At 40.8% G+C, this 141,526-nt stretch overlaps 2 protein-coding genes across 5 annotated transcripts in view; one reads left to right on the top strand and one right to left on the bottom strand.

Annotated features, from left to right (window-relative positions):
* Positions 1-68,076, bottom strand: part of exoc4 (exocyst complex component 4) — a 120,736-nt gene extending 52,660 nt beyond the window's left edge. Inside the window, 11 exon segments of the mRNA XM_034218837.1 lie at positions 25,186-25,282; positions 39,091-39,179; positions 39,403-39,548; positions 50,370-50,550; positions 55,362-55,516; positions 55,645-55,739; positions 57,777-57,886; positions 59,331-59,524; positions 65,309-65,503; positions 66,658-66,847; positions 67,957-68,076. Coding sequence (XP_034074728.1) covers positions 25,186-25,282; positions 39,091-39,179; positions 39,403-39,548; positions 50,370-50,550; positions 55,362-55,516; positions 55,645-55,739; positions 57,777-57,886; positions 59,331-59,524; positions 65,309-65,503; positions 66,658-66,847; positions 67,957-68,036 — 1,532 coding nt within the window. The 5' untranslated portion in view covers positions 68,037-68,076.
* A 6,272-nt stretch (positions 68,077-74,348) lies between these two features.
* On the top strand, positions 74,349-137,371 carry chchd3a (coiled-coil-helix-coiled-coil-helix domain containing 3a). Of its 4 annotated transcripts, none has more exons than XM_034218850.1 (10): positions 74,349-74,552; positions 75,480-75,770; positions 76,260-76,350; positions 84,126-84,219; positions 92,635-92,815; positions 112,245-112,259; positions 113,398-113,481; positions 121,147-121,217; positions 133,486-133,621; positions 136,741-137,371. In XM_034218850.1, the coding sequence occupies exons 1-10, from the start codon at positions 74,472-74,474 to the stop codon at positions 136,762-136,764; spliced, it is 1,068 nt and encodes a 355-aa protein (XP_034074741.1). In that variant the 5' UTR covers positions 74,349-74,471; the 3' UTR covers positions 136,765-137,371. The 4 variants fall into 4 exon arrangements, with proteins under 4 accessions (XP_034074741.1, XP_034074740.1, XP_034074738.1 ...); XM_034218849.1 differs by having other exon boundaries at positions 76,185-76,350; XM_034218847.1 differs by having other exon boundaries at positions 75,480-76,350.
* The last annotated feature ends 4,155 nt before the right edge of the window (positions 137,372-141,526 follow it).

The following is a 141,526-nucleotide window of genomic DNA, read 5'->3' as shown; positions in this document are numbered from 1 at the left end:
CTCATTTTGTCAAACATGCTTATGCTCCTGTGTCGAAGTCAACATGTCTGGAAAGGAAAGAGCCTATTACTACCAAGTTACAATCCAAGTTTTATATGGATGTAAGGCTTAAAACTGTAAATCTGATAATCCCATATTCAAGTTAAATCACACATTGTGTTGTTGGAGAGTTTTAGTACACCATCAAAGCGAACAGTTTGTGTCTACTCTGTTCTGATATAACTTAGTATAACTTTTTTAGATAGAAAAGATGGACATTTTGACACAATATGTACATTATTTTGTTGGTAGATTATCTCATTAAAGAACCAGAAGTATTAACATGTACATGAGTCCCTTATTTTTCTTATACAGTACAACCACCTTTTTCACTATACCTTTACCAAGACAGTAATGGAGAACATTTGGTCTGGACGCTGATATCAAGGAGGCTGTAGCCCTCTAGTAACCTAACAAGCAGTCTGCATCTAATCTGTGTGTGTGCTCATTGGTGGCATAGAGGTAAGCAGGAGTATATTTGCAACATATGATAATTTTGTATGGGCATCCTCACATGTATTGCTTGCATGCACATTTTGGTCTCTGAACCTATTTCTGTCAGAGAGTGTGTGTGTGTGTGTGGTGTGTGTGTGTGTGTGTGTGTGTGGGTGTGTGTGTGTGTGTGTGTGTGTGTGTGTGTGTGTATATGTATATATGTGTGTGTGTGTGTGTGTGTGTGTGTGTGTGTGTGTGTGTGTGTGTGTGTGTGTGTGTGTGTGTGTGTGTGTGCTGGCCCGTCCCAGTGTGGGGCAGACCAATTAAAACGGGGGAGATTGATGACCAGGGGCTCTGAGTAGCAGCAGCAGCAGTGCGGCAGCAGACAGCTGCTTCCTGCAGACAACAGGAAATGAGATGGCCTTGTTTAGCTGACGCTGCCGACACCAACACCACAGAGCCTCAAAGACAAATCACCACCTCAACGCCGATAGTGGCCTACTCCTCCATCTTCCTACAGCGTGCTCTCCACCCTCCATTTCTTTATCTCTTTCTTATTCTACCCAAGCCTATCTCTCTCATTAGTCTTCTCTCTAAGAGTAATAAAGGCAAGGTATATTCAGTGAATACGGTACAAATGTGCAAAGACAGATGCTACCGCTATTATTTGATCCTTAACTGCCACATAATAAAGACCCTTGCCATCACTTCGTTGGCCTTTTATTCATAATAGATTTTTAGCGATTTAGAAACATTTAGTCAACTTAAGAAGTAACAGACTTTGAAGTACGGAGAAACTTCATGGGGTTGGCTTTGCAATGCTAAAGCTTTGTATTATTATTAGAGTGCATTTCAGTTTACTTATCTGGCTCAGGGAAATAGCATGCAGGTAAATTATGGTATCCTCCTAAATCATCGCCTGCACATGTTTTAATTATTAGATTCACAGTAGTGCGCATTGAAAGATAATCCAGCACTGCACAAATCTCCCACTCCACTAAAACTAGTTTTCAAAGACACAAACCTTCCCTGGCGCGTTGCCTAAGGCAGAGAAATCATAGCAGCGGGGGTGCAAACCTGTCCACTGCTGGTTCATTTTCATTCACAACAGCCTTCAAAGTTTCAGTGGAACAGATATTTTTATTTCTGAAGGTTTGTCACTGGACTGTGAATTTTATATAATAGGCTGTCTCCGCTGTCGGCTGAATGGTAAGATTTGAGGAGTAAAGACGGACTCACAACTTTACAAATGAGTCTATTATGGGTGGAAAAGATCAGTCATTATGATACAAAAGAATAACAGCATAACAAAATGTAAATAATGACATGCTGATTATAGTATAGTGCTAATTCGTCACACGTTTTGATGATGTTACATTTAGAGTTTTTGATCAAACTGCTGTTGTTCACTAATAGTACAAAAGTACAAAAGGGGCAACATGTTACAACATCACCATCAAGCCGTTGTATAGGCTTGTTATTGTCATTAAAAAATAAAGTTTGTGTGAAATTCCCCAAAGGCACATTCATTTATAATGGCAGCTATTTTACGATCCTGATAATGGAGAGGGGCTGTGGGAGTTTTGACTCTCTAACTTGCTACGTTGAGCCATTAAGACCACCGAGTTGCAAGGATGCCTCAATGTCACAATGGGAGGCTACCGGGACTGAATTACTGCTTTTGTGCACATTGTACAATGTCAAACAATACAGAGAGGCAGGTGACAGCACTGTATGGTGGTTTGTATGTGTGTGTGTGCTCCCTTAAAACGCTCACGTCCTTAATGGCTGTCACCAACTGCGTGGTTCAGACACACAAACACACACACTATCCTCTTGTCAGATAGGCAGGTGCAGAAAGGACTGTGTCTGGTCTGATTGTGGTCGGCTCGATGCTTAAGTATTTAAGTGTTCATCTCCTCCTTACAAAATAAGTCTTATTAATAAGCAGGGCATTAAGTGGCCTCCCACAGGTGACATCTACAGAAACAGGGGAAGGTGACTGCTTTATTAAAGTAAGCCAGGAAATAAACACACAGCTGATAGAGTAGAACAAAAGAACCAACACTTAAAATAAAAGGCTATTATTCTTATCCACACAGAATTAGGGTGCCTTTGCTTTGGCAGATGTGTTGCTTTAATGAGAGGTTTGTCTTTGGAAACCATAACCAAATGCCCATGATTCAGATAGTGTAAAGACTGGACTCTGGTTTTGGCACTATAATGAAAACACAGTCAGAAAACTCTCTGAAAAACCTTAATGTATATCTTCTCTCTAAGTCTGGGCATAGAGAAGTGTATCAAGGTGACCCTCTGTGAGAAACTTACAGTGTATAGCTAAGGTGTTAACGTGGCATTTCTCACTGGCAGTCGTTTCTCAGTTTCAGCAAAAGCTGAAAGACTTCAGGTCAAAGGATAAAGAAGAAGAGGGAGGCTTTGGACCTAATTAAAGGAAGTCTCTACACCATGATTTAGCTGCCTTAACTCAGAGCCAAGGAGAAAGGAAACGAGACAAAAAACTGTTGCCAGTGCAAAGCTCTTAGAAAAGGTTTCAGTGCTGCCCTGGTTTGTATTATCTGCCTTTTGAAAGTCATCAAACAACTTTTTGAAGTATTAAATGAGAAAAGTAGGATGAGAACCGATAAAGCAAGGGAATCAACATGAGTAAATGAGTGACTGGTCCATAATCTTCGTAAACACCGACAAGCCCAAACACATAATGCTATTTTCTAATCAGAGTTGATGGTGATGAGACAGTCTTGTTGAGCTACTGAAGGACACTCATGGTTAGTGAATGACTCAGCAAGACTGAAATGGCAACTATCCCTGGGAGAGTTGAGTGCGAAGGCACTTTTCAATAACGCCTGAAAAATATCGAGAAAAACACTTAACCTGCAAACAACACACAAAGCGCTGGCAGCGAAGATGGACATGAGGAGTTTATTTTGGACCAAAGGGGGGAGTGAATGAAAAGTTGCCCTGAAGAAAGCTGGCAAGGCGAGGTCAAAATTGTTAAGAGGAAATGGCAATGGTTTCCATATTTTCTCAGAGATGCAATGGCCACAGGGGAAAGACCATTCTGCTGACTTATATAAAAAACTATTTTGCACTTACAAAAACTAGCTTCATCTTCCACTCTGGTATGAGTGTGTTAAGTACCCTATTTTCTTCATACCTCCCAGGCTATACATACCGGCACATATGCTCGCACTGCATAGCATCATAGACGTCTAAAGATTGATGCATTGCTCCAAACAGGTTGCTAGGTGAGCCGTTTCACATCACATTCCCCTATGATTAAAAAAACACTTTATATTTATCACCCCTTCTCCTTACTGTTTGTCAATCTCCTCCTTTCTATCTCTCACCTTTCATTTCACCCCCCGCTGCTGTCATCTCTGGTCTGCTATCCACTGTAACACTTCAGACTCTCCCCACTCCGCATCTTTTTCTCTTCCCCTTTTTCCCCTGCCTCACTCAATGTTTACCACTCTATTGCTGTTATCTCTCCGTGGCACCGTTTCAATACACCTCTCCCCTCCATACCATACCTTTCCCTCCATCCCTCTTCTCCTTCTCTCTCTTTCTTAGCCTTCCATTCCATTTAGACCTTTAATGTTCGCGTAGGACTTTCTATCCTGTGGCGTCCAGGTAGTAGATTGAAATGGTTCTGGGGGCTCCATTCAAGCTTGATTGAATTTAAAAAGAGAAAGTGCCATAAAGAGAACTAGTAGTGAGAGGTCTGTAATACACTGAAGGGCTCCCCAAGCTATGACTGTGTTGACAGAGAGAGGGAGAGGGAGAGGGGCATGGGAGGTGAGGATGGGTGGAGAGGAGACTTTTTAAAAAGGATGGAAAGGGTGGGGACAAAGTGAAGGTGGAAGGAAGCACTGACAAGAGGATTTAAGAAACAGAGACAGGGTGGGAGGGTCAAGTGCTTGAAATTGTGTAAACTCCTCATCGCCATGAAAGCTATGCAGAGATACAGAGGGTTGGCACCGATTCCTTCCTGGAGTTCAAAGACCAAACTAAGGCGATACGCAGGGCTGGCAGCATGTCCTTTACCCCCGCTCCTCAACGACGCCCACCAAAATCACCGCAGAGTGTGCACCATCTCCCCCGTCTTCATCACCGTGCCTACGTCAACCACCTACCCCCCTGGCAGCATCTCCTCTACCCCCGCACCATCTCCCACGTCTCCATCACCGTGCCTGCGTCGGCCGCCTCCCCTCCCTTCGAGAGGGCATCTGCAGTCTCCGAAGCCTGATAAGGATGTGTGTGTACTAAACGCTGCAAACTGATATCTGCTGGGTCCAGGCTCAAGGGCGTATGGCACTCTCAACTCTTTCCAGGACATGCCGGGGCCCTGCCTGCCTATAGCTTTGCCGATATCTGTGTTGATAGGTAATAAATTAAGAGCAGTGAATCATCTTAGATACAGGAAGCGCTCAAACGTTTGTGTGAGTTTATCTAATTTAGCAGTGATTCCATGTCACCCACAGCTTGTTACAAAAAACATGACTGATAGTGTGTTTAACAAACTTAAACTAGCTTTATTAAATGTCAGGTCTTTGGCAGGAAAAACATTTTTAGTCAATGATTTTATCACTGAGCACAATCTTGATTTTATGTTTTTAACAGAAACTTGGATTGAACAGAATAACAGTGCAGCTGTTCTTATCGAGCAATCCCTCCCAACTTTAGTTTTATGAGTCAGGAAAGAATGCATAAGAAAGGGGGTGGAGTTGCTATTCTGTTCAATGATTCCATTCAATGCAGGAAGACATCGTATGGAAACTTTGATTCTTTTGAATATGTGGCCCTTCGGCTGAAATGCTCCTCTCGAGCTCTGTTTCTAAATATCTATAGACCACCCAAATACTGTGCAAGCTTTTTTGATGACTTTACTGAACTGCTGTCTATAGTGTGTATTGACTTTGACCGTCTAGTCATTGTTGGTGATTTTAACATCCATGTTGACAACCCCCAGGACAGAGGGGCTAAATAACTGTTTTGTGTTCTTGATAGCTATGGACTGACTCAGCATGTGACGGAGCCCACGCACAATAAGGGGCACACTCTGGACTTAATTATCTCAAAGGGTCTGAATATCTCTAAGGTTGTGGTGACTGATGTTGCACTCTGACCATTCCTGTGTTTTCTTTGAGAGCTCTATTTCTGTTCACAAAAATGTTCAAAAAGAGGTAACCACAAAGCGATATTTAACTGAAAATACTAGGGAAATGTTTACTCAGAATTTTTCTTCCACACTTGCCCCTGCCAACATCTCAGTAAATGAGCTAGTAGATCATTTTAATTCAAAAATTAAAAATGTTATAGATGCCATTGCTCCAACTAAGGTAAAGGAAGTGTCTGGCAAGAAAATATCTCCATGGAGAAAGGCCATGACCGTGAAAACAGAAAAAAGAGAATGTTGAAAAGCTGAACGCAGGTGGCGAAAAACAAATCTCCAGGTTCACTTTGAAATCTATAAAGAGAGACTTGGCCTTTATAATTTGGAATTGAAAAACTCACAACAATCGTTCTTCTCTGACATCATTACCAAAAACAAAAACAACGCACGTGCCTTGTTTGCTACCGTCGACAGACTAACAAACCCCCCAGTGTCAGTAGCCTCTGAATTTCTATCCACCAGGGCCGTGCAATGATTTTGCCTCCTTCTTCACTGACAAAATTCAGAAAATCAGACAAGCAGTCAGTGCCTCTGCATCAGGAACAGCAAATGTGTTGTCTCTGTGTCCACTTAACATCAATTCAAACACCATGACACAATTCCATCAGATGAATGATAAAAACCTAGAGGACATTATTCAACTTCTGAAATCCTCCTCCTGCTGCCTTGATATTATTCCAACAGGATTTTTCAAAGATGTTTTGCCTTGCATGGCCTCAGATCTACTTCATATAGTAAACAAATCTCTTCACTCAGGTATTTTTCCACAGGCCCTGAAAACTGCAGTCATTAAACCGCTCTTAAAAAAGAATAATCTAGATGCTTCAGTAATGAACAATTACAGGCCCATATCAAACCTCCCATTTATAGGTAAAATCATTGAAAAAGTTGTTTTTCAACAGTTGAGTAATTTCTTGCATTTAAATAACTGTTCCGATGTGTTCCAGTCAGGCTTTCGTCCAAACCACAGCACTGAGACTGCTCTTGTAAAGGTCTTTAATGACATCCACTTAAACACAGACAGTGGCAGAACTTCAGTGTTAGTATTATTAGATCTCAGTGCTGCGTTTGACACTCTTGACCACAACATATTACTAGACCGACTGGAAAACTGGGTGGGACTTTCGGAAACAGTTCTAAATTGGTTTGAATCCTACTTAAAGGACAGAAACAACTTTGTTTCTATCGGTAAATACACATCTGAGTTGACAAATATGACATGTGGGGTTCCTCAAGGCTCCATCTTGGGGCCTCTTCTCTTTAACATCTACATGCTCAGATAATGAAAAACAACAAAATAAGTTACCATAGCTATGCAGATAACACACAAATGTACGTAACAATTTCACCAGGAGACTATGCTCCAATTCAAACACTGAGTAAGTGCATTGAACAAATCAATGACTGGATGTGTCAGAACTTTCTCCAATTAAACAAAGATAAAACTGAGGTAATGGTTTTTGGAGCCAAGGCAGAATGTATAAAAGTTAGCGCTGAGCTTCAGCCTGCAATGTTCAAAACAACAGATAAAGCCAGAAATCTAGGTGTAGTCATGGACTCTGACCTGAGTTTCAACAGTCACATTAAAACAGTTACTAAATCAGCCTACTATCACCTAAAGAATATATCTAGGATTAAAAGACTAATGTCACAGCAGGATTTGGAAAAACTTGTCCATGCTTTTATCTTCAGTAGACTTGACTACTGCAATGGTGTCTTCACAGGTCTCACTAAAAAATCTATTAGGAAGCTGCAGCTGATTCAGATCGCTGCTGCTCGAGTCCTCACTAACACTAAGAAAGTGGATCACATCACTCCTGTTCTGAAGTCTTTACACTAGCTTCCTGTGTGTCAAAGAATAGATTTCAAAATACTGCTGCTGGTTTATAAAGCACTGAATGGTTTAGGCCCAAAATACATTTCTGACCTCCTGCTAAATTATGAACCATCCAGATCTCTCAGGTCTTCAGGGACTGGTCAGCTTTCTGTCCCCAGAGTCAGAACTAAACATGGTAAAGCAGCGTTCAGTTATTATGCTCCAAATATCTGGAACAAACTCCCAGAAACCTGCAGGTCCGCTGCAACTCTGACTACTTTTAAATCCAGGCTGAAGACTTTTCTTTTTGTCGCTGCTTTTAATTGAACTATTCATATCTTAGACTGCACTGAAACTTTTATCCATGTATTTTTTCTTTTAATGTTTATTTTATTAGCTTTTCTTTTTAATGACTGATTTTAAATGCCTTTTTCTTAATGTCTTCATTTTTTGTAAAGCACTTTGAATTGCCTTGTGTTGAAAAGTGCTATATAAATAAACTTGCCTTGCCTATTACCCATCGAGCACAAGCACACAGACAGAAACACAAAAAACCTCACAAGCGTACGCCCTTGATAGTGACATCTTGCAGAAATGGCTCAATCACCGTTTGCATGGCCTGGAGGGAGCGAGGTGACAGGTCTTATATTGGAGACGGCCAACAAAATGCAATTCCAGGAAGTCAGCTCTAGGGCGGTGTGTCTGTCATACCTCCAGCAGCTCTGATAATACTCCCACACATCACATTACACTGGTGAAATAGCCACCTCTCAGCATATGGGGCATACACAAAATGAACGGGGACACGCACGGTACACCGCGCACACACAGACAGACATACCTATCACATGCAGGCCTTTCTGTATACATTACTGGTGGGGAAAATATGGTGTTAGGGGTTAAATTATTCATTGATCCTTTCATAGCCTGTCCAAGCCTGCTTGTTGTTGTGTCATTTCTCGGTCTCTGTGTGAACGTGTGTTTCCACTTGAAAAGGCTCTCAGGGGAGAGAGACAACCTTGAGCAGGATCTGACCTTTACCTTTGTGTGGTTAACTTTGAACAGTGACAGGTGTGTGGCGGCGATGCATTTTCATGTACATGGCCATATGGGTAAATAGAGAATCTGTCCATAAAATGTTGCAGCCAGGTATAAGGATGATCAAAGGACGGTCAGGGGAGGAGGGGAGGAGACCGTCAGATCCAAACAAATTCCCGGATGGATTCATTTCTCAGAACAACGGAGTGATTAGCGATTCATATCAGAACAATGTGGGTGGTTGAATTCATTAATAAAACAATTAACTATAATTGTTATACAGTAAATGTGGCATTGAAATGTCAGTACATAATGGTCTTTATTATTTATTAAAGCAAACAATAATTAAACAATTATGGACACCGGGGACAGATGAATTTCAGAGATTGGATATGACTATATTTCATTGTGGGAGCATCAGTTCTATGATAGAAGAACTGGATCTACAGGATCTGAGAGTGCTAACACTGTCCATGCATTATTAGATTGTGATGCTTCACGTGATTAACCTGGTTTGTCGGAGTCTTTGATGCTGCAGGTACTAAACACTAATAAAACTGAAATTAAAACGTTGACTTTAAGCAGCCTTGGGTCCCTTGAAAGGCGCTGTATAAATGCAATCTATTATTATTAATTAAGTTTATTATGTCAACAAATTTCCCATAACTGTATTAGGTTAGATGAAAGTAATAATATTAAGTTGAATCTATTTTTTTATTTAAACTTAATATGATTGCCTTCCACTAACCTATTGCAGTTATGTGATCATTTATATTGACATAATACTGTTCATTACAGTCAACGTGTTCAGTTTTTCAGTGTAATCTGTTCTGTGTCAAACTTAAAGTGTTGGGGATGTTTATCTACACTGCAGTATGTCCAAGTGTTACCCTCACACATACTGACTCATACTGCCACTTTCAAATATTGAAATAACTCTATTTCTGATTAGCATGTGTTTCTTCTCCACACACCACAGAGGGATCCATGCATCCACTGTAGTTGTAATATGACACCAGGGATGGTTTAAGGCTCACTTCCCACACATGTTTCTACAAAAGAGCATGTCAGTGTCATTCTACATGTTAGCCTTTATCTTGATCAGTTCCCATGTTACTCATTGCGTTGCCTGCAGTCTACAGTCTTTCTAGAGAGAGAAAGATAAACTTTTATCTGGCTTCAACATATTGCTAGTTGCTGTCAGTGTTTTCGCCCACACGATGAATACTAATATATCAAAAGATGCAGATGGGTACAAAAAGATGTTATTTTTAATAAAGCCTGGTTTCATATATACTGAAGCTTTAAACCACAGGACTTTTCTTCTGTGTCAGTTGCTTTAAAATGGATACTAGAATGTGAATGGGGAGGGCTTTATTTCCGTTTAACATTTAAATGAAATTGTTATGATTACTTCTTCAGAGTAACATATTTTTAATCTAAGGTGTCAGAAAATTACAGGAACATTTTATCTTTCTGTTTTTCTTACAGAGACCGGGGCCAGCAGTAAATGAGTCAGAGGTATAAGGAGAGACAGAGACAAGAAAAGAGGATTAGGCACTAGGAGTCATGATAATCAGTGCACAGCCTACAGCTATAGACAGAATTGCGCGACTGAGAGATAAAAAAGTGATAAAAAGAGAGAAATAAATTGAGAGAGTGCTCAACAATAGCTGAGCCAAAGTTCTGTGGCAGATGATTAGATGACCTGAAATAACAATGTGCGCATGACTGTGTATAACAAGGGAATCTGAAGGAAAGCATTCCTTTTATGGATGGACAGTGACACTTCCTAAGAACTACAAAATAATAATAATAATAATAATAATAAATTATATTTTTATAGCGCTTTTCTCGGACTCAAAGACGCTTTACAGTGTGAGGGAGGGTAGACAAACCAGGACAGGCAAAAACAAACAAAAACAACAAAACTAAAAATAACTAAAATAAACAGAAAAGGCAGTCAAGAGGAAGTTGATTGAGAGGGGGGGGGGCGGCTTAAGACAGAGTTGAAGAGATGGGTTTTGAGGCGGGACTGGAACAGGGTGAGGGACTCAGAGTCACGGATGTCTTGGGGGAGGGAGTTCCAGAGCTTCGGGGCTGCCACAGAGAAATACTAGGTATACATGTATTCCTGAAACCTGCGCATTGGTGTACTTAGATTAGAAGCATTTATTGTTGGTATACAAGTACAACGAGAAGAGTAAAGAGCAACGAGAAGAATACCTATGTCTATATAATAGAAACAAAATAATGGCTGCTAGTGGAGCCAACAATAAAATGATAATTGATAATCTTTACTTATAAGATATTCTATTACACGTCCTTATAAAGTACAATTTATTATAGCATTAGTATAAATTAGTTAACATTGGTATTCATCATTTTATTGTTTGGTACAGTAAAATAAATTAAGTTATATATATATACACTGTCAATTCATTTATCATATTTGTCAGTCAGATAATGGATGTTAAACATGAGGTTCATGACCCCTGAGTGAAGTCCTCCGAGTTACTGAAGAGGGCCATCAAATTGTTATAAAGGATGAGCTAGAGTTACGACTGCAGATTTAAAAGAAAAATATTAATAAATCAAGCTCTCCATACGTGCAAGATATCAGGTATTATTAATAGCGTCCAATTAAACAAAAATATGAGGTTTCAAAATGAATCTAGAAGTGTTACTATTTTCTCCCTGGCTGCATCTATTCACTATACTCAGCAACAGATAATAACTTTCTAAGACAATCAAGTCAAAAACAACAACCTCCTGAGAAAGTAATGAATTCCCCCATCTTACTTATTCATCCTCCAGGTCTTAATAATGCAGGTGGTAGTGTTATCTAGTCTTTCTTATCAACAAGACCCAATGGACTTCCTCTTACTATTGTCTTACTCTTTTGCACTCTGCTATCTCTCAGTGTAACGAAGGCTTTTGCTAGCCAACGTCCTGGAATGCTCTCATTACCTCGGTGCTGTTGCCAAGGGAGCCGGTGTGATATTCAATACTTCTGTTTTCCATATCTCCAATCTCATTTACACTTGACACCTTACATTTGCATAATGGCCTTGCTCCATCTCCTATCTTCTGAAATACAGGGTGGAGGTGTGGTGGTTATAGTGTGTGTCCCTGTGTGTGTGTGTGTGTGTGTGTGTGTGTGTGTGTGTGTGTGTGTGTGTGTGTGTGTGTGTGTGTGTGTGTGTGTGTCGCATGCAGGGGTTAAATCACTTCTGTCTTAATCTAGCTCATTAAGCCTGCAGAGAGTTCGGAGTGCACCATATTGGCTGATTTGTGACAATTTGCGGAAATGCTAACAGGAACACGTAAATGTGCATGCTAATCAGCGATGCCGTGACCCCAATCAGTCAGACACAGATATTAGGGCAGGGATGGGCAAATGGCGGCCCACGGGCCGCATGCGGCCCCCACCTCCTCTTTTTGCGGCCCTCAGATTAATTTATAAACAACGTAATTGATTAAAAAAATTAAAAACACATTTTTTTTTTTTACTTGTAGTACTGATACCGTCCACTAGACTCCTAGTTACGTCGCGAGCTGCGTAGATGATTTCAAATACCGCGAAATAATCTGTGACGCATTTGTGTGTATTGTGTTTGTTTCCCGGGGAAACCCTCACAAGAAACACCGGCTGTTGTTATGCCTGCTGTGAATTTAAGTTGCCTCTTGTAATTATGCCTTTACAAGCTTAAAAGTTGTTTTTATCATCTGAATTTGGCGAAACAAGTTTAATATTCTTAAAACCAAGATTTTGTTGATTTGAAATCAGATGAAAACAAACTGTCACGGACCCTGCCGTGTTATATATGATTACTACGCTTTTCATTCATAATTTCAGCGGGAGGGAGGGGGAGTGGTGCTGAGGAACAGCAGAGTGCGGGCTGACAGGTGTCTGTGTTGACATTCCCCTTATTGTGGAATAAGGGGAATGCAGAGACAGGCTACAAGTGTTTTAGGTTCAAGTTAGACAACTAATGTCTGGGTTAGTGTTCATGACTTAATGTGTATGTCATCTAATGGTTAATCTCAATACACACACATTTTCCGTGCTTTCCAATAGTTTAAAATAGTTTTATTCCACTGTTTAATAACCTGTTCAATACAAACATGCCACTTGTAAAAATGAAATAATATTTCTGTGAACTGATATTTGTTTAGTGAGCTTATTAGAGGATGTTCCCATTTTTTGGGGATGTTCCCTTTGATTGTAAAATGTCAATGAAGATGTCAGACTTAGTATATTTGTTAATAATTACATACAACACATGGAATTTTTGTGTGTGTGTGTTCCAAGTGAATCTGCGGCCCCCTGGTGGCCAGTACATCAATGATTTGGCCCCCACCACCATCAAAGTTGCCCATCCCTGTATTAGGGTGTCAGGAAAATTGAAGACAAACACAAGTCTTCGTCTCCTTATTTGTTAGAATGTAACCAATGTGACATACTGGTGGAGTGATATGAAAATGGCACTCTGTAAGAGCACTGTAGTCTTGCAAACTGGTCTGATCATTCATCCCAAGTACTGCCTTTTCATTGCACACAAATGTTAAAGAGTGCACCAAGCACCCTGGCCTCTAATCAAAAGAAAGCTGAATTTGTTAATAAGCACTACAGGTAAAGAGAAAAGCTGTATTTTTGATTTTGGGGTGAACTTTCCCTTTAAGTTAAGCAATCTTTCAAAGGCAAAACATGAAGTCAAACTTCTCAGCACCCTCAATGCTTAATGTGTAGACTACTGTACAAAAAAAAATACATGAATAAATGTGTGGTAAATGTCTAGCCTATCAATAGAAGAATAAACTCAAATACAGATGCACACACTCTTACTGAAACTATTCTTCTCTGCATACCCTCGCTCATCTCTCTCTCCTATAATACATCAATTTGTCACAAATGCTGTGCCTCGAATATTTATCATGATATCTTTATGTAGTGCCCCTCCACAAAAAGAGAAATAACAAAATCCTCCCCCACATCCCTTCCAGCCAGAAAGCTAGTAAGCTAGAGCTGAGTGAAACGTCGTACTTAGCAAATTGCATTTGAAACCAGGGGGGAATAAATACTACAGATAAAGACTGCTCTAATGTGCTCAAATCCATTAGAAATCTCATATTCACACATAGCTGAAATCACATTACAAGACGCCCCTAATGTCATTTCACAGGGTTTTTCCTCCAGCATTTGCTGCCAGGGTGAGACAGTAACATCAAACAAAATGGATTTTCGCCTTTTCCTCTTTCTACCCACCTCCTTTCTGTTGTTCATTCCCCTGATACTGCGTGTTATGTCCTATTCTGGTTGAAATCCCCTTCTAGGCGCCATTGTTGTGGGAGTGAGCTCTATTTTGGGTGGATGTAATGAATTTAGCCAAACAGTTTGAGTGAAAAGACCACTCACTGGCACAGGGGGGCTTTGGTGAACGTGCTGCACTCATAAACCCTGGAGGAACGCTCGGCAGTTCAGTGTTGTTACACTTTATTGCAAAAGTGTTTCTAACCCTCCACTTCGCTCGCTTCACTGCTCCACTGAAAACAGGAGAGCAGATGGAGCAATGGGGAAGTAACACGTGTATTCCTGCTGGTTCGGATGAATTTTCAAGTGAAGTGAAGTGATCGACGTCTACATCGATTTTCCTTCTTCTGAGGAAACCTTCACAGGCTTGGAGGGAAAAGGACAATTATCCCGCAGATACTGTATATTTACATCCATAACCTTTACCTCTAAATAATGTAAGAGGAGAGGAGAGGAGACAGAGGAGAGGAGATGTACGGACTCTGTCAGTTTGACTTTTCCACTGGTTGCACATGCAATGGGCGCACCATGATTCCATCATGACTGGTTGAGGATCAAACCATCACTGATAGCAAAGGGAGGACGAAGGCGGAGAAATATCCATCTCTTCAAAATGTTGTTTCCTTATCAGAGTTTTTAGTTTCCTCTTGATCTGGTGGTTTACGTTTGTTATGAGTCATTTTTGGCACGGAGGAGACATATTTGGTTACTAATATATCCAGAATTAAAAACCCCTATCTTCCAGACATCACTACAGTGCCAGGGTGTTCTGGGAAAATGCATTTATTATATTCCCCAAGAAGATCATTTAAAACTAAAGGAGGACAAATAAAGTGAAAGGACAAATTACCCAATATGTACAAATCGAAGACACGACCAGTAAATACACTTTTTGTCCAAGAACTTGTTCATTTTGCTTCCATTCACAAGCAGGTACAACACAAGTCAAATATGCCCATTATGTGAAAGCACTAACCATAAATTAACCCATGCAATTTAATTAGAGAGGGGGAATGCGACAGACAAACACAAATGTAACCTTATATTAGTTAGCTTGTAGAACCTTGATTTTACCCCAAACATGCACACAAAAAGGACAAATATTCTCCAAGCCCAATTATTTAGTCTGAAACACTGTCTCCTAGAAATGCCTGGAGTCTGTTTAGCAACTATTGGATTAGATGCTGCATTGAGCTGAGACCATCTATCTTTGAGAATAATTAACTATCCGAAAGATGGACCAACTTATGTAACCACCAATTAGGAGATCACAAACAAGCCTTTCAGAGGGAGTTGGGGTGTTTTAATGAGGCTTAATGGCTTGTTGATTGGTTGGTTGGGTTTGTTTAGAGAGATACACAGGGCAGATGTGCTGGGAAGAGTTTAAAAAACAAACTCCCTCCACACTTTCTCTAATCTGCCCACCTCCGGTACTCACTGCGTATTATAAAATTACAGAAATGTGTGTGTGCGTGAGGCGAGGCTTGTGTGTACGCGTGAGCTTATCTGGAGTCTCCCCTCTGCAATCAACTGACACACACAGACAGAGACAGAGAGACAGAGAGACAGAGACAGAGACAGAGAGAGAGACAGAGACAGAGACAGAGAGACAGAGAGACAGAGAGACAGAGAGACAGAGAGAGACAGAGAGACAGAGAGAGGAGAGAGAGAGAGAGAGAGAGGAAGAGGAGAGAGGAGAGAGAGAGAGAGAGAGACAGAGAGAGAGAGAGAGAGGAGAGAGACAGAGAGAGAGACAGAGACAGAGAGACAGAGAGAGAGAGAGAGGAGAGAGAGAGAGAGAGAGAGAGACAGAGGAGAGAGACAGAGAGAGAGACAGAGACAGAGAGAGAGAGAGAGAGAGAGAGAGAGAGAGAGAGAGAGAGAGAGAGAGAGAGAGAGAAAGGTTGAGCAGATCAATCAATTACATCTCTGCTCCAGCAATCAAACAAGGTTATTATCAGGCAGCGGCTCGCCGACCTGGAAAGGCCTGGCCAATCAAAGGCTGCTGTGATGTGGGGGCCAGCGCTTGATCATGTGACAGTAACACAGAGTGGCAGCTCATGTTGTCAAGGGAAAGAAGGATGGAAAGAGGAAAGACGGACGACTGAGGCTGAATTCAAAAGGAGAAACTGAAGCATGTGTGTTGGACAGGAACCAGAGAATATCTGAAAATAGCCCATCTCCCGCACCCTGTCTTTACCTTGACATTACTCTCAGAAGGACAGAAACTTAAAAAACACAAGAGAATAAGGTTATTTTTGTATTAATATTGCAAGATTTGAATTTTTAGAAGGTAGTGGAACTGTTCTTTCTGCAGCTTTCTATCCTTAAATACAACACAAACAGAACAGTGAGGGACGTGGCTGAGAGCAACACATGGTGCAGACATCTCTTCATTGTGGATCAGTAATTCTCTTCTTGGCAGCGGCTCCCTCTGGCATTTATTCAATAAGCATTGAGGGCATTCTGTCCTCCCACTTCCATCCTTTCATAGCAACAGGTCTGAAAAACCATATTAGGCGTAATTAAATTATTGTACACCCAATAAATGTGATTAGAAGTTATTGTTGGTAACACAAAACGCAGAAAAACACACACACAATACTACAAATCTCCTGAGAATACAATATCATCTCTTTTGAAAGCAGCCAATCAGAGACAATCAGGCACTGCGGGGGACTTCATGGGTAGGGACGGCATGAATGTGTGAACATCTGTGTGATTATGACCTGGTCATCTGGACAAGCTGCAAAGACCTAACCGAGTATGTGGTTTTGTGTGAATTTAAGGTCCGTATACATGTTTGCCTTTGTTTCCCGGCACAATTTCTGCCTCTTATCTGACCGTGTAACAATTCCCAGAATCCACTATTTCCCCCACACAGTGCCAAAACCTCGGGGACCTTCAAAGCCGACTTCATAAGAAGTCTACTGCTGAGCGTTCAGACAAACCAGACCCCCTTAAGCTCCAAGTGAAGACTGTCTGCTTCACATGAGGCTGTTGGACAGGTTGCCCTGGAGACCGAGTCTGATTCCATTATGGGATGGATAAACACAATCAAAGAGTTTATCCATCTTCTATAGCCAGAGAAAAGACCCCCGTAATGATGGATCTAATCTCCTGCACAATATGTGTGCGCGTGTGCACGTGTGTGTGTCATTCCGGTGGTGTGTATGTCTGTCTCTGTGCATGTGTGTGCTTATAAGACGGGCGGAGATTGAGAACTCTGCACCTCACTAGAAAGTGGCTGAAGTTGCACTTTTGGAAAGCGATAAAAACGGCAGTATTATTTACAACAAGGTTGGTGCTTGTGTGTGTGTGTGTGTGTGTGTATATATATATATAAAATATAATAATAACAGGTGACTTAACATTTAGAATGGTAGTTTCTGAAAACACACACACACACACACACACACACACACACACACACACACACACACACACACACACACACACACACACACACACACACACACACACACACACACACACACACACACACACACACACACACACACACACACACACACACACACACACACACACACACACACACACACACACACACACACACACACACACACACACACACACACACACACACACACACACACACACACACACACACACACACACACACACACACACACACACACACACACACACACACACCCACATTAAAACATTGTTTCCAGAAATGTGCCAAATATATGCAGCTGTATTGACTTTTAAACATTTCACAAAGAATGTAGAACATGACAATGTATTTTCTCAAACTCTGATCAATTTTCCGATACCTTGTGTTTAGTAGTCTAGTCTTTGCCATCTTCCCTTTTCCTTTTCTCCCCAATGTTCAGCATATTGCGGCTGTAAAAGGAGTGTGTATGTGCCCGTAAACAACTTGAATTCAAAGCAGACCTACATACCACCCAGCATTCACCCAAACTAAGAGCCTCTCTATTCCTCTGCATTTCCTTCTTCTTCCTCTGACTTATCTCTCTGTATCCTCATCCCACCTGTCTGTTTGTTTCTCATCTTTTGCTTTGTGTTTTTCTTTCATTCCCTTCCATCTGCTCTCTTCTCTCTGTTGTTGGTTTCTTTCTTCTACCTTCTTTATCTCTCTTTCTCTGACCTTTCCAGTGTAAAATCCTCTCTGCCCCTGATTCCCAACTATGCTCCCAGTTTTTAATGGGTGTGGGTTAGAAAGGGAGAGATAGGGAGGCTGCTATTTACTGAGAGAAATCCTCCTGAACGAGTGAGAAAAGATTAGAAGAGAGAGCAAGGGATGGCAGAGCAAAGCAGTATGTGCATGTATGTGTGAGGAAGACTTAAGACAAGGCGTCCATGCTGCATTTTAAAAGCCCAACACTGACAGCGCTTTGAGGCTGACTACTGATGTTATTGTTGAAGGAAAACTAGTCTTCACCGGTAATTATGGAGCCGCTGCTTGACTAAATGAAGGTTTGACCATAAATTATTTTTGACATTTGCAGTTATACCACTGTGGTTATCTTCATGTTTGAAACACCAGTATTGTCGCAAAACAATGACTTTTGATCAATATAATCTTGATGCAAGAATACATTTTTTTATCCTGTGCCTTAGTTCATTTGCTGTAACAGGGAATTAGGCCGTTCATGCTGCCCAATTAACTACACTGAACAAAAATATAAACGCAACACTTTTGTTTTTGCTCCCATTTTTCATGAGATGAACTCAAAGATCTAAAACATTTTCTATATACACAAAATAACCATTTCTCTCAAATATTGTTCACAAATCTAAAAAAATCTGTGATAGTGAGCACTTCTCCTTTGCCGAGATAATCCATCCCACCTCACAGGTGTGGCATATCAAGATGCTGATTAGACAGCATGATTATTGCACAGGTGTGCCTTAGGCTGGCCACAATAAAAGGCCACTCTGAAACGTGCAGTTTTGCTTTATTGGGGGGGGTCTGGGGGGGTCCGAAAACCAGTCAGTATCTGGTGTGAGGGGTAGGATTAGGATTAGGGTTAGGGTTAGGGTAATGTTGTGAATCGAGTGGCCTGTGTTCGTCGTCCATAACATACGCCTGCCCATACCATAACCCCACCACCACCATGGGCCACTCAATTCACAATTACCCTAACCCTAACCCTACCCCTCACACCAGATACTGACTGATTTTCGGACCCCCCCAATAAAGCAAAACTGCACGTTTCAGAGTGGCCTTTTATTGTGGCCAGCCTAAGGTACACCTGTGCAATAATCATGCTGTCTAATCAGCATCTTGATATGCCACACCTGTGAGGTGGGATGGATTATCTCGGCAAAGGAGAAGTGCTCACTATCACAGATTTTTTCAGATTTGTGAACAATATTTGAGAGAAATGGTTATTTTGTGTATAGAAAATGTTTTAGATCTTTGAGTTCATCTCATGAAAAATGGGAGCAAAAACAAAAGTGTTGCATTTATATTTTTGTTCAGTGTACATAGTGGATCAACGTCATAAAAAACAATGTAATGGCAGAACCTATATGGTTCATAAATACCTGAGTAATGGCTGCCATTTTTATTTTAGCAGTAGGGAGCGAATGGACAACAACTACCGCAGCCCTTCCTTCCCAGAGAACACAATAAACACACTTGCTTTTCTGTCTGTTCATCATCATTAGTTAACGATACATTCAAATGAAAGCATGCTTCTCTGGCTTTACAAATCATGTCGCCATTAGGAATTTGAAATTGATTTAGCTTATGATCTGTGGCAATAACTATTTAAGATCAAAAAGTGAACAGTGGACCATGCTGTAGATCAGATATTGGCTTCACAGTTAATATAAAACAAAATGAACACAATTCCATGGTGTATCATGTCTACAGTGTATGAACAAAAAAAATACTTAATCAGCGACTGAATTAGCAAGCTTTGTGCAATAACAGTCCATTGTTATTGCTTCTTCTTTTCACCTCTAACTTTTGCTCTCCCTCTCTGCCTTGGTGGGTGTGTGTGTGTGTGTGTGTGTGTGTGTGTGTGTGTGTGTGTGTGTGTGTGTGTGTGTGTGTGTGTGTGTGTGTGTGTGTATGCTGCTCAGGAGGGGAGGTAATGAGAGTGTGAAATTAGTGCATAATCATGGTGTGTTTCCTTTCCACCACAGGCTACAGCGGTGGGAGGCAGAGCCCTTCTGTCCATTTCCTGTCATCTAGCTTTGCATCCGCTCCTCGTTCCTTTCATCACTTGTTCCATTGTCCTTCCCCCCCCCCCCCCCCCCCCGAGCGCGCTCTGTCACTCCCTGACCCTCTGACTCTTTCCTCTCCAGTGTGGACACTTAAAGCGGAATCAACTTTGAGGAGACCTTGCATGAGTTCGAGTATCTCTAAATCTCCGTGAGTATGTTTTAATAAGCTAATTCTGTGAGTGCATACGATGAGATCTGAACTCGGTCGGCTGCTACACAGCAGGGAAGCCTTTCATCTAGTACGTCCGTCAGTCTGACATTATCTGAAGACCAGCGGGATGACTAAGCTTTCTTTATGTTTTGGTACACAAATATACAGAGAGCAAAAACAGCACCCACATACACATAAAAATGGGCTTTGAGTTAAATTCTGACGAGACACAGTAAATAATATTGAAAGATGATTCAAACTCTCAAATGACTCATCCCTACAGGTCAGGTTTAAGTCCAAACTCTATTCAGAGTCAGGAATAGCAATTAGGAAGGAGCGAGATTGAAGGCAAAATTAAATGAGAAGGAAATTAGCCGAGCATGAGTATGATACTATTACATAAAGCCCTTCAGCAAGCACGTAAGTTCATGACTGTGAGTCTCTAAAATTACATTCCTAAAATCTCTATTTTTATAGATCTGGCCATCATTCCACCCAGTTATGATAACACTTAACTAACACACAAATTAACTTCCTACATGGCAATACAACAACTCGGCTTTTACTTTTTAGTATTTACTTAAATATGCATTACAAAACTGTTGTATACACTCATCAATCATGCAGATAATCCTAAATATGCATATAGTATATATATTTTCATCTTATTCCATTCCCTCATATTTTATGTTATTCCTATACTTTTGGATGAACATGTCACTTTGATACAAAATCATCTTTTCATTTATCAATCAATGTTTATTTATATAGCCCAATATCACAAATGTTACATTTGTCTCAGTGGACTTCACAGTTTGTACAGAATATCAGTATGACAATACGACACCCTCTGTCCTTAGACCCTCACATCGTACAAGGAAACACTTCCAAATGTAATTTATGTATATAGTGCTGTATACTGTACATATATATACGTTTTGTTCTATGTAATCCCAAAAATGTTTACATATGTATTCTTTATTATACACTAGTTATCTTATTCCAAAAAGTTTTTTTTGTCACTGAGCTGACCCTTTCTTTTGTTCAATACATTTCATTGTACCTTCTACTCTGTGCTGACCTACATAGGACGTACAATATAAAACTGAAACTTTTGGCTTCACCTGCACACACAAATACACACACTGCAACACAGATACAAATATAGCCCACGTCTACCTGCTTGGCCATGCCTGGTCATCCTGTGGTGGATGGTGAACAGAGAGGGATTAGGGGCCTGCTGAAACTTTTCAAAATGCCAACCTTGTCCGGAGCAAGGGCTGTAAATACCACCCAAATGTCAGCAGGAGACCCCACAAGTCAAACTAAATTGGCTGCTACATGCACAAACACTACCTCATGTCTGCCTCATGTTTGTGAGAGCATCTTTAAAGACATACATTCCACGCTTTGACACTTCAGGTTGGTTTGCTTTACTTGTCAGCCAGTAAAAATCGTATTCATTCACTCACTACAAGCCCCAACACGGCTCAGCTTAGAACAGACATGGCGGAAATCACAGGGGGGATTATGTTTGTCAATATGAGAGGTCATACGGTCTTCTTCTCTGGATAAATGTAACCATGAACGCCAAGTCAAATGTACACACAACTCTTTCGCTATATGCTAGCTGCCTATAACCATGTCAGAATGAAATTCAAACATATTTGCTGGTCTGACAAACCGAAGAAAATGTCAAACACACAGAAACACAGAAAGTTTGTAACACAGAAACAACACCAGTGTTTACTTTAAAAAAAGGAAGGACATTGTAGGGAAGGACATTGTAGGGAAAGCCATGTACGTTTTGTTAGCAATGGCTTCAGAAAGGCATATTTACTGGTGCAATATAACCATAGACAGGTTGGATTGCAATGTGTACATTCGAAGAGTCCACTCCACACTAGTTCCCTTCTCATTCAAATCCATCCAAATGTTGGCCTTTAGCCAGAGTAGGTCCTAGGGGCAGCATGCCAGCCAAGGTAAGACAGATGTCCCCCTCCACAGCCACGTGCTCCAGCTCTTCCTGGGGTTCTTCCAACACCAGGTGGGATATATACTCCCTCCAGAATATTCTGGATCACAAATGTAGATATGTAATTCTATTCACTGTTTACTCTCTGGCCGCTTCTGTCCAAAAGCATGGAGGATAGCGAACCACAACCTTGGTTGAGCCAATGACCAATTCCACATGCTTTTTGCTGACAATAAAGTCAGATATGTTGACTTTTCTAGACAACTGGTATCATGAAGTTAATTGTGTTGTTTTTAACTGAGCATGTTCACGTCGTGTTTCCTTTTAAATGACAAGCCAATTGCATGGAGCATCATCTGAACCATGAGTGGGGTACTTAATATATTATGAGCTGAAGTGGTAATACCCACTAGGAAATTGGGTTAATGCTGCAGCTGAATATGATATTCAGCTAGGCAAAAGATAAAACATAATCACACTGTAGAATGAAATAAGGAGCTTAGCCGTACTTTAATATTTAAATGGTTTCCAAATATAAAGGATATGGCTATAAATGATGAGGAATTATAATATAAGCTATTTAAGGGATCTGATAAGGTTGTTAACAGGTTTTGATCTGATTCCCTGAGGTTAAACCTCTCTGGACCAGGTTGGCCGTACATAGCAATATTTCACTCAAAAGTTACATGAATTTAAATATACTATAATGTCACATTTACTCAAATGTTCACAAACGGGAATACATTTCTCAGATTAATCCGACATCACATTAATGAAGCACCCATGGCCCTTTCTCACAGTGTTAACGAAAGGAAAAAAAAATATTGTATTCACCCCTTGTTCAGTCCGATCTGCTTCACGATTAATTGAGTTCTTCCTTTTACCATGCTCCACCCTTCCACCATATTTTATAAACATTAACGCAGTTTTCCGTAATTCAGACAAACCAAGTCAAAAACATCACAAAAACTCTTAATAGACCACCACACGCAATAACTATTTGCAATCAAACACTGAGACCAGTTTTCTCGTATGCCCGCGCATTGCCACACAGTGGCTGACTTCCACTGCCGCAAACCCCCGACTGCTTCTGTGATTAAAGCTGCCATGAGTTGCATGGCTGGCTGCAGGAGGTGTGGTGATCCATCAGTGGAATGCTAGAGCGCCGCCATTAGAAAACCATCTGCAAGAAACAGCGCTTCATTGGCACTACAAGTCTGGAGAGGGCAAGTCAGAGGGAGGGAGAGAAAGAGGAGAGGGCCCTGTGTGCAAGGCAGTTTGGTGTGATTGATATGAGCCATTACAGATAACATGGGCGAGGTGGGCAGAAAGCTACTCACCGTTTTATTTTTGGTCATTTGTTCAGACAAAAGCTTGGCCAGACCCACAGTAAACAGGGGTTGGGCATGTGTGGCAGGGAGAAAATGAAAGTGTTTAAGAGAGGAACTCAGGGCCAACGCATCAGTAAAGGGACATAAACACACAGGCAACCCATAGAGACATGCATGCACGCACACATACAGACAAACAGACAGTCCTATTTTGCTGTCAAAGAACATCAATCAATCACACGAAAGGTAACATGACATTTGACAATACAGTTTAGGTTAGTGGGGATTTGATGAAGAGCAACATGGATTTGATAGATGAAGTGCAATCTAGCTTAACTAAATTAACTGGCATATGTTCTCTGATTTATTTTTAGAAGTCCAACATATCATGGTCAGGGAATACCTCCAATTGATTTTGCCAGTATACTTGAACAAATTCTAAGAAAACATCTGTCTGTATTGGCCAAGTATCGCTGTAATCACTGACTATAAGAGTACAGAACCAACAGTAAGCAAGTTAGTTATCTCATGATAAATGTACTACGCAGTTGGCAATAATATAGCATTCAAGAAACTTTTGCAAAACATCTGTCAACTTCCAAAAAGAACACTTATCCTGCATTAAACCACTGCAACATGATGTTCAAATTGTAGAAAATGTATGCCAGGCGCCATAGTGTGGAAGAAGGAAGCATCTCTGTTTAATGGATCCTAGAAGCTAATGTATCACTGCATGGAGGCCAATTCAATTAAAGTGCTTCAATATTAGATTTACACTACTCGCCTGGGACTACAGCGCCGTATAGAAAACTACCAGACGTACAGAACAGCCCCACAAAGACAACCCTTCACAATACGCAAATGTAATGGGAAATAAAAGCGAGGGTGGTAGTCGATCCCAATTCCTGGATGGTATCAACAAAACATTTGGTCCTGAATGTACAGTATATTACATCATGTTTGATTTACGATATCCGACTAAACATTAAAAAGGTTGAAATCGATAGATGGTCACTAAGAGGCCGTGTAATATAATTACATTTTAGTGGTATTGAGTCATGTCCCAGCCGTCATATGTCTTGAGTGGTTTGACCATCTCTCTCTGACAGAAGAGTATGACTGTAGTGGCACATGTCTCACACATGTATCTTATCCAATTAAATGAATCCTGCCCAAATGTTTCCAGTAAATACAGCCGGTTGGGTCATGTATTTACTTTATTTGAACCTGATATGATTAAGTCGCTTAAGAAGAGTTGTACATCAAATGTCCTGATGTTATGCAGGACCGTAGCAGCTTTCATCTAAAAATATACCAGTATAACACTTAAGTTATAATAAAACGACATCTTGTTTAGTCAAATTGCCATGACTGATTTATTGCCTTGCACAAGCGGCACTCTATTGCCTTTGCGACAGCAAAATTAACAGTAACGGCTTGTTTGAAATTATAATTTGCTTGTCGCTTCATTTACCTCCTCTTAGACCACAGTCATCATACTCGTACACTATATCAGCACTAAGCGGTGTCTTATTGCAGATGAGTGACTGTAGACTTGTTGCTGTTGTGTGTTGCTGATCACATTCCTGATGAACTAGGAGCACATCTTGAAACCAATTGCAAATAATGTTTTGTTTGGATCTAAAGTGTATCACTCAGTGCCTTACCTGAGGAGAGGCTGGAAGATGACAGTGATGTTCCTCGCTCCCGGTTTACACACAAACTTCATTTCTCCCCCTTCAATCAGGTTGTCATCAGCACCACCTAGAACACAGGAGAAAGACTTCGCTTAATTTAACATGATGAAATCAGGCATGGCGATATCGCAGCAGGGGTGCTTGAACTAGTATGTGCCAATCATATGTAAGATCATATTTACATTTTGATGGTTGAATATGTGCTTCCAATCAATCATCACAATTCTGTCTGTTTTTAAGAAACAAAATCCCAACTTATGCCAAGAGTGCTGCTCTGCAGATGACCCTGAACTCTGAACTACATATGATGTACCCTCAAAATCAACATACGTTTTCAAAATCTTATATTATTCAGAAACATTTCAAAATAATTAAATATCTAATCAGTACAGGAGTAGAACTTCAGCCCTAATAAATCATTCAATCGGTGCAGCTCTCCATCACAAATCTAAATGTCTCCCACATGCTCACACTCCTCCATGCCCCTGCGTCACTGTGTGGGTGAACCCCACAGCTAACAGGGTTAATCAGAAAATCATTGCCATGTAACATGCTCAGAGAGGGGGAAGGGGGGAGTTAGAGGGGAGGGGGCAGCAGACAGGGGAAGAGGGGAGATCATAGGGGAGAGAGAGAACACCGAAGCTCATTACCTCCACTCATCCTGAAGTAATCAATATAATTGATGGAGGAGAAATTGCGGCTCATTGTCAATACAGCTAACTGCAAAGGAAAATGATTGTCTGTCTTTGTCCGTGTCTGTCCGTGTCTGTCCGTGTGTGTGTGTGTGTGTGTGTGTGTGTGTGTGTGTGTGTGTGTGTGTGTGTGTGTGTGTGTGTGTGTGTAGGTTTTAAAATAATACTAATCATTACTGGCAGAACTTCAGTGTTAGTATTATTAGATATCAGTGCTGCGTTTGACACTGTTGACCACAACATATTACTAGACCGACTGGAAAACTGGGTGGGACTTTCGGAAACAGTTCTGAATTGGTTTGAATCCTACTTAAAGGACAGAAACAACTTTGTTTCTATAGGTAAATACACATCTGAGTTGACAAATATGACATGTGGGGTTCCTCAAGGCTCCATCTTGGGGCCTCTTCTCTTTAACATCTACATGCTACCACTGGCTCAGATAATGAAAAACAACAAAATAAGTTACCATAGCTATGCAGATGACACACAAATTTACGTAACAATTTCACCAGGAGACTATGCTCCAATTCAAACACTGAGTAAGTGCATTGAACAAATCAATGACTGGATGTGTCAGAACTTTCTCCAATTAAACAAAGATAAAACTGAGGTAATGGTTTTTGGAGCCAAGTCAGAACGTATAAAAGTTAGCGCTGAGCTTCAGTCTGCAATGTTCAAAACAACAGATAGAGCCAGAAATCTAGGTGTAGTCATGGACTCTGACCTGAGTTTCAACAGTCACATTAAAACAGTTACTAAATCAGCCTACTATCACCTAAAGAATATATCTAGGATTAAAAGACTAATGTCACAGCAGGATTTGGAAAAACTTGTCCATGCTTTTATCTTCAGTAGACTCGACTACTGCAATGGTGTCTTCACAGGTCTCACTAAAAAATCTATTAGGAAGCTGCAGCTGATTCAGAACGCCGCTGCTCGAGTCCTCACTAACACTAAGAAAGTGGATCACATCACTCCTGTTCTGAAGTCTTTACACTGGCTTCCTGTGTGTCAAAGAATAGATTTCAAAATACTGCTGCTGGTTTATAAAGCACTGAATGGTTTAGGCCCAAAATACATTTCTGACCTCCTGCTAAATTATGAACCATCCAGATCTCTCAGGTCTTCAGGGACTGGTCAGCTTTCTGTCCCCAGAGTCAGAACTAAACATGGAGAAGCAGCGTTCAGTTATTATGCTCCAAATATCTGGAACAAACTCCCAGAAACCTGCAGGTCCGCTGAAACTCTGACTACTTTTAAATCCAGGCTGAAGACTTTTCTTTTTGTCGCTGCTTTTAATTGAACTATTCATATCTTAGACTGCACTGTAACTTTTATCCATGTATTTTTTTCTTTTAATGTTTATTTTATTAGCTTCTCTTTTTAATGACTGATTTTAAATGCCATTTTCTTAATCTCTTTCATTTTTTGTAAAGCACTTTGAATTGCCTTGTGTTGAAAAGTGCTATATAAATAAACTTGCCTTGCCTTGCCTTGCCTTGCCTTGCCTTGCCTTGCCTTGCCTTGCCTTGCCTTGCCTTGCCTTGCCTTGCCTTGCCTTGCCTTGCCTTGCCTTGCCTTGCCTTGCCTTGCCTTGCCTTGCCTTGCCTTGCCTTGCCTTGCCTTGCCTTGCCTTGCCTTGCCTTGCCTTGCCTTGCCTTGCCTTGCCTTGCCTTGCCTTGCCTTGCCTTGCCTTGCCTTGCCTTGCCTTGCCTTGCCTTGCCTTGCCTTGCCTTGCCTTGCCTTGCCTTGCCTTGCCTTGCCTTGCCTTGCCTTGCCTTGCCTTGCCTTGCCTTGCCTTGCCTTGCCTTGCCTTGCCTTGCCTTGCCTTGCCTTGCCTTACTGGAAGTGCACGTTTATAGTGTTTGAAAGAAAAGTTGTTGAGTAGGAATAGGTGATTGAGGTCAGTGGGTAGAATTTCTGCCTTTATCCAGTAAAGAAAACGTTTTTTATTAGGATTTCTCAATATAAGGTTTATGTTTAAGTCCCACATCAGTAACATACACCCACATTTGGACAGGCAATGCAATAGATAACTTTCTTGCTTCCAAACCAAGGGATTCTGGTACAATGCACAGGCTCTTGTATGGGAAACCTTTAGGAAATAGCCTGTTACTTCGAATAATGCCATCAAAAAGGTTCAAATTGTGTTCTTTTTCAAAGGAGGTGTGATGTGGTGTCAGGTGTACAGAGTTGGAAAAACTGGACAGAAATCAAACAACACACTGATCCACATTGATAGGGTTTCAGGACTGGGTAAGGATGTGTGTGCATGCGCTTTCTGAAACGGTGAGATTTCACTTCGGCACAAAGCCTTGCTCTGTCGTTTCATTTCCATGTCCAATACGACCTTGTGAAGCGTGTGTGATATAACACAAAGACACTACGGCATAGTGCGCAAGCCTGTTCCGCATTACCTGCCCCGCCTGCATAGCCTTGCATTCAAATGCATATCAAGCCATTGTTCCCTGTGCCGGGCTCCGTAATACATTTATAAAGGAACAAGTTTCAATTGGGAGACAACACGCTTCGTATTTTCATTAGAATGACAAGAAAAGGTTTCAATCCATCCAAAACTTTCAAATCAAGGGTTTTTGATTCTGATCTGTTGCCATAAAATTCACCTGCGTGGTAAGCCCACATGCGCGTTGCTAAGTGAAGACAGGGATAAGGTCCAATTCACTCATACTCTCTTTTTCCATCTCTCCATCCTTCCTTTGGTGCCAATTCAATTAAGACTCAATTACAGGCTCCTAAACAAAGCTGCCACCTACTGCTCATCCACCCTCTCTCCCATGTTCTCCATCTTTCTCTCTCTCTCACTGGTTATCAATGTGGAAGGTGCGGGCTAAACTTTTGTTTCCTTGTCATCAACTTGCAAAAACTCAAGTTCTCATGAATAACATCAACATGTCAAAGACTCTGGGGAAGTTAGCGTTACCTGTCTGCTCCAAGAGCCACGTCAAACTTGCAGCAACTACACAAACACACACCAAATTGACTACCAGGCATGTATTCCCAATGACAGTGACCAATTTAATTTCATGCTCTAAACATCTGCATCTGTGTCAGACAAAGGAGCGAGGAAGAGACCCCATTGATCCGTGGGGTCTGCGACCAGCTGCCAACAGGGCATTGCACTGATGAATATTAAATAGGCCAGCATTAATATGCATGGGGTTCTTCAGAGTTGTCTAGACGTGACAGGGTGGCTCCGGCTGCAGGTCAGGTTGCCACCGTACTGCTGCCAGCCGTCTCTCCAAAACAAAAATGTGTAAAAGTGTCATTTTGTTTGTGAGTGTGTGTGTGTGTGTATGTGTATGTGTATGTGTATGTGTGTGTGTGTGTGTGTGTGTGTGTGTGTGTGTGTGTGTGTGTGTGTGTGTGTGTGTGTGTGTGTGTGTGTGCTTGAGTATTCCTTGATGTTCTCTGGACCGGTGTCTGTGCATTTCAGTCCCTCGGTGTGTGGTCTGATCCAGGATTAGTAGGAGGGGTGTGTGGAGGTGTGGTGCTCAGTGGGACGGCAACTGAAAGCTGGAAAGGAAGTAGCGACACATTCTAATGTTGCCAAATCTGCCTGAAATCCCCCTCGAGGACCACTGCTCCGTCAGCAACACACACACCTAAGCAGACATGACACACCACTTCTGTCCATAAAAACATCCATGGATTAGAGGGGTACAAACAGGTAAAGATATGTATACACACCAGCTTCAAAAAAAGCACACATACTTTTGAGTGTTGGACTGACTCAAATGGATCCACCTAAACTACACAGATACCATATGCTGACACACACTCACACAGTGACACTCATCCAACCCCCTATGGTGCCTTAGCATGCGCTCCCCAGCCCACATGTAATCAAGTCGGGCAGTGACTTAGTGAAATTGCATTAGCTACACTTTCCTGGGTTTGATGAGAAAAGGGTTTGATCCTATGATGAATTCCGGCCCTGCCCAGATTTAGGCAGGGAGAGAACAAACGTGTGATGCCTTCTTTAACACACTCCTCGTCTCCCGGGAAAAGAGTGTTTCTGTATGCATGTGCCAGAGAGAGCGAGATGGGGAAATCCAGACAGGCAGGGCTGAGGAACAGTCATAATCCCTAATCTACAAGTGGTTTGAAATCGGTTTTCTGCCCGCCATCTAAATGTCTGTGCCTGTATGAAAAAAAGGACTGAAGTTAGTCCAACAACTCATAATTCCCTACTTGAGGTACATGTTTTACCAAATATGTCACAATTTATGATAATTCAATGATATTTTGGTATATTGTACAAATATATAAAACGTTTCTTGATTGTATAACTATATGTTTTCAGTATGAAGCACTCTTCACTAGTCTTTGTAAAATGATGTATATTTTTGTTCTCGCTATTAATCATCTCTCCATATAATTGTATTTATGATAACGTTTCATGTTGATATACAATCATGTCTATATACATATTTTTCTTCATTGTTTTCCTTTTACATTTTTTTGTGGCGGTTTTGTTTAAAAAAATATGGTAGATACACTAAATTGATATTTGACGGCCGGGTAGGATTCTGCAATATGGAGATTTCTCTACAGTATTCATTGTTAGCCTATCAAATGTCTGTGCAATTCATTTAATTAAAGCCCTTACTCTGTGCCATTAGCCAGCCCTGCACATTCCATGCTAAATTGTGTGAATGGAAAGCAACATGGAGAATAATCCAATTTTCAACCTCAATAGCCTCATTTGTCTGTAGCTGTTATGCTATGAAAATTAGTTTTTGGTGTGATCAATTCAAGTAATGTTCTCTGTGTTAAACTCAGATACATTTAAATTTGTGTATGCTTGTGACAGTATCATACTGGCAGCCGGCTGCATATTCACAGTTTTAACCTGCTGATCTAATAAAAGCGATTTCTATGTCAATAATGTATGACTCTCTGGTCAATTCCAGGCATCCTATTCCACTCAGACTGTCTTCATGTCTGATTGAATCTTAATGAGAGCCTTCTATTATTAAAATTAATTTGATGGGATGGTATTGCTGCTCCACCAACCAGGACACCTAACCCACCTCTTTGATGAGAATAAACGGTATCAATAAATAATAGTATAAATAAATTCAGGTGTAAATTGAGCTGGATTAATAATTAAAAGCCTCACTGTGACACGCAATGAGTCTTCATGGTCTTGAGTTTAATAAATGCACATCTGCCACTGGTTGTATGACAACAATGCACTTCAGTAGCAGAATGAATATTCATTTTGGTGGAATGTCTCTCTGAAGACACTATGAAGACTTGGGGGGGGGGGGATTTGAATAGCTGGAAATGTATGTCGTTTGACATTCAAACTTCAGAAAGGACAGTAACATTTCAATCTGTTAGCAAATGGTGGCAATTGAAACAAACTGTGTGCAGTCTTCCAAAACTTGGTGATATAATCAAGATTCTCCTTTTCACATAAATAACACTAAAGAGTCATTGCAAAAGCTAAAACCTACCTACCGTACTGTAGCTAAGAAGAGATAAAAACGGGGTCTGAAGTCATCAAATTATGTTGAAATTATCTTCTTGGGAGAGTGGATATATGTAGAAAATGTCTTAATAAACCATCACATTTTTTTCAGTCAGGAACGTAGAAGTGGACCAATTAACCTACAATACATTTCTATGCAATTAGCATGGCTAACAAATCAGGTCTTTTTCATTACTACCCTGAAAAATGGCACACCAGTCCTGACTGACAGTAAACAACACCACCAGGAATAATGTGTACCAAACTGACTGCAGACACTGCTGATACAACCATTATAAGACATCAGTAACATGATTAAAGACACAAGTCACAGGCAATAACATATTCACACAAGGTATTTCTTTAACAGCTCCTATCACAGAAACAGTTCCTCCGAGTCTAATTTTGTAAAATGCTAAGGAAAAGCACCAGCACTTCGCTCACTCTGAGCAACAGGGTGATAAAACAGTCTTTACTGCTGTGGTGTCTTGAATCTGTCAACCACAACAAAGAATTATCTCTGAGTGATATAGCACATGCATGTGAGTGTATGTGTGTGTGGATAAAGACCAGGAGAAGTAATCAGCAATACAACTACATTTCATCACATCTCTGATTGGACCCAGCAGGGAATCAGACAGCACATTGAACAACCTCTTCTTTATGGGAAAAACCTGTTGCATGCTGGGTAAGCGAGAGGTGAGTGTTTATCTGTCAGGCTGCCAGTCAAGCTGCTAAGATGCAGGTGCCAAGGTCTCTACAGCCCCGTGTCCCACTTGCCCTTCTCCTTCCCTAACCTCCTCCCTTTTCCATTTGTCCATCTTCTCCAATCAGGAGGTCTGAGATTAAAAGTAAACACAGAGGTGACAGTCAAAGCTGCCAATAATGGCAAGACCAATGCTGATTAAAATTAGCCTCAGGATGTGAAAATACACCAAGCTCTTTCCCTCTGATTAAATGTCTGCACTGTGTAAACTATTACAGCCTTGTTCTATTCTCCTCCTGTTGTCCTCTGCATCCCCACGTCGTTTCTATTCCTCCTGCACGCCACGCTCAAAATCTGTCGTGTCAAAACACTGACTTTAGCAATGTTTATGTTTATCTCAGACGGTCATAGTGAGATAAAACGTTTCTTTATGCAAAGATTACATTTGCACTTCACAGCTTTACTATAATTCGCATTGGTCATATCTGATGTTTGGCAATGAGATTCAAATGTCTTGGATTATTTTATTTGTTGTGGTAGTGTGCCCTTTTTTGACACAATAAAAAGCACAGAGTGAATAATCCTTTGTCCGGATTCCGACAGTGATATTTATGTGAACACTTTTGGACAATGACATCAAACTGTTTTTATCGATATTAAACAAATATATCCACAAAGAAACTCACAGCCAATATCACATGCAACAATAGCAGTGTCAACAAACATACCTAAGTGAAATAAACACATTTCATATTTTAAAATACAAACTTTAGTTTGACCTTCTGGTTCGAATAACGTTAGTAATTTGTCAACTATTTAAGTTGAAATGCTATTATTTCATGGATAGAGTAAGTGTATGAGACATGCATGCAGTGTCTAAGGTGGAAGTGCTTTGGTTAATGGAAGAGTGATTTTGGTTGACATCCAGTTTTGCTCCTGGGTTTGTACCAAGTTTTTCCAACAGGTGTTGCTGGCTTTTGTTTGGATAATTATCTGTGATTCACGTTGCGTCCAAAAGTAAAGAGCCATGATTGCTAAATGAACTGAAAAACAGGATGCAAAGTACAATATCCTGGCATTGATTCTGTAGAGCGCTTTCCCGAGGTTCACAAATGTTTGACATAACAGTGAGTCAAATGCTGGCAACTGTAGTCCATCTTTAAATAACAGTCTGCTATGTATTTTCCATTATTATCATCTTCCTAACCAGGGTCCTGGTGAGGTACAATACAGTCAAATCCTGATATCATTATTTCAAGCCACAGAGCATTTTCCACTGTCTGTATGCTCCACTCTAATTTCAGCACCAGAGCTACTGTAATCCAATCACTGGTCCCACGGCAGATGAGAATCCAACACTGTGTGTGTGTGTGTGTGTGTGTGTGTGTGTGTGTGTGTGTGTGTGTGTGTGTGTGTGTGTGTGTGTGTGTGTGTGTGTGTGTGTGTGTGTGTGTGTGTGTGTCTTAAGAAAGGAGGAGAGGGGAATCGTATCTCTAGTGTTTGAACCAATCAACCTTGCTGAAATCTATGTTGGAGCAAATTGAACATGATGAGCCCAAGCTAACGTACAAATAACTACTGAAAGCAAAGACATCTGCAGCAGTGTGTGTATGTGTGCCTGTGTTTTTTCCCCACAATATGCAGAGCTGCTCCATATTTGCTTTCATGCTGAACACAAATAAAGGCTTTTCACAGTAATAGCCTGTCAGGTAACAGAGGTACCTTGCATTTTTATCTACAAACCCAGTTATGTCGCTGCTGGAACAAAGTGATTTATGAAGGTCTGGCACCTGTGCAAGACGGGAAACATGTCATTTGCTAGTGGCATTCCTGCGGTGTACAGGAGTAAAGACTCGGCTACAACATGTCATTCAATTACAGCATGTCGGACATGTCACTTATGACATGACCTGGCATGCATACTTTACGTAGGGTACACAGACACACACTGTGTGGCCACTATGAAAACCCTCATCAGTCATTGACATGACATTTTCCCTTTCTACATCACTTTGCTTCCAACGTAATGTTACACCACGAGTAACAGCCATATACTGTAAAGGACAAATGTAAAAACTGAAATGGTGAACCTGATATTTTTGTATATATAAAACACTTTTAACACATTTTTCCCATTGAGGTAAGACATGTGAATAATATGTTTTACTATGGTAAAGTTTAAGAGTGTTCTAGCAAATGTCCCATAATTCTTTAACATTTTGAGACCAGGATCATTTTTCTGAAGTTTTGGAGAAACTTACTAAAAGTTTTGAATTATTTCTGAATATAATATAACCTCCTTTATATAATTTATATGACTATTAAATTCAATCTGTTGCGAAAACGTTTTAAGGGGACATAAGGGTTATGAAAACAGTAAATCATCTTCCCTTTACAGCAAACATGATGTAATATAGAGTTTAGAACGGCCTGAGGATTAGAAATGTAGAAATGTAATCAGTTTAAAAGAAATCCAGCTCTGTGGTTAAGTAAAATATGTTTGCTCAGACAAGAACTAATAACTAATCACCCGTGATAAAAAGTGTCTCTAATGAACTTTTAACCATAATTCTTGGTTTTTAATAGAACCATAATATTTAAACGTTACATTTAATTAAATAATTTGCCGGTTTACTTATGGTGAGTCTATATCCTACAACTTACTTATTTCATGTAAGGAGACCTAAGCATACACCCGCACAAGGAACAAAAAATCAACTTTAAACATATTGACAGAGCAAGAAAGCAAGAAGAAGACAAATATATATAATAATGCAAGGCATAGAATACGGCTTACCTGGAGTCTTCGACATTCCAGCGCCATAATCCTTTAATAATTATTGACGTTTTCACCACTTCCATCTCAGGCTCGTTTATGAATAGGATCAAATATAATTGCAAGGTCAGCGGAAGTCAAGTATTGATCACAGCCATTATCCTTGAAGTCCGACAACAAATGCAGGGGATGAGTGATTGGAAAAATAATTATTAAAGAGGCAAGTCAGTGATTATACCATAAAAAAGAGAGTGAGGAACTAAAAGTGGGCGCTGAATGTGTTTAGAAATAAAAATCTTTTTTCTCGAGGGGCCCTCTAAATGAAAAAGTGGGGGTTTGTTATTTTCTGCGGGGATGTGTCTGGTCAAAGCTTCATCTAATGACCCCATCACCATTCTGAAATGTCCAAGCTTTTTTGAAACGGTCTTTCCCCTAAACATAATACCACACCCCCGGCAATCACGTTTCCAGTTTGTGTCACATCGCACATCGTTTTGCAGGAGCATGCCGTTGTGCTATTTCAGTTTTCACGCATATGCACACTTCTATGAACAAGTGGCTATTAACATCTGCTAGCCCCACCCCTGATATCCCACCCACCATCACCTCCAACTGTGTCTCTCACTAGACATTTTCCATTTGCACCTTTTCTCCCTCCCCTCCCCATTAAGGTGTACAACTCCGCTTGACAGGGAACACCACTTCTGGTTTCCCCCGGCAGCGGCTCTCTTCCTCCTCCTCCCCTCCATGTCCCTCCCTCTCTCAGGGGAACATGATTCTTTTATACATAAACAAGAAGCCCCTAACATAGCAAAGGTTTTTTTTTTTCTCTTAAGGTATAAAGGTGTGGGCAGAAAGTGTTTATTTGTAACTAGATTGCTATAGCGTAGGGGCCTCAGCCAGGGACTTCTTTTGTTTGCTGGACGCAGTGTAAACAAGTCAATTTGAATATCAAAAGGAAACAGGGAATGTGGGAAATTGATTTGCAACCGAGTTGATTATGAATACATCTTGGAAGTGGAGGGAGGTCAGATTTGGGAATGGGAAAATATCTATATGCCTGAAGGAAAAAGGGGGAAGTCTTTTGAGTGTGTGTTTGTTTACGTGCATATCCAGGGCAAGCGTGTGGAGATAGGCAGGCTTTGTGTACGGCTGTCACATGGTGGGGGTGTCACTTCAAACGTGCCCCGGGGCAAGGCAATATCGCACAAAACACAATGAAAGGATGCAACACAAAGAGAAATAATATTTTTTTTAAAAGGCTGTAAATGCATTACTGACTCGGCTTGGTGCAACACTGCAGTGGTTATTGAGATATTTTCACACTTCACCTCCCAGATGACCACTGGGGTACTCCGAGTCACACACACAAGACAGAAAGGCGATACAATATTAGGAGATGTAAAAGTCTTGTGGTTGGGAAACATGCAGAGGAAAAGGGGGGCATGGTAACACAGAGCTAGAAAAATTGTTATTTTCATAATTTATTCATAGGGACTGTGATTGAATCTGGATGGGGTTCTGTGATTCTAAAGTAGTGGTTTGCCAAGGATGCAAACACACCCACAAACCCTATATACACATTCAAACAGACAGACAGCTGAGGTTCTGCTGTAAATATGAACACTATGCACATGCTGTAGCTGGGGGTCTCACTGCATACGCTACCAACACACATTCCAGATGTGGCTGCATATGGAGCTGTAATAAAGTCTTTAGATGAAGCATTGGATTAATTGAAGCGTACGAGACGTGCTCCAATGGAGGAAGCAAGCAATTAAGTGCCTGTGTGTTTGCATGTGTATATGAGGCATGTGCCTATGTCCCTATATAGCTGTCAGCATGTGTGTAATGATATATGGAGAATCCTTATAACACTCGGGGGACATAAATTACAGATATTACAGATTAATTTCAAGCCTATTAGAGATATGGGACTCTAGATACAATCATTACACATTCTGTACAACTGCGGCTGCTGTGATTCTTACCACAAAGAGATGGGAAACTGAACAAAGACGCAGCACAAAGAGCGTTGTTGCATCTGTATTTCTGACTTTAACTCTTTTCCGGGCATGGCCATTTTTCTTCTCTTTGAAGCGGTGCATAGGTGGATTTAAAACGAGCAATCAAATTGTTATTTCCGAGGCTGTGTTGGTTTAAATTTGAGTTATTAACTGTATTGACTTGAAGCAGACCGTTGAGGGAAAAAGAGTTTAGGAAACTCCGAGTGGAGAGACTAAGAGACACACATGACTAAGCTTTAAGTGTTGAGTAATCCCACAGCCAGAAGAACTCATCAACTCAATCTCCCCTTCCTAACTATTTTCCTCCCTACAGTAAGTTTAATTTGAAGAGAGAGAAAAAGTCCCTTCCACACAGTCTCAATACATATTTTTCTAATTTCTTCCTTCAGAAATCTCTTAATGGCTTCTTCGCTGGACCCTGATGAAAACAATGACTTTTAACCTGCCTCTCTCTCTCTCTCTCTCTCTCTCTCCCTCTCTCTCCCTCTCTCCCTCTCTCCACCCTTCGTCCCACCTCCCTCCATCACAGTCGACTTATTTCACTTTCTAAATGATTTCTTACTCTTTCAATCTCTTTGCAGCCATTCAGGGCCCGGCCTAGGCTTGTGGCCGGTGCGACGCATTGTGACAGGTGAAATGAAAGCCCACAGAAATCTCATCTTCTTATAAACGCTCGGAGGCATTCAGCCAGTCAAAAAAAAATAGTTTTTTTTCCCTCTTTCTTTCCGAGGCGCCGACAGATGGAGGAAGAAAAAAAGTGCGCTGTTATTTGAAGACCATTTGGGGTTTTCCTTTATCCACAGTTAATCAATGCTGTTCCCTTTGTGCCGGGGGAGCCGAGGCAGAACATTTTGCATACATTTACAGAACAGCTACTGTATGAGTGCCTTCTTTTGTCAAAACTCTAAAATAACTGCATGAAATGCCTTTTAGAATTGATAGTCGAGTCATTTCTTTGCTTATTTTTTTGTCAAATACCAAGAGGAATCTTAATTAAAACTGCATTAATTACCCCTAAATAGTCATAATGAGATATGCAGATTTTGTCACAGGATGATTTTGTTGTTATTGTGTTATGGAGTCGTACTTTAAAAACAAAAAGGATTAAAAGCACTTTGCAGTTATTTTCTCGCTCCATTTCCTACCTTTACTATTTATCCAAACAATGTCAATGAGGAGCTCGGTGTGAAAACAAGAATAGTAGCAGACAGACAGCGCTGTCAGGCACTGCTGATTGAAACCTCAAGGTCATAGGCAGAGAAACAGAGAGCAGAGGAGCAGAAGAAGTACGAGCGTTAGAACTGCTTAGGCTCTCCAGGGTCTGCAGCTCACTCACTCTGCTAGTGTGTGTGTGTGTGTGTGTGTGTGTGTGTGTGTGTGTGTGTGTGTGTGTGTGTGTGTGTGTGTGTGTGTGTGTGTGTGTGTGTGTGTGTGTGTGTGTGTGTGTGTGTGTTGAGTGAGCGGTTTTCAAGGCCTCTCCCTGTAGGCGGATTCTGCAAAGTCACCCTGCTCTCTGCCTCTCGTCAATCTCTATCGCTATCGCCCTTTTCCTCTCCACAATCCTGTTGTCCCCCTTTCTTTTCCTGAGTGGAATACTCGACCTGCAACACGCCGGTGCTATCTCCACCTTTTGTTATACTGCTCTCCCCACTCTCCCCCAAATCCCTCCATCACTCTCTCGCTGGATCCTTCCACACCCCTGTCCCCGTCTCCTTCCTGAAGCGAAAAGACACCTCCTGTTTGCCATCTTTTAACAATCTCTGCATCAATCTGCCTTTATCCATTATTTCTTTCTGTTCAGTTGGCTTAAAGGTCTCTATTTTCTTCTACTCAGGGGTTTTTTCTTACGCCTCTAACCTCGATCCCTACATCCCTTTATTAATTTGTACCCGACTTCAACCTTGGCTGTGTTCTAGCTGCTCTTTTCTCTGCTGCTTTATTCAACACACACATCAAACTCTGCCCAATGTATTCCCCTCTCTGTCAGATTGCTCTTTCCTTTTTTCACTCTTCTGTCAATACTTTTCACACATTCTGCTCCATCATCTCCCCTTCCTTTCCTTCATCTCACCGTCCTCCCACTCGTTTTCACTTCGCCAATCCAGCTGTTTGGGAGTGTTTTGCCCTCCCCACTATCTCTACCCTCAGTTTATCCTTCTTTCCCCCCTCCTCACCTTGTAATTCTCCACTTTTGCTGTAGAGTTCTCGCCTCTGCTCTCTCAAGTAGGTACTCATGCTGATGGCATGGGAAGAAGATTCAAACCTATAAAACACACAAAGAGTTCAACAAGTGGGAACACGGCACAGCAGTACAACATGGAACAGGAAACTGCAAAAAGGAATCTAATGGCCTTGAGACAGACCAAAGTCAAGTCAAAACATTTTATTCATAGAGATTTCAATTTCACTTCTCTAACATGGAAGGTTATATATTATTTTTATTTTTGTAAGATTTCGTGAAGCACAAGGCAGAGAAGGATCCTTACTTGAAGAGCGACTGCTTGGCCCGCTGTGGCTTCTTCTTGGAGAAAAAGGCAGCGAACTCACTGCCAGTGCTGGCGTAGGAGAGCTGAGCCGACGGCTCCGTGGCGCTGCGGCTGTTCTTCACGTCCAGATACTCCATCAGCAGAACCTGAACAACAAACAGAGGGCCGGGTCAAAACAGGAAAATAAGAAGCAGTTCTGTTTTAATGGGATATTGTTCTTTAGCAAGGTCACATAGGAGGGTTCAATCTTCCCATGTTCAGACTAAGTGCTTCCTAAGTGCAATTTTGTAAGATAGACAAAACATTTCTCATGGCTGTTTTGTTTTTTTTCTGCCAACTATTTGAAGCTAACAGGAATAAATATTGTATAGGAGACTCTATGTTGGTGAGACTTTGCTTTAAAGTTAAAGCATGTGTCACCTAAGATGTCCAATCTATTGTAAATTATCTTTTGATTTGGGAAGAGACAAATAAAAGAACCATTGAAACATGATTGGATATTTCAAAAGCAAATCACAACAAACTACAATACATTAATCTCAACTGTCAAAAACGGTGTCAGTCACTGAAGCTTTTTTTAATGGTGGTCCCTAATTCATCACATGGAGTACTCAAGTTCATGAATTGCTTTAAAGCTCCCATTAACACTCATATCCTGTAAACTCAACCTGCCTGCTCTGTTCACCTATCATATATTCATGATCACTTTGATCAACCAAAGGCCTTTGTACAGCATGTCCTCTTCTAGAGTATAGCTAAAAGAACATTTACCATCAGATTATACCCTATTTTTTTGGAACTCAGTACCAAACAAAGTATCTCTCTTCGTCATGTTTAAATATCATTGCTGTATGAAATTGTAAACCTGTTCTTTGTTATTTAAATGATTGGATTATCAGCTTTATAAAAACATTTAACTTGTTCTTTTCTAACAGTTCTTGATGCCACATTACTGATACAAGCGTTAAGTTGCCATTTAATTTTGTCGTTTGTTCCAAGAACATTTTTGCTGAATCATTCTTCCATTCTCATATAACCTTTAATGAACAACTGGGAGAAAGTATTTTTCATCAGAGATAAATATATCTACAGTAGCAGGTTTGGTATGGACATCTCTAGCAACAGGTGTTTTTATTTTGTGGTGTAGCAGCGCAGTATAACAATAAATGCATTCACAAAGCCTTTTCTAAAAAACTAAAGAAACACCAAACTTTGAGATAGAACAAAGCCTTTTGATGATGGGAGTACAAATTCTTGTCTACCATTTCCCTGACCTGTCTGCATGATCCATGGTGAAATCCATCAACGTCCTATGCTTCATGAAAATCTTATCAATTTCTAACAATAGCTGAGGACAAGCACATTGAAACCGTGGCCAGGCAGAGAAAGTTAACTTCCTCTACTCTATCATTCTATCCGAACATTCCCTATGTTGCCTTCATTGGATCTCATTTTTCAAAATCTCTTAGTGCTTCATCTCTCATTTCCCACATTTCTATTTTCTCTCTGTTGCTCCGTCTACCTCAGTTCATCGTCCTCTTTCTCTCCCTTCTCACTTCCTCTCTCTGTGTGAATACATATGCTCTAAAATAGCCTTCCATATCTAATGGCTTCATAATTTAGCAGGGCCATTTAGCCTGTGTGTGTCTAATTCTGAGGCGCGGTGTGGGTCAGCCCAGAATGGAACAGGAGTAATGGCCGAGCAGATGGAGATCCATCCCGACCGTAATGATGTAATTAACGCTGCGGAGAGCTCCCTCGCCGTCATGCATGGGAAAGCCTTCACATGGTAGGATGATGTTAATTAAAGTGCACACACATGAACATACATGCATGTGCCCGGGCATGAAAAAGTAATGCAAAAGCAGGTATCTTGTGGAATGTTTTTGCTTGAAAATTAAATCAAATTGTGCATTTAGAGGCAATTGTTCACTTGTGATATGAAGTTAAAGGAGTCTGGTGTTATAGCAGGGGTCGGCAACCCTGAACGAGACCGCCAGAGTGCGTCTCCCCGTTACCTGCAGAAGGAAGCCGTCCCGCTGTCTTTAACTCCAGTCGACTTTCTGCTGCTTTCTTCCGTGGTGAAACGATCAGGGGTGTAGTGCTGCCGGAGCGCGCCCGCACTTCACAAATTGCAGTAGGCTACCCATAAGGAGCTGGACAAATACCGCAGTTTTTGCGTGGCTGTGTCTTTAGTTGAAAGCCCAGTTGCGATCTGCTCATCTCTCATCGAAAATAATATGCTACACAGGGGCGGACTGGCCATCTGTGTGTTCTGGAGAATCACAGAACGGACCGTCGTCATTATTATAATGCCGTTTAAACCAATTATTTAAATTTGTTTAAACCGCATCATGTAAGTTGCGCTGACAGGTGAAAGAGATCAACACACTGCTTCCCCGCAGCGAGGCTCCCCCCTCCCCCTTCACAGTTCACGATCGTCGGCACACTGATCCAATTCATATCAAAAAGGTTGCCGACCCCTGTGTTATAGCAACTGGTCATAAATGTAAATAAGCAAGTACAACACACAATCTTCCACCAAACATTTAATTACCCTCCGACTACTTCCCACATAGCGCTGGAGGCCATATCACACACACCCTCTCACACTGGCAACACCAGGGCCTCCACTTGTCACTAGCCTCATGCTGCAGCTAATCCTATCAGTGTATTAATTACTAATGATGAGCCGATGGAGCGAAATCCCCACTTGCTTGCAAGCTAACGCCCAAGTAGACTTAATGAAATGCCAGCGCTGGGCTGATGAAGGGGCTCCGACCCTACTTAAATTGCATTAGCCCAGAGACAGAGCGAACTTTGGAGGCAATTAACTGGACTGCTAGGACAGAGAGAAAGATAGCGGAAGAGAAGGATGGGAGGCAGAACGTAACACGGAAGGAGAGATAAAGGTGGAGTTGTGAAGAATGGAAAGAGCAAAGGATTTTAGGAGAATGGACACTGAACAGAATGTTAAAGAGAAAACGGAAAAGCAGGGAAATAAGGTAGACAAAGAGAGGACACAAGTTAAATCGAACTATTCAAATTAACAGACTCTAAGTGAAGTTAAAAGAATGTTGGTTTCCCCTCCTCTACTTAGGAATCTCTAGCTAATTTTGGCAAGGGCAGACGTTTTTCACCTCAAATCAACAAAGCTGCGTCAATAACAAGCACTACCTTGGCTCTTAAAACGTTATTTTATTTAAAAGCCTAACTACTGATAATGTGTGTTTTCCATGGATTACAGTAGATGACAAGGATTAAATATATCTCAATCTCATTGTGTACTATGCAAACTAATTAGCAAGAATAACAGAGCAATTTCAGAAAAAAATAACCTTGGTTGTCAAGAAGGTTTCTCAGGTAAGTTTATTTTTAGAAGTTTTATAATTACAGCAACTTCTTCAATTTAAGTCATTGTTTTCTTGAAGTCAATTATCCTTGAGTAGTTATATGAGCACTCTGGGGGATCACTACTTCCTGTCAACAGCTCTTATCAAGTACCTTTCAATAATAGCAAACTGATATCTACCGACGTTAAAAGTAATCACACACTTCACTCAATGCAAACAAGGCCCAAGCTAGATTAGTTGCCTAGCATTAAATGTTCCAAACATAGCAGTTGAAAATTAGCCTGCTGGCTAATTTTACATTTACAGCAATGTGGATTAATGTGCACTGTCCTTTAAATAAATAAACAAGTAAATCATGCTGCAAAAAGACTATCTCTACTCAACTTCATCTCATTTGGCTAGTAATCCATTAACTCTTTCAGAGTCAAATATCCTATTTCTGTATATTCAGAAAGTAGTAAAAAAGGAATTGGATTACAAAAAAAGTCAAGAGTACAAAGAGAATTCTGTTTCAAAGATATGAAAGTGACCAAAATAAGAAATTAACCAAAGTTTAAGACATTAGACAACTGTATATTGGTGACAATAAGGACACAAAAGGAAATGACAGAGGTACTGTAACATGACATTCTGTCAGTGGCTGAGGCCAGAGCATTCATTAGAGATGGCCCCCAGAGAACAGATCCAAACAGCAGCTATATCTAATTTAGATTGACCATATTTGAGATACCTGGCTCTGCTATTACAGGAATACAAATAGTAGTGCCAAAAAGAAACAGAGTAATGTCTCTTTTCCACATTTTCATCTTTGTTTCAACAGTTCAACTGGTGTTTAGACATCAAGGGATCTTTAAAGCATCTTCTTCAGTATAGATGCATCTTGACAGGGCCGCCCCTGGCCAACTTGGGGCCCCAAGCGACATTGTGAGATGAGGCCCCCCCCCAACGACAGGAGTGAAAACATTTTTTTTGGAAACAAAGTAGGCTACTTTGCAAATATAATTCCTGTTCATTATTATTATCAACACAGTTACTTTTTTATACAGTGAGGTAAATGGTAAATGTGCATGTATGTCGTTCAGTATGCGTTTACAGGTGAATACGTCTGCATTTCCTGCCAAATACTAGCCTAAAAAAGATTCAAATATAATGAATGCAAATAAACTACTTCTACTAATAATAATAATCATAATCAATTCAATAATATAAATACTATATTATTTTATTATAATATAGTTGTAATATAGTCAAGACAAAACATGCTTATGACATGCTCAAAAACTGATATTTCTTAAATCTGTATTCAAATGTAGTTCCCTCTGTCAGCAATGTATCAACAACTACACACACATTTCTATCAGTATTTCTCTGTGTTGTGGTTGACATGATGATGACTGTTAGGAGTTAAGGGGAGAGGCTGAGCATCACCATGAAATGTGCAAATTGACATAAAAATGAATAAGAGGGGAACAAATGCTCCATGTTTTTTTAGCCAGACAGTTTATCACTCTTCCTCCTGTACATTAGCAGATAAAAGGCATCACATACTTGAATGAATGGTAAATAAAGAATGCTGGAAATAACTGCATCTCCATTAGCCTATATGCTATGCAGAGACTGCCTTCTTCATGTCTTGAATTGCAGCTGATGTTTTAATATGGCAATTGGCAATTTGACTTATACAACATTTGCAAGTTGTATATTTGACTCATACAATAACCCACCTTCGAGTGATGCTCTAGTTTCTTTATGTTTTAGTTTGTTTCCCTCTTGCTTGCTCCGGACTGAAACTGTCTTTTCACCGACATCTCTTTACCTGCACTAGTGGCCGTATCAAAGCCGTGATTGGTCAGATGTCGATTCATTGCAACGGTGTCGGGTTACAGACGTGCTCCCCTTGTCACCTCTCACTCTCGCGGGGGGGGGGGGGGGGGGGGGGGGGGGGGGGGGGGGGGGGGGGGGGGGAGAACTGAGCGGAGAGCAGCTGAGGCCCTCTGGGCGGGGCCCCATGCAGCCTGCGTGATTGGCCTGTAGGGAGGGGCGGCCCTGCATCTTGATAATTAGCAAAAACATTATCTCCATGCCACATTAGTTAGGTGAACTTCTACTGTAACTTCCATTAAAAGGTTACAGAGTTGTTAGAGAAAATGGAGAGGAGGAAATGAACTGTCGGAATTTCCTAAAAATCAATATGCATGGGCAAATGAGTGAAATAGTGGATAAATGTGAGACTTGGGGCAAATGGCTCTTCACACCAGATACTAACCAAGCTTAAAAGTTCACAACAACTTGAGTGTCGGTGCATGTTGGTGGTGTACAGTACAGTATGTGTGTAAAGGGCAAAACTCACGTCTCTTTCCTAAGTATTTCCACCATAACTATTTCATGTAATTCGACCAAACAACAAACATATTTTGGCTCTTGAGTGACTTGGGTCTCTTCCAAAACTTAAATCATTCCATCTGGCTGAGCTAAGTTCTTCTCCAAGATAAAAAGGAGTAAAGCTTAAACTTGAATTGTGCGTTTATCATTCATTTCAGCACTCGCACTAATTTCTTCCTAACTGATGTCACCCAGAATCAAATGTATTTCTATTATGTCTATTAGGGCCTTAAACCCAACCGATCGGGCCAATTAAGAGGGCAACACTCAAAGCTGAACAGGTGAGCACTTGCCGCTCGGTGAACTTAGCAGTCAATTGTCTATAATTGAAGAAATAAATATCGCTTTATTTTCTCTTTCCTTTTGCTTTCCTTCTTATTAAGTCTTAAAAGCGTCTTAAAAGCAGCCGAGAGAACAACTCAACACTTTGTTCTGTTCTCAAGGCTTCATTGAAATTGGCTGTTTTCCCATTAAATCCCCTGGCTGGTGTCTTGTCACAAAACATATTGGCTGATATCCCTCGCTGCTAGCTTGAAGTGAGAGCCCAAAGTGTCCTTGGCCATTAAATAAAGTGTTCTTTATACACCCCCTGTATTGATTGTGTTCCAGAAACTTCAATAACCTTCACAAGTTCTGACAGAGCTCCAGCCACAACTACTCCCAAAGTACACCACTACCGCTAACCAGTGGGGGTTCCCACCTGGAGTGCAGTGCATCTAGTCAATCTTTTGAAGGATATCTTGTTGTCGCAGGAAAGGAAGATGCGCCTGCTTGTTCGCACAAACCCATTTCATTTCTCTCTGTGTCCTTGCTGTGTCCCTACCATGCGTGTTTGATGTGAAAACAATTTGAGGTGTATTCATTGTTTAAAACAAAAGGGAATAGAAATAAGACGACTTTGAATAGTGTTTCTATGGATGCACTCCTATAAAATATGTGAAATGCATAGGATGATAGATATATAATATATATATATACATACAGCCCTGGCAATATTACTTTTCACATTTAATTGGTTTACATTATAAGTCAGTCAATTTCTCAGGGATGTTGCAGAGATAGACTGTAGTGAATAGCCTCTAACTACATCATTATTTTAATTGCAACTATAAAGTAATAAGGCATGGTTTTAAGTGAAATATGATCACTTAATATTTCGTATTTGCTATCAAAACAGCACTTAGTGTGAGAGTATGTGACATGACTGCTGGTAACAGATTAGTGAATTATCTGGCAAAACATGTCAAACTAAATAAAAATGCACAGACCAGAAGCATCTTAAGATATATCCTAAGTTTATAATGTTGCACTGAACACGACATTATTGTGTACCCTTTCACAGCACAGAGTCAAAAAGTATATCAACAAGTCAAGAAAATGATGGCAGAAACATGAGCCGTTGATTAAGTCTCCAGTTTCTTAGCGATGTAGTTAGTATATGTTGGATGGGGGGTTGGGCAGAGAGAAAAGAGATGGTAAACTTCAGCGCGCTCCAGCGAAATGTAAATACGACAGCGCTTTGGAGGGCAGAATAAATGTGACACATTGATTAAAATGTTGTGCGAGAACAACATAGCGATGTCACTGCTCATATCTAATTAAAAGAGATCATTGTCTTCTGGCTGCTCTCTGGCAGTTCAATTCACCTCCTTTTCACTCTGTTGATGAGCCGATAGAAGGCAGTGCATATTTAAGACACTCGTATATTTATATACTTTTTAGTGCCCCCATAATACCCCTCCTTTGCTGTGATTAATCTATGGCAATGAAATTACCCATTTATGAAGTCAACATTAGACCTTTTTTCTGAATCAAAAAAACAGAAGGAGGAGAAAGGATCAGCAATACATATATAGGAAATATGAGATGTTTCTGCTCAAAATGGATGAAAGCAATGTTTTAAAGCTCTCACAGAGGCAGGACAAATCACAGTACCATAGAGAGAGGTCTTTCCTGTTAAGAGCCAATCGTACTCAATGACAATCTCATCAAAGTTTGCTTTTTCAAATTGTACTCTTCATTTCGAGCCAAATCATATCACATTTTCTATCTTTTGCTACAGAATAAAAAGTAAATGTTTGATTCCTCAGCTGAAGTTTCTATGATCTAGAAATCTCTTCTTTGTCACAAGGCAGATAGTCAGTGTCTATCCATATTTTTGAATTCAGACACAGTTTCTTGTCTGCAGAGGAAGCCACTCATTAAAAGTGTGATTTGCACTCTGGTCACATGCTCGCAGCAGACAGCGGACATGGCAAGCAGTCACCCGGCCACAAATCCTTGCAGAATGCGCAAATGCCGAGCTAATTAACAAACTCACGCCTCAAACCGAGTGGTCGGCGAGGTCAAAGGGTGACGGACGTCAGTAGTCACACACACTCATATATACATTAAATAACACTCCCACTGGCTGGTCTTAATAAAGATTTCATGGAGAGGTTTATGAACTGTGATCTTTGATGAACTATGTTATCCAATTACCTGAAAAACGCATTGTGACTTCTGGCTTGTTCAAGATTAAAAGGAAACTTGTGGATATTCTTGGCTTGGCACCAAATGTTGTTTTGACTAACATTTACATGAAATTAAACTTGCTATGCTGACAGACTGTCAGGCGCTACAGTACTGAGGAAGGAGAAGCTAATGAATCATTATGGATCAAATCCAGTCACTGGGATTTCTTTGATATAACAAAGCTTTGAGGAAGATGATGGAAAATGCACTCATGGATAGAGGTAGAGAGTTGCAAAAGCATGCAGTGGTGAACACTAAGAACTGTTCATTCAAAATGTGTGGGAATAATCAATAGATATCCACACAATCTATAGAAAGCTGTTTGAAATGTATGAAGTAGCCTTAAAACACTGCTTACAGGATAATGATCCTCAGATCCTTCAGTCATTTATGTTTTCGATCAATAACTCCACACTGAAGCACCCTCAGCATTTGTGAATGAGGATTAGAACCATTACATGATTCTTGACTTTCAAAAGTTTGTTTACCTACTCCCCATACTAAGCCGACTGGGCCTGAGTCACATATTGATGAACGGCGTTTCTCTGCCAAGGCCTTGTAACCGGGTGCACCCTGTGTTTCTGTCAGCTCTTGCATCTGTCTGCTGGTATGTCATGTGGAAAGGTCAACCTGGTATCTCCACCTCTCAAAGTGGGAAAAAAACACCAAGAGGTTTCTGTACATGTCAAAGATGGATATGCAACGAGTTAGAGGTGCAACACAGACTGGAATTCAACTATACAAGGGAAAAAAGATACTTCTTTTACATTTTCTGTATCACTCTTAAATTGCATATTTTCCATGCATTATTAAAGCACTGTTACAGTAGCTATTGAAGAACTAAAGATATGATGAGTGATTTACACAATTCGTAAGACAATTTTGACCAATGTTGTGTAGTTTCCTCGCCCTTTGAGGGTCTTAAGATTTGAGATAAGAAATTAAACAGAGCCACTGTGGGAGCCGTAGGAGTTTAATTTCTCTCATTGCCGATATGTGACTCTCCAGAACAGAGTGGGCAAAACGAAGGGGGTGAAAGGGTGTGTGCAAGAAAAAGAAGGTAAGATAATGAGATGAAGAAGGAAATTACAAGGAGCAAGAAGGGGTATGCACAAGGTATCGGGAGATTGAGAGACTGTAATACAGAGGCAGGAGCATCGATGCTGAAGGAAGGAAGGGAAATGGAACTGGAGAGTGGGAGAGAAAGGCGAAAGAACAAGCAAGAGATGAGAGAAACGGCAAGGGAGGGCGGGATGGACGAGGGGCTTTCATATTGATACAATCGGTCAGGAAATAATAACACGAGTGAGTGAATAAGAAAACCTCATTTCACATAATGAGTATTCTAATCAAGAGATTACATTATCTCACATCGCAGAGACAGGGGAGAGTGAAGCCCCTGGCAACTGGGTGTTGGCAGCGATCGCATGCTGGGGAATGGCCTAATGCCTTCTATACTGTAGCTGTTCCCGTACAGCAGAGCTATTCAAGTATATGCCTATGCATGTTCACACCTTCAGAAACATACATGCATACACCTCAACACTTCTGTATTTATAATCCATGCTCGCCAGATGGAAAAAACTCAAGTTATTTAAATCAGACGAGCCGTTGTGCGCTAGTTAGAAATAGATGGGCGTCTGATTTAACTAGGCAACAGCATTCTGTCATTGAATTCGTTTTGATTAGTAAAAACACTGGTCTGTGCAGAGAAAGAAGCACTAAAAAACACATTTGATTCGTGATCTTGCCCTCGAAAACTATGGTGACATTCAAAACATTTATATCAGCACCTTAAAATAGATTACTAGTTGAAACTATCTTGTTTATTTAAACAATCTCTTAGTCATGGATGGACTAGAAATGCCAGTTCAAATGAAGAAAGAAGCACCTCCTCTGCTTGTTAAAACGTGGTTATACACATGAGAATTGCATAGAAAAATGTGATAAATTAAACATTACACAACTCCCAGGATTAGGGAAAAGGCGTTTGCACAGACAACGATCGCTTTGAGAGCAACAACTGCCACAGATTCTCCTCTGAGATTCAGCATAGGTCAACCGAACAGCTGCTCAACCCCTCAGTCAATCAAATGGGAGCAGGGAGCAAGAACCCGGCATAAATACACGCCAATTAAAGAGCCTCAAATGAATCCAAGCAATCAAGCTTTCCCTGTCTATTGCTGTTGCTGCTTCTTAATGACAGAGTGAATGCCATTCATCACATCAATGCCAGTTCCTACACTGATTCATTTACTATGAGAAAAGGTGAATTAAATCAATGTTTTAGGACAAAGGGCGGATGGAAAATGAATCAAGGATGAACAAATCACCATGGCAGTGGATGAATATAAAACCCTGTTGGTATGCCAGCCAGCGGAGGCCAAACAAACAACCATGTTCAGCGCTACAACCTTCATGTGCTTGAATTGTTATATGAACACTTAAATGGGAACAATAATGCCATACTGTACATTAAAGTAGGCTTGATATATGTATTCTCTTGTTTTACTCTCAAAGAGATCTTTTACAATCTACTGGACTGAAAGACATGGCACACTTATTTTTGTGTTATCCACTTTCCCTTAATACACAACATTTCATTAAGAGATATTATTAAAAGCTGCTGCTGTTAAAAGCATAGTTGTATGCTAATTGCTAAGTACATATACCAATGGTCTTGGTATATATCTTCTGTTACTGATGCACATATCTGACCTGCAGCACGGTCTGGATCTTGGCAGAGACGTCGGCCTGCTCGTAGAGTTTGATGCCCTCTTGGTGGGCCCCGCCCGGGCACTGCACAGCGATCTGCTGCAGGTGGGTCAACACCACGCTGTGAGCCTGGGCCACTGCCTTGAACTTATCAAACAAGAGCTCCAGCAGCTCCAGCAGCAGCCTGTAGAGGGAGCCACAGAGAAACAAGTGGGGAAGAGAGCAGGAGAGACATGAAGAGGAGAGGGGGAAAGGGGCAGAGATGAAGACATTAATAAGTAGTAATGCTAAATAAGAAACATGTGGCACACTTTCTTACTTTTGGAACATCACATGGTCTTGGATTTAAATGCCTCGATGGTTGCTCCAGATGTATCGTATCCGTTAAAACAGTTGAGAGATATTGAGTGTCAAAATAAACGGCATCCAAGAGATGACACTTGTCAAATGTGAGGAGATTATTGCTCCACTTACATTTAGTAAAACCTCTTCACTCCCATCACCAGAGGGATGTATGTGCTAAGACGCATGGTGAAAGGAGGATCCCTGTTTCACTATACATACCCTCACAAAATAGGTAAATAAAATGTCATTGTAAAACTGCTATGTAAAAATCCAAAGTATTTCTTGATGTGGAAAAAAACGAGCGATTCACATTTCGGCTCCTTGTTTTCGTTCACATTTCATATTCAGCTGATACTCACCGCTATTTATTCTGCAGTAATAACCTAGCACCTGGCGAGGCTATGAGAAAAGCTGCCCAACCTCAACTCAGATGAACAGCTACTCATTAACTCTAAATGGCTCTGGCTGGAGAAGAGAGCACAGCCAAAACCAAAAAGACCTTCCACTTGATCTGAGTGCTGCGCTCTGGATTGAAAACTCACACTTGCCTCATCTACACTAATGCTTTCATGCACACTGTGCTGTACCTGCTTTATGCACAAGGACAAAGCTTTCAAAGTAAAGAGGGAACACAGGCTACATGAGTTTAGTCTGAATGAGTGCACCCATGCCAGTGAGTGCCCACTTTATTTTAGTGGAGTTATTAGAGTTAATACAAATATAATCCTACTGTTTGTGCAAGACTGTTCGATTAGTACTATCCTTTTAATTGGGTTTGATTTAATCAGTGGTGTGTGAAACTGGTTTTTTCTTATTCTAGGCAACTAAAATACTTTTAAAGACCAATTTAAAGTCCCAGATAGAAATAAATAAATATAAATATTTGTCTTCTGGTAGCTAAACCACTCCAAAACCAAACCAGCTGTGTCATAGAAGATGCATGTCTAATCTTACACTATGAAATATACTGTATAACTACTACTACTTCTATACATAATAATTATAATGTTCCGAATCTTGTACTCAAGCTGGCAGGACACACAGGGTCAAAGCTCCCTGCTCTGGGTCAAATACTTACATAGAAAACAAACCATCTTTTATGAAGTTAACTCAAAAGCACCTGAGCCTTCACCTCATAAATGCCAAGTTGAAACAAATTACAAGCTATTTAAAATGCTGTACAAAAAAAAAACCGCATGCTAAAAGTTTTGTGAAGTGGCCAAGGTTTCCTGGGGAGGTGCCGGATAATGTAACGGCAAGATGGATGTTTCACTGAGGGGCATTTTGGTTGGCTGCCTGTCACGACACTGGCAGAAGCAGTGAATACATGTTATTAATGGTAAGGAAAGCAGGCACCAATCACTATGAGCTATAACTCAGTGAATGGGAGATGTTCGTAAGACGAAGAAAGAGAGGAGCTGCGAAACGCCAACCAGTCGATTAATTCTCTCCCCCTTTCATGCATAAACATGAATGACTGACAAGAAAAAAAGAATACAACGTGACACCAACTTAAAGAAAGGGACAAACAATTCATGGTCATGTTTGCATACATGGAGCTGGACATGGGTAAAATGGATGGCTCTGACCTTGTCACCGCTGGGTGGTCCACACACACACACACACACACACACACACACACACACACACACACACACACACACACACACACACACACACACACACACACACACACACACACACACACACACACACACACACACACACACACACACACACACACACAACACACACACACACACCACACACACACACACACACACACACACACACACACACACACACACACACACACACACACACACACACACACACACACACACACACACACACACACACCACACACACACACACACACACACACACACACACACACACACACACCACACACACACACACACACACACACACACACACACACACACACACACACACACACACACACACACACTATCTCCCAGTGGAGGCCATCCTAATCCATATAGTCTGTTCTTTGAGGCCTGTTCTCATTTCCCCTCAGGATCGAAGCTGACACTCACATGGCTGATGAACAGTCGGGAGAGACAGCAGGGGGCATACACGTGGACCTGCACGTCCCTTACTAACTGACCAACACCACCTCTGTGTGTGTTTCAGTTGGGGACGACAACGATGGTGTCTACATTAGGTTATCATAAGGAAGGTTGTCAGCCACAGATGAACAAAATTACAGTAAAAAGGGGCTTGTGGTTGCGACGGATGCCGTCAAACCTTCCATTGTAGAAGATATACAGCATGTTTTTGAGTATGTAAGGAGGCCCGTCCTTGATTATGTAATTTATCTAATGTTTAAGATGATTAATAGATGCAGTGCCGGTGCAGTTCAGTGTCTTTTCTTTTCTGCATAGTGTTTATAGAACCATTTTTTGAAGTATGCAATGTGCCATGTCATCCTTCTGTCAAACACAAATCAAGTAGAAACACATTCACCCAAACATCTCCAATGCCCACTCTACTGAACACGGGGTACAAGAGGGACAAGCAATCAATCTCATGATCAACATCCTTTTCTTGTTTTTAAATTGGATTTAAAATACTCTGCCCTTATCTTAATGTTCTTTGGTCATTCAAGCATTTCTTTATTTTTAAATCAGCTCTTTTTCTAAGGGATTCAGAATCACTTCAAAAAGCAAAGCAAAAAGTCTCTGTTTTTGCAAAACAAAATAAAAAAAGGGAGTTAAAAAAGTCTGCTTTTGATGGAAATTAAACTGGACTAATCACAGATCAGTGGTGCATGCCAATAGCTTTGGCGCATGGAGTGGGAACCTGTGTGGAGTATCTTATTAAAAGTAAAAATCTTAGTTGGAAATAAAATTGCACTTCAACGTAGCTGATCACAGAGGACACGAATGAGAACGTAAACCTCCCAGAGTTAAGCCGCACACGGCTTTATTTGCTCTAAAGTGCTTGAGTGTTGCCTGCTAGTCCGCAGTGCTATACAATATAGTGTGCAATACGCAAGACCATTGTTCCCTGCAAGCGGTACACTGGGTGGAGTTTCCATAGCAACAAGCCTCGACTTTAAATTGTAGTGAACATAGGCAAAACTAGGTGTGGATGCATCCGAGTACAAACACACACACAAACCTTTAAGGGTTCACCCGGATGCAAGCGGTCTGACACGAATACAGTGTTAAGCGCACACACGTACGCTCACGCAGGCAATTTTAAAACAATCTGTAAGGAGTAGAGCTGGCAATGAGCTACACGGTGGCCTGTTACATTGAGGTCAGATGAGATTCGCCAGGCAACCAGAGAGGGAAAGCAGACGAGGCCAGAGAGAACATCCCTGACAGAAAACAAGACGTTCCTCTTAAATGGTTCAGGATCAGTGGACTGAGACCTGTGTTTCCCAAGTCTGCTCACTGCATGTGTGTGTCTGCAGCAGCTGATGTGACTGCTCTTAAAATGGAGCAGTCCTCTACGGCAGGTGGAAAGTTGTTTGTGTGTATACGGGTGTGTTTAACCATGACTTGTCTGGGTTTAAAGCAGCCGAGGATCTGTTTTCATGGTCTGAGGCAGGTGTTCTTCCACTCATAGCCTTTACTATGTTTCATACCTGGTTGACTGTCTGACTATGAACACCGAGGGACTGCATTCAAAACTACTGCCTTCACTGCCAGCACTAAACAAACCTCAAATACTTTTTGTGTGTAAACATTTAAAAATTACAGCTGACTTATCAATGACATATAAACTACTTACAGCTGTACTGTATTAGTAGTAACAATAAACTCAACCAACCACTGGAGAGAGTGGCCACCTTGTACTTAATGACACTGGGGAACTGCATCTATGGGAATACTATAATTACACAAGAATATGCAAGCCAGCTGCTTTAATAAAACTCCTGCACAGCTACAGTGCTGAGGGGATTACAAGTGACAGCTTTACTAAGGTCTTTTGTTTTGCATATTGCTGTTAACACTAATCATTGTATAGAAACATTGCTGATTCTTCTCCTTATTCTCTGTCAGGCAGATAAGATTCCAACAGTCTCAAAACAAATTGCAATTTTACGGTTATTTTTTTAAGATTTGAACACGACCATTTTGATCCGAGCTATATTTCTGTAAAGGTTCAGGACTGTATCTTACACAGTTGCGAAACATTGGTGTGTGAAAATCTGTCCACAATCAGAAATATAAAGACTAAAACATGTTAATTTCCATGGCAGCACTGTAGAATGTTAAATTATCTACAATAACGACAAATAACACAAGTTGCTAGCTTTTAAAAATATGTCCTATGAACAATTAATATACTGTAGATGCGTGAAAACTCAGCCAGACTCACACACACTCACTTCTGTCAGTTTTTTCTATACAAATTGGTATAGCTGTTAATCATTATCCCATGGTATACTGTGAAAACTGCTTCAACACAACAAGAGCACATTATAACTTTTATAAGATGGCTTTCATCTTTTGTACACAAGTGCTTATGATTCCTTCTTCATGGCTATCTATTAAAGGTATCAGTCATTCCCTTTTCATTTACTATCTATTATTAACCTGAAGAATTCTCCACTTCCCCAGTGACATTCTTTCTTCAATGTGTTTTCTTATCCTCCCTTTCTCATTACTGTACCTTGGCTTGCTCTCCTGGGCCAGGTTTTCTCCTCTCTGGTAGGCATGGTCTGCTATCTGAGTGGTGGATCTCTTGACGATCTGTTTCAGCTCAGGTTCCAGTCGCTCCATTATGGCTTTAATTGTCTCAGGGATTTTCTTCAATTTGGCCAGTGCCTGAAGAAAAAGGAGGATACAAAAACTTGAAGTCAAGAAAGACTAGAAACACCAAAATAGCAACCAAAACCAAATGCTGAAGTTGACTTCTCAGTGTCTATATTGTTTAAAAGTGTTCATGTATGTACCTTGATGAGGATGCCCATGAACTCAGCACTGTTTTCCTCTGGATCCACCTCAGTGAGGTCTGCTTGGTTTAACTCCCGCACATCCTGCTCACGCACTAAAGAAAGTAAATACACAGCATAAACATACAGTAAGTTAGCACATACCGTCTACGATTAGCACAACTGCTTATAAATGTACAGCCGAATATATACAATTATTTAAACAACGGACAGTTAAAAGACAATTACAAAAATGTCACAAAATGTTCCTGCACATTTATAAACCAGTTGTTTCTATTTCTATGTTGGTTGTTCGTAGCCACTTTGCGATGAAGTCGTGAAAGACTTTGGGAGATATGCCATGTAACATCGACAAACAAACATCTGAAATCTACATATACATTTGTGAAAACCAAGATTGAACCTTCACCTTTTTAAAACAAATGAAGGTGAGGCTTCAGATATAAGTGCACACACCTGCACCAATCCTGTTATCCTCCCCTCATTCATATTCTTTCCATCTGACTTAGCCACATTAGCAGCTAAATTGAGAGTGGCAGCGTTGAGTGATACTCTAATTTCCATTAGATTGGGCGTCCCTATTCCCCATCAGGCACGTTAAGATGGTTAATGTTTATGGCAAGTTAATGGACTTTGGGTGTATTTCCTCTTTTCCCCCATTCCAACCCTAGCTTGTGTCATAATTGTGACAATTACAAACTACAAATGAGGCGCTCTAATGCTATTAGACAAAATGGCAAGCTAGGCCATTGATGGAAGCCTGCTGCTGTGTCGTGACCGCAGTGGATGACGGTGTATTGGGCACTTACTGCCTGGAGGTAGCTAATTGCCAGTGTTCTCCTTGCATAATGATGAGAAAACTGTGGTTTAGCTTTTACTTTTAGGTCTACAGCGAATTGAACGGATATTCATAATCTATTAGTGGTAATTCATGCATTTGTGTTTTCCAAAACACATGAGTGTGCGGGGTAAAAAACATAGATTAAATGACAGTTTTAGGTGACATAAGCTTTCAGTGAAGAAAGGGCTAAATGCAAAAGTGACAAAGAAATAAACAACAACTGGATATAAATGTTGGCCACATCGTTGCTTTTAGTGAACCCTTATTTTTCAAGAGCATATCATATATTAGGATAAATCTTTTTTCATCCCAAGGGATAATTGAAGAAGCGGCAGCAATTAGTTGATATGTTTGTGGCATTGAGTGGTATGCACAGGTCTGAGTATGGTTGCATGGCATCCACCCAGCTTAAACAAAACCGTGAGTTGCTAAGTTAGAACGCCAAGAGTAGGTGGTGAAAAAAAGTGGCAGGCTTAATATAAAAACTCAGAAATACCAAGGGAACAGCAAGTTATTGCCAGATTAACTTTTTTCATTATCTTCTTGTTTGCGTTCCTCTGTTCTCTGCCTGCAAGAAATGCAGTGCTGACTCTACGCCCCACAACCATGAGAGAATTCATACATTCCTGAATACAGTTATAGTCGGCATTATGAGACCCTGTTAAAGCGCTGGTTACCAGTTTGTGCATAATGAATGCCTTTCCCCTGCTGTGAAGACAGAGATGCTGGGTGATTAATGGTACAGATAGGAGGGACAAGATGATTATAATGTTAGCGTGGGAATTGTATATGATGATTATAGTTGAGGATATTATGACATATACTGCAAGGAGAGAAGTGTGTATGTGCAAAAGTCAGTAGTGTGTTTATTGCACTGCACAATGGTTTGGATCAGCAGTTTCTGTGTGCATTCAATAATACTATGTGTGCGAGAGGCAATACACACCCGTAATGACATGCAAATGGGTGTAAGCTAATGACTTCATTATCACTAAGGATATCAGCACAGTGGAAGTAAAATCGCAAACTGAAATCCACACACTTTGTTTTCCAAAGAGATCAACAACACTGCTTTGTTGATGTGTTTATCTCTATAGTTCTCCCTTAATGTATGCAACTTCATTGGAAAACAAACCACATAACAAATGTTTTTTTTCATGAAACACCCTCTTAAAACCCCCAGTTCTTTTTGCATCTCATTTCCTTCACATAATCGTTTCGCCTTACTCTTGCCAAGCTAACGCCCATATTCCCTCATACTACCATATTTAGAGATATCTAAGGTTCGTACCACTGCCTGATCCAGGTGTGCTGAACTGTGATGTATCCAAAAGCTTGCGTGGGGTGGACATGCTGCTCACATCCAACACAGGCATTGGAGATGTATCTTTAGCCGCAGAGCTGTGAAGACAAAAACAATAATCAGTCTGGATAGAATAATTAACTTTCTAAAATTACATGCAAATACAATAATATATATTGCATGATTATGAGAGGAATATACCCAGATTAACTCTAAAAATCTTGAGTTATAGCTTCTTCTACACATAGAAAAGTTTATAATGCCCAGAAATGCACCAACTAACCTGGTAATTTCTCAGAAAAACAATCTAATTTTATAACAAAAATAATTATTGCATCTGGGTAGGATTGGTGCTGCTTTCCAATGAACCATTTATCATGGCTTAAGCCTGAGGTGGAAGCAATCCGGCTCTCTTAAGTTGGGCGGTATAAACACAGTGTGTCTGCTAAGTGAGTGGGGTGTATGGAGGCTGGCTTGTTGTTAGAGGCGACCCAGACCCAATACAGGAAGGCCAGGACCTGTCACCGGCTGACCCTCAGTAATAAATCACTGTGCCTCAGCAACCCACAGCCAACATAATTACTGCACCCCACACACAGACACACATGTAAAAGCACAAACAACACTTAAGCTGAATACCATCCACAAAACACAGCAGCATCAACAGCGTGTTTGAAGCCATTGTGCTGCATTATCCCTAATAGCTTATACGACCGCATCAAGAAACTAAGAGACTGGCCCTCGGGTCACGGAGGCATAGCTTAAGTTATTCTCCTAGTGGCTGCAAAACCTAAATCATCATATAAAAGCATCTCCGGTGTCACACGGAAACTCTATGTCTATTATGTCAGCTTATTTTTCTACTGCTATTAATTGGCAACTGTTTCTCCTAGGTTGAAAAATGTGTTTTTCCTGGAAACCAAACAATAAAATGGGCTTATTAATACATACAAGATGTATTACAGTATCATCTATCATGGCTCCATGTTCATACCTCCCGATTCCCCATGAGTTAATCAGTAATGTATACTTCTTTACAATAAATGATTTGTTTTTCTTCTGTTTCTTTGAAACTTCACAGCAGATACTGTAGTACACACATAAAAAGTTGAGTTATTCAAGGTCTAATTGTTTTTCTCAGTAATTGGCTTGGTTTACATATAGTAAATAATTGGAAAGTTGTCCAGAGAATGAACTAACTCATAATGAATAGACATCTGTACAGTCAGAACTTTTAAAAGAAGGAGGACTTAGAAGGCTACATTTCCTATGACTACATAATAGTCAAACAAGAAAGGCTTTTGGGGACTCAGACCAAACAAACCAGCTCAACATTTTATTTTTATAACAATCTAATCTCACTACATCCGTTTTACTCAGACCTGTAAATTAGTGAAAACTTTGAGTAAAAAGATAAATAAAAAGTCAGAAGAGGAACAAAACTTAGAGGGATGTTAATAAAGGAAAACAAATGAATTGTTTTCTACCTAGTTAATCTTGCTGTTAATTGGTAACCATATGATTTCAAAATATGCCGCTTACCCTGGAAGACGTGCAGCATTTTTGTCCTTGTTCTTGTGTCCCAGACGACTGGTGGACTTGATGTAGAGGTGGCGGTGCAGCTCATCGATGAGCACAAGGTGGATGTTGAGCTTCCTGCTGTGGAGCTCGAGTCGCAGATCTCCAAGCCCCTCCACCTGCAGAAGGGGGCCTTCCAAGGAATCCACCGCTGACACCTGCATATGACAAAATACCAGGCAATCACAGGACTTTTCACGTTTCCTTCATAGTGTCTGATGAAGATTTTCTTTTGACATTTGCCTTCACTGGAAAGCCCACAGTAGGAAGCCACAGAAAGACATCAGAACAGAGAGAGAGGCAGGGAAACGCAAGTCTAAAAGGCCATCAATTCTATGGCCAATTTTCATAAAAGGTTCATGGCAAATCATCACACAGCAAACATTGTAGCCTGGAGGTGGGAAGGCTGCACATTCATTGTTCTTTTACAATTGCACATAACTCATCTTTGTAGGACAAGGATGTACAAGACACACAACGAGGAGAGGATCTCTATGTGACAAAACATTGAATTGATCCACTCACCAACCTGTGGTTATAGAATAAAACCGTCCAAATCTTATATTGTGTTATGACGGTAAAATGCACCTGTCAGACCAGCTTTGAACGATTCCATTACACCTTCTGTCCCAATGATGAAGAAACCCATTGGTTCCCCATGAAGATCAGCCGTCAACATCCCAGTCTTGACACTCATTTTCCACAAGCTATCATAGACATGCCCAAAAAAGAAACTTAGATGCAACTCATGTTCTCCAGCCAGAGTATCAGAGGGTACGGGATTCACATGTACAATATATGAAAAATGTATTTTCCTCCAACAGATGATTTAAAAGTCTTCTCACACCCTCCTGACTCACGCTCTTTATTTTTCAAATGTTCCCTAGTTACCCTCCCTACTTCTCTCTTTGCTCAGTTTTTTTATTAACAGCAGCAGCAGCAGCAGTGGCATGCTTGCAATTAATACATCTTCATGCCATTAAATAAAATGTGCCAGGCTGTATTTGTGTATGAATGTGCATTACTATGGCTATTTCAAGGGTACTAATGGCCAGATGATAGTGCTTTGAAAAATGTTTGCATGGCCAGGGCAAGCCAGAAGGGAATGGGTAGCTGCTGGTGGGGGGGGGGGGGTGCATGGGTCAAGTGTGTGTTGATGCAAATGAGAGGCACATTAGTGACAAGATGAGCTAATGCGCTGCATGATCAGCCCGCTTTGGTTTAATAGAATAACTCTGCGTGCATGCAAGGCTCTGTGTGTCCCATTTGTGTGTGTGTTCACACCTCCCAGATGTGTGTATGATTATATGTGTGTGATTGCATGGCTGTAAATCATTTAACACTTATGTGTCTGAGTGTAGGGGGGAATATCTCATTACCATTGGGCTGGGATGACAGAGGAAGGCTGGTTAACATCATTAGGGGGCCGGGCCTGTCAGCTTAATGAGCGATATGAAGCCTCTTGTGGATTTGCAGAGTAGCAAGAGAGATGGTGAGAAGGACACAAGTGAAGAGAGGAGAACAGAAAAGAAGTATGACAGCTTATCAGTAAACTCTGAGCACCAAGGGGGGGTTGTGTCAGCAGTTGTGTGCACCTGGGTTTTGTGACACTACAGGAACAAGGGAATGAGAGGAGATATAGGAGAGGACATGTTATGGAACTAAAGCCAGTATCGTTTTTTTAACCAAACCCATGGGGTCTACGACTGCCATTCAATAGCAGACAGAGAGCATAGTCTGAATTCTAATTGTCAACCCTTAGAGATAAAGCTCACATAACACACACACACACACACACACACACACAGAATCACACAGATGATATGGAGAGTGAGACACATTGAAGGAGAGATGGAAGCTAGGAAGTATCCCTGGCTAATCTACACTTACCACACTACACAGCAAATAAAAAACAAAGACATCCAGTACACTGCATGAGTCAACACATGTATAACTTTGTGGTAAAGAAAGAGGGAGATAGTGATAAGGAAGGGAGAGGAAACATAAGGTGCATGGAGAAACGAGGGAGACGTTCATCTGACAGATGAGTGCAGTAATGAGTGACAGCATGATGGGAATGAACACTTCAGGCAGTGTGATGTTACAGTGGAGAGACATGTGTGGGATTGTATAGGTAGTATACAATGTATGTGGGAAACACATTTAGAGAACAATGCAAAAATATCTTTAGGTACTCAAATAAACATGTGGATCATTATATGATAAATAATATGTATCTAGTAATATATAAAGAGATTTAACACCAGTGTGATGAATTTATCAGATGAGTTATTTTTCTAATTCACAAATCTTTAAACAGACATTAAAGGTGGGGTAGGTAAGTTTGAGAAACCGGCTCGAGATACACTTTTTGTTATATTCCATGGAATGCTCTTAACATCCCGATAGCAATGAATATCTACGCCAACTGGAACGCCTCCATAAGAAAACCACTCTAACAGTTCATCTCCATGCCTACACCGACCACCTACATCAGTACAATAATGCGCTCAAAGCAGCCCGGACCAACTACTACTCACAACTGATACACTCTGGCTCCAGCAACCCCAAGGCTCTGTTCTCCACCATCAGCACACTCCTTAAACCCTGCGACAACGCCACCCCATCCTTCACAACCGCACAGTGCAATTCTTTCCTCTCATTCTTTCAATCCAAAATCGACAGCATCTACAGAAACCTGACCTCCTCAACAGCCCTCCCCATCTCCCCCACTGGCTCCCCCCCCCTTCACCTCAAAGCCCCTATCCCGGTTCTCCCCTGTGACCCCAATGCAACTTTCCACCCTCATGGCCGGAATGAACTCCACCTGCACTCTGGATCCCATACCAACTACATTTGTCAGGGAATGCCTCCCTCCCATCTCCCAACTCATAACCACAATCATTAACTCCTCCCTCTGCTCTGGATCAGTCCCCCCCCCTCACTCAAACTGGCTGCTGTTACACCCATACTGAAAAAACCCGGACTCACACCTGACATCATGTCCAACTTCCGGCCCATTTCTAATCTCCCGTTCCTATCAAAGCTACTCGAACGTGTTGTAGCCTCCCAACTAAAATCCCACCTCAGCTCCAATAACCTGTTTGAACCCTTTCAATCAGGATTCCGGACAAAACATAGCACAGAGACAGCCCTCCTCAGAATCACTAACGACCTCCTCCTCTCCTCAGACTCCGGCAATCTCAACATCCTCATCCTCCTCGACCTCACAGCAGCGTTCGACACCATCGACCACACCATCCTGCTGTCCCGCCTGGAATCATCCCTCAACATCACTGACACTGCACTCTCCTGGTTGAAATCATACCTCACCAACAGACACCAGTTCATCCACATCAATAACTGCACTTCCTCCACTGCCCCTCTGAACCAAGGCGTCCCCCAGGGTTCGGTGCTTGGTCCCCTCCTCTTCATCCTCTATATACTCCCCCTTGGAAAAATCATCCGTCGCCACAACCTCCAGTATCACTGCTACGCTGATGACATCCAACTCTACATCTCCACAAAAACCATCACTGCCACAACTCACTCCACACTCACCAACTGTCTCTCAGAAATTAAATCCTGGATGCAAACAAACTACCTTCAACTGAACAGCGACAAATCTGATATCATCATAATCGGACCCCCATCCCGCACCAACACCATTCAGAACTTCAACCTCACCCTTGACAACACCACTCTAACCCCCTCTCCTCACATTCGCAACCTTGGAGTAATCTTTGACAGCCAGCTCAAATTTGACAAACACACAAACCACATCACCAGGACTGCCTTCTTCCATCTGAAAAACATTGCCCGCCTCCGCCCCTCACTCACCTTCCCGGCTGCTGAAACCCTCATCCACGCATTTGTCACTTCAAGACTGGACTACTGCAACAGCATCCTGTATGGTTCATCATCCAAAATCCTAAATAAACTACAATACATCCAGAACTGCGCTGCCCGCCTCCTCACCCACACCCGCTCCAGAGACCACATCACCCCCGTCCTTCAAAACCTGCACTGGCTCCCTGTTCGTCAACGAATACACTTCAAAATCCTTCTGCTAACACACAAAGCTCTCAATAACCAGGCTCCCCCCTACCTCTCCGACCTGATCCACCACTACACCCCTTCCCGCAGCCTTCGCTCATCAGAAGCGAACCTCCTCTCTATCCCCAAGAAAACCAAGCTCCGAACCTGGGGGGATAGAGCCTTCTCCATCGCTGCCCCCACCCTCTGGAACTCCCTCCCACAACACATCAGAGACTGCACTGACCCCCCCACTTTCAAAACACTGACCAAAACACACCTCTTCAAGATGGCTTTTAATCTGTGAATTATGCTGTATTGCTGTTTTAATAACTTTTAAGTGTTATTTTATCTTGTTTTAATAACTTTTAAATTCTATTTTATCATGTTTTATCACCACTGTAAAGCGTCTTTGAGCACCTGGAAAAGCGCTTTGAAATGCAATGTATTATTATTATTATTATTATTATTATTAATATCTTAAGTGTTTTGACAAAAAATCCATAAAAAAAAGTCATCTGTGGAAGCCGTAGCACTGTAAAAAGCACAACCAATCATTTTAGCCGGCCCAGCTAAAATAACTGGATGGCCTACCTGCCTGTCAGCCTTCCATCTGTGCACAAACTTATCTCGTGCCCTCATTGGTCATGTGCGCGTTTGTGTGTGTTGGAGGAGGGGCTCTGGAAGGAAGTGGCAGATTTTTTCCAGTTGTGTATTTTCAAATTCTAGCGCACTCGAGCTGGTTTCTCCAAAATTACCTACCCCACCTCATTAACTATGATGTGAACCAGAAACAAGCATGTTTTACTTGTTTAGAGAAAGAAAGTATTTTGAAATAACTTTAAAAAAGGTAAATACATGGCTTCTATGAGTAAACAATACACCAACTTTTCTCAAAAACACATTAATTGACTTGCTCTATAGAAAAATACACTTTGTATTTGACCTCTGAGTATCCAGCATGTATATACTGCTTCATTGCAAGCTGTTCGTTTTAGCTTTAAAGTGCAGAAACTTAGAAATGAATATGGGAGGTTCCAAAACTAACCAAATATAAATGTAAAGGATGCTGGCCTGCCACTTTATAATCATAACTAACTCCTCTAATTTGGCTTTAGTGTGTGGTACTGACTTCGAACTTTCCACCACCTTTCAAAAACACTGACTGAGCACAGGTTGGATGAAGTTCCAATTATTCCACCTACACAAAGAGAATATTTCATGGTCCTTTGGGCATACTATCATCCCTCTTTTTACCTCCTCCTCCTCCTCAGATAACACTGTTCTAGCAACCTAGTTATTACCAAAGTCTGGAGGAATATGTGTGGGTGTGACAGAGAAAGGGAGAGAGGAAGTGGAGGTAAAAGAAAGGAGCAGAGGGATCAGAGAGTCTGGTCGTTTAGTCCTCAATACCATCCTCCAGCTCCCCTGCCGAGCGTACTGCAAAACACACATCAAAAGAACAGGAGTACGCGCAAACATACACACCTCACCACACTGAGATGATGTTCTCTTGAAGTAAAAGAGTTGCACCCGCTGGACTGTTCACGGCTAGAAAACGATTCTTTAGAGGGATGACAGGTGCCAAGAAATCAATCTTAGCATTAACACTTCATAGAGGCTGCTGTTTAGATGTGTACTGTGCACACCGTGAGTCTCAGAAGCACGGTACCGCCTCTGTATTGCCTGATATGCATTTACATTATGTAAATAGGGTTTCTCACAACTTCAAAAAAAGACAACAATCTTTTCTTTTTTCACCATCAAACAACACCAAACCAAATCTAACAAGCTATTTCCTTTCCCCCTGTCAGCCTCTCCATCTAACTGACAAAACTCACACACATGCTCACACACACAAAGAAGCTCTGGTGTAGAGACATGTCAGCCGTTATCAGTCTACTCACCAGCATATCTGTGGCATGAAGGTAGTGCTTGCTTGCCATGTAGGCCTCCAGCCGTTGAGGCACCTGCTTGATGCTTTCGATTTCATCCAGCAGCTGCAGGACGTGCTTGTGCTCGATGCCCTCTATCCACAGCTTCCTCAGCTCATCTCTTTTGCAGTGCAGCAGCATCTTACAGGACAGGAGGTTCTCCTTCACCTGAAGAGGGAGTTGAAATCAACAAAAAGGTGTTGTTGAGAAAGCTGAGTGATAAAAAGCACAAAGTAAGTCCATCTATACTTCTAAATGTTTGAACCATACATGTGTGTGTCATCATTCAGATAACTTTGAGAACTGTTTAATGGTAAAGCAATGCTTTTCCCAACCTATTATTTAAATAATCTTTCATATCTAAGTGTAACTGCTGTGAATTGTTGATTCTCATGAGCTCAGAGTTTGCCAGCATGGAATGTGAAAAGAGCATGAAGCCATAGCTGTAAAGAAAGATTAGAGCCATGACAGCTAGGCCCTTAACCTGACCCTCTCTTCCTTAACAAACTGGATTTTCGGGGCTCACTTTCATCAAAGAATCAAAATGTCCAGTTGCACAGAGTACAACAGTAATAAAAGGTGACATTAACTGTTTAGCATTAATATTGTCAAGTCAAATGCATCTAGCATCAAACAATATATAATCACATTTCCCTTTTTTTGGTACACTTTTATTTGTTCGTCTGGGAGACATCAATAGCTTTTCTGGTGTTTCTGTGCTTTAGTTCAAGTACCTTGAAACCATTTGCAATTCCATTAAGAGCTCTGCACTCCTACACAGGTGTTTGCACTTCTGGCTGATTAGCTTAGCTGATTTTAGAGCGATGCAGAATTCAAAGAGTAGGCAGGAACATTAAACAAAACACATTTTGATCTTTCGCTTTCAGAGTTCATAATTTGTCTTCATTTAAAGACAGAACTTGGTTACACTTCGGTTTGCTTAAAGAAGCACTAGGACACGGGTTGTCTTTTTTGCAAGGTCTGTATTGGCTGATCAAAGTTAAGTGTGATAGAGAAATGTATGTCCGGAGGCTAAGGATTGTGGCTTGAGCATAGGATATTTAAGTAGGCAATTTAAAAACAGGATTTTTGCTAATTAAGTCAGTCTGTCAGTTTTGGAGAATAACAAAAGACATACAAAACTATAATCCAATAATCCATTATTATGTATGAACACACAAAATACAAATTATTCAATAAACAAATTCAGTTTTTAATTGCACATCACTAATCTAAAATCCCTAAAAAGTTAGTGTGAACTATTGTTATTGGTTTCCCAGAACCTTCAGTGTCCATTTGTATATAAAGTGTCCCATTCCTACCTGTTTGATCTTGTTGCGGGAGCTGGTGATGCGCTCGGTGATGCTCTGGTAGGTCCTGATGGCGGTGGTGAGTTCGGCATAATGCTGAACGATCTGCTCGTCCAAATCTCTGTCACATGTCTCAAAGGCCTCTTCCAGACGACCCTTCTCCGTCTCCCTGTCCTGCACATCATCACTGCTGGACAGAGTCCTGCAGTGATGAAGAAGAGGGAAAGGTAAAAGGTTTGACTCAGTTACCACATCCACATCATGAGGTGGAGAGCAGAAACCCTCAGGAAATAACCATTACATAGCTGATATTGAGCTTAGTATGAGCTTACATAAAGATTTTAAAGGCAGCCGAGGGTGTAAAAAGAAAACTGACATATTCCAACATACACCTCCGGTAAAAGGCAGCATTGACAGAAACACTGATGCGGAGACAAAAGGCTCTAACAGCAGCATAACAATCGGTGTTGTTAATTATAGCATGTTTTCACATATTTGGCAAACAAACTCCTCATTTGATCATACTAGACAAAAAGTTAGTAAATAAAAACAGATTGTGTTATACTGAGGACGCAATGGAGGAATTACAGAATGTACAGGCTGTATGGATATTCCTGACCTCCACTTAGAGAACTCTTACTCAACTTCCTATACATTTCCCTCTTTCTAAACGAGAGCAACTTTTTTAAACAGTGCATTACTACACCTGTTACACCTGGTAGCTGCAGGAGTCACAGTGATAATCATTTAGTTGCAGTGTATGCTTTTCACCTAATACATATTTGTAATACATCTCAAAGTTATAGATGAGAATGACTAGTTCAGAGTCCTATGTGCTCCTACGAAATCATAGCAACTGTGGGTAAGAAACATGCCAGAAAGCCAAGCTTGGTGCACTTCATTAAGCCAACCGGAATACAAATGTTTACCCATGCACAATATATCTTTCGTACATTTAAACAAGGTTTTTATGAAAACCGTTTATTTTGTAACAAATACTTGGTGAGCTTCAAATTGTGGGAGAAGACACAAACAATGTCCAAGATTCAACATGTTATTCTGCTTCAGGAACAAATAAAACTGCTGTTGATATTAACCGACATATAAACAATATTGTTCATGAAAAATTGCAAAGGTATGTGCGTTCATGTTATACATTAAATGAAAAATGCAGGAAGGATATTGCTAACGTAGCTTTAGCATACAAGCTAGCTGTCAATGAGTGTCAGAGCAAATGCGAGCCCACCTTAAGACTTTTCATACGTCTTACTAGCGCCGTATAGTAAATATAAAGAATGAGACAAGCCTTACCTTATGACAGAGATAAGAAGACCAGAAGGGTCTTTGTTTTTGCTAACTGCAGTCCTGTATCTCCCTGTCTCAGCTGCCATTTTTTCCAGCTGCGGCACCCAAACAGGAAGACACAAGCGCGAGTTAAGGAAGGAATTCTGGGAGTTGTAGTATGAACATGAAAGTAGGTCTGCCTGCAGTGTTGCTCATTTTCTCTGACTTCGGATTTGGTCACCATCACATTTTTAATAACTATTATATTTTTATATAACTATCATATATATTCTAGATAAGCTGTTTAATTATTCTGTGTTTGGTTTCTTTATTTGAAAAAGGTAAAACTATTTACATTCTGAGTAATTTTAACAATTTACAGTAATAATTCTATCTTTTTAGGTCTATTCTTTTATAGTAAAAATGTTGCTTGAGACAAAACAGCCATTTTATGATAACATTATCATTTTAGATTATTAAAAAGTGCATGTTTATTTGATCTCAGTCAACACGGATCTCCCTGGATAGATGAATACAAAGGCACATCCAGTAGGTTGTGCGCAGTTGTGCAGATATTGATCCTAGTTGATGTGTTGTGATGCAGCATAAGATTATTACTTGTGTTTTATGTTCATATTTTAAGTTTTTTCTTTGCATTACAAATATCACAATAGAAAAACAGTTTTCTTTTCAACAATTTCAATTCAGTCCTCATGAGACTGATAAGGGAAAGGCTGAGCAGAGAAGAAAGGAGATAGACAGTGTGTCAGAGAGTTAATAGCTTCCCCCATTTAGAACATATAGTGCCGGATTTGGCAGGAGTCTTTGCTCTGTATCTTTGACAATCTCTGCTGTACCAATGAGAATGGGAGAGGGCATTGATTCGGGACCAAAGGGGGTCGATTCCCGGGAGCCTGGGCCCTGATTGATGCACTGGTGGACTGAGGAGATAACATTGTGGGCGATCTTTGTGTCTATTGCAAAAAAAAAGAAACAATCGCTGTGTCATTCGGGAGCCACAGTTTTTCTTCTGAAGGTGCGTAGCTTCCCAGGTCCAACTTTAATTTTCAAGTTCTTATCACCTCTCCCTGCAGCCCAACTAATCTACAGAGCTTCTTTTCTCCAATAATGCAGCACCAAGGTTATTTATTTCAGCTTGATGTGTGTTTGGAAAGTAAGTGATTACTTTGACTGACTGACCTGTGTGTGGATTAACTACAAGGGCAATAAGGTCTTTGTAGGACATGCCTTTGTGATCTGTATATAGATCTAAATGCAAATGTTGCATAGCAATTACTGTGTCCTTCATCAGAGGTTCAGTAAACAAAAATATAGGAGGGGATGTTGTGCAAAAAACAGCTCAATTGTTAAACTTTAAAAGTTAAAATACATAATTAGTGAAAAGTGTTCTTTAAGAAATAGAAGTTGTTATTAATTAATGTAAGAGTACAGCATATAAGCAGGTGTATTCTTGGTTCTGCTGGTCATTCAATAATTAATATCCTTGGACTTGGGGATCTATTTTTGATGTATTTCTTTGTTGTAATAGCTTTGATCATTATCAACAGAAAATAAGAAGTATTTTTCTTTTATCCAATGACACCCCATCCAAATGTATAATAAAATGTCATCCCTTGGTGATTAGGTAGTATGTACTTCTTTACTTGTTTCCATGGAAATGTGGTTAGGGAAACAGAAAAACACTGCATCTATTATGCCCTGCGTATTTTTCACATAATCTTGAATTGGATCAAACAACACATTGGTCTCATATCTCCAACTTGGTGCACTACCAACAAAAGGGCCTCAAACTCATTTTATACTTAAGGTTTTTGACCAATTTATTCAGACACTCTTCATTCATCTCATATATTTGTAAAGTAGAGCACACCATTTGACAAAGATGACAGCGAGGTATTATATAAAGTAAAGATGGATATCTAATTGACATCACAAGACAAAGCGCAGTAAAACATATTGCCAAAAAGCAATAAAAGTACACAAAGGTTGGGAAGATAAAACAAGATAAACAAATAAATAATAGATTTTTGGGAATTTGGTAAACATACAGCCAAATCCGGCAGATCAGGTCTGGATTATCTTCTTGGATAATCTAGGAGTTGCTATGAAGTAGCGGGTTTTTAAATAAATAATTGCAACAAATCCATGTTCAGTAATGCTGCAAATTATGTTCACATCATCAGACATGTTAGGCGGCAGTAAGATAAGAGAAAAATACCACTGAACATGCAGGAAAACCTAGTTCTCTCTCCCCTGCAGACAATCATGAAATAAATATAACCAATAGATTTACTTGATCACCAGCAGCATGCTTAGTATCAAAGTTGCGAGTCAGTCTTGATAATAATCATGTTTATTATAATAATTCTGTCAGAAACAACAACCTTTCACACTCTGGAATTTAACCACTGTCCCATAAGCACTTTATTCAATACCGCCTGAGGCATTCGAGAGAGTGCCCTCAGGGTATTACTGCATGTTCTAATTCTTTATTATGTAATATGTTCATCATGGACTTGTTATGGGGCAGTCCCCTTGGGGAAATCTGTCCATTACAATATGACAAGAGTTAAACCATTTGAATACCTATTATCTCGGGGGAGCACAGAAAATGAAAAATCAATGAAACCTCGGGATCTGCATGTTTTTCAATGTGTTGCGTGATACACCGTAACTATATAGTCCGTCTAAATTGACTTTGAATCATGGCTCCAGGGCATGATCCTGCCCTGCATACCTGCTTATTACCTTCCAAACGTTTACCTTCTTTGTGTTTTCAGTTTTTTAATAACCACTTCATTTCATCTGTTGTGCTTTCAATCCTTTCTTTCTTTATTGTTAGCTTTATTTTCCAATTAGTTCAGATGCCCTTGATATGTGTCTTCTTCAACATACAGCCCAGTCAGCCATACTGGTAAAGAGTTTTAAATTAAAAACATCTATTTTTTCAAGATGTATATTGTGCATTCCAATGTGAGTCATATGTGAATATGACATTTTTTACTTCGACAAATTCTTTAAAAAGATTGTCATTGATTTATGCTTGCACAGTATCACAAATATAGACAATGCCGAAAACGTGAAACACAAATATCAGCAGAAAGGAGCATAATAAAAAATATATATTAGATTAGTTTGTGTGTGTGTGTATGACTTATCAAGTTAAGAGTATGATTCTCATGAAATGTCATCCCTTATAATATCCTCTCTCCTTGAGGCAGATCACATTTCCAGCAGCAATGTAATGTCGCAAGGCTCAGGGCTGTATGAGTTTTTGGATGTGATATGGTAAAAGAAAATGAAAAAACAACAATAATATAATGGTATAGCAATGCTTGAAGTCTGTCTAATGCCTGTAGAATTGTTTTGTTTGTTTTTTTAATAACAATTTAAATAATTGATGTTCAGTATAAAAAACTGAACTGGTTCTCTGATGGCTTCTCCCTCTTGCTCAACTCTAATTTACATATTTACTTCAGTGTTTCATTCACCATTACTCTATTCTTTGACATGTCTTTCTTGTCCAATGGTCATCCTGGTTGAGGTTTTCACTTTTTTGGATCGCCTAACCTTCTCACACTTTCAAATAGTTCAAAAATGATTCCCATGACTGTTTTGTGTCATATCATCAAATTGCCTTCGACCCTTTTCTTTTTTGTTCCTGCATGCTCCCCTCTATCATCTGGATCTGGATCTGGATTAATACTGAGCAGAACCCAGAGGTATCACGCTCAGTGGGGGATGGATTATCCCCGCTAAATGTCTCTTAAAATTTGCCGGAAGCACTCCACGGTTTCTACGATGACAGCTTCTTCTGGTAGCAAGTTCCACTCTCTGATTGTTCTCGGAAAGAAGGAGTATTTAAGAGTGTCACTAGTTGCGAAAATTCGCTCGAAGTTCAAAGAGTTGGCTTTGCGGGTTGCACTTCTTCTAACTGGCTCTAGGTACATTGATGCATCAATGGCTGAGATGTTATGGACAATCTTGAAGAAGAGAACCAAACGAGCCAATCGCCGCCTTTCACTTAATTCCACCCAGTTCAACCGCTTGAGCATTTCTGTGACACTGCTGTCCCATTCATAATATCCAAAAATGAATCTTGCACCTCTTCTTTGTACTGATTCCAGGGCATCACTGTCTTTATCAGTGTAGGGGTCCCAGACCAAGCTGGCGTACTCTAGTTTAGAACGTACTAGGGCCACAAAAGCTGTCTCCTTCAGTTTCTGGGGACAGCGTCGTAGGTTCCGGCGTAGGAAGCCGAGCGAACGGTTTGCCTGTGTTACAATTTGGCCAATGTGTTGGCCAAATTTCACATTGTTCTGGATTTCTACCCCAAGATAAGACTGGTGGGTCACCTCTTTTAACACCTGGCCACATAGAGTATAGTTTTTAATGTGCGGGTTTGTTGATCTGCTTCTTCGTAGGATGTAGCACTTACTAGTATTAAAGCACATTCTCCAAGTGTTAGCCCATTCCTGAAGTCTAGTCAGGTCACCCTGTATATCTTCTTGGTCACTTTCATTTTTAATAGGCCTGTAGAGCAGTCAGTCATCCGCGAATAACCGCACTGTAGATGCTACATGTGACGGCAGGTCATTAATGTAGCATACGAAAAGCAATGGACCCAGCACAGTGCCTTGTGGGACACCAGAGTCAACGTGAACTGTACTTGATTTCACCCCTTCTACGACTACTTGTTGGCTTCTTTGCATAGTAGACAAATCATGTTTCATTCTTCTGTGTTTGATTATCTTCCGGCTTGCCTTGCTCCCTTTGGATTTGTTTGTCTGTTTTGACTGGCTGCCTGTTGCTGAATAAGCCTCCTTGCTGGCAAGTAAATCCTTGTTTTATTACATTAGTTCTACTTCATGGGTCCAAGAACTGTCCACACCTGTGGTGCTGACTGCAGGATTTATTTTGTATTCCCCCATCCTCTCTACTGGGAGCAGAAGGCAGATTTAGAAAATGAATAGCAATACCCAGACACATGTCATGGAAAATGAAATCAACAACTATTGTTGTTCACACATTAATTCCCAGGATTAAATAACTCTGCTGTATATATAACAAAGACACGCCATAGGAGAAATATCAGTAAAGTGTTGACTGTTAGAGAAAAATCTAAGAAAGTAAGGAAACACAAGGATGGTGAGCAGCAGAGACATATCCCATACAAAATGGTTTAAACATCATGTCAGCATGATGAATGGAAAATACTCGTTAGAGCAGTGCAGAGAAATCATCAATTGAAGGCAGACATGCAGGATAGTAAGTGTCGATAAACTTCAGTGGAATTGGATTGCATGACAATTTTGAGTCAAAGTGTTGCAAAATGCTGTTGTTCATTACATCAGAAACAATGACCACTGATTAATGTAAATGAAATTGAAAATAATGCCAGGAGGACCATAAAATGAACCCTCTGCTAAGCCAGCTCTGAACTAAAGGGTCTTAGTCAGAACATGCACATTTAACATGTCTATTTCAATATGTACTCATTGTGTCTTGGTTTTCCCTGCCATATCTGACGGCATAGTTATATCAATCCTATATCCCATCTTCTTTTCTCCATGCATTTCTTACTCTGTATTGCTCAGACCAGCGTTTATGTTGAGTTCAAGTCCTTACTTCATTATTTATGATATTATTTCTTCCTATAAGTCTTCTCACATCTTAAAACAGCTTAAATAATGATACATTTTCCTGGTGGTAGCCATTATGTAAAACATTTAAATTAATTTTGATTCCATTTAATCAACATTACTAACACCATTATGCAAATAGGCTTTATTTTAAGAAGTTTATGGCAAGTTATTCACAAGTGTATTCATATTCATACAGGGCTGGATACTGAACACTCAAGACTTAAGTTCTGAGGTCAGAGCAAATTGCCAACTGAGCATATAGCTGAGCAAAAAAAGGGGTTGTTGTGGATATGTTTTTTCATTCAGCAACCCGAAAGCTATGAAAAGTCTAATCATCAGGAGGAATGTATTCAGAAGACTACATAATCCTATTCTTACATCTTAGAAATATTGATGTTTGTAAAATATTTGTATAATAAATATAAATTGATGAAAAATGTTGTTTTAATGCAATATAGGTTCTGTGTCTCACAATATTGTAGCCTACTTTAGTGATAGATGAACATATATTTGCTCTCACAATTTACCATGAAAATATAATAACTGTATTCGTTGGAAGAAAGTGCTATTTAAACTTCTATTTTCAACAGTGACTATATTGAAAATGTTGTTAGTAGCCTACAAGTGGTGCTGTCAGTGGAAAAGAGAAAGCTCTCTCACTCCCACACCGCTAAAAAAAACCAATGACAGTCACTGATGTTAGGATGCCGACGCTTCTGTCCAATCAACTTGCTCGTTCTTCGAGTACGTCATGCTACGGAAGTGCAGACTTGCCGAAACAGTGGCGTGTGGCCCCTAGCAGGCTATACTTAGCAATAACAAAAGTACACTTTAACATTTAGGCATTACATGTAGATAACTGACATTTAACGAAAAATGGGAGCAAACAACAGTACCCGGCGCGTGTCATTTGAGTCGGACGAGAATGAGAATGTGTCTGTGGTGAAGGGCATACGGGTAAGTGACAGTATACATTACATTACATGGTTAGTGTTGACTAAACAGGTGCTTCTTGACTGCTTTAAAGCAATACCTGTAATACAATGATGTAATTAAGTTATTAGGTTATAGAGTAAGTAACTATCAAGGTGCTCTATGGATTGTAGCAGCTATGCTACGCTGATATTGCGAGCAACCTGACTTCCATTCACTCTGAGTGCTAAACAGTAAGTTATTATGCGGATAAGGAGGATACAATGTAACAATATATCGTTTATAGCGGCTGCAGTGTTTGTGAGACCGAAAGCTCTTCAATGTCATTTTAGTAATATTGACGTCACTAGCCTCGTGCTGTTCTGTCAGTTACTCAATATATGAATGAATCTTACATTTTGTTGTATATCATGTTATTCTTTGAGTTGTCGAGGATGCATGTGCATGAAGTGACTAATAGCTTGTACTTAGGTCAGCTGATGTTAAATACAGATTGAGAGGCTTTAGTCGATTAGTTAAGACGTCAGTTGTCATTGCTCTGTCTATTATTACTTTGTAGGACAATTGTGGCTATTGTTATCTTTCAGTGAGGTCTTATCCTGTTTATACTAATGGTGTTATGTTCTTTTAAACACATGAACAAAAACATTGTCTTCTCCACAATGTATAGTTTACTAAAAGAACATTTTGTGGAAATTCCCTCTGCTTTCTTACTGAGAGTATGACAATAGATCTAATTTAGCATAAATACTGAAAGCAATAGTCACCTTTAAAGCACACACAATGCTACGTTTAGTCTTTCAATTTGAAAGAAAACAAACATGTAAACGTGACATGGTGTGGGTTTTACTGGAAGTTAAGTAAGAGCATTCACTTTATATAATCACTATAGGGCTGTCTTTAAATGCATCACATTGTTCCACTGAATCTTCTTTCACTCTTGCATTGCAGCTTTCTGAGAATGTCATCAACCGTATGAGGGAACCTGAAGCTCCACCTAAAGCTCAACCTAAAGCTCCACCAAAAGTCCTGCCTGCTCCCTCTTCACCACCTTCTATGACGCCTACCATCACTCCTTCTCCTTTCATACGTCCAGTGCCTCCCATCTTTGACCATATCACCCCATTGCCTCCTCTCCCTTCCCTTGTAGAACCTGTTGCACCTCCTCCAGCTCCATCTACCACAGAGACTGTAGCTGCACCTCCACCTCCTCCACCTCCTGCTAAAACACCTACAGAACAGGTAGCAGCACCCACCATAATTGACATGGTGCTCCCAACTTCATCTGTCCCTGCTCCTGCTTTTGAGCCTGTGGCGGCACCTCCTCCTCCTGCAGCTGTTGTTGTTGTTGAGCCAGTCATTTTGCCTCCTGCTACTCCCATTGCTACCCAGATTCTTGCTCCATGCCCTGCTCCAGCCGAAGTGGAAGTGATCACTCCACTTGCTCCTCCTAACCTTTCAATCGAATCTTCTCCCCCTGCCATGAATGAATCCATTGCTATTTGTCCTTCATTAATTGAAGCCATTGCTGCTCCATCTGTAGCCTTAGCACCTCCTCCACCTGTCAAGACAGAGCCCACCATAGCTCCCCCTGTTCCCGAACTGGAACCCCTTTCTTCCCCTCCTGTTTCTGAGCCTGTCACTATCTTGCCGCAGAAAGCTGAGCCATTTGCTGCACCTCCTCTGCCTGAGTTTACTGCTCCTTGTGAACCAGTTGCACCTCCTCCTCAGTCCCCAGTGGAGCCAGCATCTCCTGTCCCTGAGCCAGTGGTAGTACCTGAGGTGATCTCAATCCCACCACCTGCTGCTGCTGCACCACCCGGTGAGTTTTTTCCCCCAGTATGCTACAAATAAAGGGTTTGTCCTATATTTCACAAACACATTTTGAATAAGGAAATAAGTTCATCTCTTCAGAGCATATGTTGGTCAGTTATATAGTGTTTGTAGCGGCCAAATAAAACAGAAAATGTAACTCAAAATGAACTGCCGCTGGGGCACCAGTAAGCAAATCTTATGGAAATCATCCGATGTCCAGGCAAGAACATTGTCTTTGTGCATTTATTTAGTAGAATTACAATAATCAAACATACATAGAACAATGGTTTCACCTGTGGCCTCTGCTGTGTTTTCCCTGGTAAAAAACATTTGAAGCTTGCCAGCGGGCGCGTCTGAAGCTCGACCAACAACCAATCACATGAATCTCCCGCCCCGGACACACAAGCACGTGGTTTGATTGGCTAGAGCTTGTACTGGCATATGATTTGATTGGCTGACGCTTCCGTCGAAGCTTCAAAAGTTGAACATTGCTCAACTTTTGAAGCGAGCAAAGCGAAGCTCCCACAATGCAGTTCGGCAAAGCGTGACGTCACCCCATTCCAAGTGAATGGGCAGAAGCGTTGAAGCTTCAACGCACGCTGCCGTGTGGATGGGCCGTAATGGTGTGCCAATCCCATAACCACCTGTGTCCAATATATACATTATCACCAGGTGCCTCAATCACCCAGTGCCCAAAGCTGCCTTCAAAATAAAAGCACAAAGGATTACATTTACTAAAATAACTAAACTATATCATTATAAATGTGTACTATAAGCAAAAACACCAGGAAAAGAAGGTTTAACTGTTAAATAATATAAAAATCCCACTGTGTTGATTTAGACTGCATGATATTCTGGTAGTTTTATGTCGTAATTTTATGAAAAAATTAAACCAAGATTACAGTAGAATGGAAGAAGGAGTTGTTTTATGAGGATTAACGAAATGCTTTCTGAATTGTTTTAAGCTTTTCGGATTTAACACTCTTTTCTATTACAATGTTTTAACTGGATTTGCGCAGTCATTTTTAACCAGGGAGGCGACTACACTCTCTTGTTTTTTCTAACAAGAGACAGGAGTGAATGCTCAAAAACTGGAGAAATTAATTGTTCTTTGTAATGGATCATTTCTCCTGAATGCTTTTTCAGCATAGTGGTTAATTAGAAGGCAAAGGTTATGAGGGAATAAGCTTTCTAAGGATTTAAGTCCAGTTAATTATGTTTATTGTGGGGGTGTTTACTTGTAGCCACCTTAACCTTTTGTCTCCAACTTTTCGTGCATATTGTATTTTCGTTGTCCTTATTTAAAAAAATGGATTTCATAGAAGCCTTGGTCATGTTATGATTAATTGCCATTCCCAAACTGTTAATGAAATGATTAATTCATTAGATTTTTTGTTAATGTTAATACATGTATTCTTTAATTAGTGCCCCTCAATTCTGCCTCTTCATTGTGGAGCTCAACTGTCACAATGACCCTACTTCTTCCAGCACTTTGTTAGAGCACTCATCTAGGCTAAACAGATCTTTTATTTGATCTGTATGGAAAAGTTTTCCCTCTCTTCTTTATTATAACTGTTTTACCTCCATTAAAGCAGGTACAATCAATATGTTTTAAAATAGATGTCAAAGAAGGCAATTTCCACTGCCTCAAACTTGCAAAAACAATCTGTAATTAAAAAGCAGAAATAGAAAGTTGTGATAATGAACAGAAACTTAAATGAGTTGATATTTCAAAGCTTTTTCAAAACGTTAAGTGTCATAAAGCTTAAATACGTATGTTTATTATTTGAAATATCAAATAACATCCCTGTCACTATCAAACATATGCTATCAATATAGTTTATTGTTATTCAGCTACATTGTTTACGTTCTAAAAAGATTTATGTGGACACTCAAACACAAACAAACTCACTATACTTTTGACTCCAATTCAGCTTTGTACAATTGCAACATCTATACATACGTATACATTTGGAATGTACCATTAAGCTCATAAGCATTTTGAACAAATACAAGAAAAACACTGAACAACAGAACAAGTTAAGGTGAGTTAATGATTATTGTGCCAGATAATGCTGATAGTCAATTCATATAATACATTAATAATACAATCAAAAGATGTGAGATCTGGTGTAGATGTAGCAGGTCAGTTTGATTCACTTGTGGCAAGCTTTCTTTAATTTCCCCCTAGTAATATTATTAGTTTATCATTTTCAAATAATTGAGGGTGACTATTATAGAATGTTGGGATGACTTCTTCTCTTGAGGTAAAGTTTTTAGTCTTAATAGTATGGGTGCTTGCTCCTTATCTCTTGACATATCCAACAGAGGACGTCTGAATGTTACCTGTTCATTGCACTATTCATAATGGGGCGTGGGCGCTGGTTCTTAAGAAGGTGGTCTGCAGGGTGTGGGCAGGCCTCCCCATCCTTGACTGTGCTCAATCAGCAAGGTAATTAAAAAAGGCCAACTTATGCCACGCCACACTGACTCCAGTGATTAAAACGACACCTCCGCAGTTTCTCACAACAAACCACCAGGCCTCATTAAGGGAAGGAGGTGGACGCGTGTGCGTGTTAAACTTTAATTTGGTCGTAGTGTTTCTGTGATATGACGCCGAATTTTATGTGAGCCCCCAGCCTTCTTGTTTGGGCACATTAGTAACACCATTTGGACAGTTAATAGAATTGATTCCTGTCAATTCCACAAATAAACCTTCTTTGTCGGTCCATTTTCCATTAGCTCTGTGTGCATGAGCTAATGCCCACAGAGCTAATGGAAACAAAGTTTGTTCCCATGTTGAATTCAATTATTCCTCTATTGTTTGCACTAATCAGTTTCTCAGATTAAAAGATAAAGCAACATTTAATTTCAATTTTTGTGACCAGAAGTTTGTTAAGTGTAGTTATTATGGAAAACTGCCAGATGCGTTCACAGCACAACAGTTTTCATGAAAGATATCACAAACCGACTTATCTATCTGTATGTTGTCTGTTTCTGGACATTAACAGTTCATTTGCAAATATGCTGTACACACAAAAAGATTGAGTAGAGAAGTAATTTTTTTCACCAGTTATTAAAAGATTGAAGAATGGGATAAAAATATATAGAAACAGCGTTAAGGATTGTGATTGAATGGCTGTACTTTTTATGTTTCTGCATAGTGACCATTGTTGCCGTTTTTAATGGCTGCCAGACAGTGGCTCTTATTTAAATATTTACAGTATCCCTCAACAATCATGTCGGTTGACATTTAGTCCTCTACTTTCTTCTCAAGGTCACCCCGCGGTGTAATGTGTAACAACCTCACCTAGTATTATAAAGGAGAAGGAAAAAGTCAACTTGGACGATTGATCAAGCTTGCTCTTTTTAAAGAAGTAAAAAAAGGTAGGATGATTGTGAATCTCGTTAAAAAGTTGCAAAGTTCAGCCCAATTCTGAAAGGGTACGACCTTAATGAGGCAGACATTGATTATGTGTGTCCACGAGAGTTGAGTATCGAGTGAGGCTCTCAGCAGGTCGACTGTCTCTAAATCATGGGCCTGACTCAGTATGTGTGCTGATTACATAGTCAAGGTTGAACCTCCTACACCTTCTCCAATGTGTTATAAATATTCATATGCCAGAGCCCACACACTACGCTGGACTAATAGCCTGCTTAAATGTCTCCCTGGTGCGGCAGAGAGAATTGGGGAGAAAAGGGACGGGCAGAGAAAAACAATAGGAGAAATGTGGATGACTTGGTGTATGTGCATAAATGTGAGTTTGAAATATATCACTCTCCTTTTGAAACTGACTTTTATAGTTATCTTCTTCTAATGTGAACTGATCAGTTAGGTCATTTTTCATCACATGAGATTGAATTAACAGGAAAGAGTCTGGATAAAAGAAAATATATCAGAAACGGCACCTGCCTGGCCTTGGCGCTTTTCTTTTCTATGTTCTCTCCTATGTGAGCATTGTGAAAGGTGTGCGGTGACTCCAGGAAGCGCGAGCTAGAAACGTGGGGAAGTGGTAATGTTACAGATTATGCCCTCCTCGCGGGTCCTGGGGTTAATGAAACTTCTGATGAGAAACGCAATTTGCCTTCGTCTATTATCTCCACTGCCAATAGCCTGTGCTTCACAGCCTCCCCTACTCCTCTATGGGTTTTTCCACAGGGTTTAGTGATTGGTGGAAACGGAAACGAGGGGGACACGTCTAAAAAGATGATGAGTTTTTAATCTTTTTAACATTTACATGTCCTACTCAGCAGTGACACTGGCTCTGTCGATCTGGAATTGTCTCTGACCCAACCAGCCTCCCTCAAGGACCCCAGACGGTATTTATCATATCAGAACCTGTTCTCCAGGTGACCCTGCGGGCCTTCTATCTATCTGAAGCCTCTCTCTGCAGAGCTGGAGAGCATGCAGTGATAAATGAGGAATTGCTGAGGCTTGTCTGAACTTAGAGGACATTTAGAATTTTACTTTTCGTAGTGTACTGCTCAGAGGGATCTTTTTTGAATGCAAGTGTGAGATATTATAAAGGGCAGTTGATACAGAAATGCCAGTCCTACCCGATAGTTACTTCATAATGGCAGAATTTGACCTATGATTTAAAGGGTCACTTTAGTTTGGTGCCCAGTACTGTGTATTCATTTACTGTACAAATCTCTGGAGGGAAAAGTGAGTAATAGAGGTGTCTTTATCATAAAGATTATGAGCTATTTAGTTGCTAGATATATTGTGGACAGACAACATTATTCTCACAAGTTTCATCATGGAAATAGGCAGCTTATTTTTTCAGTACATCGACATTGTTGTTGTGAGTTGGAAGAAAGGGAAAATATTCGGCTCTGATTATGTTGTCACATTTGTTGAAGTTATCACAAAAATATGATAACCAGAGTAGATGGCTAGACTGATAAAGCAAAACAATACAATATTCATGCAGTACATTGTGTATTCTCTTATCTCCAGGAGACAGTTCTCTTGTTAAAATGCCTTACTGAAGTACATATTTCACGTCTAAATGCCAGCGTGTTATTTCTGTAGACGGAAGACAATCATAGCATATCATTGGATGTTTTCATATCACCCTGATGTCAGAAGCATTATTACTTGTTATTTGACGGACACCTTTCGGCAGGGTTCTGGTCCTACAGGTTGTCGTAGTTCTTAACAGAGTTGTAATTAGACTCTCCTCTGCAGATGGATCAATGGAGATTCTGAGTGCTGTCAGACATGATGGATATTATTTTCCCACACTCTGGACAGTTAGGTGACAGCAGTGTCTGTCTTTGAGGAGACACTGCAGCAAAAAGTTGTCTACTGTCAATCACCGCCTCTGTTTGCACGAGTGTTTCTTCTGAAGCCCTGTCATCCTAAACCTCCCTCTACCTGCTGCTTTTCTTTCTCTAAGCCGTACCAAAGTGTTGTCATGCTGTGAGTTCTTCTTATGTGCGGTTTGCTGCAGAGACAAAAATGCTACAGAGGTTGTAATTCAGAGCAAGGATTAAATGAACTGTATTCTAAGAGCAAATTGTTAACAGTGGGTGTGACTGAGCTGCAGGAGGAGGCAGGAAACTCAAATAACAGAAAGTGGAGGATGAAATGTTTGCTAATGAGCTGAGCGTTTACTCTGTCTCCTTGACACCGGTTGCATTAACTGCAGCCATCTCCTGGTAACTAGTTTCCACTAGTTCACCATGTCACTGACTTGTTCTTTACTTCAAGCACGGAAGACAATACAAATGGTTTTATATATTTCTGTTTGCCCCTGAAATGTTTGACAGTTGAGTTTAAATGTTATGTAATTAATTTCTTCAATTATAAATGGATCTTTTATTTTAGTCGTCACAAAGAGCAGAATACATCAGTGGCACTTTCAGGACATGCAAGCACCCATAAAGACAATTCTACCCATAAAGGAAGCCAAGCATTTTAGACGCAATTGTTTTTTTCCTTTCCTTAGAAGAGGTTTGTTTGGTGGGATTATGTCCTTCTGTCCACAAGGTATCTGAAAAGCCTTTTGGTAAAGATGTCCAATATAACTGGGTCTTTGGGCAATGTGATATTTCAAACCTCTCATTAGAAGATGATCTGGATCTAGGGATTGTAGACAATGAGTTTTATCTTTTTAAGTCAAAACAATTAAGCTGAATTAGATGATCTTGATTTCAAGTCTGCCCAAAAGAAACTAATTTAACTTCACACTAAACTAAAGTTGAAAAATGTATCATTTGTTGAATTTTGTTTGCCTTTGTACATTTTCTATTTGTGATACTGAATTCAAAGAATGTGTAAAGCACTGTTTAACACCACATGGAATCCTGAACCCCCACACCTTTTGTTGAATCACAAAATAGGCACATTAAAGGTGGGGTAGGTCATTTTGGAGAAACCAGCTCGAGTGCGCTAGAATGTGAAAATACACAACCGGAAACAATCTGCCACTTCCTTACAGAGCCCCTCCTCCAACACACACAAACGCGCACATGACCAATGAGGGCACGAGATAAGTTTGTGCACACATGGAAGGCTGACAGGCAGGTAGGCCATCCAGTTATTTTAGCCGGGCCGGCTAAAGTGATTGGTCGTGCTTTTTACAGCGCCGCGGCTTCCACAGATGAATTTATTGTCAAAACATTTCATATATTCATTGCTATCGGGATGTTAAGAGTATTCCATGGAATATAACAAAAAGTGTTTCTGAAATAAATGACATCTTTAACTAAAGTATAAGGTCATTTGCTATATAAACTAAGAAAGAAATGTCATTGCACATTTCAGGTCTTATTGTTGATCTGATTGAACTGGCATTAGGTTTGTGTGTGCGCGTGTCCACCGGCCTGTTGTTACCACATGTAACCAGGTACCTTGACAATAGGGATTATCCTATCTAACTAATGCAGCGGGGGAGTAATCTTGACACACACAGACACTCCCTCCATTACTTCAGTGTCGCAGCACACCGCATGGCACTTCTGTCTTCAGAGCACGTTTTGGCCTGGCATCTTTACTTTCATGCTTAATTACCTGCCAAGATAGAGCGGTGGAGGCACGGAAATCATACATGTATGATGTCCCTGACATGAATATTATGTAGATAGATTGGTGCGCTGCTGTGATATGAGGATGTTTGTGCTTATTTTGTGTCAGTGTGTGTTTGTGTGTGTTTAAGCACTCTAGACATATTTCTCTTTGTCATACAGCATGGTGGTTGAGATTTCTATCACACCTTGCTTTACTCAGAGAAAGCACAGAGTGGACACTGTATAAACTAGGATTTATAAAGATTCAGCAATGTTACAACAACTAACAACACATATTCAACATGGATTAAATCAGTTGTTGTTTCAATTTTGTGTGTGTAGTAAAACATCATACTTTCATTGAGCATAAGGCCAACCTGCCTGTTTTGCTTGACCGTCAGTCAGTCTGAAATCACATTGAGAATAGCATGAAATAGCACAAAATGACAGACTGGAACTGTGCAATGTTTGGTACTTTAATAATGAATTGAATGATGAATTGCTTTGCACACTTTTCTCTCTGTTCATGGATTAATTCACTAATTGTCAAGCTCTCGTAACAAGACAAATAGACCTGTCATTACTCGTTAAAATGAAATAACACATTTTCGGATGAACAGACTGTTCAAAAAGTACTTATCTGTTTCACTTTTTAGACAGTATAACTCAGTATTCCAACAGACACAATATTGCTGTAAGCAAATCACAGTTATTTGCCTAAGATCCTCTGTTTCTAACTCTCTCTTTCCCTTCTCTTTGCGTCCCCAGTTGATGAAGTGGCCCTGAGGAAGACCATCACTGATGAGCTGCACAAAGACATGGAGCAGGATCGGGCCAAGGCAGAGCAAGAGCTGCAAGCCTGGTTAGACACAAACACACAGACACACAAACACATGCACTGTTTTGCTGTGGAATGGTTAATGGTCTTGTTTATGACCTTCAACAAAAGCATATGGTGTTGCAAGGCATTTTACTTATTCCAGAAGTAAATTGATTGCCATCATTTGTTTTCTGGAGTTGAAATTAACATTCCTGGGTTTCCTGAAAGTCAAACCCAAACCCTCTGCTGTTCTCTGTGTGGTGTGCGTTTCTCTCTCTTTCTCTTCTCTCTGCCCTACCTTCCTTCTTTGGATCATGATAGATCGCGTCAGGGTACTGCACCAAGTGTCAACTCCTCTTGTAGGATTTCATTAGAAACAAGAGATATTTTCACATGTGACAGTTTCCCGCTTTCATTAATAGTCAAAAAGGTCAGCGCCATTCCTTCCGATTCCCCACTGTGTTTCCGATCCACCCCACTTCCGAAGCGCATCAGCACTTTTTCCTCTCTCCATCTCTGCTTCTTATACCCTTCTCCGGATCAATTAATCATGCCTGAGAGAGGAGGGCGCTATCCTGAGGTAATTTCCTGGGTGTTGAGTGGGTGATCCATTAGCCCTGCCTGATGAAGAAACACTGTTCATGTAAAGAGCATATTCCACCTCTCCTCTCTTCCATTGTTCTCTTTTCTTTTTGACCCTAAAGAAGCAGGTGCGCATGCCAAAATGTCCGATAATGGTGTTGCGCCCCCCTTGTTAATGTTAATGTGGTTTTGAGAAATCATTTGTCTATAGATTTTTTTTATCCTTGCTATTTTGTTTGTGTGATGTAACTGCTTCCTGCAGCTCACTTATTGTCTGTTCAGAGCAGTAAGTGCCTCAAAATTACACCCTCCTTGCAATTAATTGAAATTATTGTCACTCTCAGATTTAGTTTGTGCTTGTTACGGGTTGCTTTTTCACTAAAGAAGACTTAACTGAACATGAAATGGTCAATAAGCAATCATCAGCTTGCCAGCACTGTGTGTGGAGGCAGATTAATATCAGTTTTAAAGTGGCCTTGTGTACTGTTTGTTTTTTCTCTTGCACATTTTGACAGAATATAGTCAAATCAAATGCAAGCCTTTTACACGGCTTGCATTTGAGAGTTTCATTAGAAATACAAAGTGTGTCCATTATTTTAGACACGCATGAGACTGACAACGTGCCTGAAATGCCTCTTGTGGAAACACTGCTACACCTGCCGGGGGCATACTTTATGGTATACTTTATCACTTCATCCAAATCCCTATTAATATGAGCTGAGCCACAATTACATTTGTCATTTTGAGATTAAGCATTACACAGCAAACTAACATGACCTTTCTGCTCAAGCTCCAACACACCAACATACGTTAGGACTCAAAATGTCTTCAACTTCTTTCTTTTACCACCTGCAATTTAACTTTTCTCTTCATTTGTCGTCATTGCAGATAAAGGTGACTGGGGCTCCCTTTTAATTGAAATAGATGAGAGGAACCGAGTGCCTTTCTTCTGGGCTGTCAAACAATAATTAAATTGCAATGGTATTTCACCCCACACTGAAGCAGTCATTGCAGGCAGGTTGTGGAAGGCAAGGTGATAATGGTTTTGACTTTGTTGGAAGACTCAGGAAGATAACTGGGTTGCTGTAAAATTCAAGTAAGAGTTCAAAAATAATTTGAGTGTTCTAAAGCTCAGGTAACAATACTGCACCGTGCCTCACATGATGCAAAACCCTGCAGTGAAAGTGCTTCACAGCTTGAACACAATGAAATAAAAGGATTTGTGAACCCCCAGGTCATTGGGGGGAAAACAGAGACACACATGAGATGCATGAGGCCAAAATGTTAAGGTCATGTTCAACACAAAACATGAATTATTCATGCGTGTTATTTTACAATAGAAAATAATTTGTTAACTTGAAAAGCAGTACAATTGAGGTTACTGCCAGAGTAAGGCCATTAGAACTCTATGAGGAAACCAAACGCATCACATTTGACTCAAATCTTATTATTTCCACACTATCTTATGCAATATTGCATAGGGGATTTCAAGCAATAGTGGTGTTTTTAGATGATGGCAGTATTTCTTCTGTCTGGGTTTAGGGCTATAAATGAACTTCAGGAGATCTGGCTTTGCATGTTTTGCTCTGGTAAGAGTGAAGTAAAGGCTCTGTGAGGAGTTCATTTGGGTGCAGCCTAAACTCATTTGTAGCAAGGAGCGGCTGCAGGGAGCAGATTTGCCTCTGCCTCTTCTCTGTGAGGCATCAGAGCAGAACGACTCAGGAAAGGATGAGAGAAGGAGGGATGATGGGGGGGGCCTCTTACACCAACCTGTCTCTTCTTCTTTAACATACCATCTCCTCCTGTGTCACCTCTCCATCCAGTGTTTCACCCTGGGTTTCCTCCACCCTTTCCTTCCCTGTCTTTCCCCCCTTCTATTACCCAACATTTCCTGTATTATTCCAACCATCTCTTTTCTCTGTTTCTCAATCAGACTTTTTTATTTCTCATTCCCTCCAATCCATGTCTTCCTCCTACCTCCCTCTTTCTCTCTCAATCTATCCCGTGCATGAGTATCCAACTCTATCATTTAAAGGTTAGTTGTTGTTCTGAAACTTCTGCCCATTATTTCGGCATGTAGTCAAGCAGCTTGTGTTGGCGATATAATTGCGTGTCAGACTTTTGAGTGAGAATGCTGACCTTCTCCCAGAGCTTCTGTCTTACCATCCACCAGCCAGCCTGTTACATTTCTCATTGCCCTCAGGTCAGATGCAGACAGATAGCCCAGCCCACCGAGTTTTACATGTTGTTTATTTTTACATAAATACATACAGTGACAAGCACACAAAATATTCAAATTAACAGAGTTAGAACGTGTTTATTCCAATCTGATTTTCCAAGACTGTGTATCAGGGAGTTGTCATTCTTCCTTTTTAAATGTGTCCAAATCAGCAGTATTATCAGACATTTCATATTTATTCAGGATAACCTAACTGTAACAACTGCAAACACATTATATACTTTACACACAATCTTAACCAGAGTAAAAATGATGATCACAATGACTACTCAGCTTACTCATCATAATAATAATAATGGCGATGCTTAAAATAACAATAATTTAATTGAAGGCGTTTAACAAGAAAATACATAGTACAATTACAAAGGAAAAACCATAGCAATGACCTAATGCAAACACACAATCAACCAGCTGTAAAACAGCATCTGTGAGATCAACCACCCCAAACAACATACTGTAGCTATCACCTACACATAGAACCATAGACAACAACATACTAGCAACCATAGTTGGTTAAAGTATAAACCCAATTCAATTCATTTAATTACAAACGGTTAAGAAATACAAGTACAATCACAAGGCATAATGGAGATATGTGAAATGGGACATCCCATTATCTACCCAAGCTTAAGAAAAGGGGCTCAGATATTTAACATAATGTATTTACAATATATGTTATTGTAGCACCAGCTACACATTTAATAACACCTTAGCAACCAAGCAAAACCTGTGAGCAACCACCTGGAAACAACTATTGCAACAGTTATTTGTGCCATGTGTACAAACAAGCAACCACCCAGCAATAGCATATTAACTACACTAAATACCATATATGCTTAATGTGTTTTACAATAACCATCATGCACACAAACACACATGAAACCTTTGAGCCCCCAGGCTTCAGCAGTGAGAATATTTTACACATCGTGCATTCTTGTCTGCTGCCTTCTTGTCTTGGGATGTTTGTGCTGTAGTTTTGTGCGATGTGATAATGAGTGTTTCACTATCTGCATAAGTAGATTTAACGGCCAAAAACTTTTTTTTCCATTTGATGCTTCTGGCTTCATGTAAACCTCTTCATATCGATGTAGAAGTGCTCCTATCCCCAGTGTATAAGGCCATTTTTTGTGAAAGAGTAACAGTCATGAACTCTAAATATACTGTTTTAAGAAATATCAGGTTTTTTACTGTAGCCTTCTGCTGACCTATTCAGTAGAACATTTATGGTTATTGACTCCGTCCAATCTCCTAGCAAATATACCATCTTTGTTTTGTCTATTCCTCGAGCTAGTCTTATACAGAACAGATGGAATCAGTTGGAGGTAGTTCAATACAAACTTCAAGTCAATTCTATTATAATCACAGTGTTTAAGCACCATAAGACACTCTGGTAGCTGTACAGAATGATAACCATCAGGCCTATGAATGTATTCCCCATCAAGTAAATGGACTTTGTGCTCTGCCTCTTTTAGTGTTGAATGGCTTTAGGTTGGGAGTTTGAGCTTTGTGCACTAGGTACAATATTAGAAGTGACAACAGCAGAGGGTAGAGTGACAATCATTTTTCTCTTTCGACAGTGTGCTTGATCGTCGCACTAAGAACATTACGGTTATCTCTTCATGCTTGTGGGCGAAGTAGAGGGGGAGTACAAAATGGCTTTTATGTTCCTTCTGCAGAATGGGAGCTCTTCTAAATGAATCTTATCATCGCACAGTTCTTTGTTTCCCATACACTTAATTAAAACTGTGTCCCAGCATTTCAGAGCACCCACAGTCACATGGTGTGTGTTTCTGTTCGTGTGTGAGAGAGAGTGCTTAGCTCCATAAAATATTCATAGGCAGCATTCAGCTACATTATTCCCAACATCAATATTGCATTGGGCCTTTAAATGCCTTTGTTTCAAGGCACTTGGAGTCTGCACTGATTTGCTGGTGGGTCAGAATCCAGACAGGCAGACCTTATTGAGACGCATCTCATGTGGATGACAGGTAGACAACAGGACGCATTAATGAGGACGGCAGAGCTGAGCAACAGACAGAAGGTAGAGAGGTAACGGAGGGGAAGGAAGAAGGCATGCATTTGTGATTTCTGTTATTGTCATATTTCTGCAAAGGCAATGATATTTGAAAGGATTCTCTGTGGAGTAACAGGTGATGACGACCCTCATGGATTTGTACCACCTGTTGCAGGGTTGCTCGTTATGAACATTTTCTTTCAGTACGTGTGCTGTTGGAAACACACACACACACACACACACACACACACACACACACACACACACACACACACACACACACACACACACACACACACCACACACACACACACACAGAGAGAAAGATTACCCTGACTATGGTCACTTAAGTTGCAGCATCTCAGCTACTCATCCTATAAATGTTTCATATAACCGGCCACAGATCTAATCTCTTTCAGGTTTATTAAGTACTACTCAAAAAATAACAAATGTTCCCGAGTACTTCTGTTCATGGTCATTTCCTGAATAGTGAGTCACTTTTCTTGGTAGACCAACACAGACTGGCCCACTCGTACTCAACTCCTTTTCGAATTAATGCCGCCTCACCGGTTTTATCTTTCCATCTTTCCGTTTGTAAGGCTTGATTCACTGCGCCTTCAAAACACACAGGTTACTGGGCCAAAAATATCCTCTCTCTCTCTCTCTCTCTCTCTCTCTCTCTCTCTCTCTCTCTCTCTCTCTCTCTCTCTCTCTCTCTCTCGGTCCAGGCCAAGCATCATCCACTTAGCCTCCCAAAACATGATCTTTTTTTCTGCTGTCTTTTTCCTCTCTGTGTCTGTGTCTCCACTCTCCTTTCCTTACCTCAAAGCCCCCCTTTTTCCCCAATGCCAATCTTCTACAGTGGAATGAAAAATGCGTCCAATATCCCAGGGACAGGGCAATAATGACTGGAAAGCAATAGGGGTGAAGCAGACAGATAGCATCCAGCTAGTGATAGCAGTCTTTGCTTGGGTTAGCACTTGTGAGGAATCAGTCGAGGGACTTTTTTTTGTTGCAAGGCTGTCTATTTCCTTGGCCACCTTTCTTTCATCTGTCCAGGATTTAGCTTTAAGTCACATTTGAGAGAATTCGGTTTACTTGTATGTAATAATGAAAACTATTATTAGTTTCCCCCAACAGAATACTGAGTGTTTTTTAATCTTCCAACAAAATCATGGAAATTGGGTCATTTTTGTCAGTGAATATACCTTTTTTATTTGTAGTTTTGACTTTGCGCAATATAATTCTGATTCACTATCATATTAGTTTTCCGTATCAAAACGGGTAAACAAAAAGGTCTGTTGCACTCCTGATGTCTGTGCAACTGACAGGTGCGTAGGAGAATGCTGGTATTCCTTAACATCTGCACACTTTCAGAATGTGAACAATAAATAATTTAATGAGTTCAGACAGTTTTTGTAACAAAGCTTCATCAGGTACAGTTTATATAAAATTGCTTTGATAAACCATTTTTTACCAACAGTGCTTTGTAAGTACTTTTTCTAACACTGGCCCCTGGGTACCACCCAAAAAGTCGATTTATTGGAAACCCTGCATGCAGTCACTTTTATATTATAGTTGCAACAACTTAAGCTTCTAGAGTAAATGTAGCTTAGGTGCATTAGCAGTATAGGCAGGCAGGCGTTGATTGTGGTGAAATGGTGAATGTAAAAGGCCATTAGGAGGCTCCCCGTGTGTGTCGGTGTGTGCGTGAGTTGGAAACCCGATGATGGATGGAGTGTGCTGACGTGTGCAGCCCAGTGGACTATGAGACTGGACATGGCTGGTCTCTCTCCGTCTCCCTCCATCTCTTTCTCCCACTCTCTGCCTCACTCCCTTTTTGCATCACTTCCTCAGGGCCAAACATGTCATGTCGCCACCACTCACTCTCGCTCCGTTCCTCTCTCTCCTCTCCTGTCTTTTTCTCTGTCTCCCCGTCTCGTCTTGCTCTCTGACAGTTAGTGGCGTTGTAGGGCAAACGGTAGCTTTAAGACTTCAGACATATTTTTAATAGACCTACATGTCATCTGCTCAAAGGCATGGCATGGTGATCAGTTAGAGAAGTCTGTCCATCACGACTCCTCATTCCTCTAGAGTTTGGGTAAATTCACACCTGTGAGTGAAAAGATGAATGAGATTTTTAAAATATAATAAAAGACGAAAACCGTTCACATTGACAGATCAGTGGGTGCATGTAATATGCAGAGAAATGGAGCCATGAGGTGAAAAAGCCACATGCTGTGTCTAGGACGGATACCACACACTTGACAAGCAGGATAATGCACTTAAATTATCATAATGAGCAATGTGCAAGCCTGATGAGGCTGTAAATGCATTTCACTTAATTGTTCATGAATAAAACAAAAATGTCCCACCTTTTTAAAGCTTTAAAAAATATATAAATTCATCATTTAAAATCAACTATTGTGGTTTAACTGTGGCATCATACCGTCATCATAAAGATCATGGCTCATTTGAATGTGAAGGATTTTCTTCTCATGTCAGGGCTCTCTTGAGATTTTTTCTTAGGCAGAAGTTTATTAAGATCCTCACAATCTTCATTCAGTCCGTCATGATTCACTCAGCACCTGCTCGGTCTGTTCTGTGTTTATTCTACGCTGCCACCACTGTTTGATTCTTCGCAGAGGAAGACTTTCAGGGTCTCGGGGACGTGTCTCCTCTTCTCCAATCAAGCACACTGTCGCTGAGTAGGGAGTGTGTTGCTAGGCAACTATAGGAACCCAGTGACAGGGTTCAAATGGTTGTCCTGTGTCTGCAGAGAGCGTACTGCCTCTGTCTATATCACTGCCTTACTGGATTGATGATTATTGTTCGGTGGAAAACAGTACATTCCTTGTCTGTCATTATAGTCAAACTACTCTTCAATGTTAATTATTGAAAATTGATTTGAACTATCCAACATGTGTCAACCTTCTGTGGTACGTCAGGTTTTCTTTTAACTTCTCATTGTTGCCCCCTCTTTGCAGGCAGTGGGATAACACAGACAAATGTGAGGAAGAATCTGACATTAGGGTTGAAAATCAATATACAAGTATATAGGCTTTTATCTATGCTTCATTAGCACTGTAATTGCCTGTGTGACCTTTTAATTATTGTAGGGGACACTGCAGCATAAAGGCATTGAAACGTGGGTGTGCTGTTAACATTGACGATGTTCATCATTTACCAGAACATTTCTGCTGCTTGAAAAATAACAAGTATTGTCATATACATGCATAAAGCCATTCACCGCAAGTGTTTAACAACATGATCACTTTATGTCATTAAAGTTTTATGTGATTTAAGTTTTTAATTTAAAATACAAAATAAGTAACATGCAAAAAGAAGACTTATGGTTCACCATATTGTCAGGCAACATAATGTCTGAAGTGCAGAATACTGTGCTGTGGACAGCATCATTTTTTATACTGAAAAGTTGAGTAGCAAGTCATGCATTATAGAGATACCTTTAGGGGAACGAATAGTGAGTAGTATGTTTATAATGTACTCCTGTACTATGAGATGCATTATTATAACTCTTGGTACAGTCTGAAGGTACATTAGTTTTTGTACATTGTTTCCATTTTGTGTTTTAATCATGTAAAATGATGATGCTCCACAGGGTAGAGACGGAGAAGGCTCGTGCAGCGGCCCATGCTCAGGATGATGCCCAGTCCCAGGTTCAGGGGGAGGTGTCCAGGATCCTGCGTGTGGAGCGGGCGGCGGCCGAGGGGAGCATCCAGCAGGCTGTCATTAGAGAGAGGATCGCCACTGAGGACGAGAGGCTCCGCGCTCAGCTCTTTGTAAGTCTATCACAAAAACACACAGCAAGATATGGCACTTTCTGTGTACTTATTTTATGTGGCCAAATAGTTGAAAACATTTAGTTGGATACACCACAGTGTCAATTAGACATTGAACATTTTAACTACATAACCTTGCAAGCATAAACTCACCGATGAGGCCATTTTGACACAAGGACTGGGCTCTTTTTACGTTCACATGATCTTGTTCTATCACACAGAGGTGAAGCGAATTAGCTGTAATCGACAGGTCGTCCCTGGTACATTGAAAGATGTCAGTCCTGTGAATGTGTGAACATCGCTGTGAGCAGATATTCACAGAAACATCTTGACTGTGTTGGCACTTACCACCGTCCTTCACAAACAGTACAACAATCTAGTTATTTCCAAGAAATCAAACCTATATTGACATAATGCAAACAAGAAGCACCGTTTAAGGTCATTTTTTTAACTAAAAAGGTAGTTAAACTCGTCTTTGATGTATCCACATCTTGAAGTTGGATATTTTGTCCTCCTCGTATATCTGCTTGTTCATCCTGCTTTATCATAAAAGATACCTTCATTTTAGGCAGCCTTGTTCTTTATTTCCTGTAAATTGCCCTTGTAAACGTTGTCAGATGAGCAATCTTTACCACACACACACAGGCTGTGTATTTTCTTCAGAAAGAAAACGCATTTTCCACCCCGAGTGTGGCTGCTGTTTACAAACCTATGCTATTGATTATATAGCTCATTTCACACGCTCATCACCGTAATTGAAAAATGAATCATTTTGTTGAGAGAAGGAGAGGAGCGTTGACGTGATTCCACGCCGCGGGACAAGTGTATGAGGGATCGTTCATTTGGAACGGCGATCTAAACAAAAGGGGGAGAGAGGGATGGTGAGGGAGACACATGATGTGAGGTTATTCCCTTCAGCATCTTCAAAAAAAAGCAGTTTCAGTTGAAGGTTTTCTGTAATTTAATATCGGTTGTTATTCATAGTAAGGAAGACGGGACAAATGAGGGGAGTAAGGGCAAAAATGTCACACACTGCTTGTGTATCTCTAATATATGAGCAGCATCCTGGGTGGCGGGTCTTACTGAACTGACACAGAGGAGCGTCCTTGTGCATGTCATTGACAGTTTGCTATCTCCTTGTACTTAAGAGAACTTTTCCTCCAATATGCTTGCCATGAAGCCTTTGCTTGTGTCCCCAAGGCTATACCTAGAGCCATTAGCTGCCTTTGATACTACAGCAAGCAGCACTGCAGTAGCTATGCATTCGGTATGAGACTCTTTGTTTCATTCTCTGTCAGTAACTTATATTTCCTGGGTAAATCCAGTTGAACATTTCTATTACTCCTCCACTTCGTCTCTGCTTCTTTAAATAACACACATTGCAGCAAAAGAGGCGTTGTCAGAGGGTTTTATGTGTGCGTGCCTGCCTGTGTGATAATTTCTTCGGTTTGAGCATTCTTTTGGAGTGCTGGAGTTTTAATAGAATCCACCGGGTTATCAGTGGAGGCGCAGTGCCTTGCGCACCACTCATGTAATTGTCAAGTCAGACGCTTCCCCACTGCTACTGTTCTTTTCAACTTGAAATTGACTTTTCCATTTTAAAAGGCAGCGTCTCTAAGACGTCTCCCCCCGCCCATTGTCATTTTACTCTCTATTTGTCTGCTTCCCACAGTGAACTCATCTTTAAAGAAACATAATACATGTTCTAAGGTCTTTTGTGTTTGTGTCCCTGTCTCTAGCTTGTCTTTCTGTCCCTCTGGATGTGTGAGACTATTTTGTGTTTTATTTTAGAAGAAAAAAGAAGACGCAAGATTTAGCTCAAATACGAGGTGCTTTTAACTACCCCTTTCCATAAGTAAAAGATTGCCTCAGCGTAGACTACCCAAGCAATTACATTTACAAGCATATAGGCGTCAATGATTGGAAGGTGAAACTTGTTCTGATTGCTGTGCAAAGTCAATAAGTTGATTGTGAAACAGCTCCAGGGAGAGGTTGTGGTTTGCTGTACTAAGCGCACATAATCTGGTGGTTGATAGAGCATCAGAGGCGATTCACTCAGTCCTTTTTCCACTAAACCTGGTAACACCTCATGTATTTTCTTAGAGGCTACACTGTTACGTCCTTGAGGAATAGTGACCCTGTATAAGATTAAGATAAGGACATGATATATTATTCTGACTGTTTGAATATAATATTTGGCTTAAGTGTTATAATTCTAAAAAAAAAAGTAATGGATAGAATCATTTTGAGAAATTGTCATGATTTGTTTCACTCAAGTTAACTTAGTATACAATCAACCTTCCTGCTAAAGAGAAACCAAAGTTGACCCATTAAATGTTTTATTGAGTGACACTTTATTCTGCTGCACACCAGGAAAAAAATACTGGATTAAGGCAGAGCTTTCAGAGAAATGTTGGGATTCATTTCAGCCCACATAGAATTTGGTAACAAAAGAAATTAAAAAGTGTGTGTGTGTAATAACAATTCCATTTTGATCATGATGTTCAGTCAAAATGCTGAGCTGACACAAAGAACACCCATCAGTGTTTATGAAGCTGCTTCTATTACCTTCACTGCCACTTAAACACAATGAACTCACTGTATTGATAAGATATTACCCAGCATCCCCTCAGGCTGTGCATACACACCCTAACCCTGTGTGTGTATATATACAAACACACACACACACACACACACACACACACACACACACACACACACACACACACACACACACACACACACATCTTGTATTTACACAATATATATATAAGGTTAAACATTAAGTCAGAATTTAGATATTGGTAACACATTCGTGTTTCCATTGTACTTAAAATTGTTCTAATTGCATGTGAATTGTCCTGAGCCCTCCTCTCATGGTCACTGCCACTGGAATAACATTTGTCTATGGCAGCTGTAGTTGTTGTGTTCTCTGTTCAGCTTAGTATTGATTTGTCCTCCTCATTAAGATACAGGTCACGGTGAGCAGTAGGACCCCATACAGTCCAGCTCTACTTCACACGCACTGAGAGCGCTGCTGTGAGCAGTTATGCCTCCCCACGCTCACCTGTAATGACAATAACCTCCGCAACCATAGCTGCACCAATTACATCGACACCCATTCTGGAGAATTGCCCTGAGACACAGGGTTCGACCAGGGTTGGTAGCGTTTAGATTCTATTGATTTAGATTCCGTTTATAAATTCTGGTTCTTACTCTGTGTACCAAGGATTGTTGCCATTTTAAGTTATAACAATGTTTTATATATGGAACGCAAAACCCGTTGAATTTCAGAATACATTAGGAAGCTAATAATAGTCATTTGTCATAAATTACAGGGCTGTTCTCAACTTAAGAATTGAATTACAGTTTCTTTAGTAAAAGTGTAATTAAAAAAATTAGCAAATGACAAAAATAAATCCAAGTTCTTAAAGACCAAAACAATCAATTAGTCAACTAAGGGGTAGTCCATAATAATAATAATATATATACCGGTGTATATAGTCAAATAAAAAACTGTGAGCAATGTAACTATTCTCTTCCTTGTACTCTGTATCTTCATATAAACTGGTATAGTATGGTAGTTCTGACCAATTGTCAACTTCCTAACCTCTAAATTAAGTTTAGTAGCTAGTATAAGAAGAATTATGTCCTGTAGCAAACCATTTTGGCATCGAAACATGTTGTATATTGGTACATACTGTAGTGTGTTTAAAGTGTAGTTGGGGCTCCAGATGGTTGGTACCCCCTGCTGGGAGTGCTTGTCCTTCAGGCTTTTCCAACACTAGTCCCTCCCTGTCAGGCTGAGTGCCAGCCACCAAGTCTACCAGTAATTGAAACTTCAGAGCAGTGTAGGGAGGGGTGTGTGTTGTCATTGTTGTTGTTGTTGATGGGTTCCTGGGGTTCTGTTGTCTGCGGGGAACATGTTCCGTGTTAACACTCACACGTGTTCTGCCACTCAGGGAGAACGCACAATAAGGAAAGGGAACAGTGGCATAAACAAGTGGTCCATGTTCCTGTTGGAATACAGCAGTATATTTAAGTGTTCTGCTTATACTAATGTTGCATGGTGTTTTCAGCTTTCCTTGATCGGCATTTGGGAGGATAAAAAAAAAGAAAACCCGACATAGGAACTTTTTGCAGTATTTACTTTTAAATAAGCCTTTGAAGATCCACAGTTGTCGGAAAATTGTATTAGTCATTCTTAATTTGACTAGTAATGCTGGTTATGCCTGTCTGTCCAGAGCAGGAGAAAAAGCTTCACTTACTGGCTAAAGATGTCAATCTGGTCATTTCACATTGAAAAGATGAATGCACACTTACCACTGCATTGTTTTGTCTCCAATATTGCAACCTAGTAAAGGCAGACAGTATCTTCTCATGCTGTGGTTATTCAGAATCATTTCTGGATGAGTGTGATTTAATAAGCAGACGGCCTGGTGTGGAAGAACTCTGATTGTTGGCTTTATGTGGTCAAGATGGCCTCATCAAGGAGTTACTGAGTAGACTCATTACACACAAATAAACCCTTAATTAGAGAACAAGTGAATTAGAGCTTATTTTCTTTGAAACACTAATTAGGGAATAGGTGATTCTTTGCAGTGGATACTTGCTGGAGTCAGAGCAGAAAAGACCAGTGAATGAATGATCTAAATGTATATATAATCTAGTCTTTATGGACAGACAAATGATGAGTTTTGACAGAGAGATATACTAGCTAGCACATGGCATATTACTCTCTTATTCACAGTCTACAGCCATCTGTCAGTAAACACATCTGTGTTATAATGAAATCACACGCTCCCACCATCCCCTCTTTGGATTTTTGACGACTCTGCTTTCTGTGGAGCCGAACTGGCCCAGTAGCCAATCAATCACTGGCCACAGCATTTCACCGAGACACAGACTAACCCCCTAGGCAGACTTTTCGATCAAACCCATAGTCATCAATCTTTCCGAGCTCAGAACACTGGCCCAGGTGGGGTCTACCTGGCGGCAATAGTTTTGTCTACTGTTGGTAAAAGGTTTAAACCCTCAGATCTTACATTTACATGTTAAGCCCTAACTCTGATTGAAAGACGAAAGGTAACAGTATAAAGCATAACAAATATGCAACTGAAACTAAAAAGCAAAGTGTTAAATAGTTTTTTGGTTTTCCGTGCATATATTCTATTGGCTGTGGCTGATAAAAATGTCCCCAACCACCATGGCACATAGGTTTACATTAAATTGAGAATATAATAATAATTGGACTGGGATTAAGGTACCATGATATATTTCATATTTCTGCTGTCTTGTACTAATTATCCAGTGTTTTAATTCTAAACTGTTGTTCAGTACATAGATTTCAGAAATAGCGAACAAAAACAATGAATTCTCATGTCAAGTGACCTGCCACAGCAAATAAGGAAAACCACATTTCATAAATAAAACTTAAAATATAGCTGGTAAGACTCAGGTGAAGAACCCAACCTTTCTGACAGGAAATGTATAGCCATAATTCTTAAATGATACACGTAGTAAAAGCATCCGGAAACATGAGTGGTCAGGTGTGGTCTGATTGAAACAACAAGCAGCTGTTAAACCACAACGCAATGTTAGATCACAGCAGGACAGGGTTTAAAGCATGACGTCTCCACTAGTTGGCAGTGCAAGCAGGGTTATTAGTCTGAGATTCGTTGTCCTTAAACAGGTTATCAAATTCCTAAGTACAGCAGCTCATACAAAGCACACAATACAAAAAGGATAGAAGCAGATCAACGACCCTTTGGGATGTAGCAGCTCCTCCCCCACCCATACCCTGGAAACATTTGAAAAACAACATACCATGTTGATATACACATTGCAGGGGACATCAGTGTGCAGAATCCCCAGAGCTTGGATACAAGACAAGCCTCTTTGTGTCTCAGCAGATCATAATTGAAGATGTTATCGACCTGTTTACAAAAAAACATCAATAGAACGAAACCTTAAGCAGCATTTATAAACATTAATACAGGAGTTTGTTTAATGTGAAGGTGAAAGGTTAAGAGCAGAATAAAACAGAATATCAAATGCATTGTTTTACCTATCAACCTTGTAGTTTATCATGCTTTTGTTACTCCCTCTGTTTCCATCATCAAATCTCTCTCTCTCTCTCACTCATACACTCACAGCAACACGCATATATTATACAAGTAGCTCATTTGATATTCCAGTGTTTTTCCACTACGTCTGCCTTCACAGCAACAGTGTTTGTTGGCTCTCTGCAGTGCACACACTCCGTGTCCATCCTGTCAAAGCTCCTGGAGAAAATCAGTACCGACCCTTTCCTTAAACTGTGTTCCATTTGATGCTTGGCTGGCTTGAAAATGACTTTGGGTAAAGCTCAACATTTTTAATGCAGCAAGCCCCCCTCTGCTTGCCCTGGTACTCCTCTCCCCTCCACCCCTTCAAAAACTGCAGTCTCCAGCAAATGTCCTGCCTTGATTTTTATAAATCTTATGTTGCTGTTGAATTTTAGATATGGCCGACTGGACTCTGCTGATAATGGGCTGACAATTTAATTTCCCAGGTATTAAAGGAGACTTGCTGGGTTTTGAATTGGTGCCTGTTGGTGGTATTTAAAAAAAAATAGAGGGAAATGAAAAAAATGTATTTTACTCTAAACGTATTGCTTTTTTCTCCACATCACAGAGTACAAAGAAGATTGGGGGGAGAAAAGGTCCTCACGTCTTTTACTTTTGAATGAGATAACAAGAGGTAGTGGTACACTGTGATTTACATATATTGTGGGTATGCTCAGCTCACCAAGGACAAATTGCATCCTATTTTTGACTCCAGTTCTCTGTGCTGTTGCAAGCGTAACCCCTGCCAGGCTTGATGTAACTGGATTTAAAAGATTTGTGAGTCTGTTTGATTTGTATGACATTGGAAATGATTTGTCAGGTGTTTTTTGCTCAGTGGATGTGTTACGGAAGAAGAAGGGTGATGTGGCATGAATCACAGACCCCCTAATACCCTCATCTCAAGGTGGTCTTCCAGTTTGTAAATAATGTTTTTTGATACCTTGTATTATTGGATGGAGATAATCAAAAGTCTGCAAACGTTGAAGAGAAAAAGAGCCATTGCACACTTGTGCATGCCATGTTGGAATTTGGGATGAAATAGGCAATTTCGGCTTTGAACGTTCTTGTAACCTTGTTCACCCTCTCATAAAAATAATCTTACCACATAAAGAGCAGTCTTGTGGATAAACTCTTAAATGTACTGCCTTTTACCAGTCTAATTTCATATTCCCCTCAGATGCTCCATACTGTAACTGTTTACAGCCCTTGAGAAGTCATGCAGTACCTATATTTACTTGTTTTACTGTTTGAATGCAAAATCATAAACCTTCAATCAAGAGTGTAATATGATATACTCTGTGTGTTTATTTATCTCTTTATAAGTGCCTGGATTTTGACTTACTGTAGACCTAATAGTAAAACAAAATATGGCCCTCCTGCTCTTCAGCATTATTAGACTTTTATTGACTGGCCTAGAGGGGGAGCTACGATTAGAGATCTGACAGTAATAGGGCAGAGGGGGAAATGCTTCAGTCACTCTAATATATTTTATTAAGTTGGGACCTTACAAACTATAAACCCTTGTCAATGACAAGTTATAGCCAGTGAAAGAGTAAACATGACAATCAGCTTTACAGTTTACTTCCTCTTTCTAAAGGTAACGTTTGTAAAGAGTTCAAAACAGAGGCATGTTTTGTCCTTGATTTGTGTTGATCCTTGTCAATGAGTTCTAAGTTAATGAGCAGATGTTCTGTCTGCACTGATGCCCTTTAGATATTTCCTACTGACTGTGTTCTGTACATACCAGTATCCACTTTTCTTGTCTTGGAGGCTGTCCACTCAACCGTCCTCTACAGGTTGGCGTCCTACTTCACCCCCCGCCCAGGGAGTGGTGCCCACTCACTGTGCCAGTATCAGGGTTAGACAGGAGGTCAGGCTCTAATTGGCAGGGCCCGTGGCTGGCACTCTGCGCCAGGCCCTTACCCTGTCCGCTAATTGGCACATCGAGCGTCCAGCAGCGAGGCCGGGATACAGCAGTGTTTCGATTGATGGATGGACACTGATGTCAGGAAAGCTTCTTTCTGACGAGCACTTTTACCGTCAATTGACTATCTCAGACTCAATGGGCGGTGGATGCATTTACGTATGTATCTATCCTCATTTGTTATCAACATTTTAGAAAGCTGACTAAAATATTTGTATTGTTCTCTGTGCTCCTGTTCCACTTTATCTGGAGCAGTGAATGCATTTGGCTTCTGCACACATAAACGAATCACACGTGCTCATCTCACAACATTAATGATCATTTAATGGGTTTAATAGTGAGCATTAACAAGTTCGAACTGATTTCAACACAATTTGATGTTTTTTTAAAGTGGACCTATCATGCTATATTTGAAACATATATTGTAGGGCCATATCTATATAAAACATGTCTGTGAAGTTTTTTTTTTTCAAAATACCAAACAGATCATGCATTTTAGCCATGCCTCATTTCGCTCTATTTGCTGTATTTCAGCCCGGTTTTTGCAAGGGCTGATTCTGTGGCAAATGAGCTGCAGCTGACCACGCCCCCCTGCAAAGGAGGGGGGCGAGGCACGAGCGTCATGTTACCATGCTGTTACCATGCCACGGCAACCCCCCATTCCCCTGATAGGTGGAGAGTTGCCCATATAGGCGGAGCTCCTCGTTTCTGACGTCAGAAATATTTCAAATCTGTATCAGTCTGTATCAGATCCGTTGCAGCTCCGTTTTTAGAGATTTGGGTATGGAGGAAATGAGAAAGGGTTGTGTTTTCTGATACTTGGTGAGTTCCCTGACACACCGGGGACACATATTCATGTATAAAAGACGTACAAAAGTGCATTTTGCATGATAGGTCCCCTTTAAGGTGTTAGGGTCAGAGCTGTTGGTACTGTCGAGTTATGAGGGTGCCGCCTCTTGCTTGCTAAGCTTGCTGTTTGTTTTTTTCACCAATTCGAATGATTTGAACTTAGTCACAACCTCTTTGCAGCTTGCAATTTTTGCAATATTTCTTATCCACTGGTGCTAGTTATCCACTGGTGTTAGCTAAGACTAAATTGGCCAGATATATACATGTTGGATAAGCAAGAATCCTGAGTTAACTTGGTGAAAGTATTGTATGCGTGCGCTCCATGCAGTAGATATGTTGGATGTGTAATATGAAAGGTATTTTCTCCTGAGCTTGTCCCCTTCTCTTTTCTTGGTCTTTCTCTGTGTTTTCCCTCTTGGCTCTGACAGGAGAGTGGTATTAATGAGGTTCTATAGTAGCGAACATTCGGCTCAGCTAATGGTGCCTGAGGTGGAGATTTTGATCGAACGATGGAAAGAACTTCAACATATGGAGGGAGCGAAGACGAGAGGGGAGTTGAGAGGCAGGACATCTGGATGAGATATAGAAGCAGCGAAAGAATGGAGAGTGGATAAAAGATAGGGGAATAAATAGAGAGTAGACACGAGAGAAATAAATATTGATTCACATTCCAGTTTTCAAAACAAGTCTAAAAAGTCGAATTAGGAAACAAACCAATCCAAAACAGCATTTCAAACTACGTAAAAAGAGTGGTTTTAAAGAATAGGAGGAGAAGAATATCGACAACATAGCACGGTATCTGCAAGTAGGGATTCTCTCTTAATTCGATATGACGTGTGGGTGGAGAGGATAATGAAGCTTACAAGTCATATATATATATATATATATATATATATATATATATATATAAGAATCTGTGATTTAAGATCAAATACATTGATCTTTTCTATGTATCCATTTAATGGTGTCGTACGCTAACAGTACAGTAGGGTGCTAACAGTAGGGCGTTTATGAAGGGGAAAAGGCATATGTTTAGCTGAAGAGGTTAGTGAATTAGAGGTGACCTTGAATCTGCTGATATGGGCTTGATGGACAGAAATGGAAGCTGGACTGTAGCCCCCTCCCGGCTTCTTCGGGCCTGGGAAGACCACCTGCTGCTGGATTGAATGAATATGCATTGATGCACAGCATGAGCAGTGAAATATGTAGAATATGCCCACAGCCATAATCACTCAAGGATTCAGTCACTTTCACATTCACCAGGGTGTTTTTTAACTTACAGATGGATGGTAAGGAACCACATGCTGAAGGCACATGCACACAGATAGGTCAGGCCCATGCAGCTTGGGTTGTGCACAAGGTCCAATGTCAGCAACACATCCTCAGGCTCTCCCTTTTTCTCCCTGCACGTCTTCCCCTAATGTCTTTCCTTCTGTATTCCTCTCTGCTTTAGGTTGTTCCATCTCTCTTTCTACTACTCTCTTTCTCTCATTCACTCCCTCGGGACATCTGTTGTCCAAAGACAATATGGCCCTCTCCACTCTCAGGTCATTCACTGTGCCCTCTGCCGTCAAGTAAAATAATTATCTGCCATCGGTTTAGGTGTCTGAAAGATGCTTATCAGCATGCTTCACACTTGTTTTCGTCTGCCACCTTCTCCCTGTATCCTATTACTGTGACTGCACGCTGTTAAACAAGCTTGTGGTGAGGAATTATAATTGAGTGGAGGTTGTATGTCCAGAAGACCCTGGATCGTGAAGAAGAAGCAGCGAAAACTACTAAGGTTGAAACAACTCTGTAAATCCATAGTTTTATTCCACGCATGGCAATTATTATAAAACAAAACATGTACTGTACACATTAAGATTTGTTGTTGTAGCCCATGATGGAAAGGGGCAGGGAGAAGAAAGTCTTATTGTACCCACCCCTTACCAAAAAATAGATGGTTTGTCAATCACAGCTGCTTACAACCAATACTTACAGTAACATGAAACCAAAAACAAAATCAAACATAACAATCTACGGTCAGTGAAACAGGTTACCTGACATCTTCATACGGTCTAATTATTCTCTCTTTATATAAGATGTCTCTAAAGATGTCATACATAGATCTCTTTGAATCATTTAGTAAACAATTCCACAGTTTTACTCCAACTACAGAGATCAGTTTTAAAGTAGTCAATGTAAACTGAAGTTACATTGCGCATTCTCTGGATTTAAAACAAATAATTGTATATTATTTTCTGGTAGTATTATATTTTTCAGGAATAGATTTTTTTGGTTTCTATAATCATGATTTGCTGGATTTGTTCAATAAACCACACCAACTCTCTTGAGGCAGAATAACTTTAACTGACTTAATAAAGAGGAACTAGCTACTGTTGCTGACATTTGACTTTGACTTTATTACTACATTTTCAAACTGCAACCTGAGATTGCAGTTTGAAACAGCTGTTAATGGGGGCGCTCTACCTCCTATCATAAAACACTGATAGTGGGAGATCCTCGTCTTGTAATGAGGAATGGAGGTTTAGCTGGAAAGCTCCATCTCATAATGACCGCTCAATAGTCAATTGTCAGTAGAGCTCTGTCTGATAATAAGGGCCAATCAGGAGACAGTCAAGGAGACGCACCTGATAGGGGGAGGAGGGGTGACGCACCGGGGTTTCGGTCTCAATTTCAGCTACCCCCAACTACTAAAGCCTTCAAATTTGTAGAAGGCACTTTACCACGACAGTCAAGCTCTTCTTATTGTTTCATTTCAAGATGTTCTGTTGTTGTTCTTGGCTGGGCCACACTGTTTTCTCCTTCTACCTTCACCTACAGTCTGTCTTTCTTTCTAAAAGCACCAAATTATCTTCTCCCTTTCATCCTCATCCCTTTTGTCCCCATGTTTCCATTGTTCTCTCTGCGTGGCCCCTGTTGCCATCTTGGCTGAGACTTCCTCCATACATGCCCCCCATCTCTCAGTAATGAACCCACAGCTCTTCAGTTCTCCTCCGTCTTCCCCAGTGTGTTGGACATGACAGATGACTGGGGACCTCCAGAGGTTTGCTCCCCAGGGCTCTAGATAAAGGCAGCTCTGACCACAAGATGATCAATCAATCAGTTTACACCGCAGGCGCCCGATCAGCCAATTAATCAATCTCTGAGCCAGCAGATGTTGTTGCTGTCCCTCAGCGAAGGAGCTGGTAGTGGATTGGTTGGGGTAGTGTCTCTAACAAAGGCTGAGGGGCTTAAAGTGTCAGAGAGCAGAAAAGAAAGTGATTTTTCATGTTTCTACCAGGATTTCAACCTTTTGTGGGCTCAATAGTCCCATTCGTTTTCACTAGACAATCTTTCCTTTTCCAGCCTCTCCCATGTTAGTCTTTGCTTTTCACTCCTGATAACTTTTTAAAGGAAGCATGATCCTTGTTTTCTTTGATAAGCGTATGATAACTTTAAAACGCACTCTTTATATCTTTCCCTAAAATACATACTTTTTTTAGACATCCACACATTTGGGAGAAGTGCAAAAGAGATGTTAATGTGTGAGTGGGATGACACCGCTGTCTCAGCATCATTAGGGCCAGCTGGTTCAGATCGGGCCCTCTGTTGACCCCTGTTCACAGTCAATGAGCTTCAGACTCCACAAGGACACTTCATTTTAATGTGCCCTTAAACAGCCAGCAGTTAGGTAACACATACAAACATTGGAACGCCCACACTCCCCACCTACACCTCTTGGCCTTTGGTCCCTGTCCTGGCCCCACAGCTCCTGTCCTGGCCCCTCGGACCCTGTCCTTGGCAGGTCAGCCCTTTGACCCATCAGGTCGTTGCGTCATTACTCACTGTGCTAAGAGATTCCCCCGGGAGTGTATTCTGTCTGCAGCCTGTGGCTTCATGTCTTCATACTACCAGGTAGTGGCGGCCGGCCCATAGGGGCGCTAGGGGCGCCGCCCCACCCTCTTCCCACATGTTTGATTGTCATTAAAAATTAAAAATAAATACAAAAATATATTTAAAAAAATATATTTTTATTTTTATTTTTAATGAACAAGGTAAATATTATATAATTGGTATCAGTAAAATGTATAATCTACAATAAAATCTCGTTTTAAATTGGTTTTACGATGTCTAAAGTTACTGATAAGTCACATGTTTCCTGCCTGGCCGCAGCGTGTATCATTACCCTCTCTCGTCCGGGCGGGAGAAAGGAGCCCTCAGCCAGAGCAGCAGCAGCCAACAAGCTGACTGTTGCTATCTGTATACTATGCCGCCGAAACATAATTTCAGCCAATCAGCGTCGTCAGATCTGATGCTCAAAGGGCGCCCTGTCAGCGCCCTGGCCTGTGTGTCTGTGAGTTGTTTGGACTCGTATCCAAGGTGACGCTACAGTAGTTGTCTGCACGTGGAGACTCCGGTGCTAGTGGATCGCCGGAGCTGTAGATTAACATTTACATGCTTATTGTAGTTGTAAGGGCAATGCCTGTAGCACCATGGAGCATATGTGTGGGCTGGACCTGTATTTTACAGGAAAGGACTCGGAGTGAGCAGAGGGTGGAGTTGTCGATTCTTGTTCAGTTTTCATCTTCCTCATCCTCTCAAACTTTGAGTTGCTCGCGCTGCTAAAGAGACGCGCTACCATGGAAACCAAACAATGGTGTAGCTGTATTAAAGTCCGAGTGGAAACAGTCGTGAGTAAATCTGATTTTGTCAATCGGGAGAAATATGACCCCGGGAGGAAACCGGGGAGAGGGCAATGAAATCGGGAGTCTCCCGCGGAAATCGGGAGGGTTGGCAAGTATGACACACACGCACACACACACACACACACACACACACACACACACACACACACACACACACACACACACACACACACATAATGTTCGTATTTAGTCTCCTGATTTTAAATGGGAATTAAATCATTTGAGTGTTCCCAAAGCACCAGTGTTCTGCAGTTTGTGTGGGCATACTGTACTGTTGCACAGTTTTGGAAGATTCATAGCTAACCACACTGAAGATTATGGATTATCTCATATTTTTAAGCCTCAATTTGTCCCCCCCCCCCCCCCCTCTAACATCACCAGATAATTTAAGGGGTCATTTCTCAAAAATGTCTTCTGGGGGAGGATCCCCCCGGACCGCCTTAGTATGGTTTGGTCCCTATTTCCATAGCCCCACCAAAAATATTTTCCACCAGCCGCCACTGCTACCAGGATGCTCCATGCTTAAGTCATTCATTTGTCAAGATCAAGTCTAGTTACCGACGTTTCCAAATATACATACCTGGATATGTGTATTTGTACAAGGTTGGCAAAACGGGAATCTATGCCGGTTAAATTACCTCTTTAGAAAGTGATTTTGTTTGTCTGTTTCATGCTAGAATCAGATGTAAACAAATGTAAACTCATAATCATGAGTAACATGGACTGACAGGTAACTAAATCATTGTTTGGAAGATCTGCCACTTTGCTACACTGGCATATTGTTTGCCAACAGACACCTGGAAACAGCATCTGCACGCTGCTGTCTTTGCTGACAAACATTGTTTCAGAAGTTCTACAGCAGAAGCAAGTGTCACCGGTCACATCACATTACCAAGAGCACAAAACAGTCCAAATATAGACTAATTCTTACAGCATATTGGTCATAATTGCTTCAGTCAGAGCATCTTAGCCACAGCCAGCTTGTTCTCAATGATTAATGATACCACAGCTCCTTTTGGTCTTATTGTAACCGTTTTCCAGTTGCGCTGAAATAAATCCTTGTAAATAGGTGCTCAGAATGTGCAATATATTTTGTTGTGACAGGGTGGCCATGCTGTCAAGTGTATTTCGCACCGTCTTTCAGTTCCAGCAGTGTGAGGTGCCAGTAACTGATTTGAAATCGGACAGCGTCTTGCAAGTCAAACTCCTGCACTTTTCTTTTTCTCCCTGCAATGAAAACCTCAAACTAAAGCCAAATCAACTGTACTCTTTTTGATCTCCGTTTTATGTATTTTCTTTGGTAGTCTGGTTTGGCCAAGAGTCAACAAAACAACCTTAATTCATCCACATCAGATAAGAATTCATTCACATTTCAAATATTATTTAAAAAATGATTGTCATGACCAGAAGACAATATTGTAGATATATGTCCAATACAATGTTAATATTCATTGTATTGGACAAACCCAAACACAGCGGCCTAACTGAAAATAAGCATTTGAACTCTTTTTTAGTAATAAAAAGTGAAAAGTTTCTTAGTGTTTGCCGGTTTCTTGTTCTTTAGTGTTATCAAGCCCATAAACTGACCGCATTATATCTGACACGAATACTTCGCCCACGACCCTACCGCCTCCCGTGGAGACTAATAGCTAGCCCTGAACTTAAGTGTTATTGCAGCTTAGTGAAACACCATGATTCTAATTACCCAGCAAAGTGAATGGTCTCCGATGGAGTTTTACAGCTACTGCTACCAGGACTTGTTTTATTAGTGACTCTAAGGGTAATGCATACAGTAATACTGCCAGTAAGGTCTGTGTTAGGTGATATCATTTTACACTCCATCACATAGATTTGATCTGCCAGTGATTGCTTTTAAAGATGGAGTTGCAGTGGTTTTCGAGGCAGTTACAGGATGTGCCAAGATTTCTGTCGGGGAAGTGTGTCTTAAACAGTTCTGGGTGTGAACGTGTGAGCTTTCTATATATTCTTTTACGGCTGCAAAATATAAGTGTTTTCCGTCAAACCCCTCTTTTAAAGTATTCTCCTATCTTCTTGATATGACAGTTCTCCCAACAACTGTCAAACATATCCAACTGTACTATCATCCATATTCCAGCCACACATTGACCCATTTCTCTCCCTACCTTTCATCTTCCCTACACCATGAACTTCCCCTCCCCTCCCTGCATCCATCTCTAACCTCCCACACACCACCTACACCTCCGGTGTGCCAATTAACACCAGAGCACGGTCACATTGCTATGCCCTTTGACCCCCTCCCTGCCATGTCGGGGAACACAGGACCCGAGGCCCGCTGCTTCAGTATTAGTTTGTCACAGGGCCGTGTCGCGCAGGTCTGTGATAGATGAGCCTCGGTGAGCGGCTCTGACCCGCCGTGCTGCGGCACTCACTCGGATGGTGTGAGGGAGCATTGATTATGATGCAACTCGTGACAGGGGAGAGTCCGAGCGGATGGTGGCAGGGCGAGACAAAAGAGCCCAAGGTTATTATGGATGAGGTGATGTTAGTTAATGTGATGAGATATGATTTGTGCTCTATCGATCATGGCATCTTGCAAGATTATTTCCATCTAGCATGATTTATAAGCATGTAGCTGGTGCACAGTGTAACAGTGAATCCCATCATTGTTACAATACAGAGGTCTTCATCATTGAGGTGTGAAATGAAAAATGTAATATATAAATTGATTATTTTTCCCAGTAAACTGTGGCTTGACTAAATGTATGATGTTGGGTTGTAATGAATCTAATTTTGTCATGAGAAGATACATTTGATGTTTCTCAAACTGGGGTCAGGACTCCCCAAATAAATACCCAGACCCAGACTTTTATGTTCTACAACCTCACAGACGTTCTTATTTACTCTGGTCATAATTCCTACTGCTGCTAGAGGGCTTTGGCACATAAAACATAAACATTTTTCATTTTGGAGTACTTGCTGAAATGACTGATGCTGCCGTTTATCTTGTTAGGACAGCCTCTTTGGGTTTTGTTTCTGTTGTGCCATGAAAGTATACAGTTCTTTTACAAAAAGTTGAACAGAAAAATATGCGAATATGATGTCATTTTTATCTATATAAATGTATGAAGTCATGAATATAGGCACACAGTGCAAACTCACATATGCAGTTGCCTTAAGCCTGCTGAATGCTGCAGGCAGAAGCTATTTAAATTGAAGTCCCTTGATAAAAAAAGTGAACAGAGAGAAGGTGTGAAAGAAAAGAAAGTGTACACAGCCAAATCGGTGAGAGAACAGGAGGCGGGTGGTGGGGGGGGCCTGACGCAGCAAAAATCAACCTGTTTTCATCCCTCTTCCATCCTCCTTTCATGTGCTCCTCCTCTCCTCCGCCCTCACTCCCTGCTCAAACTGCGGCAGTCGCCTAATTAAAAAACATGGCTGTCCTTAATTATTCAGCACTGGGCTAATTGATATTCACAGAGGCGTTCACCTTGCCTAAACGATCCGTTTAATCTGACCACCACGGTCCCACTCTCCACCGCCTGTCACCCTCAGACATTGTGCTACTGTACTTAATAAGAGACCAGGGGGAGATGGATACAAAGTAGGAGTGGGGGTAGTCAAAGTTTGCTGTTTGTTAATCTTAGCTACCGATAGCTGTGACTGAAGCTTAGTGTCAGCGCAGTGTTTGAGATTTTTTTTTACTGGGTTACTTTTTTTCTTTGTGTCATGGTTTGCTGCACGGAAACATTTGGAAACAATTCGGAAACAAGCTGAATTAAAATTGGTAAATTAATGACATCCTCCTCTGGACCAGCAAAATGTTGAAATTGCTCACAAAATCAGGAAACTGTTCATCAGAACAGGGAGTGACAGCCATTTCTGAGTTAAGCAATCATCCTGGATTTCAAAGCTAAAACAGTTGTCAGAGTTTTGTTCCTGTGTCTTCCACTTAGCTTTAATCCTTCTTATGTGCTTTATCATACTCACTCTTGAACTTCTTAGTTAAAGAGATACACTTGGCCCTGGCTCCATCTAACAGCCTGTCTCCATTCTTGACACCTCCATTGATAAATCACCTTTTATTGTCCTCTCCTTCTCTTTGTGTCTTATCTCTCTGTTCTTTCCACGCTCAAGTTTTGTTCAATTTTTGTGTTTGATTCTACCCCCCTCTCCCTCTACCACCTCCCACACTTACCCTAGCTCTCCCCCTCCACCCGTGACCGCCCCTTCATTAGGGGAACAAAAGGTGTATGGGCAGTGGTGAAGTCTGTGCTATTGTTTGGCCTTTAGTACGATTAGATTATCTTTAAAGTCTGCTGAATAGGGTTAATCAGTCGGAAGTAATCCTGACAGTGTGTGTGTGTGTCTGGGCCTGTGTTCGTCCTCAAAAAGGAGGGCCAACCTGCTTGCATGGAAATTGAACACATGCACGGCTGCGTGTATGCATAGACTTACGCATAGACGCACAAAAGTGAGCGAGAAAACAAAATCCCTGGGCACACATTGCTGTCACAACCTCTCCTCTTTTAATGACCCCTTTAGTCTCGCCTTCAGCACACATTTATCTCTCCACCCGCTCTCTGCGGGTACAGCTGCTCCGGCTGGTGTGTGTGTGTGTGCGTTTCAGATCAGTGTCTAAGCCGTTGTTTGTGTCCGGCGTCTGTGAGCATCTTTTGTCTCTCTGCAAAGCTAAAGTCTTAAGTCACCACCTATCAGCGTAACGCTTCGTTTTGACACACTTGAGACGGAACACAACCCCCTGCCAGTCCTCTCCTCTTTGTGTTTCCCTCCATCCCATCATCCCTCTCCTCTTTCTCTTAAATTGAGCTGTTTGTGTGAGACAGTTTTTTGGCACCTCGACATGCTTTGAATTGATAACACGTTTTAAGGTCATGATCGTGCTAGTTTATGTACTTACTGCATACTTTTAAGGATACACTTCAGGGTTCATTCACCCTGCACCATTATTTTGGTTCAAGTTCAACTTGATTCGATCAAGTGCACGCAGCTTTAGGTTTTTGCATCACACTGGCTACAAAATACCAAGACATGTAAGGGGACAAAATGGAGACAGTTTTCTGGCTTCAACAATAGTAAATGTTAGGTTGTGCTGAGGACTGCAGAGACAGCAGCCACTTGGTCATGGTGTTGCTTCATTGAGTGTTGGATAAAGTGCTGCAGTGGAGCGTTGTTCCTCTATATCTTGGTCTGTAGATGACATGATGTCACTGTGTGTGTGTGTGTGTGTGTGTGTGTGTTTGTGCAGGTGTTTGTCTGTGTGAGTAGCTTTCTGTCTTGTGTGTAGTGGGTAAGCTTAGAGCATCCCCTTGACTTTGAAACTTCCCCCACTCATCTGATTTGAGAACAGCCCCTCGGTGACACTCCTCATCACAATGCATAGAGCACGCAGCTCCGCCTGCAGTGCACTGAGTCGCCAAAAGCAGATGGTTATCAGTGTAGTAGAGATTGGATGGGGTAATGCAATTTTTTTCCCATACATAGTATTTTCTTCATGCACTCTCTGTCTCCTTCAACAACCCTCAGTGCTGGAAGCAAAAGCTTTAAAGCATGGCTGCTTTCCATAGTTTTAATGTATGTAACTGATCATGTGTGCATACAAAAATCACTTGTAGTCGTAAACCATACATGTCTTGTGTGTGTGTGTATGCACTGGTGTGTGTGTATAGACCAGTGCAAGAGGAGATAGAGGGTATGAAGTGTGAGTATTCAGGCAGAACAGTGTGGCAGCCAGTCACCCCTGAATACTAAACCTTTCCAAATGTCACTTTGAAGAAGTTCATGGATGAATCAGTGCCTCTTTACACTCTTTCTCTGCTTTCCCCTCTTGTTTTTCCACAATGCCTCCCTTTCTTCAGGAGATTGGGCTGAAGGTAAGTCTAGAGGTCTTTACCTTCTTCTCCCATACTCTACAGTTCTCTCACGCTGTTTCTGCAGGATAGAGTCAAGGGTTTCTTTTTCCCCTTTCAGCTTCTCTGACATATTACTTTTCTTTCCCACCTGGTATTTCAGCTGCTCCATATTTTAATGTTCCCTTTTTACAGCTTTCTAACTCCAGATGCTTTGTAGAATTATAGATAAGATGGCAATTTTATTTTCTGGCCTTATTAACAGTAGGGAGCTGTAAGACCAAATGATTTTGACTAGGTCCTAGAGTTAACTGTCCTTTTTTAATAACATACGTCTTTTAAGAATACCACAAAGGTTTCTCTTTAGTAAGTCCCAATAACAAGTCCATGAATCCAAGAAATATGGGTTAGAAAAACAAATTAAACTTCTTTTAATTTTAATTTAGAGTCACTGCCGTCTTTCCCTGTGTGAAGGTCTGCTTTTTCCTCTCTTGGATCTGATACATCCAGGTCTTATCTGTCCTGTATATCACCCGGAGAAGCAGCCTTACGTTTAGTGAAGGTCACAGTAGAGGGGAGGACAGTGGAGATTGGTAGTTCTGGGTAGATATATACGCCAGACCATGGTTCGTGCTGAGAACTGATGTTATCCTTTTGGCCTGATAGTGCTTTGGCTGAAGAGTGAACAGGAGAGGACAAAGAAGCACATACAATACAAGCCAAGGCATCATCACTCTCACACTCGGGTGTGTTTTCAACATTTTAGGCAAAATGTGCACATATTCCCAGGTGCAAAAACCCGTCATATACCTCGTATGTACATGCTGGCAGGTGCAGAACACACATCATCATATATATATATATATATATATATATATATATATATATATATATATATATATATATATTATACGATATAAATCATTCACACATTGTTCCTAAGTATAGTCCATAAACAGAAGGCCTGCATTGTGTTATAATAACATGTCTCTTCTTAATATAAACTCATTATTTGGCTCTCTTGTGTATAGTTGTTTATGTGTGCGTTAGGTGATCCGTTAGATGAAATTGTCAATGCTCCACTGAGCACATATGTAATGTATTCTGGATGTGGAGCCATGTATTTATATCTCTGTGTGTGTTTTCATTTGTGTGTATTTAGGCCAAGCAGCTGGGGGCCAGGGAAGCAGACCTAAAGAAGCAGGATGCTTTCTACAGAGAGCAGGTGACCCGGCTGGAGGAGAGGGTAAGACACTTTTTTCACCATACATCAACCTGAAAAGACCTTTTTATGTTCACTGGTAATATTAGTTTGTAACCCAGCTTTCAAAGATAGGATCTGCCAGGTTCTACAGAGAGTGGTAAATCAGTCTCCTATTACAGGGTTGTGATCTTAAGATTGGGAATGTCGATACACCTTTTAGACGGCACAAACCAACTGATAGCTGACAGGCTCTTGTGAATGCATTGCACATGCTTTATGTAGAACCATACAAATGTTTACTAAACCTTGCATGGAAATCAATTAATTTCAGAGTTTTTCTCTATACAGACAGTAACTACAATAAGGATATTTAAAAAGGTAAATAATAAAACAAAACTGAACCGCAACATTTAAGAAAATACAAAGATCGAAGACACAAAAAGTAAAGCAAAAGAAAACTGTCCATTTTACAACAGAGGACAAAAGAAACACTCAATACCGCATTATACAGCCACCAAGCAAGATTACATCATCACTAATTTTAAGAATATGCATCATGGACTGCAGCTCTGGTTTATGTGCCTGGGGTTTCTATTTCTATTCATGTTTAATGCTTGAATCGACACATAGCAGTGCACACATAATAATGCACACAGTTCAGCCAGCATTCACAGAGAGCTCGGTCACCACAGGGCTCAGCCTAAGTACAGTCTCACATATATTCCTTCTCTTCATCCCCCTGCCCTACTGTTTTTGTTATCATCCCTCAACTTTAACTCTGCATGCGTTCCCCAGTGTGGTCTGCATTGCTCTCTCCGTAATTGTTTCTGCTGCTTTTTTGCTCTCTGGCGCTCTTTATTTCTTTTAATTTCTACCCTCCGCCTGAAGGATAAAGGGTTACATCTCATTCATCCCTGTGTGAGTCCTTCTGTCCCTGGAAATGACACTACCCTGATGGTCCTTGTCAAACTAGTGTCCTATGGAGGGGGACAAGGGTCAGCTGCCGAGCTATGCCAACTTCAAATCGCAGCTCCATGCTGGTCCCAGGGAGACCAAGGCGTCCGCCTGCAAGGCGGGCAACAAGGGTCAAATGCCCTTTTAACGTGTGTAGAGAAGGACGCCCTCATGCTGCTCTCAAATCATTCGTGTATCTTAGGAAGGATACAACGCCCAATTGAATGTGCTTAAAATGAGGCTGTCATGCTGGGAAGGAGTTTTATCCCCTTTGGAGAGAGCAAAAAGTCAAATGCTCCCTATAGTGGTAGCAAAATTAACTTTTTACAACGTTTGTGAAGCCAGATATTCACTGAGAAAGAGGTAGGCACTCACATATTCTTGTTCTTAGGAACTTACGGGAATCCAAGGATGCTAATTATTACATCAGTGTTATGGGAATTAAATATACTTTTGTTTTTACTTAACGTCTTCTGAGCTGTTTGATCAAGCAGCCCATAATAATTAAACATGCTTCTTTAATATGTTAGTATGCATTTATTAGTTACCATTAAATAAAAGAAGACAGTCCACCTTTCGAGTCAATAGAGCGCACAAATTGTCCTTCCTTCACTGAGGATGAATACTTAAGCCAAGCCAGTGGGTATTGAGTGGTAGTGGACTTCTGTCAGTAATTGGAAGTGCATTGGTCTGTGCAACTCTGGTTGGGCAGCGGAGAGGAGAGAAGCCATTGGTTGACATTAGGGGAAGGTGGGAATTAAGAGATGGATCATTAGCAAAGTAAACAACTTTACCGACTTTTCTTAGCAGGTCGACGGCATGGCAAAATACCTAAAGCAGGCATGCTCTCTTGTTGCTCTAATACCCTGGAGATCCATCCTTATACCTGAGCCTCTCTTTCATCTCTTCAACTAGTGTTGTGTTATTGCGTCTTCGGTCAGTGTACCTCGGCTGAATTGCCCTCTATAGGAGCAGATGTGAGCGCTGATGGTAGAAGCGATGAGTCCCAACTTACACAGGCATTATCGACTTCAGGCACTGACCATCCATCACTCACGTTGGCCACTCGTCAATATTCCTTAGATCAAAGTGTCAACAAATCACCTTCACACCTCAGAGAGGGGCAGAAGATTGAGAAAGAAAGAAAGGCAGGGATGAGGAGCCAAGTAAAGAGATACTGTATTGAAGACAGAAGCTAGAGGAAACAAGAGGAAACTAGAAATTCGACACAAGGAAAGACAAGATAGAAAAGGAGACGGGACAGACAAATTGGAATTGTACCCCGAAGGTATCACATGGAATTATGATAAAGTGACATTTGTGAGTGAGTGAGGATAAGAACTAGACAAAGACTAAAGTCAAAGAAAGAGACAGAGTGGTATCGAAAAAGATCAAATGTCACTGAATGATAAAGAACAAGAGTAAAAGAAAGGTTGAAACAGCTCTCCAACCATCACTGAATACATTTTAAACAAAAGCTGTAAGTCCTGTAAGACAGTGAATTTTCAATGCAGGAGTGTGAACAGTGTCTTAATTTGTAATTCCTGCATACAGTAGGAATTAAAAAATCATTCCCAAAAATCTTTTTTATTTGCTAATTGTATCAGATTTATGGCCCTATGGAAACACAACACAGCAGAAGTGGCGACCATGTGTGCGTAATGTGTGATTCTGCTTGTAAGTGAGGATCAATGGTGGGCATATTGCTGGCATGTTGTCTTACTGTGCAGCGAGCCGCTTGGGACTCCATAGGGGGTGCAGTCTGTTTGGACTGTGTTAATAACGCTCCTTTTTCATGTTCCCGCCACAGTGCCCCATTTGACACTCTCAGCATTGCATCAGTCCCTGATCCCTTCACCCAACACAATCCCAGCAGTGTACCAAAGTCAGGGTTTTTGGCATGTTCTGCACCTCTGTAATAATCACTGTAACTCCCACTTGGTTAGTAACGTCCACTCCAGATGTAGAAGCTAAATATATATAGACAGTAGAGAGAGCAAATTAACAGGAAGATACATACAGCTCAGCAAAGCTCAACATGCAGCTTACAAACAGATAAATATGTATGAAAATAGACAGATAATTAATTGTAAAGAAAAACTGGACAACAAACATACAGTATCCATATCCGGGTCAAATTCGTACTGTATGTCATGCATAATTCTTATATGAACTTAAATAATTAAACTGTGAAACCAAAACAAACCATCGTCATCACAACAGGGCTGATTTAAATATTCATGACTGATGATGTGTGAAAAAAAACTGTCTTACAATAGTCTGTAGCACCCACAAATGTGTGAGGGTGTTGAAATAGGGTATGCCCGCATGATAAACTCTTATGAACAATCATAAAGTAGACTCTTGTGTCACTTCAAGGATATATATAGTTCAAGACTATTTTGCCTGACATTGTTGAGCATGTCAGGTGATGCTGTATGGGTGGGCAGTGAACAAAGCTGTAGTGATTTCATTTGGAGGGTACTGCTAGCTTAATATTATCTCTCTCCACTCCTCCCGTTGCCTCAGGATTCCCACAGCATCGTGCACACCAGCACAAAAAGGGAATCGGAGAGAGAAATATCAGTCTGATATATATTACATGTCTGTTCCAATCCAACATAGCCATTCATCAGAGGGGCTTCCAGTGACAGGCCATCACCAGGCTCCCAGGCAGCTCAGCCCTCTGCTGCTGCCGCCGCTCATTGGGGCCACAGCCACCAAATAACCGCTGCAAACAATATCTATATATTTATTACATTTTCACTCAATACCTGCCCTGCTGTAAAACAATCTCATATTTAACAATCAACTAGCCCATGTTTTTTTTTTCTCTCGACCATGTCTCTTTCCAGCCCCCCCTCCTCGCCACATCTGTCTTTCTATATATCTCTCCATTTTCCTTTCTTTTTTCTTGGAGTGGTGTTTTTCCCCTCCATGCTTCAATTTCATTTCTTTCAGTAAGGATTTTTCTTCTCTCTTTTTTTTTTTACTATCTCTCTTTTCGCCTTGTATATCGATGAAATTGGATTTTTCTGCTCTCCCATGGAGGACAATCACTGCAGCAATTGCCATCTCATAGCAAAGTTCCACAGCTCTGTGAAAGGAAGAAATACAGAGGAAAGAGCATAACAAAAACCAGTAATAGCTTCTATCTCTCTATCTCTGTCTTGGTATCTTCATCTTTTCCTATGTCTGTCATTTCTATATCCCTCTCAGTCTATTGCCCTCTGTCTCTTTTTGCTTGTTGTCTGTTCAAATGTAACCAAAACTGAAAACAGGTGTTTATGGTTTGTCTTGCTGCTGTATTGTAGCAGTTAATACATCTTTTTTAATTCTCACTCACCATGAGGCGATCAATGCAGTCGCTGGAGATGGTCTGTTTGCTGTTACAGCCGCATGATGGGATTCAATGGGTAGTCTTTTCAAAGAGTGGTGATTTCACAACAACAGAGAGGTACATTTTGTTTATGTTTAAACAAATCCCACAGCAGGGATGATCCAGAGGCAAAAATAATAATGTAGAGATACAACTTTTGAAATGTGAGCTTAAAGTGCTCAGTGTTTTCTTAAGACTTAAGAAAAGACTGTTGATTTACAGTATCTAATCATAGTCTCTAGGCCTTGCAGTTGTTTTGGATAGTATTGCATTGAAAAAATAAATGAGGGTTGAACTCATTTTACACAGGCTTACAAGGACAATAACTAAAGAAGTCAAATTAAATATATATTTAACATTTAGGGAAATATTCATCTATGCTAAATATGAAGCTGCAGCCAGTTAGCTTAGCTAAACACAAGTAATCACTTAAGCTACTTATTTATCAACCAATAAATACTTGTTGTTGCCTATTGGCTCTCCTTCTGAGCAAGTTGCACTGTGCAATGGTGTATGGACACAGCAGAAGTCTTATTTTCAGAACCACAGAACATGTTGAACATGGTGGGGTTTCTCCCCATTCCGGCCCTCCTGCTCAGCAGCAGATAAGAGAAAGGAACCATCAGGACAGGGAGTTATTTGTTGTGTTCATTACAAATGTGTGGCTTTTCCTCTAAATTGCGCTGGGGCCTGCGTTGGGGTGCATCTTCTATCTTCTCCATATCGCTGCAGTGCATTAGCACTAATGACTTAATTTGTCTGAGACACCCCCCACCAGCATTTTGTATGGCTCCAGATGAGCCAGAAACCTAGTGAAAACAAATGGAGTCAATAGGATGAAAACAAACAGAAACACTGTTTAACAAGTTTGTGGTTGCTACACATTTTGTTAGTCAATTGACAAAGAATAGGTTGAGAGCAATCGAAAAAGCTCTTTGTGAGACTTGTGTTAACCAAGTCTCGTCTCTCTGGGCTAACAAAAAGGTCAGGGCTACTCTTGAAATCAGTTGGGGCAACAGCAGGAAATCATGATTTGACAACACTCAGTAATCACACAAATCACACTCTTCACTGCTCTGTACAGTGAATGAGCGAGTTGCGTTTAAGTCATTGTCTTGTACCAATGTGTACATGTGTGTAAGTACCTTGTGCTTGTACCTTGTAGGTCTCAGCATGAACGTGCATTGTTTGTGAGTATGTGTATTGAAAGGTACTGCTATCATTGTCACACATGGCTTTTTGTCTTTCCAGGCGTATGTGTGCACTGCCATTTAGGCGCGTATTATTACCTACTTAGTATTCTAAACAGAGACCCAAATGTGTCTCTTTCCGACTCTCTTTCCCTTAAAATGGTTCAATCTCAGCACCCAGGAGAAGTCTTATTCTTGCCTCTTTAGCAACCTAAAAAATCTCCAGTTAGTCTTTTTATCTGTGAATAAGCTTCTCTTTGAAATCCTTTTCTTAGCTCTTGACAGTTTCTTTGTCTACACTGAAAACCACTTGATTCAAGGCCAAGAGGGCACAGATAGAACAGCAGCTTACAAGTTAACTCTTAAACTTTGGACATACTTCTTTATTGGGTTTAACATACAAACTAATGTCTGCCTGAGGGATAGTGCAGTGGATCTGTTAAGTATTAAGACCCCTTTATATTTTATCAAATTATTTTGGTTTATACATTTCACACAGGATATTTAAAATTGTTCACGTTTCCGTACACAATCAAACCTTCTGCAAACAAATCCCTGAACGTGCATCTTAAATTTGATGGGAGGTGTATTAGAGAGCATGACTTAACTCACGGGACATGGGACCCTGCATAGGCATACATTATGTACATGTGGACTTGAAATGTCGATGAAGTATATATTGTACATGTATCTTGATATCTAAAACCCTTTTTTGTGTTTTGTTATGGAGAGCAGTTTGCATTTTGATGTCAGAAATATAAATGATTTTGTCTGTAACTATACAGCATGCGAAAAAAGGTCTCTGAATCCATTGCAAACCCTTACTGTCATTCCAAATGAATAGGACTCAAATGTGTATCAGACCTTTTGTCGGCATTGTCATGTCCCATCTTCCTTTAGCTCTACAACACACAACTATTGATCTTTTCAGCAGTGCAGTTCATTCCTATTGATCTTTTCTGAACTATGATGAATGTCCTCCCTGCTGGAAGGTTAAGTCAGGGCAGTTGGGGACCAAAAGGCTTAATTTGTCACATTTCTAATTTGTATCTGTAATTTATGCAAGATGATGAAGTGTTTGGTTTCCAGTAATGTTGATGGGTTGGCTGGCTCCTGGGCTCTGTGCTTTGTGCACGACAAATACTAAGCCTAAGGTTATTGTCAGGCCTTTACTAAGGCACATATAGCTCACAAATAATTGTTCTCTTTTAGCAATACATAGACGGGATAGAACCGTATTTAAAAATGTGTCCCTAGAACCAGCGAGCTGGACCAACTTTCTCTGCACTAAATCCTACAGTATTGATTTTGCAACTCAACAATAACCCAACAGGTAACGGCATAAAACCTTAACTGTCAAATATGTAAAGAAAATATTGTTCTGCTTGTGTGAAGTGAACTTTTTAAGTGAAGGTATTAATGGAGGTATTACTATCATTCAAGTTGAGTACCTGACAGAAAGGCATTGGTAGACATTGCATGTTTTTTCCCCCTGGATCGAAACCTCATAGGACGTTCTGTCAAGCCATCCATCACACTTTACCACCTCTCACCATTTGATCATAAATGTGCATAACAGCCACTGAGGGCTGACAAACCAGATCTTCTTGAGTAGTATAAATGGTGTATGAGCTATGTTATATGGCAGTGTTTGAAGAGGTGATTCAGGGGTCCAGCTACGAGTTCATTTGCTATGGGTCACTGGAGACTTATGACTGGTGGTCTGTACGCTGTTGACTAGCGACCCTCTGACCTTATAGGATTGCTGCCTGTTATTACCGCAGTCGTTTGAGAGAGGATAAGCACAAACACACACTCACACAGATGCACAGTCCGATTTCATACATCCAAGCATATACTTCCCACTCTCAACCTGTAGACCAAGTTAGCTTCCATTTGTGGACAAAAGGCGAACTGGTAAAAGACCCTAATATCCCTCTCCACTAAGATGTAATGGAGTTTGAGTGGTGGTAGATGAGGCAGGGCTGTGCAGGCTCGGCTGCACTGAAGACAGAACTTTCACGATGCATCACTTCGCTGAAATGTTTCCTTTTGCTTAAATAGCTTTTAACTTGAGAGCAGGGAAGATGGGAATAAATAGGATAGGCTTTTATATATGGGAGATTACAATCACTGTTTTATGCATTTATCTTACTCACTGGCTTTCTTTGTGTGTCTCTGCAGAGTGCTCAGTTCTACAAGGTCACCACAGAGAACTACCATAAAGCTGCCGACCAAGTGAATGCCAAGTTCAGGTGAGTTTAAACACTGTCCATCCAAAGTAGATCAAGGGTTTTAACTCGCAACAGTTTTTCATTTACCGCCAAAAATAGAACTCTGATTGTTGCTTTTCTTAGCTTATTTATTTATTTTGCCAAAAATCCCATTTTTTCCCTGGCATAGAAGATAAGAAGTCCATGTGGAATAGTAATACAGTATTGAATTATGCTAGCCACTAACCTATGTCTTTCAATCAGGATCACATTAGCACGGCCCATTAGCTGATGTTGATGATGTTGTCCACTGATAAGGCTGATCGCATGTTAATAATAGCTGACAGGGTGCTTCTCGTGCCCTTTTAATGTTTCTGTGTTAGAAGAATATTATTAATTCTGATTTTCAACTAGACATGGGTCAAACAGCATTATGAAACCAGTTTATACCACATTAAGACACAAGCATAAGATAACCTTTGTGCTGCAGAAAATAAAACTTACATTGGCTTTAAATAGGTTTGACTCATTTGCTGTAATAGAAACGACCTACCACTTGCAATCTAATAATTGTAATGATGTATTTTACATCTATTTTGATTCAAATTGCATTACAGCACCATGAGGGAATGTATGATCCTGACTCTGATAGTGCTACACTCACTATTATTGGAAGCACATTGAGTAGACACACCTTTCAGTAAAAGGAATGGGTACTTCATTGTAGTTATTAACAGAGGAGGTAATAGGCAACCAAGCAGTCATGGGTGTAGCACATCTCCGACACATATGTGTAACCTAAGAGGATGCAGAATCCCTCTCCATCCGTGTTCCATCTGTCTCCTTAATAGGAGGCCATTAGGCTCCATAGTAATGTAGGAAAAGTGGATGAAGAGACGGTAGGAGGTGGGGCAAGATGGGCCCTGGCTCTGAGCTCTCCTCCAGGGAGGCAAGGCTAATTGTGTTAGCTTGTCATTAGCCAGCGCTAACACCGGGATCATTGTCTCCCTCCGAAATGCTGGAAACTGATTAGCCGAGCCCACCAGGGGTTTAGCGCTAGACTCATGGAAGCCGAAGCTGAGACTTCCCAAATCACATTAAAGAAAAACTGGAATAACATTAGCGCAAAATGACAGTGCTAACTGCCAGCGAACGTAGAGCTAACGTGCGGGTAGTCATGTGACACAGTCCTTTGCATGATGGGCAGTGATTGGCTGATTGGATTATAGGAGGTGCATTAGCAGGGCTATGACTGGATTACAATTGTGTGTGTGTGTGTGTGTGTGTGTGTGTGTGTGTGTGTGTGTGTGTGTGTGTGTGTGTGTGTGTGTGTGTGTGTGTGTGTGTGTGTGTGTGTGTGTGTGTGTGTGTGTGGTGTGTGTGTGTGTGTGTGTGTATGTGTGTGTGTGTGTGTGTGTGTGTGTGTGTGTGTTGTGTGTGTGTGTGTGTGTGTGTGTGTGTGTGTGTGTGTGTGTGTGTGTGTGTGTGTGTGTGTGTGTGTGTGTGTGTGTGTGTGTGTGTGTGTGTGTGTGTGTGTGTGTGTGTGTGTTAATGAAATGGCGGGAAGGTCTGGTGTTACAAGACAGGAGCAGGGATGCATTGAGGGGATCAGAGCGGAGGGTTAATTGGATTTAACAGGGCGTGTTTGGCCCATCTTTGTTTACGTGTGTGAGTTCATGTGTGATGGTGTATGTTTGGATGCACTCATCTGTTGTGAACATAATGCATGTGCCTTTCCTCAAAGCTCTCTCTTCCTCTCTCTCTCTTTCTCTGAGACCCGACAGAGATCAGATGCTATCTGTTTTCTCCGTTGAATAATAACAGAAAATATTTTGTCTCACACAGGCTTTTGATTTCCTTAAAGTTGAAAATGTCCCCCAGAGATAAAAAGAAAAGGAGATACAAAAAATGAAAAGCCTTATCCATACTTGATAGAATTACCATTTGATATGTTAATGTGAGGATGTTATAAAGTATGGGAGATGACATCTTTCTTATTAGAATGTCTTAATTTCCCTGCTCCAGCTCACGTCAGTGCGTCTGTAAAGAGACTGATAGTACTCCAGGGATTGATTAGTGTTAAGGCTGATATTAGGCTACGGTTTAGTGTAGTGGAGATGATGTGTGGGACCAGAGGGGCTGCCTGTCAGGGGTTATGTATATGTACTTTTGGAAGTTTTAATTAGGGCTGCTGGGTGGTTTGTGTTTACAATATAAAGTCAGATCAGTTTGGAATTCCATAAGGCCAAACTGTTATTTCTTTGTGACATCCATGTCAGTAAAATCAGGTCTCTCGACTGGACGACATTTAGGAAGAGTGAATGTGTCTAGATAACGCCACCTACTGATCTTATAGCGGCTTTTTGGGTTGATGCCCCGTAATATTCAACATGGGAACTCATTACTCAGGACCTGAAAAGAAAAGTGGAAACAAATAATTCAGGTTTCATGGTATCAGTAATAGTAGTGCCTCTTTGGTTAACTTCGGTGATACACAAAAGTTTTAACAAATAGGCTTCAGCAGGTAGCCAGTGTGCTATATGTTCCATGCATTGCTGTTTGGGCATTTCCCCTGGTGATGTTAAAATAAATAATTTAAAGTGTGAGGGGTAGGTACTCAAGGGAAGGGTGTGTATGTGTGTGTGTGTTCAATATGAGGTTGTGATTAGCTGTTGGCGTACGTCTGCAGTAGAGCTGTCCCCTGACGTTTTGCTGCAGTATTCCCGTCAGTTTTCTGAGAATTATGGCGCTCTCCCAACCAGAACGCAGCTGCATCACTGTGACATCATTACCTCTACTCACAAACACACACACAATAGCCGTATGATGAATACTAATGTAAGAAAACATTACAAAATAATTGTATACATAATGCTTCATAAACTTATTAGTGCCATGAAAAACTGAACATTTTTTATCATTTTCAATGTTTTTTACCCCACAAAATGATGGACACTAACAATATCGTCTTAGATTAATATTACCAAATGCTGCACAAATTGTAAAAACGACATAGTAACCATGGATCATAAACTGCAGGGCTTTCAACAACACACTTACCATTTGGTGAACAGCTCTTCCACATATATGTAGAAATACACACCATATAACAGATAATGTGATCCTATAGTGTGTTAGACATACACAGACACTTAAGAACAAAGCTTTTTATTCACTTGTGACACTGACTGTAGATAATAGTTCCCAGTTGCCTGTGGAAAGGAGGCCACCTTCACCACCAGTTGTTTATCCAAGTCTGATGCATTATCACACTGCCCAACACTGAATGTGTGACCTTTGCTGCACCACATGTATGTAAAAGCACATATGTGTGTGTGAGGATGAATGAATTAGAGCCAGGTCACATATGCATGTCGATATTTGCTGCGAGTGTGTGCGGGTCTCCATGGGCTACAGTGACCCAGTGGGGCTTTAGTTTGAAATGCAAACTGACAGGCATGGAGGAAAATGATGGATGTGAGATTATGCGAAAAGATGGGATGGGGAATGAAATAAAAGTGGTCCTAAAGCTCCTGTCAGTGTTAACCTTTGGTGGCGCTTTGGGCTTCTTTGTTGAAGCTGGTCACTGTTGGTTCAGGGTCCCTACAGGATTGAGAAGAAACCGGGACATTGTATCTGTGAATGTGTAATACTGAAGGATTGAGACCATCATCTCTATGTCTCCCTTCTTAGGTCACACAAAGTTGGATTCCTCTTAGCTTTCAGCCTTGATGGTGGCATTTGTGATACGATCATAAAAGACTGTTTTCATGCTTTTCTACTTGTGATTGAGAGTGCATGTGTGTGTGTCCAAGCTGAGCGTTTTTTAGTTCCCCCCTATACAGTGGGCCATAGAGAATAACATCTAATTTTAGTCTGTCACTTCACTGTCACTCCTCTCCTCCCGCAGGCTACACACTCACTCCCTTTGTCTGTTGTTTATTTTGTAGTTCTTTTGAATACATCTTTTTTTTATTTTATCCAGTTGACAATAACAGCAGCCATACAGTTGTCGCTTCATCTCACCGCTCATGCGGTGGAATGAGGAGGCGTGGAGCAAAACTTGTTGAATGGCTCGTTGTTTTCCTTCAGCTCAGGGTCAAGAGACCACACCTGTCTGTTTTCTCCTCCGTAGCATGTGAGAGAAAGTAGATCCCACTCATTCCTCTTTAGACCCCTTATAACCATAAACATTATTAATCACTTTATTTTATCTGCTTTAATACATTTCACAATGTTGCCACAACCTTAGGAGTGAATGCTGCTTGTTGAGTATAAAATGCTGCATATTTCAAACATGTATTCTCTAAAGGAATTCCTATACTTTGGTTCGCAACACTATTCTTTCTGACCTTATATAATCACATGTTACAGGACCCTATGCTAGATAACATGCTGCAAACCGACACGTGTACATTCATGGTACAAATATGTCTTTAAACAAATTCAATGATTAACTCAGTAGCATGGCCTACAACACATGATCATGTAATAAAGATAACTCCAACACATCGACAGTGATGCATTAAACCTAGTCTCCACTGAGTTCACAACTTGGTTCCTATAGTGAACATTTTTTCACACATTTATTTAAATGTTGTACAAACCATTGCTTCTTGCAAAAAAGACATGGACACAAAACCTGTAAATCCTGTGCAACCTAATGCAATCCAACACAAGTTCCTGCAAAGAAGCATTGCAAGACTGTTGCATTTGTTTTATCCTTCACATTACTGAAGGGGATAAATACGCTGGGGGAAATCCAGAAGGCTTCCACCCTACTGCCTTAATATCTAAATAAAGTGTAAAGCAATTCCATTTTCTTGGCAGTGCTCCCGTTTGTTTAAGCCAATAAATGTCCCAAAATTAATGAAGTAATGATTTATTGATGTTTAATTAACTTTTTATTAATTATTAAAAAATGACGGGGATTCATTTAGAAGGAAAGTTTTTGCAAAGCACTCCAGTCGTATTGGCAGAGATGTTTTTCTGTGAAGTCTGTGAGGCAGGCAAGACTGAGGAGTGCGTTGACCCCTCTGTCAGGTGAGGGCGAACCTTAATTCTGTAGCTAGGCAACGCAGGTGCAGGGACACGATGGTGGTCAGCTGAAGAGACAGAAGTCAATAACTGCTTTAAAAACCTCTTCTATCGGCCTTAAGAGCTTCACTGTGCTGGCTGCAAAAAGCACACACAATCCACACAATCCCTGTGTGGGCGCACACACACACACACCTTTTAGTGGCTGATTCAGTGACTTTAGAGCATTGGAAATGGTTGGTTAAACCACTCACAACTTTCATTCCTTTTTTTTGTATTCTTCAGGGATTTTTCATATAGTGAAAAGCACAGTGGCCGGAGTGATGGAACAGGAAGAAAGTGACAGCACTTCATGTTTACCGATCACAAAGCAGTGCCAGTCTCTGTTTTGGATGAACGTTGTTTTTAAAGATGTCTTTGACTAATTAGAATAGCTGAATCGGTACATCTTTTACCAGCATTTGTTTGTGAATAATCTTGTTCGTCCTCCTCTGCTTAAAGCCACCAGTCCCTTGTATTAGAGTGAATAAGAAGGGTCAGAAAGGACACACACTCTCTAACACACTCATCCTTCTTTGTCTCCCTCACTGCTCACTTACGAACAGTGTTTTCTGTCTTAATTGAAATCTCTCTCGCTCACTCCCATCTTTGTTATTGTCTTGTTTTGCCTCCCTCGCTTTCTGCTCACACTCTCTCCCTCCATTCTTTTGCATTATTTTATCCCAGATGCTTGTCTTGATTCTCTCTCTTTTATTCCCTTCCTCTCTCTCCCTTTCTCCCTCATTCAATCTCTTACCCATGCTGATGGATTTCACTGCAGGGGGTCACTCAGGTCTGCTTTTAAAAAGCAGCGTGAGCGAAATGTGTGTCATTTGTCTCCTTAACTGGATCATTTGTATTTATTTACCCCCCTCGGTACTGACGCCTGCCTTAACTAGAGAGAACATGAGGGCTTTTTAAGGGGTAACCGGCACCCACCCCTTAACCCTATTAACCCCTAAGTGGACCCAAATGATGATAAATAGAGAACATGGTGATTGGGAACTCAATCTGGTGGCAAGCAAGGGTAATCCATACTGTCTCGAGCTGCACTATTGTGTGTGTGTGTGTGTGTGTGTGTGTGTGTGTGTGTGTGTGTGTGTGTGTGTGTGTGTGTGTGTGTGTGTGTGTGTGTGTGTGTGTGTGTGTGTGTGTGTGTGTGTGTGTGTGTGTGTGTGTGTGTGTGTGTGTGTGGTGTGTGTGTGTGTGTGTGTGTGTGTGTGTGTGTGTGTGTGTGTGTGTGTGTGTGTGTGTTGTGTGTGTGTGTGTGTGTGTGTTGTGTGTGTGTGTGTGTGTGTGTGTGTGTGTGTGTGTGTGTGTGTGTGTGTGTGTGTGTGAATATTTTTGTGCCGGTCAACATGTCTGTTAAATTTGAAAAGTGCCGGTCAAAGGTCTTCTTTGTTATTTATTGAGCTTTAAAACAAATTGATATGATTCGATATTATAGTAGATTAACTATTCAAAAGTGTACAGTAATTTACAATAACACGGGAATAATAGACGGAGCGCTCTCTCCCTCTCCTGACAGCCCGCCAGTATCATGCAGCTGACGAATCCAGTAGTAATGAGTGACCCGACAGTAGAACTAAACATATCTATAACTAGTTTAGGTAGTTTGAGAGGTCATTAAAATAGCTATGTGTGATATTCTAACCTGGTGTGTGTTTTGTCCGCTCACCGCTGCAGGTGATCATGCAGAGCTGCGTGTCGACTCGTCAGCAGCAGCTGATCTCTCTCTCCCGTCAGATTAGACTTCACTCGCGTTTATGTCCATATCGATCAGATAGCTAGTTCTAGCTAAACAATAAGTGTCGCTATGCAACTGGGTGAGGCCACAAGGTATAGCGCAGCATTATGCATTTGTTTACATGCCCACTGTGTGTGTGTGTGTGTGTGTGTGTTAAATACTGGCAACATGTGTGAAATATGACCAAATCAGACATAAAATGGCTACCTATGTTGGCAAGGGCTTTTAAATCATAATAGAATGAGAAGTCCATTAGTAAGGTCCTGTAGCAGCTCAACAAATGGCTTCTGGGTTAGGAGTGCTTGAAAAAAAAAATGTAAAGAGAAAAGCAGAAACTTTCCAGAATCCGCTGCAACAACTCTGTTGCATCAATTTTGTATTTATTGTTAAAGATTCATGCAATCCATCAATACATCTTTGAAAACATTTTGAGTAATGTTGAGAAGGTAGAGAAATGTATTGAATCTACATATTTATTTGGTAATAAACAAAACACCAAGTATCAAAGACTGTCAGGTTTTAAACACGGGTGGAGCGGGTAATCTTGTTTACTTATTCTGGAGCAGTTTGTATGAAGAGCAATTTGTATGAAGAATTCCACCAAGCTGCTCCCTCGTTGAATGAAAAAGGTTTTATGGAGTTACAGTACACTATAAAAGCACACTTAGTTTGTTTATGTAAATGTAGCTGGATGTAGCTAAAGCCTATGTGCTATTGCCCATCCAGTGCTTGCCATGCCAATATGTTATGAAGAAAAATACTGAAACTTGCAGTTGGATTGAAAAGTTTTACACAATTCTCTGGAGACATTAAATATTTCTTTTTGTAAGGACAGTTGCTATCCAGGGAATGGACATAGTCTGTTTGTCGGCATGCCTGCGTGTCTATCTGCGTGTCTTTGTTCGGATTTATAATGCACCTCAAATGATGACAGATGAGCGTACATGTTTCCAGATGTGCCTCACACTTTGTTCAACTATTGAAGCATGTTTTCCCCTAACGGAGATCTATGAATGTCATTTCACTGCACTAGCTCTACATTGTCACAGCAGATGGTAGTCATGGTCAATATAGGTTAGTGTGAAAAATGTACTGACACTGTTCCTTGCCCAGTTTATTGGCATAACACATGCATATTGTATGAAAATCCCAACATCGATCTCAATACAGTCGTCCCCCAACTTGCAGTCAATACGTTCTTTGACAAATGGAGCTGTAGCCATAAAGCTATCGGAATATGGAAATGTGCTGAGTCGTGCAGCGGGGGGGGGGGGGGCTTGAAAGAAGGGATTGAATTAAATGATATAGGGACACCTTGAGGAGGGAGGGAGACAGTGAGAGGGAGTGAGCAGGTAATCTGTTCTGCCTTATTACATGTTAAATGGGACACGTTCACCCTCTCATATCATTTCTGCCCCTCCTCTCAACCTCGTTTCCTGTTCCCTCCTTAAGGAGAACTTCACAAAGGAAGTGAGCAGAGTGCCTAGAGTGTTTCGCAGAGGCTCTTCGTCTGCTTCTCCTACATCGCTCTTTTTTTCTGCAGCCTTTCTCACAAACACACCTCTCTGTCTTAAGATAAGATCATATTTGCTTTATTGATGTAGAAGGCATTGCACATAATGTGAAAGTAAAGAGTAGAAAATAAACAAACATTAACATAAAATACAAACATCTCAAAATGGAAAATAAAACGGAACTAAAAAGTCAAATATACACATGTTGACAGTGAAAGACTGTTTATAAACAAGGGCATAATGACAGCTAACCACATTTAAAAGTAGGATAAGGAATAGCATATTAAATGACATCTAAATATAAAATATACAGAATGAAGTCCAGTCTTACTCATATCTGCCTCCCTGTCCTTTTTCTTCTCCTTCTTGTTGTCTCCCTTCCTTCCCGTTGTTATTTATGTCGCAGAGTACCTGTAAAGTACATATCTAAAGCAACCGCCATTTCATTCCTATCAGCGGATCAAAGCAATAGGGATTTACTTGGTGTATATGTGTGTGGTGGGGGTGGGGTTCATGAGGTGTTGTTATAGAGATCTTTACTTCTACTGATGGCACGAGGCGAGACCCCTATATGACTGTTTAGATTGACTGTCTCTGGGGTACAGGGGTGCAGCACACACACAGACACACACACATATAGGGAAAATAATAACCAGTTATATCTGGCTGGATGTCTCTATTTGTTTCAGTGTCTCCCGCTACATGCAGTTTTATTAAATATCCCATGAACCTCTTGGGGATAAGGGAGGGAATATAGGGAAGATAGAGATGGTAAAATGGGAGAGACAAAGTGTGGAGGAATTGATTGGCAATGGCTGCATCTTTAAAGGTGTACAATAATCTATACGCAGCGGGAGTGTCGCCAGTAGGGCTTATATCCCTATGTTGGGTCATGAGATTAATTCGCAGGGGTCAGGAAATAAGAAAGAAATGAGCTCTGCCGCAATATAATTCTGTTTTTCAGCCTTTTCTCTGTGATCATTGAGTCCTTCTCTACCAATAACAGACTCAAAAATATCACAACGTGTTCACAGGAATCTAACTTAAGACCAAACCAGGGCTTCATTTCCTGTAAATCATTTAAATATAGCTATAAAAAAAAAAAATTAAAAAAAAATTGGTTTTGCTTCTGGAGTGATACAGTCTTGATGTTTATGAACGCCTTACTCCTCAGGTTACAGGAACTGGATGATTGATGTTTTTGACTTTATTTATTAAGCACACACTATGATTCCCACAGTAGAAGAATCCGATGTGTATTCAGTTATTGATATGTATATTGCCCTGACTTGCTATTCTGGGATAACTGATTAGAAAAACAAAACACTGGTCATGTTGTAGTGGCTGTGGTTTATAACCTGAAATGACATGCATATCGTGTTTGCATCTGCTCACCCTGCTGCATAGCACTACAGCCTTCACACTATAGTTAATGATATGAGGGCACCTAATGTAAAACTGAGGGGGGGGGGCTGCAGTCATTCCCCAGCAGCTCTGTGGTTGTGGTTGGCTGCAGGAACTTAATGTTAATCTTAATGATAGATGATGGAGGATGCAGCGTGCCGCCACAGAGTGTATGTGACAGTGTTATTGTCTCCATGATAAACTCAACCAGTGTCTCCCTGCAGAGAGCACGCAAAAATAGAAGTACCACTGTCTTCTTCCTCATCAAGAAATGCTCTTTCTATCAACCCCCCTCACCCTCTTCCTCTCTCCCTTCCTCTGTCCTCTTTTCTCTCTCTGAGGCCATTACTGGTGATAAACACTGTGGTTTGTATCAGCAGGATGCACCTGGTATTAACGCGAACGCTTAAGAAAGTAATTAGTGGGTGTATGTGGCTCCGCTCGTCCCTGTAGATGCCCATAGGCGGTGTAATAAATGAGCGCCAGGATCCATAGGAATAGGATGGCAGCGATTTCTGCTAGCACTGCTGTCATCGTTCAATACCCCGACGCAGAGCAATGGCCTTGTCATGCCTCCTAGCAAATGACTGAGTTTCTCCCCAATGGATCAGCAAATGCAGAACCTTATCCACACGCCCAACAGCGTTATGTTCCAGTCTGCGCTCAAAGTGATAAGACATAACGAGGAATCAAACAACTTTTGGGGAAATATGCTTTTTCACTTTCTTACTGAGGGTTAGATGAGAAGACGGATATCACTCTAATGTCTCTACAGTAAACAAAGTAGTTACTGTACAACCACAACATATTTAGAAAAGCCTTACATGTATATGGCTCTGTCGATAGGTGAGAAAATTGGTCTACCAGCGACCTTAAGGATCACATTGGTCCCAGTCTGAGACTAAACTAAGCTGATGTAGCTTCAGATTTAGAAGACTGATATTGATCTCCTCATCTAAGCAAAAAGCCAACAAGAGTGTGTCCCAATTAACCATTTCTATCTTTTGAAGTGTTCCTTACTAGCTCCAGATATAATATGTGTTACTCTGTTTGCCTCTGAGCATTGTTTTTGATGGGGAATGATGAGGTATATTGATTCATCACATTACAGTTGAAAATATGGAGAGCACATCCAATTTGCCACTAACATGGATTTACAAGGACTATCGATTTTTCCGGCCCCCTTAACAAATATGACCATGTGGTGATGCACATATGTACACATGCACACACTGCACCCGCTTCCTGCTGCATTGCACCCTGGGTAATGACCCATGCTACCAATCTCCTGCTTTGTATCCAACGGGAGGGTAATTTCTCACTCCAGGGGGCAAATCAAACATCTGATTCTGACTACAGGGGCTCGGATTCACCCCCAATATTCCTTTGAGATCTCCGGAGTCGCTGACGGGCAAATTCCCTTTCTCTTTCACACCCATGCGCTCCGTTTAGTGAGGCAGATGGAGTGTCCTGAGCACTGGTGTGAACAAAACGATGACACCGCCATTAGCATAATAGCCCTAGCATGCACATGTGTCGTCATTATGGATTTTTACGAGGTGTGGGAAGAGACAGACAAAAGCAGTTAACACTGGGGTAGGCACCAGCGCTGGTGGTACATCCCACTACTTAGATTAGATAAAGGATCCAACTATTGCATAGATATAACATAAGAGTCCCATTTAAATGCGCTGAAGTTTAGCGTTGCATTTCCCATTAGAAGGGCCAGCAGCTGGATCAGCTAAGACGGCAGCACTGAAGCTGTAACAGACCTCAAGGACAGACCTGGGTGTGCTAAGCTAGTGATGTGTGGCTTGTAAGCAGACATATTAGCATTCACAATATACAACAACAACCTCCTTGTGGAAGCTGAAAGATTGAATTTGCCATTTAGACCACTCCAAGGTGACAGCAATGCAGTCTGTAAATGGTTCACTCTTTCAGGCAGCCTTTCTGAATCAATGGATGGATTTACTACTAGCCAGTAGGGGATCAATACTCTTGTCCGTGAGGCCTTTTTAAAGCGTGTCTTAGCGGTAAGACATAAGAACAGAGACTAATTTAAAGGAGTGTATACTTAGCTTTCCGGTCATTTCGACCTCATCATCATTATCATCAGCACTTTGTAGCAACTAAGGGTTGTTGCATGTTGAGAATAAACCGATGCTCTTTGTTGTTTTCTCTGCATTATGCATTGATTTGCAGAGTTAGTTTGTGTTTCATGCAGCGCAGATCAACCTCCTTTTTAGGGCATGGACTCTCTTGAGATAAATGACCATCCACCAAGCCCATAATATGTCTGTAATCCTCTTCTCTTGTTTTTTATTTCTATAGCTCATACGTATTCTGTCAGTCTTTCTGAATTGCCCATCCTTACACATATCCCTTCATTTTCAGTCCACGTTTGACTCTAACTCACACATTTATCTCTGCCCTTTCTTACGCTTTTATCCTTCCCCTTCACCTTTATCCCATCACACTTTTTTTGCAGCACCCTGCCCTCAATTTTAACACCATATTTTCCGTTTTCACACTATTTCTCTCCCCTTCTCCCACCCCCCCCCCGCAGGCGCTATGAGACGTACCCTGTGTGTGCAGACCTGCAGGGCCAGATCCTGGCGTGCTACAAGGAGAACGTCGGGAAAACCCTCAACTGCTCCAACATAGCAACCCTTTACCTACAGTGTGTCAACAACACTAAACAGGTACGTGTTTACTGAACTAATCTCATTTATTGTAGGTCTTATCTCATGTAAACATCATTTCATACACTAAGCTAGCATCTTTTGCATATGCATGTTTTGTTGTGTGTTGCATGCTTGTTAGATAAATGAGCGTGTCTTTCTGTGCGACTGTACTTTGCACGTGAGGAAAATACATAAAACGTTATAATTATAAACCCCTCCAAATTAACATGTTTTTTTCTGTCTGATAAGAATGACAAGTATGTACATGCACCCTCATGGACAGATGATATGTAAGTTGTAGCGCCTCCTGATCCTTTGGTGTAGCTTTCAGTTGAATCGATGTGTGTATTACAAAGTAGCCCCATGTGCGTGTTAGTTACACCATACGTCATTGGGCCCATAGATGTGTACGGTAGCTACAGTTGAGAAGCCATTCCCTTTTTAAATGTCTAAATTAATTATTGTAATACACACATACACGCTAGCATCCATTTACATGTACTGGCTCCTGGCTTTTAGACAGGAGAATATCATTTCCGCTGGGCGACTGGCGCCTGAATAAAGCTCACTCTAAATAGCCACTTTAAACCTTCTGGTGTATTTCCATGATACCTGCTGACACAGGCGTTCCCTTGACTGTCTCTGTGTGTGTTTTAATGTAATAAGACCAAGGGAGTAGCTTCTGCTAGTTGGATACCATTGTCCTCTCTCCGTTCATTGCCAAGTGCAAATGTTTTCCCGCCCTCCGTCTCCCACGGTCACACACTGTATGGTAATAGTAATGTCACTCAGGTTGAGATTAACTTGATTCCCCCTCCCTCACTTTGCAATATGTAACATCACTTTGCCCCCAAAATGCTCAATTTACATTCATAGAGCTTTTCTATTAGATTTTTTTTACAATTGCATTGTGAAATGAGGAAAACTGAGTTGTTTTTTTTGTCTATCCCTCACTCTCGTGGGTATTAGTATTAGATCTGAAAGTAAGATGCAAGCAGATTTTTAAGCTATACATCATGTAAATTACACAATGTTTTATTCATTTTGTGGATGTGTGTGCGTGTGCGTTTATCACAGACTACCTGTAGCCTCGTCAAGATTCAGCAAGGGTGCGTTCACAGTCCGGATGCTGTTATGATCTTGTAAATTGTTTGGAAGCAAGCCTGCGACGATATGTTAATCCGCTTGTGTTTATCACCCCGAGGCAATCACAGCACACTCCTGTTCGTCTGCGCTTATCTGTGTAAGACTTGCTTTTAACGTCATTAGGTGCAGAAAAATAGGAGTTCTATGATAAGGATTTAAAGGAATATTATGCAGAGTTACAAAGCTGACAAAACGGGGAAGGAATGAAGTAGGAATGGATAGTAGCTGATGGTGGTTGGTGATTAGGATGTTTACACAGCTTTATCAGAGCCCAGCAGGAAGCTGCTCTGAGAACAAATGTCAAAGGACGTGACTTTGACCTCTGAAGGTCACAAGATCCAAACGTGGCCTCAAAAACACGTCTTATCTCCTCTCCTTTTTTGTCAAAGACTCTTGATAACATAGGTCATCCAGTTTTCAGCAAAATCTCTTTCACCTTCTTCGTCCTTCCTCTTCAAATCTTAAATTCCACTAAAAGCTGCTTCACCATGGGTAAAGATGGAGACGTCAAAGATTGCATCTTGTTGGGGATAAAAACCCAAATCTCCCTAAATCTTAGTTTTTTTTATATTGAACCCTGAACTAAAGTCATCCAAAGACAGGCGTGGTCACCCCCAGCCTTTGTCACTGATAATTAGCGCTCTTATCTCCAGTCAGTGATAACATTTAGACCCACTTTCGCTCTCTTTCAGTGCCCTCTTTGCCCTGTCACTGCCCCTCCTTCACTGCCTCCGTCCAACCCTCCATCCCATCAGCCCCAGTCACATTTCTAATGCATTCAGCACTTAACAGGTCCAGATAGCATACAGTGAGCAAGAGGCAGTGGAAGGACAGATAAAGTCTCTCTTTCTCTCTCGCTCTGTGAATAAGAGTTTATCATGGAAGACGATCTCTCATCCACTGCTTGCCTCCTCATTCCATATTCTCGCCGCATGACCGCCCCCTGCTCCCTATCTTTTCCTTCTCCACTTCATTTTTTAGACTGACCCTTCCATCTCCTTTTTACTCTCTCAGGGCCCACGAGAGCCCTGTTTGGGGTTTCAGAGGGCGTTGTGCTTGCAAAAGGATCAAAGTGGAAAAAGACCTGGCTGCCAAAACTGCATATAACTCCAAGGCATTCATTATTTTCAATCATAATCAAAATCACTCTTGATAAAGTATATCAAATGTACTGATTGAATTTGTCCTTTTACTTTTATTTTAAACAGTTAGTCACTCAACATGTTGATATTGCAATAAGAAACACACAATAAGGTTAGTCTAGGTGAGTCACACGTAAAATAATGTGAAAAGTGTCTGTTGTAAACAACCATAACAGTTCTGTATTGTACAGAAGAGTAGTTCCGATCATCCCTAAGCTCAGAAGATATACCATATTAAAGTTATCTGATGTAATTGTGTTCCCCATTCTCAGCCCTTTGACATTGTAGATACATAGAAATGATAACAAATAAGGCCCATTTCCTTTAAACTGGAATTACTCATATCTTCAAAGTCTAGCTTTTTACAGTGGAGTTTGGGAAGATCATTAGTGCACTAAATAAACAGAAATGAAACGTTATTTATCTCATGCCACTATTAAGTTGGTCGGTAAGGAAGAAGACATTTCTCTTTCTCACTTCCTGTCCAGGTTACTCTCTTCCTCATGTCCCTTGTTCCTGGTCCTTCTTTTCTTTCTTTCCCAGAGTTTCCTCTCAGGCACTTTTCATGCAGTGGCCCTAGCTGCAATAGGCCAGTTCAAATGGTTATTGACAGGGAGTGCTGGGGATTTGTGGCTGCACTTATCGCTAACATGGAATCCACTGCCCTCGGGTCTTTTCTCCACTTCTCCAACTCACTCAATCCTCCACCCTTCTACTGCACTCTCAAGCCTCCCTCTCTCCGTCTTGTGTCTCCAGTGGGACATAATATCCTTCTCTTGGTTGGTTTGTCTATTAAAATGTTTTTTTTATGTCTCTCTAATGCACTTTTCTTTCTGTTTTTCTCTGCAGAACAAGTTAAGAACAGGGGGCTAAGACGGAGAGAGAGACACAGAAAGCAATGAAAAGTTTATTGTGTGGGATTACTGATTATCGACCGACTGTCAAACAGACCAAACCGGAGTGGAGGAAGTGAGGTATGAGTCAGCACCAAGACACCCACCCTCAAAAACCCTGTGGAGAACCGACCCGAGCCAAACCAGACCACAGGCACCGAACACAGCACCCTGATAGAGAAATAGACACTTACCCCTCTCTTACCTTCTGTCTATCTCTCCTGTGAGTAAGTATGGAGGCACTGACACTGTCTTCCATTTAGTAGAAACAGCAGCGACTGAGCTATTCCCGCTGGAAGGACTGTAAAAATGAACCAGAACGATCACAAGAAAGCAAACCACCTCAAACCACTTGGATCAATCCCCTCCCACTTCAGCACTGATAGGAAATAATAATAAATGTCGATGTTGTTGTCCACAATTCATTGTTTTCCTGCTCCTATTGCACTTCCCTCCACACTTCTGCACATCTGTTTCTTCTTCATGTAATGTTAATAATGTAACCATCAGCATGTTGAGCGTTCATCCAGACCAACACTTGTGACAATGTCTGATCAGAAGTAATAAAAGACGAAACTATGCAGTAACTGTTGTTGAACTTTTTCTCCATAAATATTCAGCTGGCTCTGTCTCTCCCACGTGCGAGTGTGTTTTATGCTAATTACAGCAAGCATTGTACGTCTTTGATGGATGCGCAGCCCTCGTGTTGTCACGATGACATTTTGTGAATGAGCCCAGGAGAGGGGGACTGCAGCGGGGTGGAAATATCTGTCCCAGATGTTCTGCTCGTAATCTATCTTTCTTTCTGTTTTGCTCTCTTTCTTTTTGCATGTTGTGATTTAGTATGAATCCTTGGTGTGCTGCAGCTTTTCAGTGAAAACGCAGGGATCTCTACCTCCTCCTCATCCCCTCGCTATCCCTCGTTCCTTCTACTTATATACTTCTTTCTCGGTCTTCTTTATTACTAGAGTGCGTTTCTTCTCACTTTCCCAGGCTAATGCTGCCTTGGAGGCGACGTGTGTGTGTGTGTGTGTGTGTGTGTGTGTGTGTGTGTGTGTGTGTGTGTGTGTGTGGGTGTGTGTGTGTGTGTGTGTGTGTGTGTGTGTGTGTGTGTGTGTGTGTGTGTGTGTGTGTGTGTGTGTGTGGTGTGTGTGTGTGTGTGTGTGTGTGTGTTGTGTGTGTGTGCTGTGTGTGTGTGGTCGTGTGTGTGTTGTGTGTGTGTGTGTGTGTGTGTGTGTGTGTGTGTGTGTGTGTGTGTGTGTGTGGTGTGTGTGTGTGTGTGTGTGTGTGGTGTGTGTGTGTGTGTGTGTGTGTGTGTGTGTGTGTGTGTGATGTGTGTGTGTGTGTGTGTGTGTGTGTGTGTGTTGTGTGTGCTTTGGGATGGAGCGAGGTGATTACAGACCTTATCTTAATTCTGCATCAGAAGACGAAAGTGTGTGTCGGATGGACAGACAGTGAGAGAGAGAGAGTGTGCGTGCAAGCATGCGATTTGTTGTGACTAATCCCCCTCTGTCTGTCAGTCAGCTGTCCTTTTGCTTTTTGACTTTTGGAGTCTCTAAGGGGTGAGGGGTTGACGTGTGTGTGTTGGAGGGGCTTTCTAAAGGTTGGGGGTAAAGCTTTGGGGGTCTCTGGCAGGTGTTTCTCCACCGAGTCCCTTCACTACTGTTGTTTTCTCTCTGTGACTGTGACACAAGCTCAACGACTCCTTTGTATCTGACGCAGTACCTCGGATCCCAGATCAGTGATTTAACAGTGTATTCTGTCTTTAATGAGATGATATGCTCTCAGATGATAATTAAAGGATTATTAGAGAATCATGAGATCTAAACACAGGGCTCACCTTTTCCATTGAAATGCCTTCACCACAACCTTTTCAAAGCTTTTATACAAAAAGCTCTCTTCTAAGGTTGGAATTAGAATGTTTTGCCTCATTAGTTTGATGTTTTTCCTGAAGAAAAAAAAAGCATGTTAGGAAAGGGCATAATGCAATTAGAAATTAATGTACTGCTATATTAGATGCAGTTTACATAAATGCATCCTAAAGGCACTGTGAAAATCTTCCATTTATCAGGTGGCAGAAGTAATGAGATTTTGATATGAAGTTTAGGGGATGAATAAAGAAATCAACGTTCATAATAACAGACTGAGCTGAACAGACAATAAATCTTATTTTGTTCTTGTTACAATGTCCACAAGAGTTCCTTGGATGTCCTTTAGCGGTGAGCTGCTGCTAAATGCTGAAGTTATGATGCACAGCAGCAACAGGCGGGGTCCAGACTGTGGTAGTTTGGGAGCGCTGCAGAAGGCCGCTGTCTCTAGGGAGGGGGAAACGGTGGAGAATGAAGATGAAGGACACATGAATAACAGGTAGTTCATGCAGAGGTGAATCAAATTCTGCTCCTAAAATAAAACGATGCAAAACACAAATTCCATTTTAGGATATCTTTGAAAACTGACATAACTCAAATGGTTGCATGTTAAGCTACTTGAGTTATATCTGAGTTTTCTTTCTGATAAAAATTAGAAAATTATAGTAAAAACATTTCAATTTCAGATAAGGTAATGTGTTCAATGTAGTCATATTTTGCTCATTAATCCAACACAATATGATATTGCATTATAAACTTCCTGTTTCAGTACTAAAGTGAAAAATACAATCTGATCTCACCAGAATGGTGACTCCACCACGACTCCTTAACACCGCATTGCGTGGTGGAGTCACGCATTCTGTTACATTTACGTGTCGGCACCACGCAAAAAACCCCAATGTAAAGTGAATGAGGCTCTTTTGTCGTGGTGCACACACGCATTTCTACAACGTCCCGCAGTGAGCTTTTATTCTATAAAACGTTTTTTAAATCTACTATATAGCTTGTATAACTCACGGGAGGCTTCTTTTATTTTATTTGTATTCATAATAATTTTTATTTTTCGTCAGAATGTATTATGGTGCATTAGTTACGAATTTTTGTTCTCAAAAAACAATGCATTGTGTGTAATACAACTGTGATTTTTATTAAATTAGTTAGTTTTTAAGGAAGGCCAGAGCTTCAGCTGTGTCAATAGATTGTTCCCTTTAGTTAACGTTATTTAAAAGATAATGATCATGTCCCCTTTATTGTATTACGAGCGTCCATTCCCATTGGATAACGGAGAATTTTACACCCGGAAGTGAGTATTCTCCTTACTGTCGATTGATTTTACAGTGATATCTGCACTACTCATAAACTAATAAACACCAGATTATCCTTGTTAATTACACAACATTGATTGGTTTAAATTGTGTACAATGCTTTTGTATTTTCCCCTTCGATTCGGAGAAACTAATATTTGTTCGGAGTTTTTGGATGGCAGAAGACACTACACTACCCAGAATCCTCAGCTATCGTTTGTGACCACACCATGTGCTTAGCTTGACAAACCCCGTGATCAGTCCCCAAGCTCTGTGATTGGATGTTGGAGTGGCAGTGCGCGAAGTTTACACGGAGCGTCAAAAAAAACCTTGAAATGGAATGAAACCCATCGACGGCACACTATTCAAAACAGGAATCGAACGTGTCCTACCCCCCCCCCCCCCCCCCCCCCCCTTAGGTCGCAGGCTCCTCCAACAGTGCAACACAATAAAACAGATACACAGAAAAAATAGTGAAATAGTGCAATAAGAGTCTATATACAAGTGATTGGAATCTTTTTTATTTTTTATTTAACCTTTATTTAACCAGATAAAAGCATTGAGATACAATCTGATTTTCAATGCTGACCTGGCCAAGAAGGCAGCAACGTTACACATAACACACACATATAAAAGAGAACATAACTAAGAAAACAAAAGACAAAAAAGCAGTCACTACATTGTGAATATGATATATTAGATCAATAATTTATATGTAGCAGCCAGATGAATGTTATGGATGTTGTTTCAAATATCAGGTGTTTAATAATCTTATGGCCTGTGGGATGAAGCTGTCCCTGAGTCTGGTGGTTTTAGTCCGGATGCTGCAGTACCGCCTGCCAGACGGCAGCAGACAGAACAGTTTGTGGCTGGGGTGATGGGGGTCTTTTATCATCCTGAGGGCTTTCTTTAAGGTTAATGTGGTGTTTTTACTCCACTACATTTATTTTAGTTACTTTACAGATTTGGATTAATGATGTGAAATATAAACAACCCTTAAATCAGACTTTAGTTACACCTGAGTAAAATTCAGTGAAGGTGATTGTCAAGTGCCAACAATCAGGAGAGATATTTGATAGTTCGTGCTTGAGAAGACTAAACATTTATCTGCAGATCCGTATAAAGCATATTCATTACTCGTTATTCTCTAATCGTTCATTAAAGACTATATATAATTGATATTTTGCACATCCCTTTCAAGATTTTCTAAGGTTTATTGACATATCATATACACAACTACGGTGTAGTTATGCAATGAATGCAAAACTTGGGTCACAGGTTCCTCAACAGTGCATTACAAGACATCTATCAATATGTGTATACCTCCACCATTAAACTGTCATATTCTGCACATTTATTATTCTATCTAACATCTTATAAGAATATAATAAATATGTATAATATCGGTTAAAATAAGTGCTTCAACATAGTTAACATTGCAGGAAAGTTGATTGTCAAGTTCCAAAACAAACCATGCAATATATTAGACGTTAAGTACTTTGTCAGGCTTAATAAGTATCTGTAGATAGAGATACCCCCAAAGCTTTTTTCTTATTTAAAAGAAGACTTT

Source organism: Gymnodraco acuticeps, unplaced genomic scaffold (assembly GCF_902827175.1).
Source record: "Gymnodraco acuticeps unplaced genomic scaffold, fGymAcu1.1, whole genome shotgun sequence".
In the NCBI taxonomy this organism is placed as follows: domain Eukaryota; kingdom Metazoa; phylum Chordata; class Actinopteri; order Perciformes; family Bathydraconidae; genus Gymnodraco; species Gymnodraco acuticeps.
Note: the sequence above shows the minus strand (reverse complement) of the source record. Positions and strands in the feature narration are given on the sequence as shown.

Excerpts from the sequence above, each read along its gene's own strand:
- chchd3a (XM_034218847.1), top strand. The coding sequence starts at position 74,472 with ATGGGAGCAAACAACAGTACCCGGCGCGTGTCATTTGAGTCGGACGAG. Across the intron at positions 74,553-75,479 it reads CTGTGGTGAAGGGCATACGG|CTTTCTGAGAATGTCATCAA; the intron begins GTAAGTGACAGT and ends CTTGCATTGCAG. Across the intron at positions 84,220-92,634 it reads GAGCAAGAGCTGCAAGCCTG|GGTAGAGACGGAGAAGGCTC; the intron begins GTTAGACACAAA and ends GATGCTCCACAG.